This window comes from Coregonus clupeaformis, chromosome 4 (genome assembly GCF_020615455.1).
Source record: "Coregonus clupeaformis isolate EN_2021a chromosome 4, ASM2061545v1, whole genome shotgun sequence".
In the NCBI taxonomy this organism is placed as follows: domain Eukaryota; kingdom Metazoa; phylum Chordata; class Actinopteri; order Salmoniformes; family Salmonidae; genus Coregonus; species Coregonus clupeaformis.
Window position 1 is genome coordinate 18,472,792 of NC_059195.1, and position 121,896 is coordinate 18,594,687.

Sequence of the window (121,896 nt, forward strand, 5' to 3'; positions counted from 1 at the left end):
TGGGCTGAGCGGGAACTATGCTTCCGCAGAGGTAGGGAGCCAGCAGGCCAGAGGTGGATGAACGCAATGCCCTCGTTTGGGTGTAGGGACTGATCAGAGCCTGAAGGTACGGAGGTGCCGTTCCCCTCACAGCTCCGTAGGCAAGCACCATGGTCTTGTAGCAGATGCGAGCTTCAACTGGAAGCCAGTGGAGTGTGCGGAGGAGCGGGGTGACGTGAGAGAACTTGGGAAGGTTGAACACCAGACGGGCTGCGGCATTCTGGATGAGTTGTAGGGGTTTAATGGCACAGGCAGGAAGCCCAGCCAACAGCGAGTTGCAGTAATCCAGACGGGAGATGACAAGTGCCTGGATTAGGACCTGTGCCGCTTCCTGTGTAAGGCAGGGTCGTACTCTCCGAATGTTGTAGAGCATGAACCTACAGGATCGGGTCACCGCCTTGATGTTAGCGGAGAAACGACAGGGTGTTGTCCAGGGTCACACCAAGGCTCTTCGCACTCTGGGAGGAGGACACAACGGAGTTGTCAACCGTGATGGCGAGATCATGGAACAGGCAGTCCTTCCCGGGAGGAAGAGCAGCTCCGTCTTGCCAAGGTTCAGCTTGAGGTGGTGATCCGTCATCCATACTGATATGTCTGCCAGACATGCAGAGATGCGATTCGACACCTGGTTATCAGAAGGGGGGAAAGGAGAAGATTAGTTGTGTGTCGTCAGCGTAGCAATGATAGGAGAGGCCATGTGAGGATATGACAGAGCCAAGTGACTTGGTGTATAGCGAGAATAGGAGAGGGCCTAGAACTGAGCCCTGGGGGACACCAGTGGTGAGAGCACGTGGTGCGGAGACAGCTTCTCGCCACGCCACTTGGTAGGGAGCGACCGGTCAGGTAGGACGCAATCCAAGAGTGAGCCGCGCCGGAGATGCCCAGCTCGGAGAGGGTGGAGAGGAGGATCTGATGGTTCACAGTATCAAAGGCAGCAGACAGGTCTAGAAGGACAAGAGCAGAGGAGAGAGAGTTAGCTTTAGCAGTGCGGAGAGCCTCCGTGACACAGAGAAGAGCAGTCTCAGTTGAATGACCAGTCTTGATACCTGACTGGTTTGGATCAAGAAGGTCATTCTGAGAGAGATAGCAAGAGAGTTGGCTAAAGACGGCACGCTCAATAGTTTTGGAGAGAAAAGAGAGAAGGGATACTGGTCTGTAGTTGTTGACATCAGAGGGATCGAGTGTTGGTTTTTTGAGAAGGGGTGCAACTCTCGCTCTCTTGAAGACGGAAGGGACATAGCCAGCGGTCAAGGATGAGTTGATCAGCGAGGTGAGGTAAGGGAGAAGGTCACCGGAGATCGTCTGGAGAAGAGAGGAGGGGATAGGGTCAAGCAGGCAGGTTGTTGGGCGGCCTGCCGTCACAAGTCGCAATATTTTATCTGGAGAGAGAGGGGAGAAAGAGGTCAAAGCATAGGGTAGGGCAGTGTGAGCAGGACCAGCAGTGTCATTTGACTTAACAAACGAGGATCGGATGTCTTCAACCTTCTTTTCAAAATGGTTGACGAAGTCATCCACAGAGAGGGAGGATGGTGGGGGGGGATTCAGCAGGGAGGAGAATGTGGCAAAGAGCTTCCTAGGGTTAGAGGCAGATGCTTGGAATTTAGAGTGGTAGAAAGTGGCCTTAGCAGCAGATGTTATGTTACGTACCAGGGTGTATAATCATACAACAGGTGAAATACCATAAGAACATGCATTTAGTAATGCATAAACTTCAAAAGGCTGTGTTTGTTTCACCTTATATGAGTACAGTCACTAGCTGGATATTCCTTTTCCAGACTCGTGTATACTGAAGGCTATATGAGTAAACCGGAGATGAATGCTGACTCTTACAAGATAAAGACATCAGAAACATCACAGTGTCCCTCTTATTCATCAAATAATCTATTGCATGTCAACTTTAACGGTGTCTACATAAAAACAACTTTCTATTCAACAGAATTCCACAGTAACAACTAGAGCACAGAATTTCAAATCAGATCCTGGTTCATGGGACAGCTGATGGTATGTGTCTCTGTTTCAGTTAAATATTTTACATGCTAATCAATCACGCACTCACACACAATGCTGTATTCTTCATTTATAATGTATAGAATACAGTACTCACTACAGCCATTAACAGGTGAGTGCTCCTGATCTTACTCAAAATAGGTTTTAATGGTATTTGACAGATGCATATATTTCCTTGTTCAATAAGATATTACAAACAGTTTATTTTTCTTGTAGACAATGTTCACATCCAGCAATCTGCACAGATTTCCAAAGCCCTGGTTGACCAACACGTTGACTTTGAGGCCATGGTAAATATTGGTTTGGGGAGGACTACCTGAGGGAGGTGGTGGGGATGATGGGTTGCACTTGGAGTCTGCGTAAGGAGTATCTAATATTCTTAATTGGTTCTAATCTACAGTATGCCTATGTTTGCCTATGTTTGATAGTCCTAGGGCTAACTACATGTGTAAGAATATTTTGGGGAGTTAGGACTGTATGTTACATCCAAACTATATGTTACAACTTTCATTACACACATTTGACAGTTTGTAAGACATTTTGCATACCCTTCACAGAGTGGTTTGATACCTAACTGTATCTATGACATAATGATATGAACTACACTGAGTGTACAAAACATTAGGAACACCTGCTCTTTCCATGACATAGACTGACCAGGTAAATCCATGTGAAAGCTATGATCCCTTATTGATGCCACTTGTTAAATCCACTTCAATCAGTGTAGATGAAGGGAGAGGAGACAGGTTAAAGAAGGATTTTTAAGCCTTGAGACAATTGAGACGTGGATTGTCTATGTTTGCCATTCAGAGGGTGAATGGGCAAGACAAAAAACATTTAAGTGCCTTTGAATGGGTTATGGTAGTAGGTGCCAGGCGCACCGGTTTTAATGTGTCAAGAATTTAATGTGTTTTTCACGCTCAACAGTTTCCCCTGTATCAAGAATGGTCCACCAGCAGTGGCGACCCGTCATTCAGGGCAGGTGGGGCAGAGCTCCACCTGTTTTGAGCCCCACCTGTTTAGCTAAAAAAAAAATATATATATATATATATATATATTTATTAATTTTTTTAATCCCTGTTTTGCATGTTATTTTGGCATTAAAACGTGTCACATATCAGTTTGCAAGCCATGATTGGCTCAGTGTTCTGTCACTCATGGGGACACTATGTCACCACAAAATCTATGGGTAGAGCTAGAAAATTCAAGCCCCTTGGGTGCTGCAATAGAATTACTTTAGAAGTGCCCATCCAAGAAGGCTCAAGGTCATTGGCCACAGATAAAGTGGCTTCAAATCACGTTATATCTACCGTAGCTTTGATTGGACTGATCATGTCAACATCATACTTTCAAAATCTTAGCTAGCAACCTAGCAGTCATCATCATGAATCAAGTCGACCGTCACTGGAAAATCCTTTTCAATCCTTGTCATATGAAGAGAAATTATAGATAAAACGTATCGGTGCTCATCGGCCATTGGACATAAACATTACACAAGTTGGAAATCGCAAATTCAACAGTGGTTTGGAATGAAGGAATCAGTGGCTAACTGCAAGCGTTGCAAAGCATTCACTAGCCTGCTATTCAGTGGAGTGGGTGTGTGGTCCAAGTCTTGGTTTAAGGGTCTCTTTTCCAAGATTAAAAGGATAAACATTCAACATCATGGGCCATAAAAGGTTGAATACATTGGCCATGCTGTCAATCCAGCATGACTACTGCCACTTCAAAACAACTGGAAACTCGTAACTGTGAAATCTCAGACTTCAGTTGTTCAAGACAACTGGGAACTCTGAGAAAAACGAGCTCCAACTGAGAAAATACGGTCATCCAACTCGGAATTCCAAGTCGGGAACTCTGGCCTCTTTATAGAGTTCCGACCTAAAGATCACTGACGTCATGATTCAACCTTGTTTTTTCAGAGTTCCCAGTTGTCTTGAAAGCACCATAAATCCAGAGAATGCCAGACTTTGATGACAAAGTTTGATGACAAAATTTGCCCAAGAAGGCCCGCCGCGCCAGCTTCCTGTTCAAGTGAGCACAGCACAACAAGGTTAGTCCCAAAATGTATTGTATGCTGCTGCATAAATGATGTAATATGCCAGGGAGATATGTATACTGTAGCTAAGAAAGTAATACTGAGTGTATGTTGTATAGTAAGCTGTTAGTAGCCCATGTGCCTCACCCTAATAATTTGGTCCCTTTCCCCCTCATAATTTAGCCTACTGTCCTGACTTGGTGGTGCACATGTAGCCTATAGCCTGTTTTAGGAAATGTAATCATTGAATATTGTAAGAGCTTTCATTGTCTGCTTATATGCCCCCTTTATTTATCCTACGGATCTGACTTGTTGTACAGGGAGAATAGTGTAAGAACGGCCCATCTTCTGAATTCTGTCGCTGTACATTTCAAAAGTGCTGAACAAATAGTTATATTGACTACGTCCGTCTTAGCTCACTTATTAATGTCTTAATCGAAATTATAGATTGGCTCTTATCCGCTCGTCATCCATAAAGGCCTGATTCACGCAGTCTCCTCTGAACAGTTGATGTTGATGTGTCTGTTACTCTGTGAAGCATTTATTTGGGCTGCAATTTCTTAGGCTGATAACTCTAATGAACTTATCCTCTGCAGCAGAGGTAACTGGGTGTTCCTTTCCTGTGGCGGTCCTCATGAGAGCTAGTTTCATCATAGCACTTGATGGTTTTTGCGACTGCACTTGAAGAAACTTTAAAAGTTCTTGAAATTTTCTGGATTGACTGACCTTCATGTCTTAAAGTAACGATGGACTGTCGTTTCTCTTTGCTTATTTGAGCTGTTCTTGCCATAATATGGACTTGTTCTTTTACCAAATAGGGCTATCTTCTGTATACCACCCCTACCTTGTGTCAGGAGTGGAGTGTAGTGGGATGTGGAATCACACGCAGGACACAGAGATATAAATCCAAAGGTCTTTTAGTGAAGTCCGTAGTACACGCCAAACACGGCAACAGGCCACAGGCGAAAACAAATGCACACTAAACTGTACAAAGTAAGTGTGCACAACGTGCAGGACTCTCTACAACAACACGAAATAAGAGAGAACAAAAATCCAGAGGACCAAACAACCACACGACAGTAGAACAATTACACACAACACCTGACCTAACACAAGGGAACTAAATAGGGTGCCTAATGAGACTAAACACTAAACAGGTGTGACAAACAGACAAAACCAATCAAACATGAAACATCGAACGGTGGCAGCTAGTACTCCGGAGACGACGACCGCCGAAGCCTGCCCGAACAAGGAGAAGGGGCCGCCTCGGCCGAAACCGTGACAGTACCCCCCCCTTGACGCGCGGCTCCAGCCGTGCGCCGCCCCCGGCCTCGGGGACGACCAGGAGGACGCGGAGCAGGGCGCGCAGGATGACCACGATGGAATTCGGTCAGAAGGGACGGGTCCAGGATGTCCCTCCTCGGCACCCAGCACCGCTCCTCCGGGCCGTACCCCTCCCACTCCACGAGATATTGGAGACCCCCCATCCGGCGTCTCAAATCCAGGATGGCCCGAACCGTGTACGCCGGAGCCCCCTCGATGTCCAATGGGGGCGGAGGAGTCTCTTCTATCTCAAAGTCCTGGAGTGGACCAGCTACCACCGGCCTGAGGAGAGACACATGGAACGAGGGGTTAATATTTTTGTAATCAATGGGCAGTTGTAACCTGTAACACACCTCGTTCAACCTCCTCAGGACTTTAAAAGGCCCCACAAACCGCCGACCCAGCTTCCGGCAGGGCAGGCGGAGGGGCAGGTTTCTGATTGAGAGCCAGACTCGATCTCCAGGTGCGTACACTGGCCCCTCACTGCGGTGGAGGTCGGCGCTCGTCTTCTGTCGACGGATGGCTCGCTGCAGATGGACGTGTGCAGCGTTCCACGTCTCCTCCGAGCGCCGCACCCACTCATCCACAGCAGGGGCCTCGATCTGGCTCTCATGCCAAGGTGCCAGAACCGGCTGGTACCCTAACACACACTGGAAAGGGGGTTAGTTTAGTGGAGGAGTGGCGGAGAGAGTTCTGTGCCATCTCGGCCCAGGGCACATATCTCGCCCACTCCTCCGGCCGGCCCTGACAATATGACCTCAGAAACCTACCCACATCCTGGTTGACACGTTCGACCTGCCCATTACTCTCCGGGTGGTAACCCGAGGTAAGGCTCACCGAAACCCCCAACCGTTCCATAAACGCTCTCCAGACTCTGGAGGTAAACTGGGGGCCTCGATCAGACACTATATCCTCGGGTACCCTGTAATGCCGGAAGACGTGAGTAAATAGAGCCTCAGCGGTCTGTAGGGCAGTAGGAAGACCCGGCATGGGAAGGAGACGACAGGCCTTCGAGAACCGATCCACAACGACCAGGATGGTGGTATTCCCCTGTGAGGAGGGAAGGTCGGTAACAAAATCCACCGAGAGGTGAGACCAGGGTCGTTGTGGAACGGGCAGGGGTTGTAATTTACCCCTGGGCAAGTGTCTGGGCGCCTTACACTGGGCACACACTGAGCAGGAGGAGACATAAATCCTCACATCCCTGGCTAACGTTGGCCACCAGTACTTTGTACTAAGGCAGTGCACTGTCCGGCCAATACCTGGATGTCCAGAGGAGGGTGACGTGTGAGCCCAATAAATAAGCCGATCCCGGACCTCGAGCGGGACGTACGTCCGACCCACCGGGCACTGTGGAGGGCTAGGGTCGGTGCGTAATGCCCGCTCGATCTCCGCATCGACCTCCCATACCACCGGTGCAACCAGACAAGACTCAGGTAGTATGGGAGTGGGCTCCACGCACCTCTTCTCTGTGTCATACCGCCGAGACAGGGCATCTGCCTTCCCGTTCTGGGACCCAGGGATGTAAGTGATCTTAAACACGAACCGGGCGAGAAACATAGTCCATCGAGCCTGGCGAGGATTCAGTCTCCTAGCTGCCCGAATGTATTCCAGGTTACGGTGGTCAGTCAGAATGAGAAAAGGGTGTTGAGCCCCCTCAAGCCAATGCCTCCACACCTTTAGGGCCTGTACTACGGCTAACAGCTCCCTGTCCCCTACGTCATAATTCCGCTCCGCCGGACTGAGCTTCTTAGAATAAAAGGCACAGGGGCGGAGTTTAGGTGGTGTGCCGGACCGTTGTGAAAGAACAGCCCCGATACCGGCTTCAGACGCGTCCACCTCCACTTGGAATGGTAAGGTGGGATCCGGGTGCGCCAGCACTGGAGCCGAGGTAAACAGGTCCTTCAGTCTCCCAAAAGCCCTGTCCGCCTCAGCTGACCACCGCAAGCGCACAGGACCCCCCTTCAGAAGGGACGTTATGGGAGCTGCCACCTGTCCAAAACCCCGGATAAACCTCCGGTAGTAATTCGCAAAACCCAAGAACTGCTGCACCTCTTTAACCGTGGTTGGGGTTTGCCAATTACGCACGGCAGACACACGGTCAACCTCCATCCTCACCCCTGACGCAGACAACTGATAACCCAAAAAGGAGACCGACTCCTGAAAGAACAGACATTTCTCGGCTTTGACATACAGGTCATGCTCCAACAATCTCCTCAATACCCTGCGCACCAGGGCTACATGCTCGGCCCGAGTAGAACTGTACACCAGAATATCGTCTATGTACACCACTACTCCCTGCGCCTGCATGTCCCGGAAAATCTCATCTACAAAAGATTGGAAGACTGATGGAGCATTCATTAACCCGTATGGCATGACGAGATACTCGTAATGACCGGAGGTAGTACTAAATGCTGTCTTCCACTCATCGCCCTCTCTAATGCGCACCAAGTTATATGCGCTCCTGAGGTCCAATTTTGTGAAGAACCGTGCCCCGTGTAAGGACTCCGTCATGGTCGCAATCAGCGGGAGTGGATAACTATATTTCACAGTCACCTGATTGAGACCGCGGTAATCAATACACGGACGCAAACCTCCATCCTTTTTCTTCACAAAAAGAAGCTCGAGGACGCGGGAGAAGTGGAGGGCCGTATGTATCCCTGTCTCAGAGACTCGGCAATGTATGTCTCCATTGCCTTCTTCTCCTCCTGTGACAAAGTATACACATGGCTCCGCGGGAGCGCAGCTCCTGCCTGGAGGTCTATCGCACAATCCCCCTGTCTATGAGGCGGCAACCGTGCCGCTCTTGTCTTGCTAAACACGAGTGCCAAATCCTCATACTCAGGTGGAATGTGCAGTGCGGGCATCTGGTTCGGACTCTCCACCGAGGTCGCCCCTACGGAAACACCCAGACATAGCCCCTCACACTGAGCAGACCACCCTTTAAGAGCCTTCTCTCGCCATGAAATCGTAGGATCATGGGTAATCAACCAGGGAAGCCCCAGTACCACCGGATACGCAGGAGAGTCGATCAGATAGAGTTGAATCGTCTCCTCATGACCCCCCTGCGTCTTCATCCTAAGTGGCGCTGTGACCTCCCTAATCAACCCAGATCCCAACGGACGACTATCTAGGGCATGTACAGGGAAAGGATTATCAACCGGAAGGAGGGGAATCCCTAACTCAACACAGAATTTACAATCTACAAAATTCCCAGCTGCGCCTGAATCTACTAGCACCTTATGCTGGGAACGAGGTGCAACCTGAGGAAAACAAACAGGTATAGTTATGTGTACGACAGAAAGCTCTGGGTAAGTGGGGCGCCTACTCACCTGGGAGGACTCCCCACTGTGTGGCCTGCCGTCTCCTCCACCAGGGGACCATCCCCAGAACCTAGCCGCGGTGTGCCCTCCACGGCCACAGTTGGTGCAGGGGACGGCCCCCCTCGGGCTCCTTCTTCTCCCTCCTCTAGCGCCAGCACCTCCGAGCTCCATCGGGCTCGGCTCGGAGGCGCTGGAGGGTGGAATGGGCGGCCCCCACCTGGGACGTCCGCGGGTAGCGAGCAGGGTGTCCAGCCGAATGGCCATGTCCACCAACTGGTCAAATGAGAGTGTAGTATCCCTGCACGCCAACTCTCTGCGGACGTCCTCCCGGAGGCTGCAACGAAAGTGGTCTATGAGGGCCCGCTCATTCCATCCTGCATCTGCCGCTAGAGTCCGGAACTCCAGCGCAAACTCTTGAGCGCTCCTCATCCCCTGCCGGAGGTAGAATAGACGCTCCCCCGCCGCCCTCCCCTCTGGTGGATGGTCGAAGACCGCACGGAAGCGGCGGGAGAACTCCGCATAGGTGATAGTGGCTGCGTCTATTCTCCTCCATTCGGCGTTGGCCCACTCCAACGCCTTGCCGGTGAGACAGGAGATGAGGGCGGAAACGCTCTCGTGTCCCGAGGGCGCCGGGTGTACGGTGGCAAGGTAGAGTTCCACTTGTAACAGGAACCCCTGACACCCGGCAGCGGTGCCGTCGTACGCCCTCGGGAGCGAGAGCCGAATCCCACTGGGTTCCGGTAGTTGTACGGGCGGGCTGACCGATGGTGATGGTGCGGTAGGTGGGGGTGTGGGTACCCCGCTGGTCTCCCATCGATGGAGGGTGTTCATCACCCGGTCCAGGGCGTGCCCGATTTGGTTGATCCGATCTTCTTGACCACGAAGGCGCTCCTCCATGATCTCGGTGGGTGCGGGTGCTCCTGCTGATTCCATGAGATGGTGTGTAATTCTGTCAGGAGTGGAGTGTAGTGGGATGTGGAATCACACGCAGGACACAGAGATATAAATCCAAAGGTCTTTTAGTGAAGTCCGTAGTACACGCCAAACACGGCAACAGGCCACAGGCGAAAACAAACGCACACTAAACTGTACAAAGTAAGTGTGCACAACGTGCAGGACTCTCTACAACAACACGAAATAAGAGAGAACAAAAATCCAGAGGACCAAACAACCACACGACAGTAGAACAATTACACACAACACCTGACCTAACACAATGGAACTAAATAGGGTGCCTAATGAGACTAAACACTAAACAGGTGTGACAAACAGACAAAACCAATCAAACATGAAACATCGAACGGTGGCAGCTAGTACTCCGGAGACGACGACCGCCGAAGCCTGCCCGAACAAGGAGAAGGGGCCGCCTCGGCCGAAACCGTGACACCTTGTCACAACACAACTGATTGGCTCAAACACATTAAGAAGGAAAGAAATTCCACAAATTAACTTTTAAGAAAGCACACCTGTTAATTGAAATGCATTCCAGGTGACTACCTCATGAAGCTGGTTGAGAGAATGCCAAGCGTGTGCAAAGCTGTCATCAAGGCAAAGGGTGGCTACATTGAAGAATCCCAAATATAAAATATATATTGATTTGTTTAACACTTTTTTGGTTACTACATGATTCCATATGTGTTATTTCATAGTTTTGATGTCTTCACTATTATTCTACAAAGTAGAAAATATTTAAAAAAATTAAGAAAAACCCTTGAATGAGTAGGTGTGTCCAAACTTCTGACTGGTACTGTATATATATATTTTTGAAAAAATATATTTTTTCATAAAAGTTGTGCACTGGACCGAAATAGATGTCTGTAGTGCAGGCAAAAACATTTTGCTTTGGCAAAAAAGGTAATTGTATTATTTAGAACAGTATTTTGCAGGATTCAATAGTTGGAACTGTAAGAGTTGCCCTGTCCCTTTCTCTGCGATTGTCATTCTAATGGATTCAGAAAGTACAAAACCCTGTTAATAAAACATTTACATCAAAAGGTGCAAAGTTATGGGCAAAGACACAAAACATCCACATCAAATTAAATATATTCTTGATCAAATAACATGGAAAACAACTACTTTTTGTGCAGTATTAATTTACCATCCTTACAAACCACTTAATGTAACATGTACATTACTGTATTGCACATAGGCTGGTCATCTAGGTTTGTTCCTGTAGACATTCCATCACCATGAAGAAAAACAATGCACAATACAGTAATTGAGTACATTGAAACATCAAGTGGTTTGTGATGATGTGATGTGATGATGTGGCTCAGTTAGTAGAGCATGGCACTTGCAATGCTAGGGTTGTGGGTTTGATTACCACGAGGGACCAGTATGAAAATGTATGCGCCCCCTACTGTAAGTTGCTCTGGATAAGAGCGTCTGCTAAATGACTAAAATGTAAATGTAAATAAGAGCGTCTACTATAAAGGAATTAATAGATCATTTCAGTTTTCACAAATAAATAAGTTGCAATTGCAAAGTATTTCAAGAAATTGGAAAAAATATCAAGCAAGTATTTTTATATTCCACAAGTATTATCAGATTAACTGTTTTGTACAGATATTTATCAGACTCAAGTTAAAATGCTGGTAAACACTCAAATACATTTAGTTTTTAAAAAATCACAAAAGTAGTGCACTGGGCCTTTACTAGTCTTGTATTAGCAGACCAATGTCGACGTCTTCAGCGCTGGAATTCTTTTTCAATATACACATAACACCCAATAATGACAAAGCGAAAACAGGTTTTTAGCAATTTTTGCTAATTTATTGAAAATAAAAAACAGAAATACCTTATTTACAGAAGAATTCAGACCCTTTACTATGAGACTCGAAATTGAGCTCAGGTGCATCCTGTTTCCATTGATCATCCTTGAGATGTTTCTACAACTTGATTGGAGTCCACCTGTGGTAAATTCAATTGGCGCAGTGGTCTAAGGCACTGCATTGCAGTGCTAGCTGTGCCACTAGAGATCCTGGTTCGAATCCAGGCTCTGTCGTAGCCGGCCGTGACCGGGAGACCCATGGGGCGGCGCACAATTGGCCCAGCGTCGTCCAGGGTAGGGTAGGGGAGGGAATGGCCGGCAGGGATGTAGCTCAGTTGGTAGAGCATGGCGTTTGCAACGCCAGGGTTGTGGGTTCATTTCCCACATGGGGCCAGTATTACAAAATAATAATAACAACAACAAAAAACATGTAATGTATGCACTCACTAACTGTAAGTCGCTCTGGATAAGAGCGTCTGCTAAATGACTAAAATGTAAAATTTGAAAAGGCACAAACATGTCTATATAAGGTCCTAGATTTGACAGTGCATGTCAGAGCAAAAACCAAGCCATGAGGTCGAAAGAATTGTCCGTAGAGCTCCGAGACAGGATTGTGTCGAGGTACACATCTGGGGGAGGGTACCAAAAAATGTCTGCAGCATTGAAGGTCCCCAAGAACACAGTGGCCTCCATCATTCTTAAATGGAAGAAGTTTGGAACCACCAAGACTCTTCCTAGAGCTGGCCACCCGGCCGAACTGATCAATTGGGGGAGAAGGGCCTTGGTCAGGAAGGTGACCAAGAACCCGATGGTCACTCTGACAGAGCTCCAGAGTTCCTCTGTGGAGATGGGAGAACCTTCCAGAAGGACAACCATCTCTGCAGCACTCCACCAATCAGGCCTTTATGGTAGAATGGTCAGACAGAAGCCACTCCTCAGTAAAAGGCACATGACAGCTCGCTTGGAGTTTGCCAAGAGGCACCTACAGGACTCTCAAACCATGAGAAACAAGATTCTCTGGTCTGATGAAACCAAGATTGAACTCTTTCGCCTGAATGCCAAGCGTCACATCTGGAGGAAACCTGACACCATCCCTACGGTGAAGCATGGTGGTGGCAGCATCATGGGGATGTTTTTCAGCAGCAGGGACTGGGAGACTAGTCAGGATCGAGGGAAGCCATGACAACGCAGGAGTGGCTTCGGGTCAAGTCTGAATGTCCTTGAGTGGCCCAGCCAGAGCCCCGACATGAACCTGATCGTACATCTCTGGAGAGACCTAAAAATAGCTGTGTGTTGATGCTCCCCATCCAACCTGACAGAGCTTGAGAGGATCTGCAGAGAAGAATAGGAGAAACTCCCCAAATACAGTTCCTGAATAGATACTGTATATTAGAGTGAGAAAACTCCCAAAATACAGGTGTGCCAAGCTTGTAGCGTCATACCCAAGAAGACTCGAGGCTGTAATCGCTGCCAAAGGTGCTTTAACAAAATACTGAGTAAAGGGTCTGAATACTTATGTAAATGTAATATTTCCATTTTTGATTTTTAATACATTTGCAAAGATTTGAAAAACCTGCTTTTGCTTTGTCAGTATGGGGTATTATGTGTAGATAGATGAGGGGGAAAAACGATTTAATCAATTTTAGAATACGGCTGTAACGTAACAAAATGTGGAAAAGTCAAGGGGTCTAAATACTTTCCGAATGCACAGTGAGTAAACAAAGTATATAAAGAGAATATGAGGTGACCAGCGTTCAATGACTCTCTATATACATGGCATATTAGTCTCAAGCTGCAGGGCAGAGTACCAGGTGGCTAGGGATGGCTATTCAACTGTATTGTAATTTAAACATTGGTATGAGTATATACCAAGTTCACATGGTACAGTGCCTTTAGAAAGTATTCACAACCCTTTACTTTTTCCACATTTTGTTGTGTTACAGCCTGAATTAAAAATGGATTACATAGAGATTTTAAGTCACTGGCCTACACACAATACCGCATAACCCCCATTGTCCTCTGTAGCTCAGCTGGTAGAGCACAGCGCTTGTAACGCCAAGGTAGTGGGTTCAATCCCCGGGACCACCCATACACAATTATTTTTATTTTTATTTTTATTTTTTAATATATACAAAAAAATGTATGCACGCATGACTGTAAGTCGCTTTGGATAAAAGCGTCTGCTAAATGGCATATTTATTTTTATTTTAATGTCAAACTGAATTATGTTTTTAGACATTCTTACAAATTAGTTACAAATTAAAAGCTGAAATGTCTTGAGTCAATAATTATTCAAACCCTTTGTTATGGCAAGCCTAAATAAGTTCAGGAGTAAAAATTTGCTTAACAAGTCACATAATAAGTTGCATGGACTCACTCTGTGTGCAATAATAGTGTTTAACCTGATTTTTGAATGACTACCTCATCTCTGTACCCCACACATACAATTATCTGTAAGGTCCCTCAGTCAAGTAGGGAATTTCAAACACAGATTCAACCACAAAGACCAGGGAGGTTTTCCAATGCCTCGCAAAGAAGGGCACCTATTGGTAGATGTGTGAAAAAAATTTAAGCAGACATCGAATATCCCTTTGAGCATGGTGAAGTTATTAATAATATGTAATATGTATCAATGCACCCAGTCCCTACAAAGATACAGAGGTCCTTCCTAAGTTGCCGGAGAGTAAGGAAACCGCTCAGGGGTTTCACCATGAGGCCAATGGTGACTTTAAAACAGTTACACAGTTTAATGGCTGTGATAGGAGAAAACTGAGGATGGATCAACAACATTGTAGTTACTCCACAATACTAAACTAATTGAGTGAAAAGAAGGAAGCTTGTACAGAATACAAATATTCCAAAACATGCATACTGTTTGCAACAAGGCACTAAAGTAATACTACAAAAAAAATGTGCAAAGCAATTTATTTTTTGTCCTGAATAAAACATGTTATTTTTTAGGCAAATCCAAAAAAACACATTACGGAGTACCCCTCTCCATATTTTCAAGCATTGTGGTGGCTGCATCATGTTATGGGTATGCAGTCGGCGTTCCAATTCATCCCAAAGGTGTTCGATGGGGTTGAGGTCAGGGCTCTGTGCAGGTCAGTCAAGTTCTTCCACACCGATGTCGACAAACTTTTTCAATATGGACCTCGCTTCATGCACAGGGTTATTGTCATGCTGAAACAGCAAAGGGACTTCCCCAAACTGTTGCCACAAAGTTGGAAGCACAGAATTGTCTAGAATGTCATTGTATGCTGTAGCGTTAAGATTTCCCTTCACTGGAACTAAGGGGCCTTGCCCAAACCATGAAAAACAGCCCCAGACCATTATTCCTCCTCCACCAACTTTACAGTTGGCACTATGTATTGGGGCAGGTAGTGTTCTCCTGACATCCGCCAAACCCATATTCGCCAGATGGTGAAGCGTGAATCATCACTCCAGAGAACGCGTTTCCACTGCTCCAGATTCGAATGGCGGCGAGCTTTACACCACTCAAGCCGACGCTTGGCATTGCACATGGTGATCTTAGGCTTGTGTGCGGCTGCTCGGCCATGGAAACCCATTTCATGAAGCTCCAGACGAAGAGTTCTTGTGCTGACGTTGCTTCCAGAGGCAGTTTGGAACTCGGTGGTGAGTGTTGCAACTGAGGACAGACAATTTTTACGCGCTATGCTTCAGCACTCGGCGGTCCCATTCTGTGAGCTTGTGTGGCCTACCACTTCGCGGCTGAGCCGTTGTTGCTCCGAGACGTTTGCACTTCACAATAACAGCGTTAGTTGACTGGGGTAGCTCTAGCAGGGCAGAAATTTGACGAACTGACTTATTGGAAAGGTATCATCCTATGACAGTGCGGCCATTCTACTGCCAATATTTGTCTATGGAGATTGCATGGCTGTGTGCTCGATTTTATACACCTGTCAGCAACGGGTGTGGCTGGAATAGCTGAATCCACTCATTTGAAGTGGTGTCCACATACTTCTGGACATGTAGTGTATATGAGTATGTACCAAGTTCACATTGTACAGTTGAAGACGGAAGTTTACATACACCTTAGCCAAATACATTTAAACTCAGTTTTTCACAATTCCTGACATTTAATCCTAGGAACAATTCCCTGTCTTTGGTCAGTTCGGATCACCACTTTATTCAACTAAATATAGACAATATATATAGGCCTAGGGTTTCAAGCTTTGGTTGATTTAAAATGTAATCTTCAAGTTAATCATTAATATGTTAGATTCACATCCCATCTCAACCAAAAATCTAAGTTAAAGAATAGGGCTAAATCAAATCAAAGTGCAATTAATTTGATATATACAGTTGAAGTCTGAAGTTTACATACACCTTAGCCAAATACATTTATACTCCGTTTTTTACAATTCCTGACATTTAATCCTAGTAATAATTCCCTGTCAGTTTGGATCATCACTTTATTTTAAGAATGTGAAATGTCAGAATAATAGTAGAGAGAATGATTTATTTCAGCTTTTATTTCTTTCATCACATTCCCAGTGGGTCAGAAGTTTACATACACTCAATTAGTATTTGGTAGCATAGCCTTTAAATTGTTTAACTTGGGTCAAACGTTTTGGGGAGCCTTCCACAAGCTTCCCACAATAAGTTGGGTGAATTTTGGCCCATTCCTCCTGACAGAGCTGGTGTAACTGAGTCAGGTTTGTAGGCCTCCTTGCTCGCACACGCTTTTTCAGTTCTGCCCACAAATGTTCTATTGGATTGAGGTTAGGGCTTTGTGATGGCCACTCCAATACCTTGACTTTGTTGTCCTTAAGCCATTTTGCCACAACTTCGGAAGTATGCTTGGGGTCATTGTCCATTTGGAAGACCGATTTGCGACCAAGCTTTAACTTCCTGACTGATGTCTTGAGATGTTGCTTCAATATATCCACATAATTTTCCTTCCTCATGATGCCATCTATTTTGTGAAGTGCACCAGTCCCTCCTGCAGCAAAGCACCCCCACAGCTTGATGCTGCCACCCCCTTGCTTCACGGCTGGGATGGTGTTCTTCGGCTTGCAAGCAACCCCATTTTTCCTCCAAACATAACGATGGTCATTATGGCCAAAAAGTACGATCTTCGTCCCCATGTGCAATTGTAAACTGTAGTCTGACTGTTTTATGGCGGTTTTGGAGCAGTGGCTTCTTCCTTGCTGAGCGGCGTTTAAGGTTATGTCGATATAGGACTCGTTTTACTGTGGATATTGATACTTTTGTACCTGTTTCCTCCAGCATCTTCACAAGGTCCTTTGCTGTTGTTCTGGGATTGATTTGCACTTTTCGCACCAAAGTACGTTCATCTCTAGGAGACAGAACGCGTCTCCTTCCTGAGCGGTATGACGGCTGCGTGGTCCCATGGTGTTTATACTTGCATACTATTGTTTGTACAGATGAACGTGGTACCTTCAGGCATTTGGAAATTGCTCCCAAGGATGAACCAGACTTGTGGAGGTCTACCATATTTTTTCTGAGGTCTTGGCTGATTTATTTTGATTTTCCCGTGATGTCAAGCAAAGAGGCACTGAGTTTGAAGGTAGGCCTTGAAATACATCCACAGGTACACCTCCAATTGACTGAAATGATGTCAATTAGCCTATCAGCAGCTTCTAAAGCCATGACATCATTTTCTGGAATTTTCCAAGCTGTTTAAAGGCACAGTCAACTTAGTGTATGTAAACTTCTGACCCACTGGAATTGTGATACAGTGAATTATAAGTGAAATAATCTGTCTGTAAACAATTGTTGGAAAAATTACTTGTGTCATTCACAAAGTAGATGTCCTAACTGACTTGCCAAAACTATAGTTTGTTAACAAGAAATTTGTGGAGTGGTTGAAAAAACGAGTTTTGACTCCAACCTAAGTGTATGTAAATTTCCGACTTCAACTGTATATGATTCTTCAGTCTGGACACATTATTGATACAGACTGTGTGTTTCGCATATGATCATATGAGTATTGAACAAATAAACAAATTAATATAATACTGAATTACATTGTGTTCGTGCCTTGATCACCTAAATATCTGATAATTCTCTAAATTCCACTCATGAATAAAATGCTGAAAAGAGGTGTTTCAAAGTTGAGTTAACTCCATATTCTTACATTCCACAAACACTGAACCTGCAGTGCAAACCAGGTTATGTGAACACAGATGGTAGACTGTTATATAAGTATTTGGATTTGTTGGACAGGATGAAATCCTGTTTGATTTCGACACCTAAGTGACAGCTTTTACCTCTGGACATTTCCACATCTCCCTTTAAACAAATATGGACTGCAAATGTATCTAGTGCATTGAGTCGAGTTCTGACTAATGGATTGAGAGTAACGAATCTGCTTGTGCGTCTGTGAGGAGGGTGCCACCTGAGCAGACAGTCACCCAGCTCAACTATATAAAGGCTGGCCAGACCAAGAAGGGACCAAGAAGCAGCTCCAGGGAGCCAAAGAGAGGAGAAACCAGCAGAGATCTACCTACACACAGCAGGCAGCCAGGCACAGACTCCCCCTTTCTCACTGACACTCAACAGAGGGAACACAGGTGAGCAGCACCAAACCCCTAAAACTCATTTTCAACCGCTGATACTTCCCATTAGGAAGTTTCTCTGAATGATATTCAATTCAGAATGAGATTATCTTCTATATGATGCTGTTTGGCTGAAGTTGCAGATTCTTTTTAACAATCTCCTATTTTCACTGCTAATATCTAGGAGGTCAAAAGATGAAAGGCACCCACTCTTTCGCTGGACTTGTGCTCTTGATCATTGTTCAGAGCAGCTTGCAGATCCCGCAGGAGGACACAGAGGACAACTCTAGGTAAGAGCCTCGAACTAGGAGCAACTTCTGAACTCTGCACCATTCAGGTTGAGGTTTTCTCTCTCTCTCTCTCTCTCTCTCTCTCTCTCTCTCTCTCTCTCTCTCTCTCTCTCTCTCTCTCTCTCTCTCTCTCTATAGATCAGCATCCTGTAACTACTGACTTGTCTGTTTTTGCAGCCTATTGACAGAGGACTCTATGTTCAGTGAGCCAAGGGAGCTTTCAAACATGAAGAGACATTCAGAGGGAACATTCTCTAACGACTACAGTAAATATCTCGAGTCGAGACGAGCGCAAGACTTTGTCCAGTGGCTAATGAACTCCAAGAGAAGTGGGTGAGTGTTTCTTTCTTCTTCTCCAACTGGTGTGTCTGTTTTCCTCATTCCATTTCACAAAGCAGTGGATCATCTTCCAATATGATCCAGCTTACACTGAAACTGTATGAATGCAGTACTTAAGAGATATGATGATTTTTTTTTTTGCTGAGCTATAACCGAAGATAAAAATGTCCTACATTTTATGACATACTGTAAATATTTAACATCTTGGGGATTATCATGGTTTTATATGGTTTTAAATTACAGCTCAGTAAAATCTTACTATAGCAGCTTAATAATGCAAAGTGAATCAATCTGCTTAACAACTGTTAATCCTCATAGTATAAACTATAAATAGTTACTATCAACACTATAAAATCTCTCCATGTTTTTTCAGTGGTCCCATCAAACGACATGCAGAGGGTACCTACACCAGTGACGTGAGCTCCTACCTGCAGGACCAGGCAGCCAAGGACTTTGTGTCCTGGCTGAAGAATGGCCGAGGCAGACGAGAATAGGGCTCCTCTACTCAGCCACAGAGTCCCAGTGTCTTATGTCTTATGACCCCCCAGTCAAGAGAGAATGCAACTCATCCAGAATGACCCCCCTGTTCCATTTCCTGTTTTATAACCTGTATCCTCCTTCCTCTGGTCATGCTAATAAATCCCCTAACAAGAAATCCTGTTGTCTGTCAATTGCTAATGTTTTTGGTTGTTAACAGAAAATGGTGACATAATGTATTAACTAAATACTTCACTTTGTACTTCAAGGACAAGATTTTCAGTGTTAAAAAAGGAGAGGAACAAGATCGAATGGTTAAAGAATAGCCAAATTAAGATTTTAAAAAATCACTAAAGATAACAGGTTCAAACTTTTTGTAAAACTGGCCCAAAATCTGTAGTCTATACCTTGCTAATTTTGGGGAGAAACATTTTAATAAACCATTATTCTTGCCATACAAAATGTATTCAAATATCCAAAGATACACTACATGGCCAAAAGTATGTGGACACCCCTTCAACTTAGTGGATTCGGCTATTTCAGCCACACCCGTTTCTGACAGGTGTATAAAATCGAGCACACAGCCATGCAATCTCAGTGCTCAGTGACTTTCAACGTGGCACCGTCATAGGATGCCACCTTTCCAACAAGTCAGTTAGTCAAACTTCTGCCCTGCTAGTGCTTCCCCGGTCAACTGTAAGTGCTGTTATTGTGTCGTGGAAACATCTAGGAGCAACAACGGCTCAGCCGTGAAATGGTAGGCCACACAAGCTCACAGAACGGGACCGCCGTGAAATGGGTTTCCATGGCCGAGCAGCCACACACAAGCCAAAGATCACCATGCGCAATGCTAAGCGTCGGCTGGAGTGGTGTAAAGCTCGCCGCCATTGGACTCTGGAGCAGTGGAAATGCGTTCTCTGGAGTGATGAATCACGCTTCACCATCTGGCAGTCCGACAGACTAATCTGGTTTTGGCAGATGCCAGAAGAACGCTACCTACCTGAATGCATAGTGCCAACTGTAAAGTTGGTGGATGAAGAATAATGGTCTGGGGCTGCTTTTCATGGTTCGGGCTAGTCCCCTTAGTTCCAGTGAAGGGAAATCTTAACGCTACAGCATACAATGACATTCTAGACAATTCTGTGCTTCCAACTTTGTGGCAACAGTTCGGGGAAGGCCCTTTCCTGTTTCAGCATGACAATGCCCCCGTACACTAATTATGGTCCATACAGAAATGGTTAGTCGAGATCGGTGTGGAAGAACTTGACTGGCCTGCACAGAGCCCTGACCTCAACCCCATCGAACACCTTTGGGATGAATTAGAACGCTAACTGCGAGCCAGGGCTAATCGCCCAACATCAGTGCCCGACCTCACTAATGATCTTGTGGCAGAATGGAAGCAAGTCCCCGCAGCAATGTTCCAACATCTAGTGGAAAACCTTCCCAGAAGATTGGAGGCTGTTATAGCAGCATATAACTCCATATAATGCCCATAATTTTGGAATGAGATGTTCGACGAGTGTCCACATACGTTTGGTCATGTAGTGTATCTAAACACTAACAAGAGAGATGCCTTATCACACGAACCCATGAACACAAATTTAGTGGAAATACTACATTCAGTGCAAATGTAATCCTTACTTTTATAATAAATGTAATTGTATTATATATAATTATAGAACCTGTGTCAATCGATTAGTAACACTTCAAGAGCATCATGTTCAAGTAGAGTACCTGTGTTCACGGAGGTGGAACCCAAATCAATCAGCCTTGAGGACAGCCATTTCACCAAGGGGAAAACAGACCCAAGGATTTCAATCAGGTAATGGAATGACGTGATGTGACTCAACAGCCTGGCAGGGATCAGTGATCAGCCAGCACTTCCTAGGTGTTACTGGCATGGAAATAAACTAGTCACATGAGCCAGATATATGTCATGCTTTGGGATGCGATACCTCTCCAAGCTGTCAGGTAATGCATTGAAAACCATCTGTTGATTTAAAAAACTCCTGGCCACTCAATTCTATTTATATTCCAAATCTCTAAGGGTCATACTGGGCATTTGTCGTAATAGAATTTGGGTCTCTTTTGTCGTTGAATAAAAAATGATATGTAACTCACTTCTGTGGATGAGGATGTCATTGTTTTGTACAGTATGTTCAAGTGAAGTCATAGTGTATAATCCATCGTATTACCTCAAGGCAAATTGAGTTCCTGCACTGAATGACTTCAGCACTTGTACTTCATCTTTATCCATACTTATGCTCACAAGGCAGATGTGGCTGTGAGTGAAGTGGAAGACTCAGTTCAGTAGAGCGGATTGCTGTCAAACACTTTCACCTACAGTCGTGGTCAAAAGTTTTGAGAATGACACAAATATTAATTTTCATAAAGTCTGCTGCCTCAGTTTTTATGATGGCAATTTGCATATACTCTAGAATGTTATGAAGAGTGATCAGATGAATTGCAATTAATTGCAAAGTCCCTCTTTGCCATGAAAATGAACTTAATCCCAAAAAAACATTGCCACTGCATTTCAGCCCTGCCACAAAAGGACCAGCTGACATCATGTCAGTGATTCTCTCGTTAACACAGGTGAGAGTGTTGACGAGGACAAGGCTGCAGATCACTCTGTCATGCTGATTGAGTTAGAATAACAGACTGGAAGCTTTAAAAGGAGGGTGGTGCTTGAAATCATTGTTCTTCCTCTGTTAACCATGGTTACCTGCATGGAAACACGTGCCGTCATCATTGCTTTGCACAAAAAGGGCTTCACAGGCAAGAATATTGCTGCTAGTAAGATTGCACCTAAAGGAGAGACGTTCAATTTTTGTGAAGAAGGCTTCAGGGGGCGCCCAAGAAAGTCCAGCAAGCGCCAGGACCGTCTCCTAAAGTTGATTCAGCTGCGGGATCGGGGCACCATCAGTGCAGAGCTTGCTCAGGAATGGCAGCAGGCAGGTGTGAGTGCATCTGCACGCACAGTGAGGCAAAGACTTTTGGAGGATGGCCTGGTGTCAAGAAGGGCAGCGAGGAAGCCACTTCTCTCCAGGAAAAACATCAGGGACAGACTGATATTCTGCAAAAGGTACAGGGATTGGACTGCTGGGGACTGGGGTAATGTCATTTTCTATGATGAATACCCTTTCCGATTGTTTGGGGCATCCGGAAAAAAGCTTGTCCGGAGAAGACAAGGTGAGCGCTACCATCAGTCCTGTGTCATGCCAACAGTAAAGCATCCTGAGACCATTCATGTGTGGGGTTGCTTCTCAGCCAAGGGAGTGGGCTCACTCACAATTCTGCCTAAGAACACAGCCAACCATCCAAGAACAGTTTGGTGACGAACAATGCCTTTTCCAGCATGATGGAGCACCTTGCCATAAGGCAAAAGTGATAACTAAGTGGCTCGGGGAACAAAACATCGACATTTTGGGTCCATGGCCAGGAAACTCCGCAGACCTTAATCCCATTGAGAACTTGTGGTCAATCCTCAAGAGGCTGGTGGACAAACAAAAACCACAAATTTGTTAGGCCTACTGCTGCTAGGTAGCTCTCTCTCTGCTCTCCCCCTCCCCTCTGTCTGTCCTTGATTGCAGGAGTGAAGTCTGGTGTGCGGGAGTCTGTCACGGTTTACTAAGCCAGAACCCAGAAGCAGACCAGGACAAGGTAAGTGGTGTCAAAAGGTGAGTGTTTATTTACTGAACCAAGGGTGAAGGGAAATAATCCAGGGAACAGAGCGGCGGCGTGGAGGAGTTGTAGAGGGTCCAGTGGTTGATCCGATGATGGCTCGGCAGCCGCCGACCATCAGGCAGAGGTTGGGTAGAGGTTCCGGACGAGTGACTGTGGGGAGAACACAAACGGAGGTAAGTACCAGGCAGGTCAACAGGGTGCAACAAAACAACAAAAACTAACTCTAGTACTGAGGCTGATACGCCGGCAAAACATACTGTTCATGGCTAACGATCCGGCAGGAACTGGATGTTGGGCCAGACCCTAAGAAGGGGTGATGATTAGGCCCAGGTGTGCCGATTGCTGATGGGAAGCAGGTGCGGAAACAAGCGCGCTCCCGGAGCGTTCCCGAACCCTCGGGAAACAGGAGCTACGACCAGAAACACTCGTCACCAGACAGGACCCGACTCAGACCGCCGGGATCGTTACAGTACCCCCCTCCGACGAACGCCACCGGGCGGACTCCCCGAGCGCCAGGATGGAGGCGGTAGAAGTCCCTGAGGAGATCCGGATCTAGGACCTGTCGCCGCGGAATCCAACTCCTCTCCTCAGGACCATACCCTCCCAGTCCACGAGATACTGGAAACCCCGGCCCCGCCGTCGGGAATCCATGATGCGCCGCACCGTGTAGGCAGGACCACCTCCGATCATCCGAGGAGGAGGAGGAGGGAGGCGGAGGAGGCAACAGAGGACTGAGGAGGACAGGCTTGAGGCAGGAGACATGAAAGGTGGGATGGACTCTGAGCGTCCTCGGTAGTTTGAGTCGAACTGCCACTGGATTGATCACCTTCTCCACCACAAACGGACCAATGAACTTCGGTAACAACTTCCTAGACTCAGTCCGTAACGGAAGATCCCGTGTGGCCAACCAAACCCTATCTCCGATGGTATAGGTGGGAGCGGGGATCCGGCGACGATTCGCCTGGAGCTGATACCGGTCCGAACCTCTAAGGAGTGCCTTTCTGGCCCGATGCCAGGTCCGGTGGCAACGACGAATGTGGGCCTGAACAGAAGGCACTGAGAGCTCCTTCTCCTGAGAAGGGAACAGGGGAGGTTGGTAGCCATACAGGCACTGGAAGGGAGACATCCCAGTGGCAGATGTAGGGAGAGTATTGTGGGCATACTCAACCCAAGGCAACTGAGAGGCCCAGGAGGTGGGGTTGGAAGAGACCAGACAGCGTAGCGTGGATTCCATCTTCTGGTTGGCTCTCTCCGCCTGACCATTGGATTGGGGGTGAAACCCAGATGTGAGACTGACTGTAGCTCCAATGGCCGAACAGAAGGACTTCCAGACAGCAGAGGTAAACTGAGGGCCACGGTCGGAAACGATATCACTGGGCAAACCGTGGACCCTGAAAACCTCCCTAACCAGGATCTCGGACGTCTCCGAGGCAGAGGGAAGCTTGGCAATCGGCACAAAGTGGGCGAACTTGCTGAATCTGTCCACGATAGTCAGAACGACCGTGTTCCCCTCAGAAGCCGGGCAACCCCGTGACGAAGTCCAGGGCCAGATGCGACCATGGACGCCGGGGAATAGGAAGGGGGTGAAGTAGTCCAGAGCTGGGCCGATTGGTACTCTTATTCTGCGCACACACTGGACAGGCAGCAACAAAACCCCCGAGTATCCTCGGCCGGCAGGCCACCAAAAACGTCTGCGAAGAAACGCCATAGTCCGAGCCACGCCAGGGTGACAAGCCATCTTACTGGCGTGGGACCACTTGAGAACAGCAGGACGAACCGACTCAGGCACAAACAACCGACCCGGGTGGACCGTTACCGGGACCGGGCTGAGTCCGAAGGGCCGCCAGCACCTCCTCCTCAATCTTCCACATGACTGCTCCCACGACGCAGTTCCGGGGGAGAATAGTCTCGGTCTTGGACCCACTCTCCTCCGTCTTGGAGAACATCCGGGACAAGGCGTCCGCCTTGCCGTTCTTAGACCCAGGTCGGAACGTCAGGACAAACTTGAATCGTCCGAAGAACAACGCCCACCTGGCCTGACGGGAGTTGAGACGTTTCGCCGATTGCACGTAAGCAAGATTCTTGTGGTCAGTCCAGACAATAAACGGTTGCTCCGCCCCCTCCAACCAGTGGCGCCACTCCTCCAAGGCAAGTTTCACCGCGAGAAGCTCCCGGTTACCCACATCGTAATTCCTCTCCGCAGGTGAAAGGCGACGAGAGTAGTAGGCGCAGGGATGGAGTTTACTGTCCGTGGAGCATCGCTGCGACAGGATGGCGCCAACTCCCACATCAGACGCGTCCACTTCAACAACGAACTGACGGGCCGTGTCCGGTTGAGAGAGAATCGGTGCGTTGGTGAATCGCCTCTTCAAATCCAGAAACGCTCGATCCGCCTCCGGATTCCACTTGAAGGTCCTGATGCTGGAAGTCAAGGCAGTTAATGGAGCGGCCACACGGCTGTAATCCCGGATGAATCTGCGGTAGAAATTCGCAAACCCCAAAAATCTCTGGAGCTGCAATCTCGTACCGGGCTGGGCCCATTCCAGAACCGCTCTAACCTTCTCCTGGTCCATCCTAATCTCTCCCCTGGAGATGATGTACCCGAGAAAGGATGTTGTGTGGGCGTGAAACTCGCACTTCTCGGCCTTCACGAACAGGCGATTCTCCAACAATCGCTGCAGAACCTGCCGGACATGCTGGACGTGGTCGGTAGGTTCCTTCGAGAAGATCAGAATGTCATCCAGGTAAACAAACACGAAGAGACCGATCATATCTCTCAGGACGTCGTTCACCATACTCTGGAATACCGCTGGAGCATTGGTCAGTCCAAACGGCATCACCTGATACTCGAAGTGCCCCATCGGTGTATTGAAACCCGTCAACCACTCGTCCCCCTCTCTGATCCGGACCAGGTGATACGCATTGCGTAGGTCTAACTTGGTGAACACCGTAGCACCCTGTAAGGAGTCGAAGGCAGAACTCATCAAGGGCAGGGGATACTTGTTCTTGACCGTGATGTCATTCAACCCCCCGATAGTCAATACATGGTCGAAGAGAGCCATCCTTCTTACCCACAAAGAAGAATCCTGCCCCCAGGGGGTGATGACGAGGGACGAACGAGACCAGCAGCTAGGGACTCCTTGATGTAGGTCTCCAACGCCTCACGTTCAGGTCGGGAGATACTGTATAACCTTCCCTTGGGGTAGACAGCTCCAGGGACCAGGTTGATGGCACAATCATATGGTCGGTGGGGAGGGAGTGACAGAGCCTTCTGCTTACTGAAAACCTCCCCCAAATCGTGATATGTCTCGGGAACCAGGGACAAATCTGGAGGTTTAGCCTCAATCACCTGACTGGGAACCGAATGGGGGCAGGCAGTCTTGAGACAGTTAGCATGACAATCCAGGCTCCAACTCGTTACCTTGCCCGTCACCCAATCGAACGTGGGATTGTGTTCCTTCAGCCAGGGGTATCCAAGGACCAGAGGAACATGGGAAGACGGCAGAATGAAAAATGAAATCATCTCAGAATGATTCCCTGACAACCGCATCTTAACCGGTTCAGTCCTCATCGTGATACGTGCCAGACTACTGCCGTTCAGAGTGGTCGCTTCAATGGCTTCCGGCAATTGCTCCTTGGAAAGCCCCAGCTGTTCCACCAACTCGGCATCAAGAAAGCTTCCATCGGCACCTGAATCGATAAAAGCGTTAAGCGCTAAGCTCTGATTCCTGTTCACCAGGGTAGCCGGGAAGCGGGGTCTGACAGAGGTACTGAGAGGTTGAAACTGGCTCGCTAAAAGTCCTCCCAACTTTAGCGAGCCGGGCAGTTTGACGACCGCCGGGAACAAGTGGAGATGTAATGTCCCGAGCTACCACAGTAGAGGCAGCAGTTGGTCTTACGTCTATGTTGACGCTCCTCCTTGGTTAACCCGTGCCGCCCCACTTGCATGGGTTCCGAATCGGGAGAGAGGACCTCTCCACTAATCCACTGTGGTGGAGAATGATCGATGTGTTCTGGTCCACCACCCGACCCGACTGGGAACTGAGAAACTGATCGATTGGACGGACCCCATTGCTTCTCCCTCCTTCGCTCTCGGACTCGATTATCCACCCGAATGGACAAGGCTACCAAGCTGTCCAGGTCACTAGGCTCCGGATAGGAGATCAACTCATCCTTGAGCTGCTCCGACAGACCCTGGTAAAAGGCCGCTTGCAGAGACTCCTCGTTCCACCCACTCTCCACAGCCAACGTCTTGAACTCAATCACGAAGTCGGCCACGCTGCGAGTTCCTTGGCGAAGCGAAAACAGGCGCCTAGCTGCGTCCCTCCCTCGGACGGAATGGTCGAAGAGCTTCCTCATCTCGGTCGTGAACCCCTGGTATGAAGCCATGCAGGGATCCTGTCGTTCCCAAACGGCTGAAGCCCACTCCAGCGCACGACCACGCAGCAACTCAATCACAAAGGCTATCCCTAGCCTTGTCTGTGGCATAAGAGTAGGGCTGTAGATCGAACACTAGTCCACACTGCATAAGGAAGGAACGGCATCTTCCCAGCTCCCCCTCATATTTATCCGGCGTCGGAACCTTGGGCTCACGGATGGCCACAGCTTCAGAAGCGGCAGGCGAGATGGATGAAACCGGTAGTGGATCCTCCACCGGCCACTTGCGTTGGTTCTGGACCTCCGTCAGACCGGTAGAAAGGTTCCGAACTGACAACGCGATCTCCTGTAGTACCGTGCTATGATGACCCAACATCTTCTCCTGCTGGGTAATAGCATGGCGAACAGAGTCCAGGTCCGCTGGGTTCATTACTGGCCGGATCGTTCTGTCACGGTTTACTAAGCCAGAACCCAGAAGCAGACCAGGACAAGGTAAGTGGTGTCAAAAGGTGAGTGTTTATTTACTGAACCAAGGGTGAAGGGAAATAATCCAGGGAACAGAGCGGCGGCGTGGAGGAGTTGTAGAGGGTCCAGTGGTTGATCCGATGATGGCTCGGCAGCCGCCGACCATCAGGCAGAGGTTGGGTAGAGGTTCCGGACGAGTGACTGTGGGGAGAACACAAACGGAGGTAAGTACCAGGCAGGTCAACAGGGTGCAACAAAACAACAAAAACTAACTCTAGTACTGAGGCTGATACGCCGGCAAAACATACTGTTCATGGCTAACGATCCGGCAGGAACTGGATGTTGGGCCAGACCCTAAGAAGGGTGATGATTAGGCCCAGGTGTGCCGATTGCTGATGGGAAGCAGGTGCGGAAACAAGCGCGCTCCCCGGAGCGTTCCCGAACCCTCGGGAAACAGGAGCTACGACCAGAAACACTCGTCACCAGACAGGACCCGACTCAGACCGCCGGGATCGTTACAGAGTCAGGGTTCCAGCTGCAGCTCATTCACCATAATCACCTCAGCCTTTAAGACCCGGTCAAACTTTCCACTCATCGTCAGATCATAGTCAAGACAACCATATATTTGGAACCTGACTCCTGCCTCCGCTTCACTCCTGCCACCACCATCCTGCTCTCCACTATCGGGCCTCTCCTTTGGACTCACCACGGACACTAGGACATTACGGTACCACACCTGCCCTGACCTGGATCTGTACCCTCCCTGTAACCTGGACTTGCTCTTCCCCATTTATTGGAAACCTGGACTATTGAACATTATAATAAACCTGTTAAAACTTCTCTGGCTTGGTGTACTTGTCTGCATTTGGGTTCTATCCAGTTAAATCATAACAAAAGTCTGACAAACTCCAAGCATTGATTATGCAAGAATGGGCTGCCATCAGTCAGGATGTGGCCCAGAAGTTAATTGACAGCATGCCAGGGCGGATTGCAGAGGTCTTGAAAAAGAAGGGTCAACACTGCAAATATTGACTCTTTGCATAAACGTAATGTAATTGTCAATAAAAGCCTTTGACACTTATGGAATGCTTGTAATTATACTTCCGTATACCATAGTAACATCTGACAAAAATATCTAAAAACACTGAAGCAGCAAACTTTGTGAAGACCAATACTTGTGTCATTCTCAAAACTTTTGACCACGACTGTACAGTGTAACGTGACCTGACCTAGGTTGTGTTTAGACAGGCAGCCCAATTCTGATCTTTTTTCCACTAATTGGTCTTTTGACCAATCACATCAGATTTTTGTCAGAGCTGATCTGATTGGTCAAAAAAACAATTAGTGAAAAAATAATTCTGAATTGGACTGCCTGTCTAAACGCAGTCCTAGTGTATAAGGTTGACTGGTCAACTTGAACTCAAACTAGAACATCCCTGCCTTTATTCACTGGAATTTGCACACACCTTGGCTTTCTCATAGGTCAAAGCATACAGAGTGAATCTAAAAACTCTCACAAATTTAGAATTAAGGTATTTTTGGGGGGGGGTTATGTGTCAAGGCCATTTCAGATCACTAGTTGACTTACTCCAAATCAGACCTTCCAAACAGCATGCAGTAATATTGATGGGAAAATACACATGTTCAAATAAATGTATTAAGTTTGAGTTTTATACTTTCATAGTAAATGTACATATACAAGATACAGTGCTCTCCACTAATATTGGCACCCTTGGTAAATATGAGCAAAACGGGTTGTGAATTTGTATTTATTTATTATTTATCCTCTTGGTCTTTCATTCAAAATATTCACAAAAATCTAACCTTTAATTAAAGTAAAATAATTGAAAGAAAAAATAAATTATTATCATAAAACAAATATTTTTCTCAAATATACGTGAGCCAGAATTATTGGCACCCCTTCATTCAATACTTTGTGCAACCTCCATTTGCCAAGATAACAGTTTGAAGTCTTCTCCTATAATGCGTAATGAGGTTGGAGAACACATGGCAAGGGATCTGAGACCATTCCTCCATACATCTCTAGACCCTTCAGATTCCAAGGTCCACGCTTATGGACTCTCCTCTTCAGCTCATCCCACTGGTTTTCAATGGGGTTTAGGTCAGGGATGGCCATGGCAAAACCTTGATTCTGTGGTCAGTGAACCATTTTTGTGTTGATGTTGAGGTGTGCTTTGGATCATTGTCCTGCTGGAAGATCCAACCACGGCCCAGTTTAAGCTTCCTAGCAGAGGCAGTTAGGTTTTGATTTCATATCTGCTGGTACTTGATGGAGTCCATGATACCATGTATCCTAACAAGTTGTCCAGGGCCTTTGGAAGAAAAACGGCCCCACAACATTAAAGATCCACCACCATACTTCACAGTGGGGATGAGGTACTTTTCTGCATGGCTATCTTTCTGTGTATGCCAGACCCACCTCTGGTGTTTGTTTCCAAAAAGCTATATTTTGGTCTCATCTGACCATAGAACACGGTCCCATTGAAAGTTCCAGTAACGTTTGGCAAACTGTAGGCTCTTGAGTTTGGTGTTTGATGACAGCAAAGGCTTTTTTATGGCAACCCTCCCAAACAACGTCTGCAACTGTGATCCTTGGAGATTTTTTGGCCACTATAACCATCCTCCTCACTGTGCGTGGGGTCAATATAGACACACGTCCTCTTCCAGGCCGTTTGTTAACATCTCCAGTTACTTTAAACTTCGTAATTATTGCCCTGATAGTGGAAATGGGCATTTTCAACCATTGAGCTATTTTCTTATAGCCATTTCCTGATTTGTGCAGCTCAACAACCTTTTGTCGCTCATCATTACTGTATTCTCGGGTCTTTCCCATTGTGATGGATGACTATGGGAACTTGGCCTCAGGTGAACTTAAAAACGTAAAATATGAATGGGAATATACTTCAGTTAGATTTTACTCATAAGAATTTTAGGGGTGCCAATAATTGTGGCACACATGTTTCGGAGAAAAATATTTATTTCATTTATTTCATATATATTTTTTCCAATCATTTTACTTAAATTAAAGGTTAGATTTTTGTGAATATTTTGAATGAAAGACCAAGAGCATAAACAGCAAAGACATTTTTTTCACAGCCCATTTTTTTTTCATATTTACCAAGGGTGCCAATATTAGTGGAGGGCACTGTACATAATAAACAGTAATACTTCAGCTCTAAAGACCAATAACAAAATGTTGTTTTGCAGTGCCATGTTTCCTTACACTGCTTCACGGATTTCTGCCACAAACAAAACTGATTGAGTGACTTTTTAAACACATTTATTCAGAGCTAAGTAAAATTAGTAACAAGAGTTGTAGCAGAGTAGAAATGTTCAACAAGAGATTTCAAAATATTTTGCAGATACTGATACTTTTAAATGAAGCAAAAGGTATTATAGATAAATAGGCATAGCAAATTAGATGTGAACAAATTAATTGTTGGTATTGTATAAAGGAAATATAGTTTAATTTTTATAACAATAAATATAGCTCCTATAAATTTTCCCCTTTGAGAAAAAGTTATATTGCAATTGTTTCTATAGCCATGTATTTTTCCCTTTAGCAGACACCTTCAAGTATTAGTTAAGCTTCATCTTATTATTGAGTGGACAATCATTCCTGGGCACACACAATGGCCCCATGACAAACAACTCAAATAAAATGATACACAAGCATTTACTTTGCAGCTTTAAAATATTGATATACTGCAATAACTGCAACTATTTCAACTTTGGCAGTATGACTATGACAACAAATATTATGATTTAAACTAAAGCCAGGATTATATTTTCTTCTTGAACATTGTTTCAATACTATCTATTTATATGCATGACAGTATTCTACAACGTAAGTCAGTCGTTTTTTACTAAGCAAATGCTCAATGCAATGCTTGCTCTTTGTACAAGAATACATTTCCAACCATAAATAATATAAAAATGCTATTTTCAACTAATCTCTTTACTGGTAGTAACACAATTGCAAAATATTCCAAGCTTAAAGACTATTGCAAATAGCTGAAATCATAATACAATACATTGAATGCTTTACCACAGATACTGTATATTTTATTTGCCTTTAGAGCATTTTCAAATGTAGCTCTTTCCTGCAGTCAAATGACCTAGTGGCCTCATAGGTGAAATGTTATTAATATTTTTCATAATTTCATAATTAATAAAGATTTTTATTTTTTTTACGCCTAAAATCTGGTGTGTCTATGTCAAACGGTTTTGTTATATTTCAGTCTTCTGTGATGTAAGTGTAATATTGGGATGCAAACTCAAAACTTAATACATTTTAACTCTCTATCTGACATGGTACAGGTCTTCTTTTTTTTAAGCCCATAACCAGGTGTATACTTTTGTTTCAAAGTAGATTTGTTTACGACTACCAAGAAACACTCTATGTGACCCTGATTTAGCCCACTGCAGTAAAACGTTAATCAGATGCTGTATATTTCATAAAAGTGAATTAATTAAAGCTGCATGCATACAGTACATTTTGACTTTGCCTATATTGTAGATATATGAATTCATCAATTGTATATACTGACGCACAGTACATAGTCTTTAACTGCAGTATTGTACAAACTTTTTAATCGATTGTTTATCTGGTTGGATAATTTATCAATTTCAAAACAACTGCAATATTATGATTTTGAAAAAATACAAAAACATACAAAATACATACAATAAATTCAAAAACAAACTTAACTTGAAAATAGTTTCTTAAAGTCACAGATACATCCTCGACAGAAACATTCCATTGCTTTCACATTCAGTCAAACTAACCTCTCCTATATCTTGCTGGTATTACATGACATTTAAAAACACAAAAACAACTGAAAAGAAGCTTACATTTCTTTAGATTGCCTCACAAAGAAGCAGCTTCTGACACATAAACTAAAAACACTGTTTAACGCTTTTGAACACACAAAGATTTACAAGACAAAACGTAAAGGAATGGTAAACTGTGGCACACAATATTGATTTGTTTAAAACACAGTGAAGGGGGAAATGTCATAGACTTGTCTCCCTGTCGAAGCAGCCCTTCTGCATCTTTCTCCTCTTCTTCTGTTTCCTTCCACTGTTCTTGAATAAGCTGTGGGTATAAACACTGGCTATTAGTGCTTTCAAGTATACAACTTCAGAACATAGCTTATAACTATCAGCTGTCCAGCTCCAACAATGGAGGTTCTCCATTTATAATTATTTTTAGTCCAGGATTAGACTTAATCTGTGTCCGGGAAACTGCCCCCAAATGTATCATCAACTGATGTTTTAGTTGGGAGGGGCTTTACATGAACATTAACACCATATTTGATATGCTTTAGTAAATCGCATGGTAATCCCCTCCCATACAGAATCGCACTGTAGGTTCCAGGCAGCTGAGAGGTACAGTGGGGGAAAAAAGTATTTAGTCAGCCACCAATTGTGCATGTTCTCCCACTTAAAAAGATGAGAGAGGCCTGTAATTTTCATCATAGGTACACGTCAACTATGACAGACAAATTGAGAAAAAGAAATCCAGAAAATCACATTGTAGGATTTTTTATGAATTTATTTGCAAATTATGGTGGAAAATAAGTATTTGGTCACCTACAAACAAGCAAGATTTCTGGCTCTCACAGACCTGTAACTTCTTCTTTAAGAGGCTCCTCTGTCCTCCACTCGTTACCTGTATTAATGGCACCTGTTTTAACTTGTTATCAGTATAAAAGACACCTGTCCACAACCTCAAACAGTCACACACCAAACTCCACTATGGCCAAGACCAAAGAGCTGTCAAAGGACACCAGAAACAAAATTGTAGACCTGCACCAGGCTGGGAAGACTGAATCTGCAATAGGTAAGCAGCTTGGTTTGAAGAAATCAACTGTGGGAGCAATTATTAGGAAATGGAAGACATACAAGACCACTGATAATCTCCCTCGATCTGGGACTCCACGCAAGATCTCACCCCGTGGGGTCAAAATGATCACAAGAATGGTGAGCAAAAATCCCAGAACCACACGGGGGGACCTAGTGAATGACCTGCAGAGAGCTGGGACCAAAGTAACAAAGCCTACCATCAGTAACACACTACGCCGCCAGGGACTCAAATCCTGCAGTGCCAGACGTGTCCCCCTGCTTAAGCCAGTACATGTCCAGGCCCGTCTGAAGTTTGCTAGAGTGCATTTGGATGATCCAGAAGAGGATTGGGAGAATGTCATATGGTCAAATGAAACCAAAATATAACTTTTTGTTAAAAACTCAACTCGTCATGTTTGGAGGACAAAGAATGCTGAGTTGCATCCAAAGAACACCATACCTACTGTGAAGCATGGGGGTGGAAACATCATGCTTTGGGGCTGTTTTTCTGCAAAGGGACCAGGACGACTGATCCGTGTAAATGAAAGAATGAATGGGGCCATGTATCGTGAGATTTTGAGTGAAAACCTCCTTCCATCAGCAAGGGCATTGAAGATGAAACGTGGCTGGGTCTTTCAGCATGACAATGATCCCAAACACACCGCCGGGCAACGAAGGAGTGGCTTCGTAAGAAGCATTTCAAGGTCCTGGAGTGGCCTAGCCAGTCTCCAGATCTCAACCCCATAGAAAATCTTTGGAGGGAGTTGAAAGTCTGTGTTGCCCAGCGACAGCCCCAAAACATCACTGCTCTAGAGGAGATCTGCATGGAGGAATGGACCAAAATACCAGCAACAGTGTGTGAAAACCTTGTGAAGACTTACAGAAAACATTTGACCTGTGTCATTGCCAACAAAGGGTATATAACAAAGTATTGAGAAACTTTTGTTATTGACCAAATACTTATTTTCCACCATAATTTGCAAATAAATTCATAAAAAATCCTACAATGTGATTTCTGGAAAACATTTTCTCATTTTGTCTGTCATAGTTGACGTGTACCTATGATGAAAATTACAGGCCTCTCTCATCTTTTTAAGTGGGAGAACTTGCCCAATTGGTGGCTGACTAAATACTTTTTTTTCCCCACTGTATAATGGGATCAGAATCTCAGACAATGTTCATGAAAGAGCAGTTCTCACAACTGAGATGTACTAATATAATGACACTCTCCAGCTATTGCGTAATGGAGCCTGCAGCTAGTATGCTGTAGTGCTCCTTGCCGAACTGCCCTTCACGGCCATTGGCTGAGGCATAGTAGATTGGGTAGAAGGATGATTGTCATGCTAGCAGAACCTGATTGGTACAGCAGCATCATGCAGTCAGAGATGGCTCCTACATGCACTTTTCATCCTTGCTTTCTCAGTCATGTCACTTTAGACTGAGCAAATTCATTCGTCACTGCCTGTAATATGCTGGGTTTATATTCCAAGCAGTGAAAAGGTAATGGACTTCGCATCCATAATATTTATCTTTGCCTAACATTAGCAGTCATCAAAGAGTTTTAAAGAGCTGTGCTCTCCCAGTGTTCAACTCGAAAATGCATAATGTCGAGGCCATGACAATTTGAAGGATGCTAAATAAGCAGCATCTAATTTCAACCCAATGGTAAATTGAGGAATTAGACCTTGTACAATCCTGCCTCATATCATGCAAAGATAAACACAATTATTTTATTCCAAAAAGTGATGGTCACCAAATGGAGTAAGGAGGAGTAAATGGCACGGGGATCAGACTCTTACCTCTGGGGGGTTCAGCATCTAAGAGGATATAAGGGAGTTTATGACAGAGATGGAATGGGAAAATACAGTCAAGAAACTCATCAGCTCTAAAATGGAGAGACAACTCCTTTATACAGTGAATAAGTAGCATCTAGTTTCAACTGAATGATACATCTGCAATTTCGTTCATATACAGTAGCAATGACATATCAATATCCTGAAAATTCTCTATATGAGCATGGAACTTGGTCAATATGAGGCATTTTATGAATTCAATGGTACATTGTCATCAGTTTCCATTATAATGGTTATAACACAATGTCTATTCAGTATAGGAGGAATCCTAACTTGAGATAGTCTCAACAAACTCCATATTTTCACAAGGATTGATGCCATGGGGAAATTTGCAAGAAAGTTTGAGTTACATGCACATATCTTAAATTAAGACACATTTTTACACAAACTGACAGAAGAAAAACAAAGTGACGTTTTAAATACAAAAATGTATCAACTCCAATGTGCTGATTTTGGGTATACATGTTTGAGGCAATGCGATACCTTTTTGAGTCTAGCTCTTTTTTAGAGTTGTTGGAGTTGACATTCCACGTGTTTCCAAAAGAGCCTTTGGACATTTCATCCGTGATGTTGAGTGCGGATTCACTCCTAAAAAAAAAACATATTCATGCATAATAATACACAACAAACCGTCAACTATTTTACAACCAATGAAGCTTGAAGTCTTTTTACAGTATAAAAAGGGAGATATAATGTTATCATAATAGCCTAACTTACTTTTGATATCCTTCTAATGGCAATTGCACTACTCCCTCTTCCTCTCCCAACATGCTTTGCGCCTCCTCCTGATGAATACGAGAATCAACAGGAAGCGTTTAAACTATAGTGTTAGTACTGTATATAATGAATTGGTTCAAACACATGCAGAAATAAACCATTACAATAAAAGTTACATATCTACAATAAAAAGGAAAATTATTTTGAATTCTTGACATAGCCTTGTTCTGTTCAATGTTCTCTACCTATATAGTACTCTAAATAACCAAATTCATGTTGTTAGTTCAAAAGAATACAAGATAAAAATCGATGACACCATTCAAACCAATGAGGGTTTGGAACTTTAAAGCCAATTATTTCCTAATCATCTTTTTGCAGATATAATCTTATAGTCCCAAGATCTCGCTTTGTTATGTAGATGCTATTTTCATACCTCTTCTTCAGCATCCTTCAGTTTCTTCTTCTTACTCTCTGGCATGAGATCATCCAGCCAGCTCATCTCTCTCTTGGTGAAGAAGCAATCCATCAGCTTCCTAATGAACACCAGAGCCAACACCTGCAAGGAACACAAACACACTGCATTACTACTATTGTTTGAACATTCATTTTGGACTGATGCCTGACTGAGCATTCTACTCAATGCATCATCAATGAGCGCTGATGAACATTTAATCAAAAGTGCATTACAGTGGCTTGGAAATACAACCACATTCAAAAGGAGGCAAATAATTAGTACGAAAACCTTTTGTCATAATTTTGATGTCACCTGATTGACTTTAGATGCAGTATAACGTTAGTTAGCTAGGTTAGAATGAGGGGAGGCCACCGGATTTTAGCTAGCTAACGTTAGCATTGCTAGCTATTTTTGACGAACTTTGCTAGCTAATGACAACATTGCCATCTGTCTAAAGTACATTTGACGACATGATAATGCTGGCAAAGTTGTTTCCTACTAAATATTTGACTACTTGATCAATGTCATCGTATTTACATGTAATTTAAACGAAACAGAGGGCGGCTTGAAAACGTTCATAACAATGGCATGATGGAGGTGCAACCTATGATACTCTGACAAAATTATCTGCATAAATAATACTTGTCCCAGCGAGAACGGCCCATAGGGCAGGAGCCTATCTTCTGTTTCTGGTGCGCATCTATGCAGCTTGATGTACAAGTACACCCACTGGACAGGACGCATTGTTATGTATAACTTAATACAATGGCTATACTGCACATCTCATAGTGGTGCTAATTGTGTAAAACTACAATGTGGCCAAATAAATCTACATGTAGCCGGAATGTCTTGTATGAAATTTAGCCTATAACCCAGGGAGAAAGCTAGGAGAAAGGCATTTGCGAACCATCATGGGGAAGACGATGGCATAATTGGAGGTCTTGATGACCCAGAGCATGACCAGGCAGCTGAGCTGGATGATGGTGAAGAGGTGGACCTTCCTCATGGGAACGTATCTCAGGTAGATGAAGTCTGGCTGGTGCTTGGCTGGCATGCCAAACAGCTTCAGACGGTCAAAGAACTGATGAGCAATAGAACAAAGGCTTACATTACAACCTCAGGAGCATTAGATTCAGGCCAACTGTGTTGAGATAAGTCTACATTTTCTCACATGGTCTTTTTGAACTTCGCTTTAGATGTAAGCCAAGTGTGCTAGGCCTTAGCATTACAAGCCTATTTTGACTGAGAGTGTACAGAAACTTTATCAGAGTGTGCTTAGTGATATCTTACCTGTATTCCTCTAAGCGAAGATGCTCCCATGTACAGGAATACTCCATACAAGACAGGCATGGGAATATACTGAAGGGACGAGAGCAATCATATTATGTTTAAGTTATACAAGCATCAATAAAGACAGGAAACCGTCAAAAAAGTGGGATAGAACCATATAAAAGGTAATGGTGTAAATTATCTGTTCACTTTGAGGCACTGCAGACTAATACTCTGGGTGCAAAATAAATACAACTTGTGCAAGACAGAGACACTTATATTACAGGGTGATAGAAACCGCCTTTGGACAGTCCGGAGGCTAGAGCCAACACAATGTGTGCTCAGAGAACCTATCTGACCTTGAGCACAGAGGTCATGAAGACGGAGCAGCCCATGAGCAGGAAGATCATGAGGCCGGTGAAGCGCTGCTCCCGGATCCCCAGGAACTTGGGCTGTTCCCCGGGGGCCGAGCACTCCGACTCCAGCTTCAGACTGTTGACGTGGGAGATGGAGAGCACGGTAGCAGCCACGAACCAGGGCAGCCCCATGATGGAGCACACCCCCAGCATGATGCCCACCACAAACAGATCCAGGTGGTACCCACAGCCTTTCTGTGGGGAGGGAAAGACAATAAAGTCCAACTGAGAATACACTACTCAATACTTAGGAACGGCCATGACCGAGTTTGGAAACCCTGGCCTACAGTACCTTTAGTTTGTGCTCCTTCCTGTTGATGATGACTGCGGTGATCTGTTGGTCCATAAAGATTAGGATAGTGCAGAGCAGAGCAGGGATCACTGTTACTAAGGTGGTCCACCAAGGGTTTCCGCCTAACGGGCTGATCAACCAACCACGGTCATCTCTGGTCGGCTGCAAGAATTTAGGTTATTGGTAAATATTGTATCTACATAGCATGCACATGTCTATAGTGTAGAGTATTTTGAGTAAAAATGTATAATCACGTTGTAATATTTTGTTATCTAGCTCACCTTAAACACACTGGGGACTTTTAGTTTTGGAGATGGGACCCCTAAGGCATAGTCCATCAGGACCATGGTAAAGATGGTGATGAACACAGCAAAGTCACTGATGACAGCTCTCAACTGTGCAAGAGAGGGGTGCATGTCAATTGTCTGGTCTTAGCACAGGAATAATCTATATTATTGTTTAATATCAAACTACTATGTCAGTCACAGATTACAGAGGAAAATCAAACACTGAGCACCTTGGTTGTGGATTTAATTCTCACATGGGCCACTCATTTTGCTTGAAGAAAAAAGGGGGTTCTGTGCTCAAACAACGGGAGAAAAAGTGCTGCCTTAAACCATAATAGAATCCCAAAGAAAGTGGTGTGACACTCTTCTCCATTAGAAACTATTTTATTACACGTTTTAATGTAAACCACCACAATCAGACAGTATTCACATATGACCACTAGAGTGCTCCACTGCACCATAAAACTCAGCAGAATGACAGAAACCCTGTCTGCAGTCTACAAACACATAATAGATACAAATGAGTGGGATTATAGTAGGATCTGGGTCTGCTGCCTTACCTTGGTGGGGAAATAACGGCTGAACTTGAACTCTTTGAGGAAAGCCGACATGAAGACAGTGGAGAAAAAGAGAACGACAGACCAGAAGAGAACATCTGGAATGTAGGGTCCATGAAGGCCACAGGCGCTGCCCACAAATTCCCCTCGCCTCTTTATGCAGTCCTGCAACAACAGGTGGAGGAGGGTATTTAGTCTGTTATACTGCATGTGGGGTTAATACTGTATGTATGACAACAAGTCATTCAAAACATGCTGTGTTACAGGGTTGGGGTCAATCCATTTCAATTCAGTCAATTAACTGAAATTACAATTACATTTTTTTCTCAGAGCATTGAGGGAAATTGAAATTGGAACATCCTAAATTTAAATGGAATTGACCCCATCAATGCTGGGGTTATAGGGTCCTGCTAGGATAAGAGCATCCTTGTCCACAAAAAGGTAAATTAATACTAAAAATGTGTTTTTCTGATTTGGCATGGCGTAATCCATCCACATGTCCTTCATCTCCTACACTGGGCCAGCTCCATCTGGGAGAGTATGCCACTTTGTGTGGAACAACCTAAATGTGCTATTTTCTGGTCTCTACTGCCATTCATTAAAATAAAAAATACAATACAACATTTTCTTTTGTGTATAGGGTAAAACGTTTATCCTCAACATATGACAAAACCTGGAAAAACCATGGGACTAACTCTGGGTTCTATTTATGTATGCATCATTTTCCTAATTTTGCTTGGTCCTATGCACAAATTAAGCCACACACTCTCATACAGTACCTTGACCTCAAGTGCCTCCCAATAGATCTCCGAAGCAGTGATGTTGTTCTGCTCCCAGTACCGTAGGGTGGCATTGCTGGGATCCGGAGGTTCAACACATGAACACCTATGGAAACAACAGAACACTTCACCATCAAATCCCTTACTGATTACGATCATCTCAAATGATTTGTGGGATTTCTTTCAAACACAATTTAAGATATTGCTGTCATTCTGAACTCTAAGGGACGGTTTGCTCGACACAGATTATTACTAGTTCTGGATTAAGATGCATGTTAAGAGACCAAGAAGATCATCAAGGACCTCAGCCACCTGAGCCACGGTCTGTTCACTCTACCTTCTAGCAGAGAGAGATGCATCAAAGGTGCATCAAAGAAAGACAGAAAAACAGCTTCTATCTCCAGGCCATCAGACTGTTGAATAGCCATCCCTAGCCACCGGGTACTCTGCCCTGCAGTTTGAGACTAATGTGCCATGTACACTACCAGTCAAAAGTTTGGACACTGTCACGGTTTCGGCCGAGGCTGCCTCTCTTCCTTTCTCGGGCAGGCTTCGGCGTTCGTCGTCTCCGGAATACTAGCTGCCACCGTTGCATGTTTCTATGTTCGTTTGCTTTTGTCTGATTGTTGTTACACCTGTTATCGTTTAGTGTAATTAGTGTCCTATAAGTTCTCGTTGTGTTTGTCTAGTGTTGTGTGTGATTGTTTTCACTGTCGTGCGCTTAGCTTTTGTATGTACAGTTTGCTCGGTTGAGCTGCTCTCCATTCTGTGTTTTTGGAGTATTTTGTCGCACGTATTTTGTGCGCCCGCTTTATTTCGCCTGTGTGCGGAGTTTCTCGCCTCAGGGCGTTTGTTTTCGTGCTGTGTTTTGTTGCCAAACAACTAAAGTCTTTTAGACTTACTTTGTGCGTCCTGCGCCTGATTCCACCACCACACCCACCTACAGCTACACTGACAGAATCACACACCCTACTCGATGGAGTCAGCAGGAGCCGCAGCAGCACAGGCGACGTTGGAGGACAGGATCCGCGAACAAAATGACCAGATCCTGCGGATTGGGTCCGCACTGCAGGAGGTGATCACCACCATCCGAGGCTGGGAGACCCGAGGGACTCCTCCACCGCCATCCTCCCTGCCCGCACCATCGGCAGGTCAGCCCATTTCCGATCCGGAACCCAGAGGAGTTCGGCTCTCGCTCCCGAGGGCCTACGATGGGACCGCGGCCGGGTGTCAGGGATTCCTTCTCCAGGTGGAGCTTTACCTGGCCACCGTGCACCCGGCGCCCTCGGGACACGAGAGCGTGTCCGCCCTGATCTCCTGCCTTTCCGGGAAGGCGTTGGAATGGGCCAACGCAGAGTGGAGGAGAATCGACGCGAACACCATCACCTACGACGAGTTCTCCCGCCGCTTCAGGGCGGTGTTTGACTCATCCCCGGAGGGGAAAGCGGCGGGGAGCGTCTGGTCTGCCTCCGGCAGGGGAAGAGGAGTGCCCAGGAGTTCGCCTTGGAATTCCGTACTCTAGCGGCGGATGCAGGGTGGAATGAGCGGGCTCTCACCGATCACTACCGATGTAGTCTACGCGAGGACGTCCGTAGGGAGCTGGCCTGTAGGGACACCAGCCTCTCGTTCGACCAGTTGGTCGACATGTCCATCAGGCTGGATACCCTGCTAGCTACCCGCGGACGTCCCGAGGGGGTCCGTCCATTTCACCCTCCAGCGCCTCCGAGCCGTGCCCCATGGAGCTCGGGGCGCTGGCGCTAGAGAGAGGAGGGGTCGGCTTACGGGGGGTCCATCTCCTGCACCAACTGTGGTCGGGGAGGACACACCGCGGCTAGGTGCTGGGGATGGCCTCCTAGGGGAGAGGACGACAGGTCCCGCACTGGGGAGTCCTTCCAGGTGAGTAGGCGCCCCACTCACCCAGAGCTCTCTGTTGCACATTTCTGTATACCTGTGCGTTTTCCACAGGTAGCACCTCATTCCCAGCATAAGGCGCTGGTAGATTCAGGCGCGGCTGGGAATTTTGTTGATAAGAAGTTTTGCTTAGCCTTAGGGATTCCCCTTCTCCCTGTTGACGTTCCCTTCCCCGTTCATGCCCTAGATAGCCGTCCGTTGGGTACGGGCTTGATCAGGGAGGTCACTGCGCCACTTAGGATGTGTGCGCAGGGGGGTCATCAGGAGATGATCCAGCTATTTCTGATCGACTCGCCTGCGTATCCGGTGGTGCTGGGCATGCCCTGGTTGAGTACCCATAACCCATCTATTTCGTGGCAGGAGAGGGCTCTGATGGAGTGGTCTGCCCAGTGTGTGGGTCGATGTTTAGGCGTTTCCGTAGGGGCTACCTCGGTGGAGAGTCCAAACCAGGTGCCCGCATTGCACGTTCCCCCTGAGTATGGGGATTTGGCTATTGTGTTCAGTAAGTCGAGGGCGACGCAGTTGCCTCCCCATAGGCAGGGAGATTGTGCGATAGACCTCCAGGCAGGAGCTGCGCTCCCACGGAGCCATGTGTATCCTCTGTCTCAGGAGGAGAAGAGAGCTATGGAGACGTACATAGACGAATCTCTGAGACAAGGATACATACGGCCCTCCACTTCCCCTGCGTCCTCAAGTTTCTTTTTTGTGAAGAAAAAGGATGGAGGATTACGCCCGTGCATTGATTACCGTGGTCTCAATCAGATCACGGTGAAGTACAGTTATCCACTCCCGCTGATTGCGACCATGACGGAGTCATTGCACGGGGCGCGTTTCTTCACTAAATTAGATCTCAGGAGCGCGTACAACTTGGTGCGCATTAGGGGGGGCGATGAATGGAAGACAGCCTTTAGTACCACCTCGGGCCATTACGAGTATCTTGTCATGCCATACGGGTTGATGAACGCTCCTTCAGTTTTCCAATCCTTCGTGGATGAGATCTTCAGGGACATGCAGGGGCAGGGGGTGGTCGTGTACATCGATGACATTCTCGTGTACTCGCCTACCCGAGTCGAGCATGTGGCCCTGGTGCGCCGAGTGTTGCGGAGACTGTTGGAGCACGACCTGTATGTCAAGGCAGAGAAGTGTCTGTTCTTCCAGGAGTCGGTCTCCTTTTTTGGGTTATCAGTTGTCTGCGTCAGGGGTGAAGATGGAGGTAGACCGGGTGTCAGCCGTGCGTAATTGGCAAACGCCAACCACTGTGAAGGAGGTGCAGCAGTTTTTGGGGTTTGCGAATTATTACCGGAGGTTTATCCGGGGTTTTGGACAGGTGGCAGCTCCCATAACGTCTCTTTTGAAGGGGGGTCCGGTGCGTCTGCAGTGGTCAGCCGAGGCGGACAGGGCGTTTGGGAGGCTGAAGGACCTGTTTACCTCGGCTCCGGTGCTGGCGCATCCGGATCCCTCTTTGCCATTTCAGGTAGAGGTGGACGCGTCAGAGGCCGGGTATAGGAGCCGTGCTGTCGCAACGGTCCGGCGCGCCACCTAAACTCCGCCCCTGTGCTTTTTATTCCAAGAAGCTCAGTCCGGCGGAGCGAAACTATGACGTGGGGACAGGGAGCTGTTAGCCGTGGTACAGGCCCTAAAGGTGTGGAGGCACTGGCTTGAGGGGGCTCAACACCCTTTCCTCATTTTGACGGACCACCGTAACCTGGAGTACATCCGGGCAGCGAGGAGGCTGAACCCTCGCCAGGCGAGGTGGAATATGTTTTTGACCCGGTTCACATTTAAGATCACGTACATCCCTGGGTCACAGAACGGTAAGGCAGACGCACTGTCTCGGCGGTATGACACGGAGGAGAGGTCCGTGGAGCCCACTCCCATACTGCCGGAGTCGTGTCTGGTGGCACCGGTAGTGTGGGAGGTCGATGCTGAACTCGAGCGGGCGTTACGCACCGACCCTAGTCCACCTCAATGCCCGGAGGGTCGGAAGTACGTTCCGCTCGAGGTTCGGGATCGATTGATCTATTGGGCTCACATTGGGTCTCTTGATCTATTGGGTCTTAGTGCCAAGTACTGGTGGCCCACGTTGGCGAGGGATGTGAGGGTTTATGTTTCCTCCTGCTCGGTGTGCGCCCAGTGTAAGGCGCCTAGACATCTGCCTAGGGGTAAGTTACTACCCCTGCCCGTTCCACAACGACCATGGTCTCACCTCTCGGTGGATTTCCTCACTGACCTTCCTCCTTCACAGGGGAATACCACTATACTGGTCGTTGTGGACCGGTTTTCTAAGGCCTGTCGTTTGCTCCCTATGCCGGGCCTTCCTACTGCCCTGCAAACCGCCGAAGCACTATTCACCCATGTGTTCCGGCACTACGGGGTACCCGAGGATATTGTGTCTGATCGAGGTCCCCAATTTACCTCCAGAGTCTGGAGAGCTTTTATGGAGCGGTTGGGGGTCTCGGTGAGCCTCACCTCGGGTTACCACCCGGAGAGTAATGGGCAGGTGGAACGCGTGAACCAGGATGTGGGGAGGTTTCTTAGAACATACTGCCAGGACCGGCCGGAGGAGTGGGCAGAGTACGTTCCCTGGGCCGAAATGGCCCAGAATTCCCTACGCCATTCCTCCACTAACCTAACCCCCTTTCCAATGTGTGTTAGGTTACCAGCCGGTTCTGGCACCTTGGCAGCAGAGCCAGATCGAGGCTCCTGCGGTGGATGAGTGGGCGTGGCGCTCGGAGGAGACATGGAACGCTGCACACGTCCACCTGCAGCGGGCCCTCCGTCGTCATAAGGCGAGCGCCGATCTCCACCGCAGTGAGGGACCGGTGTACGCACCTGGTGATCGAGTCTGACTCTCTACCAGAAACCTGCCCCTCCGCCTGCCCTGTCGGAAACTGGGTCGGCGGTTTGTAGGGCCATTTAAAGTCCTGAGAAGGTTGAACGAGGTGTGTTACAAATTACAACTACCCGTTGAGTATAAAAGTATTAACCCCTCATTCCATGTGTCTCTTCTCAGGCCGGTGGTAGCTGGCCCACTCCAAGAAAGTGAGATCAGGGAGACTCCCTCCGCCCCCATTGGACATCGAGGGGCACCGGCGTACTCCGTGCGGTCCATCTTGGATTCAAGACGTCGGATGGGGGTCTCCAATATCTAGTGGAGTGGGAGGGGTACGGCCCGGAGGAACGGTGCTGGGTGCCGAGGAGAGACATTTTGGACCCGTCTCTCCTGACGGAATTCCATCGTGGGCACCCGACGCACCCTGCTCCGCGTCCTCCTGGTCGTCCCCGAGGCCGGAGTCGGCGCACGTCTGGAGCCGCGCGTCAAGGGGGGGTACTGTCACGGTTTCGGCCGAGGCTGCCTCTCTTCCTTGCTCGGGCAGGCTTCGGCGTTCGTCGTCTCCGGAATACTAGCTGCCACCGTTGCATGTTTCTATGTTCGTTTGCTTTTGTCTGATTGTTGTTACACCTGTTATCGTTTAGTGTAATTAGTGTCCTATAAGTTCTCGTTGTGTTTGTCTAGTGTTGTGTGTGATTGTTTTCACTGTCGTGCGCTTAGCTTTTGTATGTACAGTTTGCTCGGTTGAGCTGCTCTCCATTCTGTGTTTTTGGAGTATTTTGTCGCACGTATTTTGTGCGCCCGCTTTATTTCGCCTGTGTGCGGAGTTTCTCGCCTCAGGGCGTTTGTTTTCGTGCTGTGTTTTGTTGCCAAACAACTAAAGTCTTTTGGACTAACTTTGTGCGTCCTGCGCCTGATTCCACCACCACACCCACCTACAGCTACACTGACAGACACACCTACTCATTCAAGGGTTTTTCTTTATTTGTACTATTTTTTACATTGTAGAATAATAGTGAAGACATCAAAACTATGAAATAACACATATGGAATCATGTAGTAACCAAAAAAGTGTTAAACAAATCAAAAATATATTTGAGATTTGAGATTATTCAAAGTAGCCACCCTTTGCCTTGATGACAGCTTTGCACACTCCTGGCATTCTTTCAACCAGCTTCATGAGGTAGTCACCTAGAATGCATTTCAATTAACAGGTGTGCCTTCTTAAAAGTTATTAAAAGTTAATTTCTTTCCAGAAGATAGCCCTATTTGGTAAAAGACAAAGTCAATATTATGGCAAGAACAGCTCAAATAAGCCAAGAGAAACAACAGTCCATCTTTACTTTAAGACATGAAGGTCAGTCAATATTTGAAGAACTTTGAAATTTTCTACAAGTTCAGTCACAAAAACCATCAAGCGCTATGATGAAACTGGCTCTCATGAGGACCACCACAGGAATGGAAGACCCAGGGTTACCTCTGCTGCAGAGGATAAATTCATTAGAGTTACCAGCCTCAGAAATTGCAGCCCAAATAAATGCTTCACAGAGTTCAAGTCACAGACCCATCTCAACATCAACTGTTCAGAGGGTACTGTGTGAATCAGGCCTTCATGGTCGAATTGCTGCAAAGAAACCACTACTAAAGGACACCAATAAGAAGAAGAGACCTGCTTGGGCCAAGAAACACGAGCAATGGACATTAGACCGGTAGAAATGTGTCCTTTGGTCTGGAGTCCAAATTGGAAATGTTTGGTTCCAACCGCCGTGCCTTTGTGAGATGCGGTGTGAGTGAACGGATGATCTCCGCCTTTGTAGTTCCCACCGTAAAGCATGGAGGAGGAGGTGTTATGGTGTGGGGGTGCTTTGCTGATGACACTGTCTGTGATTTATTTAGAATTCAAGGCACACTTAACCAGCATGGCTACCACAGCATTCTGCAGCGATACGCCATCCCATCTGGTTTGGCCTTAGTGGGACTATCATTTGTTTTTCAAAAGGAGAATGACCCAACACACCTCCAGGCTGTGTAAGGGCTATTTTACCAAGAAGGACAGTGATGGAGTGCTGCATCAGATGACCTCCACAATCCCCCGACCTCAACCCAATTGAGATGGTTTGGGATGAGTCGGATGGCAGAGTTAAGGAAAAGCAGCCAACAAGTGCTCAGCATATGTGGAAACGCCTTCAAGACTACTGGAAAAGCATTCCAGGTGAAGCTGGTTGAGAGAACGCCAAGAGTGTGCAAAGCTGTCATCAAGGCAAAGGGTGGCTATTTGAAGAATCTCAAATATTGTCACGCCCTGACTCAGGGGACTCTTATATGTTGAGTCAGGGTGTGTGTATTCTTTGTTTGTATATATTCTATGTTGTAGTTCTATTATGTGTAGATCTATGTTGGCCGGTGTGGTTCCCAATCAGAGGCAGCTGTAGCTCGTTGTCTCTGATTGGGGATCATACTTAGGCAGCCTATTGGCACTAGTGGGTTGTGGGATCTTGTTCCGTGTAAGGTATGTTGTTTGTGTCTACCTTGGACTTCACATTTCGTTTAGTTTGTTGTTTTGTCGTTGTGTTTATTCATTATAATAAACATGTATGCATATCACGCTGCGCCTTGGTCCGACCCGTCATTAAACGAACGTGACAAATATAAAATATATTTTGATTTGTTTAATACTTTTTTGGTTACTACATGATTCCATATGTGTCATTTCATAGTTTTGATGTCTTCACTATTATTCTACAATGTAGAAAATAGTAAAAATAAAGGAGGTGTGTCCAAACTTTTGACTGGTAGTGTATATAGAGAGTCATTGAACGCTGGTCACTTCATATTCTGTTTATATACTTTTGTTTACTTACTGTGCATTCAGAAAGTATTCAGACCCCTTGACTTTTCCACATTTTGTTACGTTACAGCCTTATTCTAAAATTGATTAAATCGTTTTTTCCCCTCATCAATCTACACACAATACCCCATAATGACAAAGCAAAAACTGATTTTTAGAAAAAACTGAAATATCACATTTACATAAGTATTCAGACCCTTTACTCAGTACTTTGTTGAAGCACCTTTGGCAGCGATTACAGCCTCGATTCTTCTTGGGTATGACGCTACAAGCTTGGCACACCTGTATTTTGGGAGTTTGCTCACTCTAATATACAGTATCTATTCAGGATTATTCATTCGGCCCGTTCTGTCATTTCCTGATTTCATGTTTAGATTTTTTGATTACTTTTGTATTTGTATTGCATTTGTGAGACAATCTATTGCACTGTTGGAGCTAGTAACACAAGCATTTCGCTGCATCTTATATAATCTGTGTACGCGATCAATAAACTTTGATTTGATTTGATTCAATGGAGTGAGTGCACACTTACGAGTACTGTGTGAGTTTGTCAAGGTTGTTGTTCATGTTGATGGGGTAGTGTTCCCCCAGGTGGATGAGCTTCTCCAAGGCCTCGTAGATGAAGATGATGCAGATCAGCGAGGCGAAGGCCTCCTCTGTGAATCGTGTGATGTAACAGACCAGGGAGCTGGCGTCTGTGGCCACCAGGAGCAGACAGAGGAACGCTGTCCACAGCCCTATACAGGTTCTCAGTGAGAGGTAGGATAATCCGTACTCCCTGAGGAGAGAGTGCAAAACATCACTTTTATTTTACATTTTTAAATGTAATCTTTATTTATTCAGGAAGTCCCATTGAGGTCAGAAGACCTCTTTTACAAAGGAAAACTGGCCAAAAAAGGGCAGCTCAATTATAAAATACATAGATCCTTCACAGTACAATGCATACACAATGCATCACTGACACTGCAGCACTAACATTTCATATACTATACGACAACATCTGTGAGGTTTTTACCTCCCGTCTGATCTATCTGCAGGATATGGGATCTGAGGTTGTCATTATCACAATGGTATTTTAAAACTACTTAAAGCAGTATAGAACATTAAAATAAATGATCAATGTACTTTGGCAGTACTCTATGTGACATCCGGACATCCGGACATCCGGTCATCCTACACCAGTATGTGACCATAACTATTGTTATTGGGATGGATGATCATCATACAATCTAATCGCATATTATCAGATGTGGTGGCAGAATTTGGGGTGAGCTGTTGTAACTTCTCAAGGGATATGTTCTGTGTTGGACTGTGATGTTTTGCCTTTCATAGACTCCTGGTAAGTCTGCACCCTGTTTTAGGCCGTCATTGTAAATAAGAATTTGTTCTTAACTGACTTGCCTAGTTAAATAAAGGTTAAATAAAATAAATAAAAATAAAACACAAGGCCATTGTGTTCCAGAACTGTTGCTTGTATAAAATAACTGTTGTGTAAACAATATGATTGTATTATCACCTCCCACTATATAAGGGACATGTACAGTGCCTTGCAAAAGTATTCATCCCCCATGGCGTTTTTTCCTATTTTGTTGCATTACAACCTGTAATTTAAATGGATTTTTATTTGGATTTCATGTAATGGACATACACAACATAGTCCAAATTGGTGAAGTGAAATTTAAAAAATAACTTATTTCAAAAAATTCTAAAAAATAAATAACGGAAAAGTGGTGCATGCATATGTATTCACCCCCTTTGCTATGAAGCCCCTAAATAAGATCTGGTGCAACCAATTACCTTCAGAAGTCACATAATTAGTTAAATAAAGTCTACCTGTGTGCAATCTAAGTGTCACATGATCTGTCACATGATCTCAGTATATATACATCTGTTCTGAAAGGCCCCAGAGTCTGCAACACCACTAAGCAAGGGGCACCACCAAGCAAGCAGCACCATGAAGACCAAGGAGCTCTCCAAACAGGTCAGGGCCAAAGTTGTGGAGAAGTACAGATCAGGGTTGGGTTATAAAAAAATATCAGAAACTTTGAACATCCCACGGAGCACCATTAAATCCATTATTAAAAAATTGAAAGAATATGGCACCACAACAAACCTGCCAAGAGAGGGCCGCCCACCAAAATTCACGGACCAGGCAAGGAGGGCATTAATCAGAGAGGCAACAAAGAGATCAAAGATAACCTTGAAGGAGCTGCAAAGCTCCACAGCGGAGATTGGAGTATCTGTCCATAGGCCCACTTTAAGCCGTACACTCCACAGAGCTGGGCTTTACGGAAGAGTGGCCAGAAAAAAGCCATTGCTTAAAGAAAAAAATAAGCAAACACATTTGGTGTTCACCAAAAGCCATGTGGGAGACTCCCCAAACACATGGAAGATGAGACTAAAATTGAGCTTTTTGTCCATCAAGGAAAACGCTATGTCTGGCGTAAACCCAACACCTCTCATCACCCCGAGAACACCATCCCCACAGTGAAGCATGTTGGTGGCAGCATCATGCTGTGGAGATGTTTTTCATCGGCAGGGACTAGGAAACTGGTCAGAATTGAAGGAATGAGGGTAACCTGTTTCAGTCTTCCAGAGATTTGAGACTGGGACGGAGGTTCACCTTCCAGCAGGACAATGACCCTAAGCATACTGCTAAAGCAACACTCGAGTGGTTTAAGGGGAAACATTGAAATGTCTTGGAATGGCCTCGTCAAAGCCCAGACCTCAATCTAATTGAGAATCTGTGGTATGACTTAAAGATTGCTGTACAACAGCGGAACCCATCCAACTTGAAGGAGCTAGAGCAGTTTTGCCTTGAAGAATGGGCAAAAATCCCAGTGGCTAGATGTGCCAAGCTTATAGAGACATACCCCAATAAACTTGCAGCTGTAATTGCTGCAAAAGGTGGCTCTACAAAGTATTGACTTTGGGGGGGTGAATAGTTATGCACGCTCAAGTTTTCTGTTTTTTTGTCTTATTTCTTGTTTATTTCACAAGAAAAAATATTTTGCATCTTCAAAGTGGTAGGCATGTTGTGTAAATCAAATGATACAAACCCCCAAAAAATCCATTTAAATTACATTTACATTTTACAGACGCTCTTATCCAGAGCGACTTACAGGAGCAATTACGGTTAAGCGCCTTGCTCAAGGGCACAGACAGATTTCTCATCTAGTCAGCGATTAGAACCAGCGACCTTTCGGTTACTGGCACAACGCTCTTAACCACTAAGCTACCTGCCACTGTAATTCCAGGTTGTAAGGCAACAAAATAGGAAAAATGCCAAGGGGGGTGAATACTTTCGCAAGCCACTGTAACCATTTATTATTTGAGTTCTTCTCTGTGAAATCAGAGGTGGATCTCCCCTGCAGCTGCTTGTATTAAAGATTGTTCTATTATATCATCATATTATATTATATCTCTGCCTTAACCTTTGGATCGAATTTTCCACAACACAGAGATGCAAGTACAGAAATGGCCTGAGTGCTATGGACAATACATACATTGAGGGAAAAAAGTATTTGATCCCCTGCTGATTTTGTACGTTTGCCCACTGACAAAGACATGATCAGTCTATCATTTTAATGGTAGGTTTATTTGAACAGTGAGAGGCAGAATAACAACAACAAAATCCAGAAAAATGCATGTCAAAAATATTATAAATTGATTTGCATTTTAATGAGGGAAATAAGTATTTGACCCCTCTGCAAAACATGACTTAGTACTTGGTGGCAAAACCCTTGTTGGAAATCACAGAGGTCAGACGTTTCTTGTAGTTGGCCACCAGGTTTTCACACATCTCAGGAGGGATTTTGTTCCACTCCTCTTTGCAGATCTTCTCCAAGTCATTAAGGTTTCAAGGCTGATGTTTGGCAACTCGAACCTTCAGCTCCCACCACAGATTTTCTATGGGATTAAGGTCCAGAGACTGGCTAGGCCACTCCAGGACCTGAATGTGCTTCTTCTTGAGCCACTCCTTTGTTGCCTTGGCTGTGTGTTTTGGGTCATTGTCATGCTGGAATACCCATCCACGACCCATTTTCAATGCCCTGGCTGAGGGAAGGAGGTTCACACTCAAGATTTGATGGTACATGGCCCCGTCCATCGTCCCTTTGATGCGGTGAAGTTGTCCTGTCCCCTTAGCAGAAAAACACCCCCAAAGCTTAATGTTTCCACCTTCATGTTTGACGGTGGGGATGGTGTTCTTGAGGTCATAGGCAGCATTCCTCCTCCTCCAAACACGGCGAGTTGAGTTGATGCCAAAGAGCTCAATTTTGGTCTCATCTGACCACAACACTTTCACCCAGTTCTCGTCTGAATCATTCAGATGTTCATTGGCAAACTTCAGACGGCCCTGTATATGTGCTTTCTTGAGCAGGGGGACCTTGCAGGCGTTGCAGGATTTCAGTCCTTCACGGCGTAGTGTGTTACCAATTGTTTTCTTGGTGACTATGGTCCCAGCTGCTTTGAGATCATTGACAAGATCCTCCCGTGTAGTTCTGGGCTGATTCCTCACCGTTCTCATGATCATTGCAACTCCACAAGGTGAGATCTTGCATGGAGCCCCAGGCCGAGGGAGATTGACAGTTCTTTTGTGTTTCTTCCATTTGCGAATAATCGCACCAACTGTTGTCACCTTCTCACCAAGCTGCTTGGCGATGGTCTTGTAGCCCATTCCAGCCTTGTGTAGGTCTACAATCTTGTCCATGACATCCTTGGAGAGCTCTTTGGTCTTGGCCATGGTGGAGAGTTTGGAATCTGATTGATTGATTGCTCCTGTGGACAGGTGTCTTTTATACAGGTAACAAACTGAGATTAGGAGCACCCCCTTTAAGAGTGTGCTCCTAATCTCAGCTCGTTACCTGTATAAAAGACACCTGGGAGCCAGAAATCTTTCTGATTGAGAGGAGGTCAAATACTTATTTCCCTCATTAAAATGCTAATCAATTTATAACATTTTTTACATGCGTTTTTCTTGATTTTTTTGTTGTTATTCTGTCTCTCACTGTTCAAATAAATCTACCATTAAAATTATAGACTGATAATTTCTTTGTCAGTGGGCAAACGTACAAAATCAGCAGGGGATCAAATACTTTTTTCCCTCACTGTAGAGATTATTAATCATGTGGGCCCATAGTGTTATACAACTACTGTATATATAATTATAGCTATATAAAACAATACACCTATAGTGTTGTAAACAAACTTACTTGCAGAATTTATACAATATCTTCTCAAACACCAGCACAGGCCCTGTGCTGCCCAATATGGTGAGTGGCTGGCCAGCAAACAGGGAATAAGCTATTCCTGTCATTGAGGCGCCAAAAAGTGATTCAATTGCACTCTGCAGGACACAAAGAAACATACACTGTAAACCCCAAGGTATTTTTAACTCAAATACTTCTAGTAAGTTGTACTCAAACTCAATGAAAAGCCATTATTACAGTGGTACTGACTCAGAACTAAATGAGAAGTCACACCAACTACATTTTTTAACGATATGATAACAAATTAACTTTTTCCCAGCATGCTCTACTGCAGGTAGATTTTTTGGAATTGTTTTTAATATCTGCATTTTTGCATGTACATTGAGTGATTGATTGATTGAATGTTTTGATACACAAAGATAATTATTTATAAACTAATCCAATCATTGAGTTTTTGCACCCGTTACTGAAATGGTTGTTCCAGTTTAAATGGCTTAGGTAGTTTCCTCCCATTGTTCTTAACCCTGGCAGTCATTATGAATGCAGGTTGCGGGTGAATACAAATTTCAACTGTTGGATAGCCTAATGCTGGCTAGATTCCAATAGGAATTACACATCACTTTGCAAGCCAACATTATGGGATTTACAGTTAGGGTTGCAAAATTCTTGGAAATGTCCATGGTTTTTCCAGAAATCCTGGTTGGAAGATTACTGGAAAAATATTTGGGAAAGTTTGTGGCATTTTGCAACCCTACTTGCAGGCCTGATGTGGCCTGTAAACTATGAGTTTCAGGCCACTGTATAAGGCCTTATGATATATGTAATGGTTCAATTATAACGATAATATTCACCTAGGAACTCACTTGGTGAAGGCCACAGGACTGAAAATAAACGAATTCAACAACCATGTCTCTGTCACTAACAAATACAGTCATGGATGGTAACTACAATTAAATCAAAAAAGTATACCTTACTCAAAAAAACTGCATTTGTATTACTTATATGAAGGTAGTACTGCTCACTTCAGCTATTTAAGTTTCTTAACCTAATTTATTTTAGGTAATCTGTTTCCTCAAAATGTTTGAGTAGCCAGAATTTATCTGGTTTTACAGTGTAGTTTATCTCTCAATAAATCTCTAAGCACTTTTTTATTCTATTACTGTGTATTTGACCGGGATGGGCAGCATCCTAAATGGAACGCTATTCTCTATATAGTGCACTACTTTTGACCAGGTCACAAAAGTAGTGCACTATGTAAGGAATAGGGAGCCATTTGGGATGAAACCATGGTGACTTACTATGCGTCCTTCTGTTGCCTCTCCCAGTAAACCGCCGAACGTGATGACGGGTGACATGCAAGCACAGTACAGGAAGAGGAAGGAGGCCAAGCACTGCAGGCTGAGAGCGTCTGTGTAGTCGGACAGGTAGTGGGGCGCTTTGCGTTTGATGTCCAACAAGAGACCCCCACAGAATCTGGAAACATAATAATAATATAAACCATTTAGCAGACAGGTTTATCCAAAATTACTAATATTAGTGTGTGCATACAAGTTTAGGTGGCTCCAGCATTACTGGAACCCACAATCCTGGCTTTGCAAGCGCCATGCTCTATCAACTAAGACACACAGGACACCTACTGTATATGTAATAACAGCACAGATAGAAATTATTTAATTGTATTTTATATAATAGTCATTCATTTAATCTCTTCTGACGCTCACATTGAAACTAGCCTCCTAACAAATGCCTGCATTTCAAATCCATATCCAACCGCATTGGTAATCTGCTGTCTCGTGGTGAAGTGTGGAGTTTGCTTGCAGTTGGAGCCTTTTTTTTAACTCATTTTTTTACTTTATGTACTCCTCACACTACTTAATGTGCATGAAATACTGTAGAGACAGTAATGAGGATGACTTAGCATGAGCTCATGCCCATGCGGCAGAATATAGACCAGGCATTTAGGAGCCAATCATTACGTTGCTACACTCTGAGAAGAAAAGGTTGCAAATTGTCCTTAAATGTGTACAAACGCTTGTCACTGTAGTTGTACCCTGTAATGTACGTCAATTGTACCATTAGTTATAAGTAAATAATTGTACCCTTGCGAGCAATACTCGAACTTGAATTAACAGACCATAGACCACTTAAACTGGTACAACACTTCTACTCAAGGGTGGCAAAAATAACTAACTGAAAGCCAATTCCCCACTAAGCCACACCTCCAATGATTATTGTACCATCATACTAGATTATACCATTGTACCATTATACCATTATACTAGATTATACCATTGTACCATTATACTAGATTATCCACACATGTACCCTTAAAGATACCAGACAGTACCATGTGAGATCATATGTGTACCTCTGTAGGTACATTATGTGTATTTTGATCTTTTTGTACCCCAGGGAACAATACTGTACCTGAACCTTACCTTTTTTCTGAGAGCGTATGGCAACCATTGCATGACTTTCGTTCACACCTAAGATGAACTGCACACAGTGGCAATGGCAAACCTGGCCTCTGTCCAATGTTCCATAGATGTTTTTCAAAAAATAGCTGAAAAACCTGATCACTTTTAATCTATCGTTATTTCTTAATACACAACCACAAAATACACAACCACAACCACATACAACCACAACCACATACACTCACACTCTCTAAGCCTCTGGCTGCCCCCCCCACCTACCGTCCTGTCCGCTGCAGCTCCGGACCACCATGTCCCTCGTGCTCCTCTTCATCACCTGTGCCAGTCTGTGCTGCAATCTTCCTCTTCTCCTGTTATTCAAAGAACACTTCTCTGTTATTTCTTTCATTTTTCAAATCAAACTTTATTTGTCACATGCGCTGAATACAACAGGTGTAGACCTTACAGTGAAATGCTTACTTACAAGCCCTTAACCAACAATGCAGTTTAAAGAAAGTAACAACTAATTAAAGACCAGCAGTAAAATAACAATAGCGAGGCTATATACAGGGGGTACCGGTACCGAGTCAATGTGCGGGGGCACCGGTTAGTCGAGGTAATTGAGGTAATATGTACATGTATGTAGTTATTTGTATGTCCGCTGATGACAGACTTGTTAAAGAAGGGGCTAAACTCACCTGAGACGGTACATTTTTTGGGGGCTCTATTCGTATAGAAGGATCCCACTCCCCTGGTGGCAGGACTGTCACTTGGTCCAGGAACTCATCGATTCCAGCAATTAGATCATTGCGGTCCTTCGCTTTGTAGGCAACATCATGGAAAACCTTGGAACGAAGAACCAGAATAAATTCAGTCATGAATTGACATGTTCATTCAGTCATGCCCAACAACTATGTTCAGTATTGGAGAGGCTGTCTTACCTCGTCTGTCATTAGTGTTGCGATGGATCGGCCAATCTCATGGTACTGTGGCCCTTTCCCAAGAGGCCCTAACAGAATGAACAAGAACCTAAAAAAAACAGAGCAGTGTATACAATTGAGGGTCAGCCCAAAAAGGACTAAGGAGGGCATAGTGTTAGTCATAGACAGGAGACCATAGTTATACACTAATTGAAGGTAGGGTTGTGAAATTCCGGTAACTTTCTCAAAAATCCCAGGTTTACAGAAATCCTGGTTTGAGGATTCCCGGATTTCCTGCTGATTCCAGGAATCTTCCTACCGGGATTTCTGGAAAACCTGGGAATTTTGGGAAAGTTACGGGAATACTGCAACACTAATTTGGGGTCATAGTGTTACTAACCTGGTAACGATGGGGACCTCAGCCAGCCCGTTGAGCATGACTGCAGGTGAGAGACGTACAAACGCCACCACAGGCTTGTCTAGGAACTCCGCCTCACCCACCAACACATTGGACGCTTCCGCTCCCGGGGGAATCTTCTTCATGAAATGGAGGTCTATCTAGATGGACACAGGATAGAATATGCTGTTTTTAGTGGAGCATTTTACGACTGAAGTCTGAATATAGCATTTTACTGTATTAATATCTCAACTCAAAAGAAGAGTATTCATGGATTGCACATTTCGTCACAATATTGTTTTGAACATTTGTTTTAAGACTGATGCCCAACTGAGAATTCTACTCAATGCATTGTCAATGGGTGCTGATGAAGATGTAGTCTAAAGTGCATTACCGTGGCTTGAAAACACAATGACATTTCAAAAGTAGGCAAATAATTAGTAGGAAAACCTTTTGTCATCATTGTGATGTCGCCAGATTGACGTTAGATGCAGTATAACTTTAGTTAGCTAGCTAAGACTGAGGTGACAGCACCGTTTTGACAAACTTTGATAGCTAATGGCAACATTGCCATATCTCTAAAGTAAATTTGACAACATCAAAATCATGGCAAAGTTGTTTCCTACTAATTATTTGCCTACTTTAGCTATGTCATCGTATACAGTGACTTGCAAAAGTATTCATCCCCCTTGTCATTTTTCCTATTTTGTTGCATTACAACCTGTAATTAAAATGGATTTTTATTTGGATTTAAAAATAGTCAAAATTGGTGAAGTGAAATGAAAAAAATAACTTATTAAAAAAATTCTAACAAATAAATAACGGAAAAATGGTATGTGCATATGTATTCACCCCCTTTGCTAAGAAGCCCCTAAATAAGATCTGCTCTGCAACACCACTAAGCAAGGGGCACCACCAAGCAAGAGGCACCATGAAGACCAAGGAGCTCTCCAAACAGGTCAGGGACAAAGTTGAGGAAAAGTACAGATCAGGGTTGGGTTATAAAAAAATATCTGAAACTTTGAACCTCCCACGGAGCACCATTAAATCCATTATTAAAAAATTGAAAGAATATGGCACCACAACAAACCTGCCAAGAGAGGGCCGCCCACCAAAACTCACGGACCAGGAAAGGAGGGCATTAATCAGAGAGGCAACAAAGAGACCAAAGATAACCCTGAAGGAGCTGCAAAGCTCCACAGCGGAGATTGGAGTATCTGTCCATAGGACCACTTTAAGCCATACACTCCACAGAGCTGGGCTTTACGGAAGAGTGGCCAGAAAAAAAGCCATTGCTTAAAGAAAACAATAAGCAAACACGTTTGGTGTTCGCCAAAAGGCATGTGGGAGACTCCCCAAACATATGGAAGAAGGTACTCTGGTCAGATTGAGCTTTTTGGCCATCAAGGAAAATGTCTAGCGGAAACCCAACACCTCTCATCACCCCGAGAACACCATCCCCAGTGAAGCATGGTGGTGGCAGCATCATGCTGTGGGGATGTTTTTCATCGGCAGGGACTGGGAAACTGGTCAGAATTGAAGGATTGATGGATGGTGCTAAATACAGGGAAATTCTTGAGGGAAACCTGTTTCAGTCTTCCAGAGATTTGAGACTGGGACGGAGGTTCACCTTCCAGCAGGACAATGACCCTAAGCATACTGCTAAAGCAACACTCGAGTGGTTTAAGGGGAAACATTGAAATGTCTTGGAATGGCCTAGTCAAAGCCCAGAACTCAATTCAATTGAGAATCTGTGGTATGACTTAAAGATTGCTGTACACAAGCAGAACCCATCCAACTTGAAGGAGCTGGAGCAGTTTTGCCTTGAAGAATGTGCCAAGCTTATAGAGACATACCCCAAGAGACTTGCAGCTGTAATTGCTGCAAAAGGTTGCTCTACAAAGAATTGACTTTGGGGGGGGTGAATAGTTATGCACGCTCAAGTTTTCTGGGTTTTTTTGGTCTTATTTCTTGTTTGCTTCACAAAAAAAATATTTTGCATCTTCAAAGTGGTCGGTTCCTGTCTCTCCATTGGGATTCTCTGCCTCTGACCCTATTCCGGGGGCTGAGTCACTGGCTTACTGGTGCTTTCCATGCCGTCCCTAGGAGGGGTGAAGCACTTGAGTGGGTTGAGTCACTTATGTGATCTTCCTGTCCGGTTTGTCGCTCCCTTGGGCTCGTGCAGTTGAGGAGATCTTTGTGGGCTATACTTAGCCTTGTCTCAGGGTAGTAGGTTGGTAGTCTGTTGATATCCCTCTGGTGGTGTGGGGGCTGTGCTTTGGCAAGGTTGGTGGGGTTATATCCTGCCTGGTTGGCCCTGTCTGAGGGTATCGTCGGATGGGACCACAGTGTCTCCCGACCCCCCCTGTCTCAGCCTCTTTGCTGCAATAGTCTATGTGCCGGGGGGCTAGGGTCAGTCTGTTATATCTGGTGTTATTCTCCTGTCTTATTCGGTGTCCTGTGTGAATTTAAGTATGCTCCCTCTAATTATCTCTCTCTCTCCCTCCCATCCCGGAGGACCTGAGCCCTAGAACCATGCCTCAGGACTACCTGGCCTGATGACTCCTTGCTGTCCCCAGTCCACCTGGTCGTGCTGCTACTCCAGTTTCCACTCTTCTGCCTGCGGCTATGGAACCCTGACCTGTTCACCGGACGTACTACCTTGTCCCAGACCTGCTGTTTTCAACTTTCTCTCTCTACCGCACCTGCTATTTGAACCTCTAAATGCCCGGCTATGAAAAGCCAAGTGACATTTACTCCTGATGTACTAACCTGTTGCAACCTCTACAACCACTGTGATTATTATTTGACCCTGCTGGTCATCTTTGAACGTTTGAACATCTTGGAGAAAATAATGTACAGTTATAATCTCCACCCGTCACAACCAGAAAGGGACTGGCCACCCCTCAGAGCCTGGTTCCTCTCTAGGTTTCTTCCTAGGTTTCTGCCTTTCTATGGAGTTTTTCCTAGCCACCGTGCTTCTACATCTGCATTGCTTGCTGTTTGGGGTTTTAGGCTGGGTTTCTGTATAGCACTTTGTGACATCTGCAGATGTAAAAAGGGCTGATTTGATTGATTGATTGATTGAATTTGGTAGGCATCTTGTGTAACTCAAATGACACAAACCCCCCAAAAATCTATTTTAATTCCAGGTTGTAAGGCAACAAAATAGGAAAAATGCCAAGGGGGGTGAATACTTTCGCAAGCCACTGTATCGAGGCCACTATAGTGTAATTTTAACGAAACAGTCATTAGTCCCCGTTCAGAATGTGTGGGCACCAGTCGCCGTAATGGCGGAGGCGTTTTAAGAACACTCATAACAATGGCATGACGCAACTGAGTGATGAAGGTGCAACCCATGAATAAGAAAAGAAAAGCAGACAATCTGAAATACATTCTCAAAACAAAAATAACCTAATCCCTACCGTTGATCCCTCCTGACAATGTGTGACTAGGGTTACAAAATTCGGATAACTTTCCTAAAATTCCCTGGTTTTCCGGATTGCCTGCTTGTTTTCTCCTGATTCCGGGAATCGTCCAACCAGGATTTCTGTAAAATCTAGGATTTTTGGGATAGGTACCACAATTATGCAACCCTATGTGTGATAATAGTGTATTTCCTGTTAATAGCTAAATATAGATTGGCCAACTGGACCCTATTTCATAATATAACCATCATAACATACATATTAACTATTACAGAAGATGACCATAATCAGCCTAAAGTGGTATCACTAGTTACATAACATTTCCAGAGGTTTTCATCTCCTTGTTGTTACACTGTGACTGCCCCCGCAATAACACATCCATCCAGACCTGAGCCTGCCTGGCTGCCTGCTAACTGATCCTCCTGTCTCTATTCTGCTGTGATCCTGGCTGCCTGCTAACTGATCCTCCTGTCTCTATTCTGCTGTGATCCTGGCTGCCTGCTAACTGATCCTCCTGTCTCTATTCTGCTGTGATCCTGTCTGTCTGCTATGGAGCTGCACTGCGTCAAATGGAAGTGATGTAACTTTAAGAAGAAGCAGTAGAAGCATCAGAGTCCCAGCTATAAACTCCATGCTCACTGCTAACTGAATAAGGAGGCCACAAACTATATTGTAGTGAAGTGGAACAGAAAAGCTCAGCCTATAGAATGTGTAACAAATTGAAGTAATTTAGCAATTGCATTTTTTATAATATTGTGGGACAATAAATGTGTAACATGGGCTTCTGCCTCCTGACAGAAGAGTATGGATATGGACTTGCAGCAGATACTGAGGTTAAATATATTATTTATGTAATTTGTACTTTGTATTGATAGATACAGTGAATAAGTGATTGGGATGAGGAGATAGAGGAGAGGGACATAGAATGGAAAGTGGCACAGTCAGGGTTTGAACCCATGCCTCCATGGGCAATGTGTGGTCCGTGAGCAGCATCACTACCACTAAATCAGCCCCTGGCACAATACTGAGGTTAATGAAGGTGCTAAGTGTACAGTTCAAATACAGGCCTAAGTATGTTAAACAGCCATGTTAAATCCAGAACATATATAGAATACTCTCCATTAAGCTTCTTTGTCTAAAACATATTTGGTTGCATTTTATTTATGGATTTATTCAACCACATTAGACAGTTTTAAATACATTCTCAGAACAAGAACAATAGGCTCTGATACTTTGGTACAAAAGGTTAACTGACAAAAGGTTAGCATTGTAGGATTTAGAGGTAAGTGAGACTGTTGTTGTCCCAGTATAATCCACAGCGCTAATGGCAGTGTTGGTGAGATTACTGTTTTGCTATAGCGTGGTTATAATGGTTTAAATCCTAATCCACAAAAAGAGGACTTCTATGGATAATAACAGCAACAAACAAATGAAAATGGAACAGATTATTTTTAATGTTCATACACCCGTCAACTGCAACAGCTGGTATGTTAAGTGCAGTATGTGGCACTGTAGTATGTTAGTGAGTTCAAGGTCTATATTCATAAAGTGTCTCAGAGTTGGAGTGCTGATCTAGGATCAGTTTGGCCTTTTAAATCATAATGAATGAGAGGGAGGGACCTGATCCTAGATCAGCACTCCTACTCAGATTCTTTGAGAATACGGGCCCAGAATGTCTTACTGTACCTTACTGAAGTCCACAGCACTGTTCTCTCTGCTGACTTCAGCTTTGCCGTCATTGGGGATGGGTAGAGAGGTCTGGGGAGGAATCACCTGACCTGGATCAAAAAGAGAGGAAGGAGTCCAATAAGTCAACTACTGAGCCCTGTATATTAGACCAACATCAAGGTTTCACAGCAGTGCAGGTGCCAATGGTAATAAATCACAGCGTCTCACAGAGAGAGAAAGAAAGGGAGAGAGCACTCCTGGGATACCAAAATTACCAACAGTGCTTCAGATATCTATAGATTTGCACTCTAATGTTGATGTAATCTGGGATTTATCAGACATTGGCAAAGTACCCTTATTCAGTGCAGATCCCAAGAGAGGACCGAAGATAAAGCCTAAGAGTGGCTGCATGGGGGAGGATGGAAGTCATGGATGGCCTTGGTGAGGATGGGTGGGTGAAGCTTGTCCATTAGGATTTCAGCATGATCATTTTAGCATTATCATTGTGTCAAGGAGACTGACTGATGCAAACAGGAAATTAGCCCACAGCTGCCAGAGTAGAGCAAAAGGATTTAAATCGCAAGGATTAATTTTATTTGTGAGAGGGCACAGATAAATACTAATTTCAGTGTTTGATCCTTTCACAAGCCAGTAGAAACTATCAGTGACTAACGGATGCATAACAAATCTAAATAATCTGAAATAAAAGCATGCCTTGCAATGATTCATTTTGACTCATATTTCCACATGAACTCAAATGAGAGAAGCCTCAAGCAATTTACCAAGCTAGCTGCTGTGGCCAGTGAAGAAACACCACAGCCTCAACCCCTTTAGCTTTAAATGGCATTACTTGCAATGAGTAGGAGGGTGCCCTCACTAACATGGCTCTGGTTTTGTTTATTAATCACGCACTCGGTGTTGCCACTCTTTAATTTAGCTTTTGGATAAGCACTCTACTAAAATGAATGTGCCTGTGTCACACCACTCTGAATAAAATGACAGCAGAGAATGACTTGCTAAAAGGGTTTTGGGTGGTCTTCATGTATCAAAATTGGCATGTGGAATGCTGGCAAACTTGCTTCCGAAACATAATTCCTGTAAAAGGTGATGGACATTCTCAATAAGGTATCATTCACATGGAACCTAAGGGATCCTTATTATCAGTGAACCCTGCTGCTCAGGGCCTTTTCTCTTCTGAATATTTCCCTGTCCACATCTTCTACACTGATCACACCTTATCTCTATATTTTAAATTCTGATATTAAAAACGTAGAAATCAACGTATAGTTGATGTTAATGTTTAAGATAAGTACAGCAACTCTTTTAACATTATCCCTGTTGATAGATATACCTAATAATTGTCACTGATGTCTCATCGTGATCAATGGAATACATTTACAATGTACGGCTCCCGAGTGGCGCAGCGGTCTAAGGCACTGCATCTCAGTGTTAGAGGCGTCACTACAGACCCTGGTTTGATTCCAGGCTGTATCACATCCGGCTGTGATTGGGAGTCCCATAGGGCGGTGCACAATTGGTCTAGCGTCGTCTGGGTTTGGCCGGGGTAGGCCGTCATTGTAAATACGAATTTGTTCTTAACTGACTTGCCTAGTTAAATAAAGGTTAAAATAAATATGATATGAGTATTGTCTATACTATACACTTTCTCACCTGATGGTCTATAACTGACAGTTGATTAAATGACCTGAAGCACACAACACAACCTCTAACTATTATTGAAGGAAAAAGCTTAGAGATTACCACCTTCACAAGGTATGTTTAGGAAGTGCTAGCAGTAGAGAAAGGTTATGTCAATGTTTAAGAGTTGCCTGGGTCCGGGTCATCCTCCTTGTCCACGGGTTGGATATCAAACTGGGGTCTCTGGCCCTTTTTCTGTGGTCTGGGGTCTGGGTATGAAGTGGCTGGAGGGAGGCGGGTGGTGGATGAGGTCGGGTGTGGAGAGGAGATGGAGGAGGAGACACACTGGGGACAACACAGTGGCCATGGGGTGCAGGATGAGACCTGCCTGTCACTGCTAGACCCCGCTGCCATAAATGAGCACCAGAAGGACTTAAGGGTAGAACAGAGTGATGGACCACCTGCCAGACACACATACATCCACATATGCAGACACACACAAGCACACTCACACACACACAAGGAAACAAGAGAAGAGAGACACACTGAACACTGAAAAGAAGGTAAAATATGTACAAGGTCATGTAGAATGAGAAAGTTATCCACATGGGATGATTGAAACCACTACTAAGATTATTTCAAATGTTAACGTTGCTGTGACCAGTAGTAAAAGGTGAGGAGAACTGAAACACTTCTGGATGCACCAGGGCCCGGGTTTCACAAAAATATTTGTGAAAAAAACATCTAGGATGTTTCTTAAAAGAAAAATAATAAGTTCATAAGATAGTTCTTAAATCCCACGCTATCTTCGGCAATATTTTAGTGCTTCCAAATCCTCTTAAACGTTGTGTGTTTCTGTAGCTCGTTGTTTGCATCAGATTTGTCTATTTCTTCTGCATCCACTGATGCCAACCATTAGTCTGTGTGATTGATGGGGGCTGAACTAGAGCTGTGTTTGCGAGACTCGAAAACGGTTTGTCTCACATAAACATCTGTAAAGTCCGAATGGTTGAGCTACAAACAATTATGACCCCACTATAAAAAGCTGAGGCTCTCACAAACACGCACATGTAATCTGTTTACAAGCAGTAGAAGTCTTAAGGGTCACAAGGGTTCTTCTACATAGAAGACCATATACAATTATTGCATTGCGATCTTGCCTAATGTTTTTCTGAGCTTTCCTATATCTCTCAGATGTATTTCAGACACTTATCGTGTGGATATTAAAGTTTATTTCACTAATTTCAAGTTCAAGTACAAATTCCGCCCAGGACATAGTGTCTATAATATTGTAATAACCTTACATAGTTGCTGTCACAAACTCCGAACTCCACACAGTTGTCACTGACTGGTTGGATATTCATTTCCCACTGAGCAAACAATTTCTGTACTTACAGCATTCTTATCAATTATTTTTTATCAGGTTTCTGCTTGACAGACCTTATTTTTTTATTTACATTTGTCAATAAAACTCATGAATGCAACTGTTTATGTCAATTTTGTGTTCTACTTGTAGCCCTGGTTGTCCTGAAAATAAAATTGTAAAACACTTCAATGTGAGGCTAAATATGAGGACATAAAAGATAAGATAAATAAAAGTAATGAATTTTCAGGTTTTAGATTTAGGGACTGGCTGGATTCAATGAGTTAAGAACTTTTCAAATATCTTCTTATGATGATTGTTCCTATGTACTTGAGCAGAGAGCTGCCTGTTTCTCACCGTTCTTGTCCATGGAGTGGGGCTCGGACTGCTTCTTGTCAGCGAAGGAGCGTACAATGGGGATGCGGTTGGCCAGCTTCTTCTGGTTCTGGTGGTGGTGCTGTTTGAGGAGGGTCTCTCTCACCTTCCTCCTCACCTCGTCCCCCAGCGGACCTACAGTCTCTTGCTGGTCCAACACCATGTCTGACAAACAGCACCACACAGTCAACAGTTTAACAGCAATTAGGAAACCATCTATTACATTCTGATTACAATGTTTACAATTAAAGATTGAAATTAAGATCATAGAACAGGGTCATATTCACTAGGAACAAAATGGAAGAAATGCTTTTTTTGTTTTATGTTGCAAAACGTTTCTCTACGGTATGCACTAATGAATATGACGCAGGTGTGTGGCGTAGTTCCAGATGCCACTCTGGTCCCCGGACATTACTTTTCACAATGCAAATTGTTAAACAAACATCCATCTGTAATAATCTACCTTCAATCTGTTACATTTACTGACAAAATTGACTCTACATTTTATCGCTAAGAAATGTGTTAATATATTCTGTGACTCAGTTAATGGTGGTCATCAAGAGATTTTGATTGTGAGCTGATGGTCAACGGAAAGGAAGATGTTGGGAACCGCTGCTCTACAATACCTGCTACCTCCTCCACGGAGTTGGCCCTCATGTCTAGCAGCACGACGCCATTGAGGATGCAGCTGCGCAGCTCGAACAGGCTGTGCAGGGACAGCGTGGCCACGTAGGGCTTACTCCAGCGCTCCCCTCCATCCTCCACATCCTCTTCAAACTTCAGCCACCTGTATGAGGGACAGAGGCCCAGTTTCAGTCAAACTGTTCCAGGGGACTAGGGGATAGATGACAGCCAGCTGTTCAGCCATCTGGAAGCCCTGTACTGATAGAGCTCAGCTTACACAGACGGGGACACTAAGAACATATCGATGCTGTGCTGGAGTCTGGTCGAGCGGTAATGCTCTCGACTCCGCTGTAGTCTGTGCCCTCCCTACCAGTCATTCCTCCTTAATTGACTGCCCCCGGTCCTGTCTAAAAACCAATATAAAAGGATGTTTGGATTTCCGATTTGGTAGGGACTGACTGACTGACAATCCATGTAAAGGTGTATCAGTCAATATCAATGTGACAGAAAGTACTGTAGTGTAGAAAGCCCAACAGGATATTTATCCAGTCCAGACATTATGCTTGTTTACTACAAGTAGAGGTACAGAAATGTTTACTACAAGTAAACAAGCGTTAGTTTCCCTTTAAATCTGGGCTCCCAGATCTCATGCACCAGACTTTATGCACCAGACTTTATAATTAGAGCTTTATTTAGCCCATCCATCCCCAAGGTCTACAATCCCTCTTTATGTAACGTTTACTCTTGCTTCTGGCATTTGGATATTATCACAGAGAATAAAATTAGAAATAAATAAATCATATCATATATATATCAATGCCATCACTTAGCATGATTAAAAAGCAACCTATGGACCAACATGGAATCCCTAGGATGTGTCATTGGAATTGATTAAAAGCTTTCAGTAATCAAATCAAATCAAATGTTATTTGCCACATGCGCCGAATACAACAGGTGTAGATCTTACAGTAAAATGCTTACTTACAAGCCCTTAACCAACAATGCAGTTTTAAGAAAAAAAATGTTAAGTAAAAAACAGATAAGTAAAAAATCAAAATAACAAATATGACAGGGGTGTGTCATGTGACTCCCTACCTGGCTGTTTCCCTCCACTCGGTGTCCTCTCCGTCTTTCAGGCAGATCTCGTCCAGCTCAGTGAAGAGGTCATGGGGGATGTGCTCCTCGTCGTCATCCTCTGTGCCCAGCAGGAACTGCACTCTCTGGGAGGGCGTGTCTGGAGCACAGGGTCAGGTAACGGCATCACTTACAGTATTGTCTGCCATACAGACTCCCTGACTAAGGAGCTCTGCAGCAGGTTATGCACATACACTTTTGGGCAGTGTGTCAGTGTGTGGACAACATCCCCTATGCAGCCATATAGACATTACATATTATTACAGAATCCTATAACTCATCAAATGATAGAAATATAATATATTGTAATAACAAACAAAAAGGAAAATGGCTTTATTCTACCCAAAGGACCAGACAATCCGGCTGCTGCTTTTAAATGGGCCAGCCAGACAGTGGCAATACTTACTGTATGTGGGAGATTCTCTTCCATCGTCCACTCCAGAGTCCCGCTCCCTGCTTCTCTTCCTGTGTCTGTGTCCGTGATGTCGATGTCTCCGGTGGCTCTTCCTCCCCATGGGGACATGTACCCCAATATAGAGTGTCCTGTGACCTAGATGCAGCCACCGGGATATGAATAAGATAAGATAAGATGATAACATAAGAAATTGAGAGGTAGAGAAATAATTATATTCAAAGAGGTCACTGATTAAGGCTGCCCATTCTGTTTGTATTTATGGGTCAATATCAACAGAGATATACCCACAACAAAGACAAACATTATGGATTACACTTTACTTTCTAATCAGCTATAAGTAAATACCAGCTTACATACCAGCTATAAAATAAAGCATTACCAAATTGCATAAATATATCTTAGAATAATCTGGATTTCTGCTTCCAAGGTCATGCCACCAATATTTCATTGAGAGATACAATAACCTACCCCACATCTCTCTGACATTAAACAACTGCCATGTATGCAACCCTTTACTGATGTCATTATTTTGTATCAGTGGAAAATACATCTCTAGGAATGTATTATCTTCAACATCTGCCATATAAGTACTATACAGGCCTGGTCCCTCTTACTGTAAAATCCCCTAGTGCATCATCTTGTACGATGAATAAAACATTTGTCACCTAAAAATAGTGAAACGATTTGATAGAAAGTTACGGAGTATATTACATGAATGGCAGTAAAAAGACTGTGCGAGGTTGAAGCATGTGACTGTCTGTTAGAAAAACATGATAAAACGTATAAACTGGGTGGTTCGAGCCCTGAATGCTGATTGGCTGAAAGCTGTGGTATATCAGACCGTATACCACATGTATGACAAAACATGTATTTTTACTGTTGGTAGCCAGTTTATAATAGCAATAAGGCACCTCAGGGGTTTGTGGTATATGGCCAATATACCACGGCTAAGGTTGTATCCAGGCACTCTGCGTTGCGTCGTGCATAAGAACAGCCCTTAGCCTTGGTATATCGGTATATACCCCCTTGTACCTTATTGCTTAATTATCTATCATTTACCGTATTGTACAGATTAATATTATGAAATTGATAAGTAATTCACCTTGGTCTCATATAGAAACTAAACCATTTGGTGTTGACCGGGATCTGTGCAACCAGCCAACTGCAGAATGGGGAGGATGATGAGACAGCAAGGAGTTTAGATGAGATCTGCAGCAGGCAGCAGGGGTGGACCGTCGCCTTGCTGATATCAGTGAGACTGAATGGATGTGCTGCTGTGACAGTGTAAGGGTAATCCGACCTGACTCCACGCCTGCTCTCGCCTCGGGGAGAAACACAGCTTCTTGTAGCCTGGGGCTACAAGAAGGCAGCTAGCAGCCTCTGCTGTTCAAACCAATCCCAGTTATCCCACAAACACTAGGGAATCATGGCTAATCACTTCCTCCATTTACGCAAGTACTGGGAACTTCCGTGCTATGATAAATGTATAGCTGGAAATTAAGATGAAATGAATTGTAAGTAACGTTCTTGAAAGCTCAGCATAAATATATAGTTCTGTACACTCTTGCTTTGTTACTGGAGCAGTGTGCTTTTGTGTGCATATGTGACTGTGAAAAGTATGTGCATGTGCGTTCATGCATGCGTGTGTGTGTGTATGTTTCCATGTGTATGTTTCCATGTGGGTGTGTTTGTGTGTGTGTGTGTGTGTGTGTGTGTGTGTGTGTGTGTGTGTGTGTGTGTGTGTGTGTGTGTGTGTGTGTGTGTGTGTGTGTGTGTGTGTGTGTGTGTGTGTGTGTGTGTGTGTGTGTGTGTGTGTGTGTGTGTGTGTGTGTGTGTGTGTGTGTGTGTGTGTGTGTGTGTGTGTGTGTGTGTGTGTGTGTGTGTGTGTGAGTGAGTGAGTGTGTGTGTGTGTGTGTGTGTGTGTGTGTGTACCAGTGGAGGCTCCTCAGAGGAGGAAGGGGAGGACCATCCTCCTCAGTGAATTTCAGAAATACTTAAATAGTGAAACATAAAAAAGTTAAAACTATATTAAATATATTCAGCAAATAATTAATTAAAACACATTGTTTTGCAATGAAGGTCTACAGTAGCCTCAACAGCACTCTCTGGGGTAGCACCATGGTGTAGCTAGTTTCCGTCCTCTGGGTACATTGACTTCAATACAAAACCTAAGAGGCTCATGGTTCTCACCACCTTCCATAGACTTACACAGTAATTATGACAACTTCCGGAGGACGTCCTCCAACCTATCTGTCACGCCCTGACTCAGAGGACGCTTGTATGTTGAGTCAGGGTGTGTATTTTCCTTGCTGTGTTTGTCCATGTTGTACAGTCTAGTATGTATAGATCTATGTTGGCCTGTGTGGTTCCCAATCAGAGGCAGCTGTAGCTCGTTGTCTCTGATTGGGGACCATACTTAGGCAGCCTATTGGCACTAGTGGGTTGTGGGATCTTGTTCCGTGTTAAGGTATGTTGTGTTGTGCTGCCTTGGACTTCACGTTTCGTTTTGTTTGTTATTTTGTCGTTGTGTTTGATATTTAATAAACATGTACGCATATCACGCTGCGCCTTGGTCCGTCCCGTCTGTAAGCGAACGTGACAGAAGATCCCACCAAACGAGGACCAAGCAGCGTGTTCAGGAGCAAACGCCAGGAATTCAACAGGAGGTTACATTAGTAGATGTCCTCCTCGGTTGGGGGAGAATTACGGAGGAGGAGGCCGTCCGTTACCGGAAGGCGATGAAGGAGGATGCCCAGGTAGGAGAGGAGAAACGGCGCCAACAGTGCCGACGACGGAGACCCGAGAGGCAACCCCAAGAAAAATGTTGGGGGGGGCACACGGTGTGGACGACGAGGCAGCAGGAGGCCGTTAAAGGGCGGATCTGCAGGTTAGGAGAGGAGGCCACAATGTTACGGGGGCTATTGGTTCAGAGGGAGCAGGAGTTATTCGGTCAGAGGGAGGCACTACAGGAGGCTATAAGGGAGAAGGAAAGTGTAGAGGCATGGCGAGAGGAGCTGGTTAGGCAGCAGAAGGAGCGGGGGTTAATAAAGGAACCCAGTCCCGCTCCTCGCACCAAGCAAGTGGTGCGTGTCGCCAGTCCGGTCCGGCCCGTTCCTGCTTCCCGCACTAAGCCAGTGGTGCGTGTTCCCAGTACGGCCCGACCCGTTCCTGCCCCTCGCACCAAGCCAGTGGTGCGCGTCGCCAGCCCGGCCCGGCCTGTTCCTGCCCCTCGCACCAAGCCAGTGGTGCGCGTCGCCAGCCCGGCCCGGCCTGTTCCTGCCCCTCGCACCAAGCCAGTGGTGCGCGTCGCCAGCCCGGTCCGGCCTGTTCCTGTCCCTCGCACCATGCCAGTGGTGCGCGTCGCCAGCCCGGTCCGGCCTGTTCCTGCCCCTCGCACCAAGCTAGTGATGTGCGCGTCGCCAGCCCGGCCTGTTCCTGCCCCTCGCACCAAGCCAGTGGTGCGCGTCGCCAGCCCGATCCGGCCTGTTCCTGACCCTCGCACCAAGCCAGTGGTGCGCGTCGCCAGCCCGGCCCGGCCTGTTCCTTCTCCCCGCACCAGGCCAGTGGTGCGCGTCGCCAGTCCGGTACGGCCCATTCCTGTTCCACCGGTGCCTGGTCCAGCACCAGTCAGCTGCTCCACTCCGGAGCCAGAGCAGTCCGCTCCACCGGTGCCCAGTTCAGCTCCGGTCAGCTGCTCCACTCCGGAGCCAGAGCAATCCGCTTCACCGGGGTCCAGTCCAGCTCCGGTCAGCGGCTCCACTCCGGAGCCAGAGCAGTCTGCTCCACCGGTGCCTGATCCAGCTCCTGTCAGCTACTCCACTCCGGAGCCAGAGCAGTCCGCTCCACCGGGGTCTAGGCCAGATCCGGTCAGCGGCTCCACTCCGGAGCCAGAGCAGTCCGCTCCACCGGTGCCCAGTCCAGCTCCGGTCAGCGGCTCCAGTCCGGAGCCTGTGAAGTCCGCTCCACCGGTGCCCGGTCCAGCTCCGGTCAGCGGCTCCAGTCCAGACCCAGACGTCAGCCCCTCTCCAGGTTCGGGGTCTCCCACACCAGGGTCCAGACAGGGCTTGGTACTTCGTGGGAGAAAGGAGAGGGGAAGCAGTGCGCCGAGGTCCAGACCAGACCAGGGGCGCAACAGAGAGGCGGAGAGTAAGTGGTCGTCACGCCCTGAGCCGGATCCGCCTCCGAGGCGGAATGCCCACCCGGCCCCTACCCTGTTATGTTTATGTTGTGCGGTCGGAGTCCGCACCTTTGGGGGGGGGTACTGTCACGCCCTGACTCAGAGGACGCTTGTATGTTGAGTCAGGGTGTGTATTTTCCTTGCTGTGTTTGTCCATGTTGTACTTTCTATTATGTGTAGATCTATGTTGGCCGGTGTGGTTCCCAATCAGAGGCAGCTGTAGCTCGTTGTCTCTGATTGGGGACCATACTTAGGCAGCCTATTGGCACTAGTGGGTTGTGGGATCTTGTTCCAGTTAAGGTATGTTGTGTTGCCTTGGACTTCACGTTTCGTTTTGTTTGTTATTTTGTCGTTGTGTTTAATATTTAATAAACATGTACGCATATCACGCTGCACCTTGGTCTGACCTGTCGATGAATGAACGTGACACTATCAGAGCTCTTGCAGCATGAACTGATGGATCAGAGAATTACTCTAGTCCTGAAAAGCATAAACTACAGCTAGCTAGCACTGCAGTGCATGAAATGTGGTGAGTAGTTGACTCAAAGAGAAAGAAAGACAATATTTGAACAGTTTTGAACAAAGTAATTTCTTCACAAATGAAGGAAAAGCAAGAGAGTGATAGAGAGAGAGATTTTTTTAAACGTTCACTTTCACTTTCTTAGCTAGTGAATGCAGCTAGCTAGTTTAGCCTACTCAAACATGCTATGTTAGTTAGCTGGCTATGGCTATCCAACACTGGAACTCTTCCAAGTCAAGGTAAGCTTTTGGTTTGATTAATTTATTGCAAATGTGGCGGTGTAACTGCTAAACTGCTTGCTGTCCACTGTACTGCATGATTGTAACGGGTTTTCTAACGCGTTGGTTCTAGTAGCTATGTTGACTATGACGTTAGCTAATATGGTGACAACGATGTAGGCTGTGTGTAGCGGTTAGCGGTTATGGTATGAAGGTTTGGCTTGGAAAGCTTTTTTCGCCTGGTCAGAGACAGCTGTTGCGTTGTGCAATGAAGTCCACAAGCAAAGGGAAAAGGTGAGAGGAGGAGAGGGCGTAGATGCGAGAAGGAATTATGATCAAAGTGATCATGCTGTTTTTATGTGCCTGCTATGAAAGTGAACTGTGTTTGCAGGTTATCAGGGGTGTATTTATTCCGCCGATTCTTTTGAAAACGTTTCTTAAACGGAAGCAAACGGAACGAAATGGGGATAAACATACCTGAATTTGTCCAATAGAAACTCTCGTTTGCAACTGTTGGACTAATGATTACACCCTAGATCAGCTAGATGCAGGCTAGAGTGTGCAAGGCTGTATTGAATGTGTCACTGTCTATCACCTTGATTACTCACATTTTTCTCTCGACCTGTGCACCTATGTTTTAAACTTTCATTTGTAGGCTAGGTTGTAGCAACCTCATGATGGGTATAGGGAAACATTTTGTATCATGTAGTAGCCTAAACCTATCGATGTTACATTGAGCTGGGTGAATGGAATATGAATGACAGTCATCCAATATGCTGTAATAGAAATAATGCCATGCTCATAAAAAATACATTTGTCTTCCCTCATCTTAAACGGCACTGACCACCACTGGTGTGTACTCAAACTATGTTGTTCAGATACTGGGATTCTGGCCTGGGGGCTTGTGAGTAACATCACATGGAAGACACCTGAGCACACACTGTTGGCGTGAGCTGAATCCTAGTCACAACACACAGCTCAGTGACCAGCCACTAGAGCAACTCAAGAACCAGGCAAATCAACCTTCACAATGTGTTACTATGTGCTAAAATGAGCAGGCCTTCTCTTTAGTCGTCAGGTCTTTACAATTCAGACACAAAAATAGATTATTTTCAGCGATCTACACACTATTATTGTCATGAGTCACGACTAACCGACCAATCAGAGTATTTTCCTGTCCTGAAGTGCACTGCAGCTCAAACAGCTGTCTTGTTACCACCCTATCTAGTCTCATGGGTACGGTGTCCATATTAGGACAGCCTCAGTCTCAGCAGGAGTAGCCTCAGTCTTGAAAACAACAGCCTTCTCTCAATTGGCCATGTGGGTGGCCTTCTAACCTTCATTCCAGGCTTCCACACAATTTACTTAAGGTATTGTACTTCATAATGTCAATGTACCTTCGAGTTCCTCCTTCTCAAAGTTGGTTTTCAGCATGGACCGGGTTCCACCTCTGTCCACCACAGCCTCTTCATCATTTCTCTGTGAAGGAGAGACAAAGTTCTGTCAGAATTTGTCTTTGGAGAGTAATTCAAATGGTCAGCAAACACTTTGTTGGACAGGCCTCTAAAGAAGCCAAGCAGCCAATGAAAAACTGAAATGATTGCAGTTGTGTAGTGTTGTGCTGTGCTGTGCATTGCTTGGTGGCGATATTGTTCCATAATTGGAACAATTGCAATGTTGAATCCATGTAGTCATTATCTTCCCCAGGATAATATTATTGCTTTAAAAAACACTGGATAATACCCAGGAGTCTCGTTTGGCATGGTTTATTTGAGGTGCACTGAATCACACTGATCGCACTTAGTTAGCAGATTGTAATGGGCTAAAGTGATGCGCCATTAGCCAATACAGGTTAGGTACTGTTTGGCGTAGCACAGATAATTTTTTGACCAACCTTAACTTGCCGATACTTCCTCAATTCCCGACTTGGAAGACAACCAATGTTTTCTAAACGTACATGTCTAGTTGCAGGGGGTACATTTGAATTGAATTACATTTGAAAATGCTCCGTTATTAAATAAATTAAATGTTTTGCTCCATGAAGTAATCCAACGATGTGTACGACGCCATCTTGTCTATTTCAAATCTTCTCTCATTGATTGAGACAGGTGGGTGTCCACCCCAAAGTGCTGCATGTCATGATGACACTCACCTGTCTTGATCAATGAGAGAAGATTTGAAATAGACAAGATGGTAGTACCTATCTAATAATTCCTATCAGCCAGCTGGAACAGAGTCATGGTCTGACTAGGCAATATTTTAAATAGCTACATCACACTTTGGTTAAACAGAATAGCACATTATGCTTGTTGTCTTAGCTGCATGCACATGGTAGCCAGGTCACCTAGGCATTTCAATGTTCCAGCTCAAACAATAATCTACTCGAGGGTCAACTAAAAAGTACTCAAGGTATAGTTTTTTACATGACCATGACAGATGTATTCATTACTGACAAATAACATTGACAGACTTACATAGTATCAAGAATGATAAACCGGCACATTAGCTCCTATAAGCATTGGGGCTATAGAAGTGAACGAGGTTATAACATAAAAACAGAAAGGGTATATAATACCTTTGTGAGAAGTAAGTTGACCTCAGAAAACGTCATTACATGGTGACAGCTGGATAGTGTAGATTTACACACAGTGTTTCCTGTTTGGAAAAGCCCGAGTCTGACTAAAAGAGCCTCTTCTAAAAACACTTATCAGAGTGAACAACCACTCAGTCCTATTGCGAATGAACTGTGATGCAGTTACTAAACACATTTTAACACATTTGGCACCTTACACCACACAGTCATTGTGAAACGAATCCTCTGCTATCCAGAACCATAGACGTGTCTAGATTAAGTGTGAAAGTGTCAGATGTGTGGTGCTGATGAGAAGGAGACTTGGGGAGATTAGTGGTGAATGCTGCTGATATGATGACCGCACATGTCAGAGAGAGAGAGAGAGAGAGAGAGAGAGAGAGAGAGAGAGAGAGAGAGAGAGAGAGAGAGAGAGAGAGAGAGAGAGAGAGAGAGAGAGAGAGAGAGAGAGAGAGAGAGAGAGAGAGAGAGAGAGAGAGAGAGAGAGAGAGAGAGAGAGATTCAGGGCTGGGTGTCACGACACAACAAGATGCTCACAAATCTAATTTAAAGACATTTCCCCTTCGAAACCCTAGGAATTACAATCTCCAACTGAGCAGTCTTTGTCCTGAGCAGTCTTTCTCCGGATGTGATGTGTTATCAATCGTCTGCTCCCAAACATGACAGTTATAGTAAATCACAAGGTTGTACAATAGTTATAAATAAGTGAATTATGCTTTGTCATTGTTATGACTTGGGCTATGGTCTCAGGGTGGCTGTTATATTTCGAAGTCCAGATGTTATGTTGCTGCTGCAAACAATAAGAACTTACAAATAGCAGAGACGCCGCAGAAATCCAACAACCCAACAACTTCAAGATGTCTTACCCCTGCTTCAGTGGAACACAAACCCTACATGGTGTGCTTCTTTTCTGTCTGTGAGCCTATGTATGAGTGTCTGTGTGTGTGTCTATGTGTGATTCTGTGTGTCTGTGTGTGAGGTGACTCATATACAGTATATAGCATATGGTACAACAAACTACCGGATCATTCACATATATCTCCGTGCATTCATCAAGCAAGAAAATTAGCAACGTTCTGGTTAATGTATGCAGGCCTATCCAATGTTGCAGTATGTTTCTGACAGTCCATACTGATAAACCAATCAAAGAGTAGACCTGTTGAGCAGTACTGACAAAAACATCCAATGGCACTTTGTAGGGGGCAGTATCATTGAAGTGCTGGCGTAGCTTACTAGAGCCTTCCCACAATTCACTGGCTCTGCCTGTTCCTCCATCCTACAGTGTAGAAAGGGCTAGTTGTTGAAAGGGCTAGTTGTTAGAGGGAGTATATCTTCATCTGGCCATGCTTCTCTCTCTGCTGTGTGCCACTCTCTCTCTCTCTTATGTCTCCTCAAAGGCTTCATTGATGCCGGGAGACAGACAATGTATGTATCTCTTGCAGACGTCACTGAGTGGGCTGGTGACGTGCACGCTCCTGCTCCATCCTGCAGTACCAGCCCCCCCCCCCCCCCAACTCCCCCCACAGCTCCTGGGAGTTTTGGTCATATGACCTCCCAGCTGACACCTGCATACATTAGCATTAGCACTCATTACCATATTAAGTGAATGGAAGGCGCTCAATAAGGCATGTTGAAACACATAGAGTTGTGAACTACTGCGAAGGCACAAAATAAGGCATGTTAAAACACAGAGCTGTGAACTACTGAGAAGGCACTCAATAAGGCATGATAAAATATATAGCAGTGAACTATTGCGAAGGCTTGAGCAGAGCTGTGATGATGATTCAGTGCCCTTGTCCAGTTAGCTCTGTGTCTGGGGAAATAACAGGTCGTGATAGAGCTGGCCAATGTCTGCTAACAGAGTAGCAGTACTAGCAGAAGCACTTGTACTTTTAGGGTTTGTGTTCAAAATAAATGAGTGACATTTAATTTGTATAAGACATGATCCAGATCCCTCTTCTCCTGACATAAATACTATCATTACGGTGTCAGCCTGTCTACGGAGTTTTGTGACCCAAATAGCTGTCTTCGCCCTAACCACAGAAGTCCAAGGAGTGTTCAGGAGAACTAGCAGTAATAACCTCATTACTGACAGTGTACAAAACATTAAGAACACCTTCCTAATATTGAGTTGCAAGGTCTGGCCTGTCAATAGTACTACAGTTTGTATACAATTAGTACACCCTGAACACAATCAATAAACAAACTGGATCCCATGTCTCACTGCTTCACTGTAACAACATGGACAGGGCATCATGACATGGATATCACACAAAATTTTTCCATGGGTAGTAGTTACTAACTGTTACGAGTGAACTGAAGCCAATTGAACAAGTTATACTATATTCTTTAAATACAGTTATTGCACCATGTTCATACTAAGCACAAGAAATGTGAAACACTGACAAAGTTACTATGTTGTACATCTGTGTACACTAAGAATGATAGAATCAGCTTTATTTGGATGTGTTCTCTAAGATGGTCAGAAACTGACAGATTAAATCTACTTAGTAACCAAAATAAGTAGATTTATTACTAAAAGATTCCAATGTATAAACCAAACAATGTGCGTGAAAACCTTGCTGGATGGCAAAAAGCTAAATTGAGCTTTGAAGACAGCACTTTGTACTGCTCTGATTCTTCAGTCAGGACTATGGCCTCTCACACAAAACGCTCTCTAGTAGGATGATGTCATGTGCGTGAACAGGTGGGGCTTCAGAATGACTCAAAACAGAGACCAAGAAATGACAGAAAGCAAAGTTCAGAGGTCAAAGACCAAGTTTTCGAAAGCATTGATGACATCTCTCAAGTCCATGACTGCGTCCCGAATGGCACCCTATTCCCTATACAGTGTCCTACTTTTGACCAGTGCCCATTGGGATGCAACCAATCTATTGTAAAATAGTGTGCTAATGGTCTGGTATCATCAAGTGCAGTAGGAGTAAACCCAAGCTGTAATTACAGTGCAGCAGCATATCTGTGTAGAGCAAACATCTGGGCTTGGGAGCATTACAGTACACATCACACGCTACTGTAGTACTTCAATGATGCAGCAGCACGCTCTGCTATTAGACTTGCCACTCCCAGAACACAAACACAAGCATAGAGGTTTATCTACAAATGACATCTACAGTTTAACTGAAGTGTGTGTGAAGTGTGTTATCATTGATTACCTGTGCTGTATAGATATAGCATTTCTATTTCACTCTATGGTTTGCCTTGGTACATGCTTTCCTGAAACCTGTCTTGGACATCAAATCCAAATAAAATAAAATGTTATTGGTCGCATACACATATTTAGCAGATGTTATTGCGGGTGTAGCGAAATGCTTGTGTTCCTAGCTCCAACAGAAGCTCTGGCCCTGGACCAGCGCTAGGACACAAGGGCCCATTTGGATGCTGAAGGACACTGCTGTCCGTCCACAGCTGCAGTGGCATATGGTTCAGTCTCCGTGGCCAGGACCCAGGATGGTAATCTGAATGCTAATACACTGGAGGGCTCAAAATATGTGCAGCGCTACAGGATTAAAGTACACACTGCACATTTTGGTTAGCGATATATTAACAGTACATTTACTTACTTAGTCCTCTTCGTCCCGGGTGAGACCTAAGGCTGCACAGCACATTAGCTTACATTAAAATGTGTTATTACTGTATTCAGTTTTGTCTGTGTGCATCCGGAAGTGTTTGTTTGTCGTGTATAGCATTCTTTGCTGTTTGTACAATATAGTAAACCAAGGCATGTGTTGTTGTGCGTGGAAAGAGTTAATGTCATGTAAAACTGTTTTAGGGTTAATCTACTTTTTCCAAAAGCAATGGCTTGTGACCTATTTTCCCCAACTAGAACACCTCTCTATGTGGGGTTTCTGGCTAACCTGGTGGGCTATATCCAATACTCCTAATGAGAATGACGTTGAGCATTGCAGTAGCAGCATGACATACTGTAGGAATGAAAAACAAGAGAAAAAATATGGCCAAAGATCAGTAGGCTACAATAAATGAACAACAGTGGTGAAAATGGAAGGGTGATGATGTTGAATAGTGTTGGCCTAACTCGTACTGTATGAGTGTTGTGCATTCAAAGGTAAATCCATATTTAAGAGCAGAGGACTGTGGGGGATTAGTGGGGGCAGCCCAAGTGATTTAATTGGATGAGGCAGACATAATTTGAGGTCTGATCCCTGCAGATGGCAATAGTCACTCAGCACCAGCAGCATCATAATGACAACAACACTGTGTTCAGATGGCTCCGGTGTGAAGTTTCCCATAGGTACAGATCTAGGATCAGCTTCCCTTCCCCCAATCCTAACCTTAACCATATGAGGGGGGAAATGCTAAACTGACCCAAGATCAGTGTCTACTGCTCAGATGAGCTCAGCTTTGCATAGAACACAAAGTACATAATACAAAGAATACAGTTGAAAAATATATTGCAAATAGAAATCCAATATGGATGTGTTAAGAGATAGATGGGAGGTGTTGAATGGAGCTGAAGGATGGGACTAATAACAACTAACAACAACTAATAACAACAAGATAACTAATGTAAAGCATACAGTGTCCATAATAAGTATATAGGTTATAGCTTGAGAGCTTTCGTGAAAGAGCACAGTTAGAAAGATATGGCATATAGAAGCAAACTGGATGGACATCATGAAAATGATCAGAGAGGTTGAGGGTAGAGGAAGTTCAGGAGTAAAAACAAACAAAATTTAATTTTTGTAAAATTGACTGTGTCCATAAAATGTAATAATATGCCATTTAGCAGACGCTTTTATCCAAAGCGACTTACAGTCATGCGTGCATACATTTTTGTGTATGGGTGGTCCCGGGGATGTACACTACCGTTCAAAGTTTGGGGTCACTTAGAAATGTCCTTGTTTTCGAAAGAAAAACAATTTTTTTGTCCATTAAAATAACATCAAATTGATCAGAAATACAGTGTAGACATTGTTAATGTTGAAAATGGTTATTGTAGCTGGAAACGTCTGATTTTTTATGGAATATCTACATAGGCGTACCGAGGCCCATTATCAGCAACCATCAGTCCTGTGTTCCAATGGCACGTTGTGTTTGCTAATCCAAGTTTATCATTTTAAAAGGCTAATTGATCATTAGAAAACCTTTTGCAATTATGTTAGCACAGCTGAAAACGGTAGTGCTGATTAAAGAAGCAATAAAACTGGCCTTCTTGAGACTAGTTGAGTATCTGGAGCATCAGCAATTGTGGGTTCGATTACAGGCTCAAAATGGCCAGAAACAAATAACTTTCTTCTGAAACTCGACAAATGAAGGCTATTCCATGCGAGAAATTGCCAAGAAACTGAAGATGTCGTACAACGCTGTGTACTACTCCCTTCACAGAAGGCCCCGGTGCCCAACTGAGCAAGAGGACAAATACATTAGAGTGTCTAGTTTAAGAAACAGACGCATCACAGGTCCTCAACTGGCAGCTTCATTAAATAGTACCCGCAAAACACCTGTGAGGAGTCTGTTTCTCAAACTAGACACTCTAATGTATTTGTCCTCTTGCATAGTTGTGCACCGGGGCCTCCCACTCCTCTTTCTATTCTGGTTAGAGCCAGTTTGCGCTGTTCTGTGAAGGGAGTAGATATTCCATTAAAAATCAGCCGTTTCCAGCTACAATAGCCATTTACAACATTAACAATGTCTACATTGAATTTCTGATCAATTTGATGTTATTTTAATGGACAAAAACATTGCTTTTCTTTCGAAAACAAGGACATTTCTAAGTGACCCCAAACTTTTGAACGGTAGTGTATATATATTTATATGTATGTATGTGTATATGTATGTGTATATATGGATATGTATATATATATATATATATATATATATTTATATGTATGTATGTGTATATGTATGTGTATATATGGATATGTATATATATATATATATATATATATATATATATATATATATATATATATATATATATATATATATTTGCGAGAAAAAAAACATATGGGGGATTGGAAGTGATGCAGACAATTACATTGATGGAAGTTACAATCTATCTGCAATATTAAAGCTGATCTACCCCCTAAAAAAAAAAGTTTAAAAAAAAAAGATTACAATCCTTCAACTTCCATTCACTTTTACCCGCAACAAAGTTGACACCTCTCTAAGACTCAGGAAGGACATCCAAAAACATTTCGCCCTTACAGGCTCTGTAATACAAAATGGTAAGCAGGCTTTGCCTTTGCTGGTGCAGAATTAATATGAGTGCACTCATCTCCTCTCCTGTATCCAAGGGATCAATGGCTGACATCAGCAGGACAGGCTATCTCCTTTCTCCTTTCTCTCCCACCTCAGCCCACTGGCTGCCCCCTATCTCTCCCCTATCTCCTCCTATCTCTGAGAGGTATACTTACTGTACACTTAGATACGACGTTAACTTCGCTATTAACTTAACACCATTCAAATAGTATATTTAATTGTGTTAACTTTGCCCTCATGTTATTAAAGAACAGGATACTGCAAGCATGATGAAGTGAAGCTGTTTGACAATGAGGTGTACAGATATTTCAAAATGTATTTTAGCATAACCAGGAAACATCAGCATCACACACACACCCTTTAACCTTAGATAACCTAAAGAATGTCTGGCGATGAACATCCTCCCAAACACAGAGCAGAACAGAGAGCAGAGCATAGTCATACCGTTTCAGAGTAAACAGAGCACAGTTATACCTTTAAAGAATAAAAGCGACTTTTAGGATCCAAGCCTCCAGCAGAATGCATGACCTTATCCTTAAGGTTTCCTCTTGTACTGCTGCTGAGCCGAGGACAGGTGGCTGAGCTGAGCTGAGCTCCGTAGTACCTGTGCCTCTGCTTCCGGGACAGGCACACACTCTGCAAAGCAGTCTACCCTCTCACCATGCCAGGAACAGCCTTACAAACGTACACTCACACCCTCTGTTGATTCACACAACCTCAACATGTTTTAACAACTGAGCAACCATTTATCCACCAATCCTGCATGAGATTACAACAGTGACATCACTGGTGTCCAGACTCTTATCTAAGAGGGAGGTAGCTGGTGCCAAGCCACTGTGTTTCCCTCTTTTGTATGGCTTTCAGAGTAAAGCCCCTGTAGTAGCAGCTTGCCATCACTGCACCACTCTACACCGCATCGCACCACCTTGACCCGTCAGCTCAGCCACTCTGGCCTGAACTTGCTCTCTCGCTCTCTCTCTCTCTCTCTCTCTTTTATTCTCTCTCTCTCTCTCTCTCTCTCTCTCTCTCTCTCTCTTTCTCTCTCTCTCTGTCTCTCTCTCTCTGTCTTTTATTCTCTCTCTCTCCCTCTCTCCTTTATTCTCTCTCTCTGGAGAGCTCAGGTAAACCATGATGCAATACAAAAGATGGGGAGCCATCACCCCAATGTAGCCAACTAAAACCCTTCTATGCAGTGTAAGTTCAATATTTTAAAGGCCCAGTGCAGTCAAAAACTTGATTTTCTTGTGTTTTATATATATTTCTACACTATGAGGTTGGAATAAGACTGTGAAATTGTGAAACTTATGATAATGCCTTTTTAGTGTAAGAGCTGTTTGAAAAGACCACCTGAAATTTAAGTCTGTTTTGGTGAGAGGGAGTTTTGTTCCAAACTTCTCTGCCAATAACAGCACATTTTCAGTTTTCCTCCTCCCACTCAAACCACTCCCAGACAGTCCTAGCTAAATTCTTCCTTGAGAAATTGCTCTTCGCTAAGAAGCTATTTTTGTATCTTTGTGACCATTTAAATTGAAAACAATCACAGTATTGAGATTTTAAAAAGTCTGCATTTGACATTTACATGATGCATTGCCTACCAGTGCCAGCATATACATATTGAACAATGTTTGTTTGTGTATCAATGCCAGATTGAACAAACTATCTGTGTATCAGTACCAGATTGAACAAACACAACAATGTCACTGACACTGAGATAATTCAATTGTTTAGCATTGATTTTATGAATCTATTTTAGAGACACATAAGCATGTACTTTGATAGACAGACCAGTGAACAGAAACAAAATGCTTTTTCAAGCACATAAAAAATTAATCAGAGAGCTAATTTACCACACTTCTGTTTCCAGGAGTTGACACCTGAATAGACAATATTGTCATTATCAGCATTTCTTAGGCAAGCAAGTCCATGGCAGTCCATGAAACATAACAACTTCAAAAGCAGCTTGGTAACCTGTGTAGGGCAGAAGTTGTGCTCCTCTCCAGTAGTCTTGAGGCTGTGTCCAAAATGCACCCTATTCTATAATCTCTACATGATCAGAGCCCTGGTCAAAGGTAGTATAAAGGGAATTGGGTGCCATTTGGGATGCAAGCTGAGAGAGCCTTTTGGAGAGCAAAGGCCTCCACATGTCTAGTGGGGCACATTCCTGGCATGATACTGTTCTATGCCATATGGTTCATCTATGGTTCATCAATCACATTACATTTAAATGTTTAGTAATTTAGCAAACACTCTTATCCAGAGCGACTTACAGTTAGTGAGTTCATAAATTGTTTTGTTCATACACATCCGTTTGAGCCACCAGTACTTCTCAGCAGGGTTGAGATGACAGTTATGGATTTTAGGCCAAATATTTGCCAGGGGGAAGCCAACATATATGCTATATAGCTTTGAGCAACTACTGGACTAGAATATAATGAAAGTATATCCAATATTTATGATGATGATGCCTCTGAATATGAGTCTGTTATATGAATGCAGTGAATACAGCAAAGCCATGTGGGCAATACATGCAGATTTATACTATCGCTGTTGAAAGGAGGATGGTCTAATTACAGGAAATGTATGAAGACGTATCCCACTGGTCAAAAATTGGTTGAATCAACGTTGTTTCCACGTCATTTCAACAAAAATATTAAATGTGATGACGTTGAATCAACGTGGAAAACTGATTGTATTTGCAAAAAGTCATTAACGTAAGGGAATTTCCTATTTTTTTCACCCGACTTTTAACCTAAATCCAATGGCATGGTGAAAGGTTTTGTTGATTTCACGTTGAATTCACCCTTGTTGATATGTAAATCAAATGTAAATCAAAACTAGACATTGAACTGACATATGTGCCCAGTGGGATGTCATATAAAATAAGTTGTCATCTTCATGAATTCTTTGTATGTATCTTTCAAATTCATTTTTGTTGTGGATTTTTAACACAGTGCATTTTCTGTACATAAAGTACATTTCTGTGAACAACAGACAATTACGTCAATCTGATCTAAATCAAATTGCTGATCAAGTGTGAGCTCTGATTGGATAATAAGCACATCAACATTTTGTGCACAGAGAATAGAGTCAGGAATATAGTGCTTGTGACGTCACGAGAGGCTACACAGCTTTCAGCGGGATTGCTCAAGTAGTGCAAGGAGACAAGGTTCAAACAAAACAAGGATTTTATTATAGGTCTTGGGAAATTAACGAAAATATAACAAAATTCTGTTCTCTTGTGGCTCTTTAAGGGTTAACAGTTCAGGGATGTCTCTTCCACATCCAAAATCATAATTCTCACTCGCTCAGATAACTTTTCCCCAGCCTTACTGTAGTCCACGTTGCAGCTAGTGGCCAACCCAGCAAAAAGTCCTTCCAAATGTCTCTCACGTATTTCCACAGGTGCATATATCCAAAGGTGAGTATTTCCCAAAGGTAAGTATCTCCAAATCCTTATATTCCTCATGGAAGTGGACGTGCAGCACTCTTGTCCTCCAGAGAGCCCAGGTTGGAGACTGTGTCTCTTCCCTTCCCAAACCTTCAGCTCATCAGCTCCTCATTTGTTTCAGCTGCGTGGGAAGATTGGCCATAGAGGGGTGGAGTTCCCGACCCTACCAGCAGATGGAGCCATAGCTGTCTGGGTTTGCAGCCACCTCAGGGGATGTAACGTCCCTCCAGGACACAGCCTCTCGTGACATCACACATCCCCCTCCTCGGGACCGACGTCCTCGTCGGGTAAAGGCAGCGAAGAAGGCATCACGCCGGGAGAGGGCGTCCGCATTGCCGTGGTGCTTGCCAGACTGCTCTCTCTTCAACTCCTCCAACTCTAGGACCAGGGACTCAGCCTCCTGTTGTCTCTCCTTGAGTTTCTTACTGAACGCATCAGCCTTGGTTTTAGCAGAGTTTAGCTTCTGTTGAGCAGCTTTCAGTTCCTTCTCTCTCTCTGCCTCCGCATTCTTCATCTTGTTCTCCAACACCTTGTACTTCTCCTCTGCCTTCTTCTGGACCTTCTTACTCCTGCGCAGGGTCTCCTCACACTCCTCGATGGTCCTGCGCAGCCTCTCCAGCTCCTCCTGTTGCTTAGGGAAGGAGCTCTGTTGGAGTTTAGCCTGGAGGATATCTAACTCTTCTGTCTTCATGTCTAACTGTTGCTTTAACAAACGATACCTCTCAGCGGTCCCCTTCAGACCAGACAGTTCTTTGTCCAGATTCTGTAGCTCCGTCTCTGTGTCGGTCTGGGCACCTGCCATCCCTATCAGAGCCCGGGCGGGAGTGAGTAACTCGGAGGATTGCACCGGAGCCTTCCCAGGATGAGTCTTGCCTCTCCGTTTCCGAGGTACTCGGGTTATCCTCTCCTGAGACTCTCTCCAGAGTGGGTAAAAGGCTGGGCAGTCTCGTCCAATTAGGACAGGGACGGGGAGGGAATCAACCACCCCCGCCGTCGTGTGTATGGTTCCCCGTGTGCTGGTCATTGTAAGTTCAGTAATGGGGTATTCTCTGGTGTCCCCATGGACACAGGAAACTGGGAGGACTTTCCCCGGGGTCAGACACGTTGGGCCCACCAAATCCTTACGCACCAGGGTGGCCCGGCTACCAGAATCCAGTAAGGCCTCCACATCATGGTGATTCACAGTTACCGGGCAGGTGGGGGGTCGATCTGGGCCGCCATCTACGACTCCCAAGAGTGAGGCAAAACGGTGTGTGGGTGCTGAGCTGGAGGACTCCGCAGGGGCATAGGTTCATCGGCTGGTTTCCCACACTGCCAGGAGATATGTCCCATCTCCCCACACCGGTAACACTGTCGAGTTTCCCCCTCCTGGTGTACTCTTCTTGGACCCGCCTGGTTTCTGGCTCCCCCTGGAGCCGGGATAAGTCCTGACGTGGCTGGGTTCGAGACCTTGGGGTCCTTTGGACGGGTTCTTCCCATTTGTGGTGGGGCCGCACTCCTGGGGTCTTTTCGGGAAGCATTCAGCATCTCCGCTGTGGCCTGGTACTTTTCCACAGCTTCCACGGTCAGATCCGCCGTGGTCAAGGCCTGTTGACTGATGAACCGTTTTGCCTCATAAGGCAGGGGCGCGTAGGTAACGATCCACCACAACGGCCTCCACCACCGCCGCTGCTGTATTCCTCTGCGGATCCAGCCATTTCCTTGCGATTCGGACAAGTTCATGCATCTGCGCCCGAGGAGGTTGGTCTGGTTGGAAGGTCCAGCCGTGAAAGCGCTGGGCCATACCAAACTTTGTGAGTCCATATCTGCTGAGGATCTCAGACTTCAGGGCATCATAGTCAGTAACCTGGTCAGGGCCCAGGTCCCGGACAGCATTCAGCGATTCCCGGTTAGAAAGGGGGCTAACAGACCAACCCACTGTTGCTTGGGCCAGGCTTCCCTAGTGGCCGTGGCCTCAAATGCATGCAGGTATGCCTCAATGTCATCGGTAGCTCCCATCTTAGATATAAAGTCACTTGCCTTTATTGGGCGGGTATTTTGGACCACCCTCTGTCTCTGCAACTGCAATTCCTCTGCCTTCAGAAGGTTGGCTTTCTTTTGCTCCTCCAAGCGAGCCACGTTTGCTTGCATCTGGGCTTGCTGGCCAGCAACAAGGGCTTTCAATATGTCCTCCATTTCAGTCGGCGGGGAGCCTACGGCCAACTTGGAAAACTGGGTGATCAAACCTTCGGTATCCTCCTCTGACATGCACTATTAACGCTTGAGCGTGCCCGTATTCTCCACCATCTGTGACGTCACGAGAGGCTACACAGCTTTCAGCGGGATTGCTCAAGTAGTGCAAGGAGACAAGGTTCAAACAAAACAAGGATTTTATTATAGGTCTTGGGAAATTAACGAAAATATAACAAAATTCTGTTCTCTTGTGGCTCTTTAAGGGTTAACAGTTCAGGGATGTCTCTTCCACATCCAAAATCATAATTCTCACTCGCTCAGATAACTTTTCCCCAGCCTTACTGTAGTCCACGTTGCAGCTAGTGGCCAACCCAGCAAAAAGTCCTTCCAAATGTCTCTCACGTATTTCCACAGGTGCATATATCCAAAGGTGAGTATTTCCCAAAGGTAAGTATCTCCAAATCCTTATATTCCTCATGGAAGTGGACGTGCAGCACTCTTGTCCTCCAGAGAGCCCAGGTTGGAGACTGTGTCTCTTCCCTTCCCAAACCTTCAGCTCATCAGCTCCTCATTTGTTTCAGCTGCGTGGGAAGATTGGCCATAGAGGGGTGGAGTTCCCGACCCTACCAGCAGATGGAGCCATAGCTGTCTGGGTTTGCAGCCACCTCAGGGGGATGTAACGTCCCTCCAGGACACAGCCTCTCGTGACATCACATGCTGTAAACAGAGATTACTGTACTCATCATTCCACATGGCTCACAACAACCTAGAGAGCATCCAAATGTTGGACCCTGACCTAAACCAGCTGCATGTTAAGAAGGTTGTCCAGTCCTGCTTTTATCATCTAAGACATATAGCTAAAGTCAAGTATTTTATTTCAGTCACTGATCTGGAGAACGTTATACATGCTTTTATTTCCTCACGCCTAAATTACTGTGAAATTGGTACGTGACAGCATTAAGCACAGGAACAGAACAGAACAGCCTCATCCACCAGTCATCCTCCTGTCAGACATCACACCAGTCAATGCAGTCTATGAAGAGGATTGTATTTTGGGGGTTATATAAAAAGCTGCTTTACTGTCAACAGCAAATGGATAATGAAAACAAATCTCTTCGGAAGTGATTAGAGCAGCAGAGATGCCGGTAGTGCATAAAAATGCTATTTTTAATTTCATCTGGACTAGTTTGAAAAATGTTAATTGCATCCTTCCTTACACAAGCACTCAGAGACATGCTAAACTGAGGTTGACATCAGAGGCCTGTGCAGTTGCTGGATATGCTCTTAGGAAGCCCATCATCCAGTGCCGTTTGTAGGCATAAGTGACATAAGCAGCTTAAGGCCCCGAGACCACTAGGAAGGCAGTCATGGTCTTAACATACTGTTAGTTTGGATAGTAGAATAGGCTACACAGCGTGCAATTTCAAAATTTGGTAGTGCATCAGCAGCTTTCCTTTTGTTATGTCAGTCACTGAAAGGCACTCAATTAACCGATGTCAGCTAACATTTTTTAGATTGCTAGGTAAGTTAGTCTAGCCAGCTATCTAAACCTTGTAGTAATCATGGCCGAATAGGGGCCCTGAACTCCAGGGGGCCCCCATTGATTTTGTTAGTCCCTCTCACTCAGATATCATATGAACATGGCATAAGTCATGGCGAAATGTGTAGAACTGCAGGAAATGTGATTTAAAACTGCAAAGTTGTCTCTGCCCCATGGAAAAAAAAGTGTAGAATTGCAGAAAAATAAGTTTAAAGCTGCAGAAGTTTCTCTCCGCCCCAAGAGGGGGTCCACTAAAATGTTTGCCCGTGAGGTGGGGGGGCTCCCCAACCAAATCTCGCTTAGATCCCCAGAAAAGCTAGAAATGGCCATGCCATCACCCACCAATGCATCCAACAAAAATACTGTCATAGTTATGTGCAGTGCAAGATAGGTTAACATTGTCCAAAGGCAAATGTTGAATATAGAGTTATGCCTGGTTACAGACACCCTTGGCCTAAAGTGCACTTGAAGGGAAGGATGACTGTCCCCGTCTATACCCACTGGACACAAACTGGTTGAATCAACGTTGTTTCAACGTAATTTGTCAACGTATTGTGACGTGGAATCTACGTGGAAAATATATTGTCCTCAAAAAGTCATCAAAAAACTTTGAAAAAAGTTATTTTAAAAACTGTTGTTTTGAGGGTGGAATTTCAACCACAGGATTATGTCATCATTGTAACCCATTTTCAACATAGAGAAACCTGGTATAAAATATGTTGAATTTGTACCTTTGAAACAACGTCAGATTTTCAACCTTATATCCACTATCAGAAAAAAAACAATAGGCTGGGAGCACCTCATATGGAGAGTTGCTCTAGCTACAGCTATTAATTTGTTCTCCCATCCAGGGTTTCAGCCAAGCCCTGCTTAGCTTTGATATTTGTCACTGAGTACGGTTATATGCACACAATAAGGAGATTATTGTTGATAGTCAGATTAATATAATAGTTAGATTAAAATGTTTACATGCTTTGCAAGAAGAACGATGTCCCCAATAATCCTGTTTACATGGACACATCTGAAATCAGGCTACCTGATGGCACTCTGATAGATGCAGAAAATCGTCAATTAGAATAAACGTTCTACCACACCACTATTTTTGGGAAGCATATTTGATTCTGAGTTCAGACATATAAAGTTTGTATGTGAAAACTACTTCTAAGACACATAGATTCAGTTGTTCCGAACTCACTTCACTCGCGCTAAAGAGTGAGGCTCGCTCGGCTGGTGCTGGTACATGCACAGATCAAATACACCGCTGGAACGCGGATTAGGTGTTTACATGTCCTAATAATTTGAAAGATTGCGCAGAAAACCAGGTGTTTTAAACTGAGTATGCTTACTTCAATTTTGACCATACGCCAAATAAGATAAACAGAGTAAGGTGTTTACATGACTATTTCATAATCTGCCTACTGCCATAATCAGTTTAATATCTCATTATTACTGTGCATGTAAACATACTCACTGACTACTACAGGGGCGGTGTGTTCATTAGGGCGATATGGGCGACGCACTGCCAAATGGGAAAAGGAAGGGATTTTTTTTCTAATCAATTATATCACGGCAACAGTAGTTCAGTGTTCTAATCTAGACGCCTGATCTGCCAATAAATGTCCAATCATGCTAAAGTCGTGCTTCAAATGTCCCCGCCCGTTTTGGGGCGATTTCAGTCAGGTTGAAAATCGCCCAGAAGTCTCTCATAGCCTCTAATGTAAAATATTTTTTTTTCAAATATCTGAGCTTTCAATACAATCTCTATGGGTTTCTGAGGGCTTGCACTTACGCGCTTTCGTCATACGTAACGTAACGATGAACGTAACTAAGAAACTACTCTTTCACCCTGAAGGCGGCAAAGCAGACAGCACCGCTTCACTGTAAACCCTAATAAGTTCACATAACTCAAAAATTATTTTGTAACAGATTACACAAAAATATTTTAGTGATGTTTTTAAATGTTTTAAGTTTACATAAAATAAAAATTACATTTACAGTTGCCTTAAATTATCTCAATGTTATCTTATAAATATTGATATTCCTCAACTTATAATTAGGGAGTAATTCACTCAAAACTTTCAATATTTTTCAACTCATATAATGTGGGAAATATACTCAACATTTTCAATATTCTTCAACTCATAAATGTGGGAAATACACTCAAAATATTAAATATTCTTCAACTCATATAATGTGTGAAATACACTCAAAATTTTCAATATTCTTCAACTCATAATGTGGGACATGCAATCAAAATTAATTCTAAACTGAAATACTGATGTCGGTCCATTACACAATTATAATCAGCGAATAATGTTAGAAAACATGAAAGTGACACCACAGTGACAATTTAACTTTTTTTTATTCAACACAATGTGCTTTTAAAAAGGCACGAATCAAAAGGAGCTCAGTCAAAACAAAGTGCTTGTCATAAATTAAAACAAAAAAGGAAATGACTCCATAAAAACAAAATGTGTTTTAAAGTACATTAAGTGTTAATAGTTCCATATTCTGATAGTGGTCATTGCTACAGAGGGTAGATTCAGTATTTTGGGTCTCCATATCACATTATTCAGTAAACATTATGATAAAAACTCACAAAAGCTTCATGATAAAAATTCAATAAGATTCTAATTATAATCCATCCTCAACAGCAATGACAACTATTAGAATGTGGAGCCATTTAAAACGTTTTAGCACTTACTGTACCTTGAAGGCTGCAACTCACTTTTTAAAATAAAACATTCAAATAAAAGTACTGGTTTCTACTGTGCCGTACTTCAACTGGCAACATCAAGGTAAGCATTAGGTCACACAACATTAAACATGTATAGTGCATGAATTCAACAGTCGTTTCCCACAAGTACAGTACAAAAACTTGGGCTTGGCAATACTTCAATGTTGTGATATTTATCTATTAACAATCAATGTATTAAATCTGAGGTAGAAGAGGCAAACAGTGTAACATATTAAACATGAGGTAGAAGAGGCAAATTATTACATTTGTAAAGAGGGGAAAAAAACAAACATCCTCAATACTCAGCTCAACAAATAGTCCATTCTGAGTGATTCACTCATTGAACAAATCATTCTTCAGTGTCAGTAGACGCTCTTTCAGTGGTTTGTTGTCCTCAAGACACATCACAACTTTTTGGATAAATGTGAATGTAAGCTCAAGATTCTTTGGGTACTGTAGGTCTAGTGCATAGACATACCCAAAGAGCAGGAGAAATGAGTCAGCCAGGTGTGTGGGACCACTCACAAGTATTTAATCTTCCACGACAATACAGATGCTCTCAGGGCTGAAGAGGGCCGCATCAGTAGTATCATCAGTGACAACTGTCAGGAGAGCCACCGGAGTGTCAGTGAGGTCTGGACCATCTGCTGACTATAAAACACAAATAATACAAAAATGAGTTCAGCCCCTCAAGGATACAAATCATGCTAATGATGTCTAGACATTACGGTCACTTTGCACTTAGACTGCAACTAAGCTACATGTTTAAACTATTTTCTTTACACATGCTTATTATTTTATGTTAGTTTCACACCTACCTGTAAGCATACTTTTTGTTTAGTGGAATTCTTTATACTTACCTTTTCATTTATGTAATTTCTACATGTCAGTTTGCAGAATAACAACTCAAGGAAACTTCATAAACAGGTCCTGGGGGCTATTCCAGAAAGGAGGTTCAACAAACTGAGCCTAACCCTGAACTCAGAGTTGACTTACCCTGTGAAGTGAAACTGAGTTTTCAGTTACAGAACAGCTGATCTGAGTTAGGTAAGTTGACTCAGAGTACGTTAACTCGGAGTTGAGCTTGTGCCTGACGACTAGTAAAAGCCATCATCAATGGAGCTCCGATACGGTTATTCACCATGGCAACGGGAGAAAACAGGAAGCAGACATTTTCTGGCTGCGGCTGTTATATAAATCACTGACAGAGTTTCAGATGCAGTCGTCTTTTCATTTTGAATTTAACATCACTTTATTTTATATTAGCCTTTAAGGAAGTGGTTGAATGTTGTTCAATGTTTTATATTAGGCTATTTTGTTTTATTTAAATCGGCTGAAAATGAAATATAAAAACATTTTATCTCATACTCAATGCGGCGACAAACTAGAAACACGGACTTTGAAATTACGTTGTTGGAAAAAATACAATTGGCTATACTGATGGTTTTCACATAACCTGCTTTCTGGAATGCCCCTCTGGTTCTCCTAGAGTTCTTTGAGTGATGTCATGTTTAAGCTGACTGAATAGCTAAGCAAAGGGATTGATAGTGAGGCCAGTACACTTACATTACAGGTCCTGAAAAACTTGGAGGCATCTTCACGCAGGTACACAGGAAGTGCACGAAGGACGAGGGCCCGTCTCATATTTACATCACGTTGTTCCTACATGGACAAAAAATATCCATTACAATAACAATTACACAAATATCAAAAACATTCATTGTACACTAATTATAGTAAAAATGAAAATGTTAAAAGATAAGCAAGTTAGTTATTAACAAGCAAAGCATCAAAGTTGTGTGCTTATAGATCTGCTATTTCTGTTGTTGTTCTTTGTATTTAACAAAGTATTAATAAAGGGTTCAAGTGATCAACTGTTGACCCCACAGTTGAGATAAAAACATTTAGAGAAATAGCAAAAGAATGACTGTGGAAACACAAAATAAAACCAATTATTAGTGTAATCCTCTCACCAGGCTCGAATTTGACTCTCACGATATTACCTTATTTAGAATATCTGAACAGCATGGGATATTAGGTGAGAAGGACATCTCCAATAAGAATCCCTATTGTAAACTTGCTAGGGTGAATGACAAATAGGGTATTAACTTCAGATAGAATGATTATAGACTTGGTTATTGTTATAAGGATATGCTTTCCCATGCATTAAATGAAACTGAAACAGTAAATGACTCCACCAATACAACAGACATAAGGTTCAAGATCTATATTAATCAAATGTTCAATGTATCACATCAAAAGAAATACAAATTATAAACCCCAATGATTTTTCCACAACCCCATGTCCAAATTATTTGCAAGCTTGCTTATTAAACCCTGGGCGCGCGTTGGAGCTCATAAAAAAAATTACGACATACATAAAGTCCCGAAGTCCACCCCCACATTTGTAGTTACTCACTACTTGTAGATAATGCCTCAGCAAAATATAGTAGTTCCGTGCAGGTGTCCTCACAAGATCCACAGCTATCAATGCAGCCAGTACTCGGTAGCAGCAACAGACATCCGTTGGAAACCCGAACTGATCGTCACAAGCAATTCTCTCCAAGTCTTGCACGATGCTAGGCTAACCTCTAGGATGTCGAATGTCTCCACAATTCGACGGCAGCTTCAGTCTCCACTTGGTCTTTCTTAACTAAATAATAAACACTCTCTTATAGAAATAAAATCAGGATTTCCCTTAAAAAAACTCTGTAGGTATGGTTTGTTCTCTCTTTATCGTTTCCTTTGGTCGTTTTTCCTTCACCAACCCCACTAACGTCTCTCCTCTCCCTTCTTTCAACTTTTCCCTCCCTTTTCTTTCCCGGCAACCAGTCCACTCTCCCATTGGCCACAACTTAACAAGTTAGCTCATTGGTCAAAACTTTAACGAGATACGTGGGAAATTTAAACTTAAAAGTAAACCAACCTATTCACTTGTAAAACATTTTTAAACATTGCTTCAAAAAGAAATGCATTAATGACATTACAAATCAGGAGCTATTCGATCACCTTTTAAATCTAATACCAATGAATTATAACAAATACACTCTATACTTGGTTTTAGCAATGTATTACATTAGTAACACTATTTCATAATACATCCTACCTGAACTGTTAAAAGGATTTCGAGATGATCTCACAACCACACACTTGAGCCTAGGAAGAAATACAAACACAGGCCTGGTTAGCATCATGATAACACACTCACATTATGTTGTTTAGCATTGTTCGTTTCACGCTAGCACACACGTACACACAGCTCGATAACGTATAATATTTACTGTGTAAGGCAGACACTTATTGAAATAAGTATACTCACAGTACGCACTTGCATTACCGGCGAACAGCGAAAACTCATGGACCTTCCTCCACCGTCAATGTCCCGGGCAAACATGCATTATGGGAAATGTAGTTCATCCAGGAGACCTGCTGATAACGTTACACCGTTGTAAGATGAAGTAACGTAACGTATTTGTCACATATTTAACAACTTCTAAAGTTACAATTACTTGGATTTTTAAACTATTTACAACAAATATTCACTGTGCACATTGTACAAATGTATTCCCAGTTCCACATTTAAGACTATCGAAATTAAATTTGAAAAAAAACAACATTAGAGTTACTTACCAAATCAGAGGTGATGATAAGATGGCGCTTAAGAAAACGAAGGCAATAAGACTAATGATAAAAACGGAGGTGGTGGTGGTTTCAAGCGGGCAGCATAAAAGTGCGCATTGCAAACAAATTAAAACAAATTAAACTGTGTTCCACATCCCCGCATCAAGGCAAATTCAAGATGGCTGACTCAGCTTTCCTGAGGGAGAGATGACCCACCCACCAGAACGTCATGACGTCGATAACGTCATGACACTACCTAAACTTTTTTGAGCGTTCCACACAAATTACCTATAAAATATTGAGCCCTCTTCAATTAAAGTGGCATAAATCTCAACAGAGCTCAACACTTTATAGTTTGGTCAACTGCATAACGACATTTGACTGTTATGACCTTATTACTTATGAGCTAGTACAACTGTTTGGGATTACAGTGTTGGACAGCGACTGGTGTAACCGACATGCACCATCTTTCAGAAAAGATTAAGAAAAATGAGCTGTCAAAGACCCACATATAGCTGTTTGAGATTGTCTGCTTTTGGGAGAGTGAATATTGCCACTCAACTGGATGAGGGATACAGGCTAGCTGTCCGCCGCCACAACGATGAGGTTAGCAACAGCAGAGTCGTGAACACTGTCTACGAGAATCGAGACGACCTCATAGAATGTTTTGAAGCCATCCGGACGGGTTCATTGGGTTCATTTGACCAGCACACCTTGAGAGAGGCAGCTGGCTACGTGAGGATACTACATGATGAAGATTTAATTTTTTTCCTGCGGCTTTTTCACAAAATCATGCCCCACGTCGACATTCTGTACCAGAAGCTACAGAAGAAGGACATCGATGCTGTCTTTATCAAACGTGCCCTCGACAGCTTCACAAGCAAGTGTAGGCCATAAGGTAAGATTAAACAATATCAAAAAATGTGGTAAAAGCTCTTGTTGATCCTGCAATCTGAACAAATACCAAGATGCTGTATTTTCAGCTGATATTTCATTTGTTTATGGAAATGCATATTGTTTATGCAGTGTTGAGGAATGTGAAAGAACACCCTTGATTATTTTTACTGTGATAACTTATTTTGCTTTTGTAAGCCAACACTTTTGAGATCAGTCAATAAATGCTTCTGGTATTGACTTATATGCTGCCCCTGTCTTCATGTTGTTGCTGGACATATCTTTTTAAAAATGTGTGTAGGTCACCTAAATCATCAGAAAAATTGCCCCCCCTGAGAATTTTTTCAGGAGCCGCCACTGGACTACTACCAATGTGTTATCTTGAGAATGATTATTGAGAGATCGCTTAAGACCTAAATGTATTCACTGTTGCTATCGAAGTCATTCCAAAGGGTAGGTTTAACAGAGCAAATGAAATGTAACCATACTTTATAAGTCATATATCATCAATGATACTATTTAGGCCTATACAGTATAGCATTTACATTTTAGTCATTTAAAAAGTCAACCCAGGGTTCAACTAAATATAGACAATATATATAGGCCTAGGGTTTCAAGCTTTGGTTGATTTAAAATGTAATCTTCAAGTTAATCATTAATATGTTAGATTCACATCCCATCTCAACCAAAAATCTAAGTTAAAGAATAGGGCTAAATCAAATCAAAGTGCAATTAATTTGATATATACAGTTGAAGTCTGAAGTTTACATACACCTTAGCCAAATACATTTATACTCCGTTTTTTACAATTCCTGACATTTAATCCTAGTAATAATTCCCTGTCAGTTTGGATCATCACTTTATTTTAAGAATGTGAAATGTCAGAATAATAATAGAGAGAATGATTTATTTCAGCTTTTATTTCTTTCATCACATTCCCAGTGGGTCAGAAGTTTACATACACTCAATTAGTATTTGGTAGCATTGCCTTTAAAATTGTTTAACTTGGGTAAAACGTTTCGGGTAGCCTTCCACAAGCTTCCCACAATAAATTGGGTGAATTTTGGCCCATTCCTCCTGACAGAGCTGGTGTAACTGAGTCAGGTTTGTAGGCCTCCTTGCTCGCACACGCTTTTTCAGTTCTGCCCACACATTTTCTATAGGATTGAGGTCAGGGCTTTGTGATGGTCACTCCAATACCTTGACTTTGTTGTCCTTAAGCCATTTTGCCACAACTTTGGAAGTATGCTTGGGATCATTGTCCATTTGGAAGACCCATTTGCAACCAAGCTTTAACATCCTGACTGATGTCTTGAGATGTTGCTTCAATATATCCACATAATTTTCCTTCCTCATGATGCCATCTATTTTGTGAAGTGCACCAGTCCCTCCTGCAGCAAAGCACCCCCACAGCATGATGCTGCCACCCCTGTGCTTCATGGTTGGGATGGTGTTCTTCGGCTTGGAAGTACCCCCTTTTTCCTCCAAACATAACGATGGTCATTATGGCCAAACAGTTCGATTTTTGTTTCATCAGACCAGAGGACATTTCTCCAAAAAGTACGATATTTGTCCCCATGTGCAGTTGCAAACCATAGTCTGGCTTTTTTATGGCGGTTTTGGAGCAGTGGCTTCTTCCTTGCTGAGCGGCCTTTCAGTTTATGTCGATATAGGACTCGTTTTACTGAGGATATAGATACTTTTGTGCCTGTTTCCTCCAGCATCTTCACAATGTCCTTTGCTGTTGTTCTGGGATTTATTTGCACTTTTCGAATTTGCACTAACTCTAACCCTTCAGGTGTTTGGAAATTGCTCCCAAGGATTAACCAGACTTGTGGAGGTCTACAAATGTTTTTTCTGAGGTCTTGGTTGATTTCTTTTGATTTTCCCATGAAGTCAAGCAAAGAGGCACAGAGTTGAAGGTAGGCCTTGAAATGCATCCACAGGTATACCTCCAATTTACTCAGAATGATGTCAATTAGCCTGTCAGAAGCTTCTGAAGCCATGACATCATTTTCTGGAATTTTCCAAGCTGTTTAAAGGCACAGTCAACTTAGTGTATGTAAACTTCTGACCCACTGGAATTGTGATACAGTAAATGATAAGTGAAATAATCTGTCTGTAAACAATTGTTGGAAAAATGACTTGTGTCATAAACAAAGTAGATGTCCTAACCGACTTGCCAAAACTATCGTTTGTTAACAAGACATTTGTGGAGTGGTTGAAAAACGAGTTTTAATGACTCCAACCTATGTGTATGTAAACTTCCGACTTCAACTGTATTGATATTTGGTTGCATTGTCAACCAAACACAATTCAATATCACTTTTGCAATTCAGTAAATAGCCTATTAACTTGTTGACAAGTTAACAAAATGTGTGTTACAAAAGTAATATTGAATTGTGTTTAGCTGACAACGCAATCATATAACAATATTTAAAGAACATTAAATCATATGTTGGATTCACGTCTCCAACTAAACCAAAAATAAAAGTGAAAGAATAGGATTAAGCCAGTGGCTCAGATTAAACCTTCCAAGCATTAGATACCTTTTAAATGTTGATATTTGATTGCGTTGTCAACCAAACACAATTCAATATTACTTTTGTAATCCAGTAAATAGCCTTAAGGCTATCTTACAAACTAATGTAACCGTATTTATTCAACCTTAAAATGAGTAACACATCCATGGCCACATTCTGAGGTTAGCCTACAGTAACTATAAATGTATTATGTAATCATAGAAAGTGTGCATGTTCAAGATAGCATGCAAAGGTCGCAGGTCTGAGGAGATATTCACAATTGCTATAATAATCTGCACAGAATCTTGTACAGCATTGATCACTTGCACCATGTACTTTTAATGTAATCTCAACTGCAATCCAGCTCATTTGGTAGTGCTATTAGATGAAGCACAGTGATAACGCATTAAGTTGTTGTATAAATACAAGATATCTGACATTGTATTCCCATTTGAACTTTGATGCTATATAAATGGTTGAAAGTGCAGTGATAACACATTTTGATGACAACTAAACCAAGAATCTGACATAGTTTTTCCATTGGAATTTGGTTGTGCTTTTATATGGTTGATAACACATTGGAAATTCAAAAAAATTCCGGCTGTCTTTTTGAGTGGGTGAATTAAGGTTGAAATCTCATTGATCAATGTCTCAACCAAATATTACCCACATTTCCACGTTGAAATGACAAGGTTTGCCCATTGGGTAGTGTCTATAGGTGGGACAACATCTTTGTTGCAAATGGCACCCTATTCCCTAGTACACTACTTTTGACAAGAGCCCTATGGGCCCTGGTCAAAAGTAGTGCACTGAAGGGAATAGGCTGCCATTGGGACGCATACAAATTGTCTGATCACTGATTTGTATTAAGAAGGCTCTCTCTGATCTTTAGCAGGGCACTTGGCAGGCACCCTGAGACTATCCCCTAGAATCAGGCTTATGAGTTCATAGGTTGCAGTGAATGTCAGTGGAAACATACTGTACAATCTATTTCCCTGGGTTCATATACTGTATAATCTCGGTGCATGGGAACACCACTGGTTTCCCCAAATTTAAATGTAAATGGCATCTGCCATAGGAGAAGCACTTACAACTATGTGTATAGGCCTGCAATGGTAAGCTACACTCTTCACTGAAAATGGTAGCCTACTGTTGAAAGTCAGCTTTTTTTCTACAGATTCACAAATGTATTCATTAGCAATATGTTTATATTCATATTTTATAACCCGGTGATATAATTTGTCCTGTTTGACTGGCGGTATAATTTGTCCTTGTGCAAGGAATTTCCTCCTAGAAGAAAATAAAGAACTCTATTATATTCTATTCTAGATTACATGAGTATGGAAGCTCGTTCCCGCCACCCAATAAAAGCAATGAGATAGTAAGTAAATTATGAGATGATAAATCATAATTTTATTTGGTAAACAGCTGAGGAATGGGACAGGATAAATGTAACCACTCTCAAATACATAGATGTCAGGACTATCACATACAGTGCATTTGGGAAAGTATTCAGACCCCTTCACTTTTTCCTCGTTTGATTACGTTACAGCCTTTTTCTAAAATGGATTCAATACAAATGTTTCCTCATCAATCTACACACATTACCCCATAATGACAAAGCGAAAAGAGAAATAACTTATTTAAGTAAGTATTCAGACCCTTTGAGCTCAGGTGCATCCTGTTTCCATTGATCATCCTTGAAATATTTATACAACTTGATTGGAGTCCACCTGTGGTAGATTCAATTGATTGGACATGATTTGGAAAGGCACAAACATTTACATAATTTAGCAGACGCTCTTACCCAGAGCGACTTACAGTTTGTGCAAACATTATTTTTATTTTATTAATTTTTTTCATACTGGGAATCAAACCCACAACCCTGGCATTGCAAACGCCATGCTCTACCAACTGAGCTACCTGCCTGCCAGCCATTCCCTCCCCTACCCTGGGCCAATTGTGCGCCACACCATGGGTCTCCCGGTCACAGCCAGCTATGACAGAGCCTGGATTCGAACCAGGATCTCTAGGGGCACAGCCAGCACTGCAATGCAGTGCCTTAGACCACTGTGCCACACCTGTCTATATAAGGTCCCACAGTTGACAGTGCATGTCAGAGCAAAAACCAAGCCATGAGGTCGAAGGAATTGTCCGTAGAGGTCCGAGACACTATTATGTTGAGGCACAGATCTGGGGAAGGGTACCAAAAATTGTCTGCAGCATTGAAGGTTCCCAAGAACACAGTGGCCTCCATCATTCTTAAATGGAAGAAGTTTGGAACCACCAAGACTCTCCCTAGAGCTGGCCCTCCAGCCAAACTGAGCAATCTGGGGAGAAGGGCATTGGTCAGGGAGGTGACCAAGAACCCGATGGTCACTCTGACAGAGCTCCAGAGTTCCTCTGTGGAGATGGGAGAACCTTCCAGAAGGACAACCATCTCTGCAACACCACCAATCAGGCCTTTATGGTAGAGTGGCCAGACGGAAGTCAGTAAAAGGCACATGACAGCCCACTTGGAGTTTGTCAAAAGGCACCTAAAGGACTCTCAGACCATGAGAAACAAGATTATCTGAATGCCAAGCGTCACGTCTGGAGGAAACCAGGCACCGCTCATCACCTGGCCAATACCATCCCTACGGTGAAGCATGGTGGTGGCAGCGGCAGGGACTGGGAGACTAGTCAGGATCGAGGGAAAGATGAACGGAGCAATCCTTGATGAAAACCTGCTCCAGAGCGCTCAGGACCTCAGACTGGGGTGAAGGTTCATATTCCAACAGGACAACGACCCTAAGCACACAGCCAAGACAACACAGGAGTGGCTTCGGGACAAGTCTCTGAATGTCCTTGAGTGGCCCAGCCAGAGCCCGGACTTGAACCTGATCGAACATCTCTGGATAGACCTGAAAATAGCTGTGCAGCGATGCTCCCCATCCAACCTGACAGAGTTTGAGAGGATCTGCAGAGAAGAATGGGAGAAACTCCCCAAATACAGGTGTGCCAAGCTTGTAGTGTCATACCCAAGAAGACTTGAGGCTGTAATCGCTGCCAAAGGTGCTTCAACAAAGTACAGAGTAAAGGGTATGAATAGTTATGTAAATGTAATATTTCAGTTTGTATGTTTAATAAATTTGCCAAAATAAAATCAATTTTAGAAAAAGCCTGTAAAGTAACAAAATGTGGAAAAAGTCAAAGGGTCTGAATACTTTCAAAATGCACTGTATGGATGCAAGGACTGACCATTAATGAGATCAAAATGATAGTTTTAACCATGTTTTGAAGCTATACAGTGTTTGTTTACAATTAAATTGTTTACAAACAATGGAGTAAAACAAGCTTATATTTTGGGTTCTGATGGGGTAAGACTGTTGCTCATGAGGCATTTCTAAGTTACATTCTTCAAGAATAATTTAAAAGTTCAAAAATGGATGTACCAATCCCTGATTTCCAAACAGGCACCAACTCACATCAACAAAACTCTCGAACACATTAATATGGAACAATATCACCACAAACTAACTCTCTCTCTCTCACACAAACACACACACACAAACACACACATGCATGCTATCTTACTACTTACTAGTACTTACGTACGACTAACTTACTTAGTACACACTTATAACTTACAATCATAATTATGACTTACATATCTCATAATAATGACTTGCTATCTCAAAATAATGACATACTATCTCATAATTATGACTTACTATCTCATAATAACAATTTCCTATCTCATAATAATAACTTACTATCTCATAATAATGATTTACTATACCATTATAATGACATATCTCATAATTATGACTAACTCTCTCATAATAACGAGTTACTATCTCATAATTATGACTTAAAATCTCATAACAATGACTTACTCTCATAATTATGAATTACTATGTCATAATTTGTAGTCAGATTTGTTGAGTCTATATAGCCTACTGAGGAGAAGAGAAATATATCCAATTTCACTGATATTATAATTACATTTGTGAGAAGCCTATAATAGAATGGCTGCATAATGTAACATCAGTCAAAGCTGTCAAAAATATTTATTTGAACTAAATTGCATTTCACATGAAAACACAAAAGCCTTTCATGAATAGGTTGAAACGTCTGATGTGTGAAAAGAATATGGCATATGTTATGTTGATCATAGCGGATATAACAATTACACCGGCTTCCCTGTTGATCAAATTAGTTCGATATCGCTGATTTTGATATCTTCTAGAATATTACACTGTAGTACATTGAACATAATACTTGTCAAATATCTAAATTACTTTCACCCTCAAATATTTGGATCTTAAAGATGCACGCGGGATGTAGTCAATGTGCGCCACAAAGAAGATAACGTCCGCTGAATCAGTGTATTGCAATGGGAAAGAGTAGCTACTTACCGTTGGCAGTAGCGGCTCCATTTGAGCGCCTTGGTCCTTAATGTCCATGTTCGCTTGCGTGAATAGCCTAATTTCCGGTGTATGGAATGGTGGTATTATTTGTACTATTCCCAGTGTCAGGTTTGCAAAGTGCAGTATGGAAAACCCCCGAACTAGAACGCTATGGTCACATGTTTAACAGTAGTCGTGAAGCCTTGGCAGATATCATTATTCCTCACAGGGGCGCAGCTTATATTTTATCCATGCACACAAACCATAAGCATCCTTCTTGTGTTGTAGTGACGCCGCAGAATAGATTGTTGGGAGCACATTTCTTATCGAGGGGTTTCTCATGAATGGATGATTTTGGTAGGCTACCGTATCTCGCTGAAGTTTATTATGACAAAATTACAATTCTAAAAGACATCTGAGACAAACTTTACACAACTCACTGACTCAAACTGCATTTGTAGAACTGAGAGCATATACATGGCCGTAACTTCATATGAGGACACCTATTAAAAAAACAATATTATAATACAAATATATATTTTGTACACAATAAATAAATTCAATTACGGGTCAATATCTAAATATTGCTCCTTGAGTTGATCAAAGCTCAGAACGCTTATATTCTTGATCTGACTGTTCTAATCGCGCCTGCCTTTTTGCGAACGAGTGGAATCATGAACAGTGGTTTATTAGTTATGTTCGCCTGCATCCCCCGGATTTGCCTCCCGGGTGTGCCCTTTTACCAGGACATTTACCACTCTCTCTTAAACGGCTAACTATGCCTTCTCGCGGCACAGACCGAGGGCCTGAGACGTGAAACGAACTATCCTGCCCCAGCTTGAAGTCGGCTCAAGTAGGCAAATAGAGACGCTGCTGGCACAGTGTTTGCGAGATGCCGGACAAACGGCATTTTTAAAACCACCCCTTCGACTCTTGTGGTGTCTACAGACATCCTCCAAACAACCAAAAACCTACTCTCGGAGAATGAGTGCACAACTGGTAAGTAGTCGCTTTGTTATAGATAAGATATATATGTCATTCAAAGGTGGCTAGCTGCTGGCAGAGACTTATACTGCAGTAACGTTGAAGGTCTCTGGCTAGGCTACTTAGCCATCTAGAAGAATGAAGTAAGAAGCTAACGTTAAACGGAGCCAAAAAATAGGCTACTAAATTCTCATAATAACTTTGCTTTAATAACACGCCATTTAGCAAACGCTTTTATCCAAAGCGACTTACAGTCACGTGTGCATACATTTTTACGTATGGGCGGTGCCGGGGATCGAACCCACTATCCTGGCGTTACAAGCGCCATGCTCTACCAATTGAGCTACAGACAGTAGGCTACTGAGACAGACAGTGATGTGGCGCTCAGTGAGTGGTGAGGCTGAGGCATGCTGCAATGCATGCAGGTGAGCAGAGGAGACAGAGTTTATTACAGTCCGCAGTGGAGGCTGCCTCATAGTAATGGCTGGAACAGAGTCAATGCAATGGCATCAAACACATGCCATGTGTTTGATGTATTTGATACATTACATTTACGTCATTTAGCAGATGCTCTTATCCAGAGCGACTTACAGTTAGTGAATACATATTTTTTTTATACTGGCCCCCCGTGGGAATCGAACCCACAACCCTGGCGTTGCAAACGCCATGCTCTATCAACTGAGCTACATCCCTGTCGGCCATTCCCTCCTCTACCCTGGACGAATTGTGCGCCGCCCATGAGTCTCCCGGTCGCGGACGGCGGCGACAGAGCCTGGATTTGAACCAGGATCTCTAGTGGCACAGTTAGCACTGCGATGCAGTGCCTTAGACCACTGCGCCACCCAGGATACCATTCCACTATTCCGCTCCAGCCATTACCAAGAGCCTGTCCTCCCCAATTAAGGTGCCAGCAACCTCCTGTGGTACAGTGGTTCCCAAACTTGCTGTCGGGGCCCCTGAGAAAATCGGTAGTAATCTTATCAAACAAGTTAGAAAAAATAAATCAGATAAAGACATGTTTCTATATGAACATCTCCACATGGCATATCTTCCCTATAGGCCTACATTAAAATGCAAACAGTTCTAAAAATGTAATACATTATCATTTATATCGGTGGTTGTTCGTCTTATCTCGATCACCCACTGGAGTTTATGGTTTACCCATTACCCACCTTTTTCTTACCACTACATCACTGATATTAATACAGAATCGTAAGTAATATTCTAATAATTCATGTGAATGTGATAATACGATAATCTGTGTGCTCTATTGATGTCTTTTTGTTGCAGAGCTTGATTAATAATGCCTAGGAATACAAATGCGAACACTACGTAATTTTAGAAACGCGATATCTATGTAAAGGGTTGATGATTTTATGCAATTCATCATTACAATGGACTGAACAGTCGCTGATGCTACGTGTCAGTGTGAATCATTCACCTTTCAGGGGTATAACATTACAATCGTATAGCTAATAGGCTATGTGTTTGTACATCAACTGAGGTGAATGAACCTACAGCAGCCAAGGTGATAATGGCTGGGGTCATTTTGGGTTGTTTTTGCTGTTCTCCAAATAGCATTTTAACGTTTTTTAATTGTATAGAAATTCAGAAAATGAGCTTCAACTTTCCAAAAAAAAATACTATGAGAAGGGGGGGGAATGTTTAACAGTTTATTCTCATAATTGATTAAGATTACATGGACAGGGGGAATCTGATCCTAGATCAGTACTCCTACTCTGAGACCCCCTTTATGAAGACAGGCCCTGAAGATTACCAAGTTAGGACATCCCACTACTCAGACTGGTCACACCCGCTCACTACTGGGCCATGCTCCCTCCGTCCAAATTCAGTGTCCAACTTGGCCTTGGTTCAAAAGCCATGGCAGCATCTCTTCCTTGGTTCTCAGCATCAAAGAGCATCAAGGGGGAAGCCCACATTGCCCTCCCTTAAGTTTCACTGTGCTCCCACTCTAAGCAACACATCCCTTATGCTCTGTACCAATCCCATGTCCTCCTCAGAAAGAGCTCACCATCCACCACAAACACCATCACTCCTTGCTTGGCACAATGCCTGCTGCTAGGCATCATAATAAATACAATAATTCAGTCAACTGGCGATGTTGATGCTGTTTTGACTGATTCATCTCAATTATTGCTCATTCTCATATTTGGGAAAGTATTTGATGCCCTCTGGTGTATATGAATGGAACAGCATCAATTAGATACACTGAGTCGTTTGCCGTCGTTTGCCGACGACACAACAGTGGTAGGCCTGATCACCGACAACGATGAGACAGCCTATAAGGAGGAGGTCAGAGACCTGGCCGTGTGGTGCCAGGATAACAACCTCTCCCTCAACGTGATCAAGACAAAGGAGATTGTGGACTACAGGAAAAAAAAGAGGACTGAGCACGCCCCCATTCTCATCGACGGGGCTGTAGTGGAACAGGTTGAGAGCTTCAAGTTCCTTGGTGTCCACATCACCAACAGACTATCATGGTCCAAACATACCAAGACGGTTGTGAAGAGGGCACGACAAAGCCTATTCCCCTTCAGGAGACTGAAAATATTTGGCATGGGTCCTCAGATCCTCAAAAAGTTCTAAGCTGCACCATTGAGAGCATCCTGACTGGTTGCATCACCACATGGTATGGCAACTGCTCGGCCTCCGACCGCAAGGCACTACAGAGGGTAGTGCGTACAGCCCAGTACATCACTGGGGCCAAGCTTCCTGCCATCCAGGACCTCTATACCAGGCGGTGTCAGAGGAAGGCCCTAAAAATGGTCAAAGACTCCAGCCACCCTAGTGATAGACTGTTCTCTCTGCTACCGCACAGCAAGCGGTACCGAAGCGCCAAGTCTAGGTCCAAAAGGCTTCTCAACAGCTTCTACCCCCAAGCCATAAGACTCCTGAACAGCTAATCATGGCTACCCGGACTATTTGCATTGTCCCCACCACCCCACCCCACCCCCTCTTTTACGCTGCTGCTACTTTGTTTATTATATATGCATAGTCACTTTAACTCTATCCACATGTACATATTACCTCAATTACCTCGACTAACCGGTGCCCCCACACATTGACTCTGTACCGGTACCCCCTGTATATAGCCTCCTTACCGTTATTTTATTTTACTGCTGCTCTTTAATTACTTTTTATTTTTATTTTATTTTTTTACTTATCAATTTTTTTACTTTACACGTTTTTTCTTTTCTTAAAACTGCATTGTTGGTTAAGTGCTTGTAAGTAAGCATTTCACTGTAAGGTCTACACCTGTTGTATTCGGCGCATGTAGCAAATAAGATTTGATTTGATTTGAGATATTGTTGCAGAATTTAGACCAGAATATTGATCAATAATCATTGTGAAAAGTTACACTGTATTTGAGAATGCCTTGCATAGCTAAATAGTCCTCATATAACTAAATGATTACTTATGTTTGTATTGTCTACCTAAAAGATACTGAAAAGATACTGAAAAGATACTGAATAAGTACACCAATTAACATGCAATGTATCGTGATAGCCACAAGATCACAGTTGTGTAGATACAGTATGTAGGCTTACATGTCCTGAGTAATCATGGCTACCTGGACAATTTGCACTGCCCCCCCCACCCCCACCCCGTCCCCCTTTTTTACTCTGCTGCTACTCTGTTTATTATTTATGCATAGTCACTTTAACTCTACCCACATGTACATATTACCTCAATTACCTCGACTAGCCGGTGCCCCCGCACATTGACTCTGCACCGGTACCCCCCTGTATATAGCCTCCCTACTGTTATTTTATTTTACTGCTGCTCTTTAGTTATTTGCTTTTATTTTTTTTGCTTAACACTTTTTTTTTCTTTTTTTTTTACTTTGCATTGTTGGTTAAGGGCTTGTAAGTAAGCAAATACAATTTGATTTGATTTGATTTGATTTAACAGAGGAGACGGTTTGTATTGTCCCTGTCATCGGTTTTGATGTAAGTGTATAAATATAAGAGACTATTTTACATCAAAACCTGTATCCAAAGGTTTACCAAAGTTTTCCAGGGTAAGACAATTGTGGATGTGTTTTGGATGTGCACTGTTTACTGTGAAGATAAAGCATGCTTTCTCCAAGTGATGAAATGGGGTTATTAGCCTTTTCTGTGAACACTTGAATGGGGCCCTTGAATGGTGCCCTTGGCCTAACTCACCATCAGTGACTTAAAATAATGCTTGCATAGCCTAGCCCCATAATATTCTTCATGATCTGTGTGAATAACTTATGCTCTCTCTCTCTCTCTCTCTCTCTCTCTGAAATGGCACTGTATCCCCTTTATATTGCACAGGGCCTAACTTTGTGTTGCATATTGGGGGGGTGAAGGTCAATGGGCTCCGGTGTCAACACTCCGTGGACATGAAGGGAAAATACATCCAAAAATGTCCTGATAATTTGGTCAATATACCCCAATCACAACTGAAATACCAATATTTTCCTATAAACTGTGTTCTTACTCTTAACCAGGGGGTTTCTGCCATTGTAATCCTTGGACATCCGGCGGGCTGTCTAAGCGTTTTTCATGCCACCTAAGTCCAAACAGTGTAAAAAACAAAACAAAACAAAAATATATATATATTTTTTTAAATTCTCGGGATAGAACAACGCTTTCAGTGTAAACTTAAATGACTAAAACCAGATATAAAGTATGTAGAAAAGATAATAGACATATAGATTTAGTAATAATATAACACTCACCAAACAAAAAGGTAGACCATCAGGGAGAATTTAAAATTCCAAAAACAATGATTTTAGCAGTATTGATTTTGTTATCATGTTTGAGCAGGGATGGAACTTAAGGATTTTTGTCACTGGCCTGGTCCAACATCTGTGTCATGCGATAGTTGAAAATACACTTTTCACTAGCCCTGTCTGAAGAGTACTAGCCACGGGCTAGCGGGCTAGCTTAATTTCCATCCCTGTGTTTGAGCATAAGAACACAGCATTAGCCATGGAAAGCTGAGACTCTCATGAACATGTACAGTACCAGTCAAAAGTTTGGACACACCTACTCATTCAAGGGTTTTTCTTTATTTTTACTATTTTCTACATTGTAGAATAATAGTGAAGACATCAAAACTATGAAATAACACATATGGAATTATGTAGTAACCAAAAAAGTGTTAAATAAGACTGTTGGAAAAGCATTCCAGGTGAAGTTGGTTGAGAGAATGTCAAGTGTGCAAATTTGTCACCAAGGCAAAGGGCGGCTACTTTGAAGAATCTCAAATATAAAATATATTTGATTTGTTTAACACTTTTTTGGTTACTACATGATTCCATATGTGTTATTTCATAGTTTTGATGTCTTCACTAAAGAAAAACCCTTGAATGAGTAGGTGTGTCCAAACTTTTGACTGGTACTGTATATAGCCATCTATCTCTATCCATCGATAGGCTATACATTTGAGTTAAAAATACAATGAACAAAACATAAATCACATATAGCCTCTGTCTGAGATGCATGCTTATCTTGTATTTCCGCATAATTTCGCACCTTTTGGGAAAGTGGTCCAGCACCTCCATTCCCCTCTGTACGAGCCTGGTTAGGCTATATGGTCCCTGCTGTTTTAAACCGGTGACCTGCAGGCCTGTAATATGAACTAGAGCCACAAAAAAAAAAAAAATTCGTCATTGGTTCATGCATAGGCTAGTTTGGATTTAGAAGGATGATAGCATCTTGCTCCAGGTAATTAGCATTTATATCGTTTATTGCAATGAAGCACATTACAGCAGATACAGAAGCTTTCACATACAACACAATCTATAAAAAATAATGAATGGTCAGAGAAAGACTTGAAAATTACATGTTTCTTCTCTTATTAATGTAGTAAAAATTACACTATATTAATATTTATAACGTTTATTACCACACCTATAATGAATTTCCGTCTTATTTTGAGTTTGATAAAATGGCTGTGTCCTCAAATGTCTAACATCTGAATATGTTGTACTGACACTGTGATTGAACATTATGGACAAAGAGTACTACAATGGGAACATAAATAATTAGGCTACATGTACTCAGATCTCGCTCTGTTACACAACGAAATAGCCATCATAGACTGTCGATGTTTTTTTTAAATCACATTGTATGAGATCACTTGACTATAGCATAGGCCGATGTGCGTTTTTAAAACACAACCAACGAGTATTTCTATACTTCAAAATCTTACAAATCAATTCAATAGTTTACAATCATTTCACAATATCACTAAATGGTTAAATAGCCTATTATGTACATCATTTTTATAATTACAATAGACAATAGTTGTTGATTAAAACTAGTTTAAATTAAATAAATAGGCTACTGTATGTAGGCCTTCAGCTATTAGATAGCAAACGAATTACGTTAAATGGAACAATATCGCCTACATTTCCCCAGTAGGCCTATGCGCTACATGCCGACATCTTTAAATCGTTGTCAATGTTGGTCCAAGACAGGGTGTGCATTGCAACTGAGCGGCCTATCAGTTGGATATTATCGGTTGCATATAAAGATAGATTAATCTAAATAGAACACCATTTCCCTCCCGTTTTGTGGTTGTCTAACTGTGTGGATAGAAACTATAGTAACCAATGTCCTTGGCGCAATTTTTCTCACACTCTCTTGGAGGCAAGATCTCAGATTTCAACCGGGACACTGTTTCCGAAACCGGTGTAGCAGACGGTGAGATTCTTCTCCGTTTAGCTTGCTCAAAAATACCAGAATCACTTGAATCAATCGACTTCATTGAAGACGGCGTCTCTATCCAGTTGGATTCGGATAAGTCTTTTGGTTTTGCCTCATTAGACCCTCCGATGGGTGACCTTTCTGTTGGGATGGTGTCCGCGTCATCAACCAGGTAGTTGGAGGTGCCTGTTCTGCCAACAGAATTTGTTGGCCAGCAAGAGAGCACAGAGCTAGACTTATTGCAGTACTGGGGTGGTGTGTGTGTGCCCCAGCCGGATGGGTCGGCATAGTAACCTAGAGGTCTGTTTGAGCACCCTGCAGTGGGCAGTGGAAGTGCCTTTACTCCAGCTGCTGCGTAGGACAGCAGGGTGGCCGCGTTACCGGCAAAATCAGCAGCCGCGGCAGCGTCGTACGCCGAGGCGGCAAAGTCCAGTCGGTTATTGGCAGGGGTGACAAACCATCGCTGCGGGGATGCAACTGTGGGCTCTTCGGTTTGTTGCGGGGATAGCAAGCTGTTACTAAGTGGGACGCTGCGGTCCGTGCCAGGTCCAGTCACTACGCCAGGGTGAAAGCGAGATTTGGCATAACTGCTGACAAATTGGTCCTGTAGGAAAGAACCAGCCATGGCATATCTCGCACCAGGCATGATCTGAGAGCGAGGCGAGTCACCCGGGGATGGCGTTAATCGGTCAATGTCGCAACCTGTGTAGACACTGAAAAGACGAGGAAGAAACAGACAAACAAATGATGAATCACCATGGGCAAAGGTTGTCACTGCCAATGTGATGTGCAAGAATGGAACAAACTTTGTTCATGGCTAATTTGATAAAAATGCAGAATAAACTATGTTTTAGGGAGGTGACATCAGCAAATAAATGTAATCATTTATCCAATGTCGTGATCAAATTGTCACCATTATAATGTGGTAATTATATTGGATTGTGCAGAGGCCTACTCCAAATTATAACGCTTACCCACTGGGTAAACTTCTAGTCCACGTTGGTTCAACGTAATTTCGTTGAAATGACGTGGAAACAACGTTGATTCAACCAGTGTGTGCCCAGTGGGTATGATCAAATGTGTCCCCATTGATATTAAAGAAAATGTGAACTTGATCAACGAGGACACAAAATAAAGTTTTCCTGCCATTGAAATTTCTTTACATTTAAATGTAACATGAGCAAAAAATTATGAGGTAGCCTATGCTACACTTCATTAACATAAACTCTATCATTTGCATTGCCTCGGAGAGAAGAGGAACCAAGCAAAACAAACTGTTTCATAATGAGAAGGGATAAAGCACAAATAATAAATGACAAATAGTCTTACGTGTCATAGTTGTCCCGAAATCCTTTAGCAAATGGATTGTGGTCGATTTTTAGCTGGGTAATCTGCACAAAAAACAGGAGGCAGATTTTAGGAATAGGTGCATACAGTTGTTCAGTCCTAATTACGTTGCAAATCCTAATATGCCAAACGAAATGTGTCTTTCGATAGGCAACAATACTAGAATACTTAACGAATGGAATTATCATCAATCAGATTTTCTTACATCGGTATTCTGGTAAGCTGTGACTGCGATGAACTGTGTTTCTGGGAAGGTGAACGTCTGTATTCTTCCAGGTTGGCTGGAGTCCTCCGTTCCGTCTTCGTTGACTTCCACCACATGGAGCCTTGGCTGGTACTTGTGAAGCGATTGTAGAACCACCATCTGGAGGTACAAGTAAGGAAGATATTCCATAAATGACCACTGTCAATTTCGACCTAAATTTGGAGCCAATAAGCCGTGATGTAGGCTGAATGACCCAAACTGAAGACAGGATTTCGTTTTTTATAAGACATTTTATGAAAACTATTATTTGGAATTTTGATGGTGATGTATCATTGGAGAAAGACCTAATACATATTGTGTAATAACTGCATAAGGTGTGCGCAACAAACTATCTCCATGCACACCGCTCAATAGTCAATTGAGGGTCTTTGAAAGTCTCTGATCATAATATTTTACTTTTTGTTTTATAGCCTATATCTCAAATTCAAACAAGGTCGTAGCTGACCTGTCCCGTGTTGTTTGAGCCTCCTTTATTGTTCGTTAACTTCAGCTTTCCAAATGAGATTTCTTGGCGCATCCAGTGCGCACCGGTGTTTGGAGAGTCAGGGTGCATGTACACCCTGTTTCCTGTGGGAAACAAAGAAATGACAAAGCCTACATTGAAATGCATTGTTTTTACAAAATATCATACAAATCACAATATTGATTTTCAATTACATTAATTCGATGATATCATTGTTTGATTTTATTAGCCTAATGTTGCGTGTAAGCTTGGCACGGCAGAATCAACATAAGATTATTATTATTTTTATAATATAAGCTACTCTTAATTATCAACCATTATCATCACTGTATTGTTCACAGAGATGTAGAGGAGCCTAGGCCTACCTGTCACATTGGTGTCCGCTTTGCCACATGGTACCCACTTGCCACCTTGGAATCGCCAGTGATTTGGATCGGCAAGAATAACATCCACAAATATGTTGTAGTGCGCCGTCGGATCCAGACCAGAAATGTTGAAACTCAAAAAGGGGAACATTCGTCTGCGGGTAATAATTGAAAATATGTAAATAATATTTGGTCAGGTGGTAACACTAAAGATCGGTGTAAATGTCCTGCATAATAGACCCTGTCCAACATTTGATGATTTACCCAATTTGAAAGTATTAGTGAAACAATTAAAGAAAAACAAAGTCCGTTAAAAATGTTAAATTGAAATTTATAATAAAGGTAATATATTGAACGAATTACAATTGCAATGCCCTTCCTTATTTAAAACAAATCGGACTGATGCGTATTACTTCACAAGCTATACCAAACTTGTGATCAAATTAATGTAGCTGGGGATACCTACCGTCCTTGTTTGGTGATTATCATCTCTGTTTGATGTCTGTGAAACTTCAGCCACAGGGCCCTGTTGCACAGATACACCTGCGCTTTCCCAGGCAGCAGCCCAGCTTGCGCGGAGGAAAACTGGTAGAACGCCGCTCCTTGATAAGTGTGTCCATACTGTTGGGCGTATGGGTAACCCGCGGTTGGGTAGCCTTGCGGAGAGCTGTTGGTCAGAAGACTGTTGTACGCTCCATTAGTGATGACTGGATGGTGGGCCATATAACGACTCGGACTCCCAATAGAAAAAGCCGGGTGCGCTGGTCCATGTTGACTCGGATAGGGGAACATAGCACTTGGAGTTGCTGAGACTGACTGTGGTTGGCTAGATTGCGAAAGGATATACCTTTCTCCTGTAGATCCATCGAAATTATGACGAATTTCAGAGACTCCGTGAAGATCAGGCGAGAGTTTGCCTCTCTGGACGTCCCCTGATGCGTTCTTGGAGTCGGGGAAATTGTCTGCCTCTGACTGGTTCGTCATCCCCCTGGAATTTTTTTTCAGAGTTGAACTTCTCTCCAGGTTGTCACTAGCAGATATAATAGGATGGTCCTGCAAGGAGAGCTCAGATCCATCTGAGCTTGGGTAGCCACTGCCCACATTCAGACATTTCTTGGAGAGCCCACTAGCTTGCAAAATGCAATTCTCGAGCTGCATAGCTCTCAACACTATTAACGCAACCTATATGGAATCGCAATCTTTTGCCCACTCCTAACTCTACATAACACACCCAAAAGAATCGCCTTCCTATGTTTTCCGTCACTTTGAGTAAGAGAGCAAATGAGCCAATTGACACTATCCTGCAATCAGGAAGGATTTGCTTTTCATCACTCTTCATGCAATGCTAATGAAACAACTATTGCTATTGGTTAGCTCAAGACAATAATTTAATTAGACAGCTTTTAATTAGGATAATCATGAGGGCTTTGCCCATAAACCCTATTTGCTTGTAGAGACAATCAATCAGCATCATGTCCTTAAAAATGATAACATTTTACTTTATGTGGTATATTTGTGTAGATATCACACTCATGTTAATTTTTGTATTATCTTTATGATGCATTGCCACATGCTCATATAAATATTAACAAAAATAGGCGTTCCGGAAACATAAAGTTACGTTTTTCCCCTGTAGATTTTTACATTATTAAGGGCAATATGCGTTATTTACCTATTCATCTGGTAAGAGTGGCAAAGTATGTCTACCGGGGAAACAAAATTATATCATGAACATACCAAAAACGACAGGCAATGACAGGCAGTGCACTTCATGATTTAAAATGTTTGTGATAGCGTGAAATCATGCAGTTCCTCTGAAGATAAATATTTCATTACACTGGTCTAAAGTTATGAATCAGAGCACTCATAACAGTGAGTGCAATGACAAATAAAAAAACACCATCAAAATCAGCAAGAATGGAAAAAAACACAATCAAATAACGTTATGAAAAATATTTTTGAAATTTGATGGATTTCGAGCAAAGGGAAGTTATTTCACCCAATTTTAATGACATTTCAGAATTTTAACAAATGTATAAAATCTTAGCAATTCATGCGATTTTGTTCAATGATGTTATAACATAGCACTGTTATTATTAAACGAGTGGACTCTTGAGTTTTATTGTTTGATTAGCAGTTATAGGCCTAATTCATTATACACAGGGAAAAAGTGAAAATCTGATATTCCTCAAAAAATATTTCTGCATTAAAGGTCGATTTCATCTTGTCATCTTGACTGTTTTCCGTATGAGAGCGTCATTGATGTGCATGGGCAGTGTGACAGCGTCATTGGACAAAATCCAACCTGAACGTTGTGGTCCAGACTGAGCCAAGACGATGCTGTGTCTTGCTTTACAGGGCTGGCAAAACTCCAACTATTTACTTACTTATTGACTGAAATACATTATAGGTTATCCAAATGTGAGATTTAGCCCAATATTTTGTATTAAATGTCTCTTTGAAAACTCAGGCGATTAATTATTTCTTGAAGTGGATAAAAAAAAAAAAAAAAAAAGCTCCATAGCAACACTATGATATTTTTTGGCTGTTTGGCTGCCATCATTTCCTCCTCAACAGCTAGATTTAGAGAACTCAAATCAGTAACCATCATGTGCAGTGTTCACAGTTGTGTGTTAATCTTAAACATTAAGTTATCTATTTAGGGGACTTTGAGCGGTTCTGGAACGGTTCCCACTGACATTTTTGTGTACATAGCACTCTGTGAATGACGCTACATCAATTTCTGTGTACTCGGTGAAAGCTCTGGTTGTCCGCCGCTCTCTGCTCTCGTCTGAGATGCCGTATGTGAAATCTCACACCTCATTTGCATAGGGAGCGGCATGTCACATTTTCTGGCCTATCCAGACAAAGGCTCGACGTCCTCTGGCTGTGACCCTTGCAGCTCAGTTTACAATAAGGCATATGAGGCATTTGAAATGGAGAGCCTAGCAATTGCAGCAAAAGCAGCATCATCTCGCTTGGATGTATTCAGATGGATTTAGAGCTCTAAATATGAAGAAAAAATATATAATAATTTAGTAGAATTGAAACAATCCCACTTTCTCTTGGTCACAGAGGGATGAAATCACTTAGTGCTTAAAGCTGAAGTTATAATGAGTTAGCACGTCTCCGCTTCACTCAGGGGAGGCTGGACAGAACATTTTCTGTCATCAATTATATTAAATGGGGACAATTTTGTACAGTCACTAAGTATGATCATATTTATTTTACTGTTATAAGAAATATTAAATATTATAGTAAGTCGTTTATAATTTGATTGTTACTACATTTAGAAACCATTTACATCATTTCAAGCTTGACTGAATTAAAATAAACACAATACTTTTGATGTATAAAACTTTCCTGTGTTTTCTTGAGTCATCAACATTATATTTCAGGGGGAAAACAGCCAGGCTTGAAATAAAGCATCAAGCATCAGTATACTGAACATACACAAATGTTGCATTCTGTTTCAATAAAGTTGCATAAAGTGTGTGTTAGAACCTTAAACAAGCCAAATTGAACAGTGCAAACAAGCCCCCATCTCGGAAAGGTTTGGTTTCCAGTAGAGGTGAAAGGCTTTGTATTCTAATGAAGAGCTGTGCACCTGTGAGCCTAACAAGAGAGGTCATTACAGCAGGGCAATAGTGTCCAGTAATCTATTCCTGTGAAACGTACAAGCATGGTCTTGCCTGTGCCTCTAACCAGGAACTGGCACAGGCCTTCTCTTCCTCATTACAGGATTATGGTTCACTTCCATCACTGATCTTTAAAGGACAATTCCACCCAAAAACTATATTTTGGTATTTGTTTCATTCGTCCATTATTGACATAGTCCCAAAATGGTTTGCTTGTCTGCAATCAAGTTTCCAAGATATGTAACTTTCAAAATACAGAAATCATCCCTGAATGATGCATTTTGCATCATATGATGCAAAACGCAGCATCATATGATTCAAAATGCATCGTAGGGGTATGATTTCTGTATTTTGAAAGATAGTTTTTGGGTGGAGTTTTCCTTTAATAAGCAAACTGGGCTTGCTTTTTTAGATTCAGACAATTGTTGAATCATCCATGAAGCAGCAGCACCGTAGTTAGTTTTCTCCCCATGCTCTATTCCCATTTGTTTGTTATTAGCCCCAGTACTTTGCTCTTATTAGCCCAGCTAGTGGCCATAACCACAGAGGGACCAGGATGATTATCCATGCCAAGGCCAGACAGTCCCTCAGGAGGTCATTGTGCAGGTTAGGGAGGGACTATACCTTATGTTTGGCAAACACCCTCCACTGACCAGAATATATGAAGACAATATTAAATAATATGACATAATGAAAGTTGGATCTGTTATAACAATAAGCATTCTTGAAATTGATTATAATGGAAGATATAAAATAACAATAGTGCCTATTTGATCAAAACATTTTTTATATTTTGTAAGAAACTTTACCTGTAGGCATCAATGTTAGCATAAAACAAACTAAATGTTAGTTACAGTCAGAGTACACCTCACCAACAGATCTGCTTATGGCTGCTAGCCTGGTTTCTTTTTAAATGATCTCATTCAAACAATTATAAAGATTAAAATACATAATGCTAACATACATACAGTATCATCTTTCTAACATTTTACTCTGAATGTTTAGTCAAAGGTATGGTTTCTTTAAGAAAGGTATCATCCTCCTTTTCCATGTTGTCCCAAGAAACTATGTTTGCCACCTGGGTCTAATCTAATCAATGTGGATGACAAGGAGAGAAAAAGCCTGAAAGTGAGCACCAGCTCAGGGACTTTACCTAATGCCCGGCACGGTCACATCAATGATGTGATCACAGCACACAAAATGACAGCCAGCAAGGATATGGGGACAGAGTGTGCTGCCCCAGTCAGATGCAATTGCTTTTTGTGACTATGAAATGGCATCTCTCTTGTCGGATGGGTAAACATTTCCCTGTCAGGCCAGTAATAAGGAATGAAGCTCACTGAGCTGAACTAAGAGGATAGAGCCAAGGTTATTTGTGATTCATGACAGGTAGTGGCTTATATTACAGTGGGACTAAACATTTTATGGGAATGCATTTAAGATGCCCTTTAAGTTATTTATATGTTGTTTGCCAGACGTCACATTGGAATTTCCATCAATAAATCAAGTTAAAGTATTTCTCTTTTTCTCTGCAGTTTGAATTTAAAAAAGGAAGCAAAAAAGTTCCCCCTAAACTTTAATTAGTCTGACTCATTTGTCTTAAGCCTTTGTTTGTTTGATGCTAACATAACTGTTGGCCCCTGTGGTCTCCTGCAACCACAAATCTCCCATTGTCAGAAATAATCAGGGTGCACTTTGGGAAAAAGACAGCAGGTGGTCTGCTAAGGGGCCAGGTGGACAGTTGTGGCTTTTAAACCCTTATTAGCCATCCTCCCTCTCTCTCCCCGAGACACAGTGAGACACTCGGCCATGTCATCCCCAGAAGTGCACTCCTATAGCCATCATTATTGATGTCCTTTTAGGTCCTCGAGTCAGAGATCCCTCCGATTCTTGACCACAAACTGTCAGTGAGTTCGATAAAAGGGTAGATTAAATAAGGTATCTCTTTGAATCATTTGGACTCCAATCTAAAATGAAACTCTGGTCGTCAAGCTGTAATCACAAGCTTGCAAACCCTTGCACTTGGAATCTTGAAACTAATAAGAGACATAACATTTTCAGTGCATTGTCAAAGTAAAAGTTAGTATGAGATCATCCTTATACACTGTCTTATTTATGTGGCACTGAAAAAGACAAAGGTAAAGTGAGATTAGGTCCAGTTGTTTGTTTCTATAACCCTCAAATATCTTGAGACCTTGACTGCGTTACAATTAACACATTTTAACACTTCTTCATAGTATCAGTATGTTGTGATCAGCATGTAAAGCTGTGCATGTGTGCAAAAATGTTAACCCTCCCGTTGTCCTAGGGTCAAAATGACCCGCCACTGTGTTGAACCAACTTTATTTAATTTTTATATTTTTTGGATCATTTGTGAGAAGGAGGCAGTGATACTTTCTTTAAAGTCTCACTGCCTCCTTCTCACAAATGATCCCAAAAATATAAAAATTGAATAAAGTTGGTTCAACACAGTGGCGGGTCATTTTGACCCTAGGACAACGGGAGGGTTAAATTAATATTTTTAACTGTGGAAAATGAATAGAGTATTAATGAATAAAGCTGTGGAATTTTTCATTTCAGTTGTGGAAAATAAACAGGCGCTGAGTGTCCAGATGTCCGGATTTCACCATGTTCGAACTCAAGCTCTAGGACTGGAGCACCAATTAACAGCTGTGGAATTACTGACACATATGAACTCACGAAAATCAGCAATGTTGTACAGTGGGGAAAAAAAGTATTTAGTCAGCCACCAATTGTGCAAGTTCTCCCACTAAAAAGATGAGAGAGGCCTGTAATTTTCATCATAGGTACACGTCAACTATGACAGACAAATTGAGCATTTTTTCCCAGAAAAAATCCAGAAAATCACATTGTAGGATTTTTAATTAATTTATTTGCAAAATAAGTATTTGGTCACCTACAAACAAGCAAGATTTCTGGCTCTCACAGACCTGTAACTTCTTCTTTAAGAGGCTCCTCTGTCCTCCACTCGTTACCTGTATTAATGGCACCTGTTTGAACTTGTTATCAGTATAAAAGACACCTGTCCACAACCTCAAACAGTCACACTCCAAACTCCACTATGGCCAAGACCAAAGAGCTGTCAAAGGACACCAGAAACAAAATTGTAGACCTGCACCAGGCTGGGAAGACTGAATCTGCAATAGCTAAGCAGCTTGGTTTGAAGAAATCAACTGTGGGAGCAATTATTAGGAAATGGAAGACATACAAGACCACTGATAATCTCCCTCGATCTGGGGCTCCACGCAAGATCTCCCCCCGTGGGGTCAAAATGATCACAAGAACGGTGAGCAAAAATCCCAGAACCACACGGGGGGACCTAGTGAATGACCTGCAGAGAGCTGGGACCAAAGTAACAAAGCCTACCATCAGTAACACACTACGCCGCCAGGGACTCAAATCCTGCAGTGCCAGACGTGTCCCCCTGCTTAAGCCAGTACATGTCCAGGCCCGTCTGAAGTTTGCTAGAGTGCATTTGGATGATCCAGAAGAGGATTGGGAGAATGTCATATGGTCAGATGAAACCAAAATATAACTTTTTGGTAAAAGTGCAACTCGTCGTGTTTGGAGGACAAAGAATGCTGAGTTGCATCCAAAGAACACCATACCTACTGTGAAGCATGGGGGTGGAAACATCATGCTTTGGGGCTGTTTTTCTGCAAAGGGACCAGGACGACTGATCCGTGTAAAGGAAAGAATGAATGGGGCCATGTATCGTGAGATTTTGAGTGAAAACCTCCTTCCATCAGCAAGGGCATTGAAGATGAAACGTGGCTGGGTCTTTCAGCATGACAATGATCCCAAACACACCGCCCGGGCAACGAAGGAGTGGCTTAGTAAGAAGCATTTCAAGGTCCTGGAGTGGCCTAGCCAGTCTCCAGATCTCAACCCCATAGAAAATCTTTGGAGGGAGTTGAAAGTCTGTGTTGCCCAGCGACAGCCCCAAAACATCACTGCTCTAGAGGAGATCTGCATGGAGGAATGGGCCAAAATACCAGCAACAAGACTTACAGAAAATGTTTGACCTGTGTCATTGCCAACAAAGGGTATATAACAAAGTATTGAGAAACTTTTGTTATTGACCAAATACTTATTTTCCACCATAATTTGCAAATAAATTCATTAAAAATCCTACAATGTTATTTCCTGGAAAAAAAAATCTCATTTTGACTGTCATAGTTGACGTGTACCTATGATGAAAATTACAGGCCTCTCTCATCTTTTTAAGTGGGAGAACTTGCACAATTGGTGGCTGACTAAATACTTTTTTTTCCCACTGTACACATTTTTTATGACATTACCAAAGAGCACTATAGTAAGCTAGTACGATATTCATTTGAACGCTATAGGATTCTCTACAAGTGCTTTGCCAGGCTAAATCACTGATGTGTATTATAAAGGATTATCGGGCTAGGAGGATATAATGCCAGAAATCACAAAGTGTAGAAAAGGGCTAATGTTATAACTAAATCATATTTTATCACATGCTAGTGGCCTGTTATCAACTTTTCAGTTTGTTGCTAGTCTCTTTAAAAATGTACTGGACTGTGTGACCCTGTGAGTGCAGCTGGGGTTTGTGACCATTTAGTTATTTCTGCTGCCATGCACGGTCAGTCATCTACAAGTGAAGAACATCGGCTACTGTTACTAGCAAGCCCATGGCATAAAAAATTCAGGCTAACTCTACTTTTTAAGCCATTTCTGATGAAAAGCACAAGGAAATGAAACTGACTTATGCCAAATGAATATCACTGAATCGCTGAGATTGTGGGGCTGATGTTAGTAACGTTGAAATTATTTATAAAACATCAATTTCATTTTAAGAGTACCCATGCCATGAAGTGTGCAAATTTTCCTTCAGCCTCCCCAGAGAGTTTCTATGCACTGGGCCTAAATCAAATGATGGGGAAAAAAACTCTCCAGTATCCTCAGCATTGCCCTTCTAATAGATCAAAACAAGCATGTAAATAGAAGCGACACTGCTACAATCCCAATATCTGCAAAGAGACTGTGGATAACACACAGGTAAAATCATATTGTAATAACATTTGCTTTGTGATAATGAAACCAGTAGTATTTAATGAAACAATTATTGTTATATTTTTCAACTGAATGTTGGGAGATGTTTTACCTGAAAACGACATAAGCATATTTATATATTTTGTGACAGAAACAAAAACCTGCAAATCATATTCACGGCAAATTAGTGGATATTGCGTAACACCAAGATATAATATTACATGTACAATCAGAAAATACACAATTATCAGGCAAGGTGCAGAAGAGAGGAGGATATTTTGAAAATGGGAGCAAACAGCCGATTATCGTGTTACAAAAATAATCTTAATTAAAGTAGCAAGCAACAACAGCAGGCCAACACGTGGATCATTGGGAATGCAGTGTGAAAAGAGAGGCCCACAGATTATCGCTCTAGCTCATGTTTAATTTATCCTGGAGCAATACAGTCCGGATCCCTCTCTGTCAAAGGAATAGTGACTGATAAAAGCTGGAATCCAACCCAAAAAGGCAAGGCTAGAAATAACACAGCCACACTGTCACTGCATAAAATGGCTGAGTGAACGCTCGAGAGTGAAAGCATTAGAAACATCTTCAATATGTTTAGCACAGCTTAACAGCAGCATAATACCATCGGTTTATGTCCATTAATATTTCAGGACCCCATCTCTAAGTA

The 121,896-nt window shown here is 43.3% G+C and overlaps 3 protein-coding genes and 1 long non-coding RNA gene across 6 annotated transcripts; 1 reads left to right on the forward strand and 3 right to left on the reverse strand.

Moving 5' to 3' along the window:
* The first annotated feature begins 18,237 nt into the window (after positions 1-18,237).
* Positions 18,238-19,200, forward strand: gcgb (glucagon b). The gene is made up of 3 exons (XM_041869887.1): positions 18,238-18,332; positions 18,510-18,665; positions 19,045-19,200. Exons 1-3 carry the CDS (start codon positions 18,238-18,240, stop codon positions 19,163-19,165), a joined length of 372 nt encoding a protein of 123 aa, XP_041725821.1. The 3' UTR covers positions 19,166-19,200.
* A 12,861-nt stretch (positions 19,201-32,061) lies between these two features.
* LOC121552009 (sodium-driven chloride bicarbonate exchanger-like) lies at positions 32,062-102,555 on the reverse strand. Of its 2 annotated transcripts, none has more exons than XM_041864728.1 (26): positions 102,427-102,555; positions 73,660-73,741; positions 67,339-67,482; positions 66,894-67,032; positions 65,801-65,961; positions 65,157-65,339; positions 61,817-61,908; positions 56,706-56,863; positions 56,327-56,414; positions 56,084-56,230; positions 55,668-55,756; positions 54,270-54,444; positions 52,975-53,108; positions 48,294-48,539; positions 40,170-40,275; positions 39,394-39,555; positions 38,828-38,941; positions 38,547-38,708; positions 38,198-38,449; positions 37,860-37,928; positions 37,477-37,650; positions 36,549-36,671; positions 36,116-36,183; positions 35,882-35,986; positions 35,345-35,362; positions 32,062-32,796 (listed from the first exon to the last, which is right to left on the reverse strand). In XM_041864728.1, exons 1-25 carry the CDS (start codon positions 102,472-102,474, stop codon positions 35,356-35,358), a joined length of 3,228 nt encoding a protein of 1,075 aa, XP_041720662.1. In that variant the 5' UTR covers positions 102,475-102,555; the 3' UTR covers positions 32,062-32,796; positions 35,345-35,355. The 2 variants fall into 2 exon arrangements, with proteins under 2 accessions (XP_041720662.1, XP_045066299.1); XM_045210364.1 differs by lacking the exon at positions 102,427-102,555 and adding an exon at positions 81,567-81,781.
* On the reverse strand, positions 90,965-95,040 carry LOC121552041. 2 transcript variants are annotated; one of them, XR_005997167.2, is made up of 5 exons: positions 94,620-95,040; positions 94,309-94,415; positions 94,096-94,145; positions 92,556-92,651; positions 90,965-91,640 (listed from the first exon to the last, which is right to left on the reverse strand). It is a non-coding gene; the product is annotated as an uncharacterized LOC121552041 (long non-coding RNA). The 2 variants fall into 2 exon arrangements; XR_005997166.2 differs by having other exon boundaries at positions 94,309-94,418; positions 94,620-95,039.
* A 6,581-nt stretch (positions 102,556-109,136) lies between the features above and the next one.
* On the reverse strand, positions 109,137-113,991 carry LOC121552025 (T-box brain protein 1). Its single transcript, XM_041864729.1, has 6 exons — positions 113,012-113,991; positions 112,546-112,700; positions 112,163-112,284; positions 111,658-111,816; positions 111,435-111,496; positions 109,137-110,818 (listed from the first exon to the last, which is right to left on the reverse strand). The coding sequence occupies exons 1-6, from the start codon at positions 113,701-113,703 to the stop codon at positions 109,981-109,983; spliced, it is 2,028 nt and encodes a 675-aa protein (XP_041720663.1). The 5' UTR covers positions 113,704-113,991; the 3' UTR covers positions 109,137-109,980.
* Between the last annotated feature and the right edge of the window lie 7,905 nt (positions 113,992-121,896).

Bases quoted from the DNA above. Each gene is read 5' to 3' on its own strand.
- gcgb (XM_041869887.1), top strand. From the start codon at position 18,238: ATGAAAGGCACCCACTCTTTCGCTGGACTTGTGCTCTTGATCATTGTT. The intron at 18,333-18,509 runs GTAAGAGCCTCG...CTGTTTTTGCAG, and splicing joins GACACAGAGGACAACTCTAG to CCTATTGACAGAGGACTCTA. The intron at 18,666-19,044 runs GTGAGTGTTTCT...ATGTTTTTTCAG, and splicing joins ATGAACTCCAAGAGAAGTGG to TGGTCCCATCAAACGACATG.
- LOC121552009 (XM_045210364.1), bottom strand. From the start codon at position 81,617: ATGCATTCTGCTGGAGGCTTGGATCCTAAAAGTCGCTTTTATTCTTTA. The intron at 73,742-81,566 runs GTATAACTGTGC...TCTCCTTCACAG, and splicing joins GTCGCTTTTATTCTTTAAAG to AGAAATGATGAAGAGGCTGT. The intron at 61,909-65,156 runs GTGAGAAACAGG...TTTTTGATCCAG, and splicing joins CCACTCCATGGACAAGAACG to GTCAGGTGATTCCTCCCCAG.
- LOC121552025 (XM_041864729.1), bottom strand. From the start codon at position 113,703: ATGCAGCTCGAGAATTGCATTTTGCAAGCTAGTGGGCTCTCCAAGAAA. The intron at 112,285-112,545 runs GTAGGCCTAGGC...TGTTTCCCACAG, and splicing joins AGCGGACACCAATGTGACAG to GAAACAGGGTGTACATGCAC. The intron at 110,819-111,434 runs GTAAGACTATTT...TCGTCTTTTCAG, and splicing joins TTTCGGGACAACTATGACAC to TGTCTACACAGGTTGCGACA.